The sequence below is a fragment of the Archocentrus centrarchus genome, unplaced genomic scaffold, assembly GCF_007364275.1.
Source record: "Archocentrus centrarchus isolate MPI-CPG fArcCen1 unplaced genomic scaffold, fArcCen1 scaffold_32_ctg1, whole genome shotgun sequence".
Classification (NCBI taxonomy): Eukaryota; Metazoa; Chordata; class Actinopteri; order Cichliformes; family Cichlidae; genus Archocentrus; species Archocentrus centrarchus.
This window is the reverse complement of record NW_022060260.1, coordinates 608,642-752,820: the sequence shown is the minus strand read 5'-3', so window position 1 is coordinate 752,820 and position 144,179 is coordinate 608,642. Positions and strand designations below refer to the sequence as shown.

The window sequence follows — 144,179 nt, the reverse complement described above, 5'->3', positions numbered from 1 at the left end:
ACGCAGAGTGGCGGGTTTAGTGCAAGGTTTATTTACAGTGACTCAAGAGCACAGAGCAGGTAGGCCAGGCACGGGGAGGGGGAAGAATGGGACTCCGGTGACCAAGGTAGAGAGAGGAGCTTCGGGTGCGGTGCGGCGGACCCGCAGAGAGGCGGACACGGAGGAGAGGGATCTGGTTGTGAGCTTCCCAAGGAGATCTCCGCTCGTCGGGCGATATCTGAGTACATGGAAAACACAGGTAAGTTTTCAGGGTTAAGACAAGTAGATGTGAACATCAAGGAGCCGAAACTAACTGTTTCACAGTCAACGATCCAGCGACGAATGACAGTCTACTGCCAGCTTAAGTAATGCAGGAGGATGAGCTGATCGGCAACAGGTGTGGAGATTGCTCCCTCGTGGGCTGAAAACCAGCCCACGAGGGAGGAGACCTCTCTACCACTCCAGAGGGACGCGCCCACCAAAACACACACCAGAAAGAAAGAGGAAAAAACAGAAAACACACCCACTAGCCCGGGACCGTGACAGTATAACTCTTTTTAAATGTTAAGTTTACACAACTTAAAGTTTGAGCATTTGCAGGGTGCCTTGATGGACTTCATTCTGCATATAAGGAGGCAAACTTTGACCCAGCAGGCTGCTACAATCTGATTTTTATACCACTGGTCATCACATGTCCTCATTTGTCATTAAAACACAACAGGCTGTCGTTCTGAAGGTTGTGTAGTGCGGTGTGTTCATTACGGTCACTGAAATGAGTGTTGCTTTGCTGTCATGTAATGATCAGTCACACCTTTTCTCTGATGGAGCAGTGAGCACCGCATGGACAGATTCCTGTCTCAAACTCAAAAGGTTCACATGTTCACTGACACAGGAGCTACATGTGGGTGCAGAGTGTTGCTAAGTCACTGGATTAACTGGGAGAACAAACTGGTTTCCATGTGGATCATCTCAGGCCACTTGATGAATTCAGTCTGTTTTGTCCTCCTGCATCCTTTGAGTTCAGTGACATTAGTAGCAGGATGCACAACATGGGTAACAAACTGCACTCATTTATGGTTATAATGGAGTACGTCCAGTGTCCCCAATCAGATTTGTCCATACTGTCGCTCTATAAGGGATGGTTCTTCTGTATTTTACTGGAAAATTGGCTTGGTTCTTGACCATTTTAGCTTCCATCCATCCATCCATCCATCCATCCATCCATCCATCCATCCATCCATTTTATTCCACTTTTGTGGAGCCAGGTCATGGGGGCAGCAGCCTAAGCACAGAACCCCAGATCTCCCTCTCCCCAGCCACCTCCTCCAGCTTATCCAGGGGAACACTAAGGCGTTCCCAGGCCAGCTGTGAGATATAATCCCACCAGCATGTCCTAGGTCTACCCCGGGGCCTCCTCCCAGTAGGACGTGCTCGAACACTTCACACAAGAGGTGCCCAGGAGGCATCCTTGTCAGGCTCCTTTCGATGTGGAGGAGCAGCAGCTCTACTTGGAACCCCTCCTGAATGGCTGCGCTCCTCACCTTATCTTTAAGGGAGAGGCCAGCCACCCTTCAGAGGAAGCGTATTTTTGCCACTTGTATTCGCAATCTCATTCTTTCGGTCACTACCCAAAGCTCGTGACCATAGATGAGGGTAGGGACGTAGATTGACTGGTAGGTTGACAGTTTCACTTTCACACTCAGCTCCCTCTTTACCATGACCGGTGCAGCATCCTCATCACTGCAGACGCTGCCCCAATCCGTCTGTCGATCTCCCGCTCCCTTCTCCTGTCACTCATGTACAAGTCGAGTGCCCCAAGATACTTAAACTCCTCCACCTGGGGCAACAGCTCGTCTCTGAGCCAGAGTGGGCACTCCACCCTTTTCCAGCTGAGGACCATGGGCTCAGACTTAGAGGTGCTGATTCTCATGCCAGCTGCTTCACACTCGGCTTCACAATCGGTGACAAAGGGCAGCCTTGATGGAGTCCAACACCCAGAGGAAAAGAGTCCGACGTATTGCCGACAATACGGACCCAGCTCTGACTGCAGTTGTACAGGGACTGAATGGCCCCCAACAACGGGCCAGACATCCCATACTCCCACGCACACTCGAATGTCCTCGAGAAGATGAAGAGCTGGTCCAGCGTTCTGCAACCAGGATGAAAACCAAATTGTTTTTCTTGAATCTGAGGTTTGACTAACAGACGGACTCACCCTTCCAGCACCCTGGAATAGACCAGAATAGAATAGAATAGAATGCCTTTATTGTCATTATATAGGATGTACAATGAGATTGGAGAGACCAGCACCTCCAAGTGCCTCAGACCTTTTGTCTGAACCAGCCTGGCTGTCTTCAAAAATTTAAACACAAGTCTTTAACATGAACACTACTACTACTAGTAACTAATAGCTAATAATAATTATAATAATAATAATTGTTGCCTTTTGGTTATTATTTACAGTTTTCCAAAACACCATAAGCTAAAAATGCTTAGAATTACAATTATATTATAAAAAACATTGCATATAAATCAAACAAAATACTCAGTGAAAAGCTGCAGACTTTAACCTTTTAATTTAAGCATGCTCCAGTATTCCTCATCTATCCTAAATTGTCGTCCATTAAAAATGTCTTCCATCATTGCTGAATCACTGACCGTCTGATTTCTTGGAGAATCTGGATTTTTTTTTTTCCTTTAAAATTTTTTTTTTACTGTACCTATTAGTTGACTAGACAACTAAGCGTTACTATTGTCACTAGTGGCACCAGACGTAGTAGTCGGTTAGCCTAATCATTAAGGTTTATACTGATAACCAGTGCCGGTAAATGGTTCTCCTAAATGTTACGCAGCCATCTGCCACCAGATGGAGCTGCAGCCCTGACATCGTTATAGAAAAATGCCATAACGCTGTTAATGTTGGCCCAATATTTTTAGGGCTAATATTGTTAGTTATTTTTTAGTTTTACAACGTATCCTGAAGTGTACCTCCGGAGAACTGTTTTGGCTAGGAGCTGGCATCTAGCTCCACAGTGCCCTGACCCCCCCCCGCCCTCCCTACCCTACCATATTGCTTTCCTGACTTTAACTATGCTTTGGTGGCTGTAGCTCAGTAGGTAGAGCAGGTCACCTACTGGTCGGAAGGTCAGGGGTTCGATTCCTGGCTACTCCAGGTTACATGCCAATGTATCCTTGGGCAAGATACTTAACCCCAAGTTGCTCTCCGACCGTTCCGTCGGAGTGTGAATGTGTGTGGATGGTATATAATTAAAAAGCACTTAGCTTAGTAAACTCCTCCGTGAATCGCCACCTTATCGTGGTGGAGGGGTTTGTGTGTCCCAGTGATCCCAGGAGCTATGTTGTCTGGGGGCTTGTCCCCCTGGCAGGGTCTCCCATGGCAAACTGGTCCTGGGTGAGGGTCCAGACAAAGAGCGGTTCAGAAGACCCTTATGAGTGAAAAAACAAGGGAACAGTTTACCCTGCCCGGGATAGGGTTACCGGGGCCCCACCCTGGAGCCAGGCCTGGGGAGGGAGCTCGAGGGAGAGCGTCTGGTGGCCAGGCATTAGCCCGTGGTGCTTGGCCGGGCGCAGCCCGAAGAGGTTACATGGGCCCGCCCTCCTGCAGGCCCACCACCCGCAGGAGGTGTCGTAGGGGTCGGGTGCAATGTGTGTCGGGCGGTGGCCGAGGGCGGAGGCCCTGGCGGACCGATCCCCGGCTATCGAAACTGGCTGTTGGGACATGGAATGTCACCTCTCTGGTGGGGAAGGAGCCTGAGCTAGTGCGTGAGGTTGAGAGATACCAGCTAGACATAGTTGGGCTCACCTCAACGCATGGCCTGGGCTCTGGAACCAGTCTCCTGGAGAAGGGCTGGACTCTGTTCCAGTCTGGAGTTGCCCTCGGTGAGAGGCGGCGAGCTGGGGTGGGTATTCTTGTATCCCCCCGGCTTGCTGCCTGTACGTCGGAGTTTTCACCGGTGGACGAGAGGGTAGTTTCCCTGCGCCTTCGGGCTGGGGAACGGGTCCTGACTGTTGTTTGCGCTTATGCGCCGAATGACAGTTCAGGGTACCCACCCTTTTTGGAGTTGCTGGGTGGGGTGCTGGAGAGTGCTCCATCTGGTGACTCCATAGTCTTGCTGGGAGACTTCAACGCTCACGTGGGCAATGACAGTGAGACCTGGAGGGGCGTGATTGGGAGGAACGGCCTGCCCGATCTGAACCCGAATGGTGTTTTGTTATTGGACTTCTGTGCAAACCACAGTTTGTCCATAACAAACACCGTGTTCGAACACAAGGATGTCCATAAGTGCACATGGCACCAGGACACCCTAGGTCGCAGGTCGATGATCGATTTTGTAATCGTATCATCAGATCTGCGGCCGTATGTTCTGGACACTCGGGTGAAGAGAGGAGCTGAGCTGTCAACTGATCACCACCTGGTGGTGAGTTGGATCAGGTGGCAGGGGAAGATGCTGGACAGACCTGGCACACCTAAACGTATTGTGAGGGTGCGCTGGGAACGCCTGGCAGAAGCCCCAGTCCGGGAGATCTTCAACTCCCACCTCCGGCAGAACTTCGACAGCATTCCGAGGGAGGCTGAGGACATTGAGTCCGAATGGACCATGTTCCGCACCTCCATTGTTGAGGCTGCTGCTCAGAGCTGTGGCTGCAAGGTGGTTGGTGCCTGTCGTGGTGGTAACCCCCGAACCAGATGGTGGTCACCGGAGGTGAAGGGAGCCATCAAGCTGAAGAAAGAGTCCTATCGGGCTTGGTTAGCCTGTGGGACTCCGGAGGCAGCTGACAGGTATCGACAGGCCAAGCGGAATGCAGCTCGGGTAGTGGCCAAAGCAAAAACTCGGGTGTGGGAGGAGTTTGGTGAGGCTATGGAAAAAGACTTTCGGACGGCATCGAAGCGATTCTGGCAAACCGTCAGGCGACTCAGGAGGGGAAAGCAGTGCTTCACTCACACTGTTTATAGTGCGGGGGGGGGTGCTGCTGACTTCAACTGAGGCTATAGTCGGACGGTGGAAGGAATACTTCGAGGACCTTCTGAATCCCACTGACACGCCTTCTGTAGTGGAAGCAGAGTCTGGGGATGAGGGGGATGACTTGACCATCACTGGGGGTGAGGTCACTGAGGTAGTTAAACAACTCCTTGGTGGCAGAGCCCCTGGGGTGGACGAGATTCGCCCTGAGTTCCTGAAGGCTCTGGATGTTGTAGGGCTGTCTTGGTTGACACGCCTCTGCAACATCGCGTGGAGATCTGGGGCAGTGCCATTGGATTGGCAGACCGGGGTGGTGGTCCCCATCTTTAAGAAGGGAGACCGGAGGGTGTGCTCCAACTTTCGGGGGATCACACTCCTCAGCCTCCCCGGTAAGGTCTATGCCAGGGTGCTGGAAAGGAGGGTGCGTCCGTTAGTCGAACCTCGGATTCAGGAGGAACAATGCGGTTTTCGTCCTGGTCGTGGAACGCTGGACCAGCTCTTTATCCTCTCAAGGATATTCGAGTGTGCGTGGGAGTTTGCCCAACCAGTCTACATGTGCTTTGTGGACTTGGAGAAGGCATTCGACCGTGTTCCTCGGGGTGTTCTTTGGGAGGTTCTGCGGGAGTATGGGGTGTCTGGCCCATTGTTGCGGGCCATTCAGTCCTTGTACAACCACAGTGAGAGCTTGGTCCGTATAGCCGGTAATAAGTCGGATTTGTTTCCTGTGGGTGTTGGACTCCGTCAGGGCTGCCCTTTGTCACCGATTCTGTTCATAATTTTTATGGACAGAATTTCTAGGCGTAGCCAGGTGGCGGAAGGCTTCTTCCTTGGTGGCCTCAGAGTCTCATCTCTGCTTTTTGCAGATGATGCGGTTCTGTTGGCTTCATCGGGGGGGGGCCTCCAGCTCGCAGTGGAACGGTTCGCAGCCGAGTGTGAAGCGGCTGGCATGAGAATCAGCACCTCTAAGTCTGAGGCCATGGTCCTCAGCCGGAAAAGGGTGGAGTGCCATCTCCGGCTCAGGAACGAGTTCTTGCCTCAAGTGGAGGAGTTTAAGTATCTCGGGGTCTTGTTCACGAGTGATGGGCGAAGGGAACGGGAGATCGACAGGCGGATCGGGGCTGCTTCTGCAGTGATGCGGACGCTGCACCGGTCCGTCGTGGTGAAGAGGGAGCTTAGCGTAAAAGCGAAGCTCTCGATTTACCGGTCGATCTACGTTCCTACCCTCACCTATGGTCACGAGCTTTGGGTAGTGACCGAAAGAATAAGATCGCGAATACAAGCGGCAGAAATGAGTTTCCTTCAAAGGGTGGCTGGCCTCTCCCTTAGAGATAAGGTGTCATGGCCGGGGAGGAAACGGGCAAGGAAGGGCAAAAACGCAGGACTCCAGGGGTAACTTAAAAGGGCGTTTATTCCACCGGGGAAACACAAAAATACAAAAACCTTGGAAGGGAGGCACAGGGAGACGAAGGGCAGGCGCAGGGAACACGGGAACACAGGAACACAGAAACACACGGACACACAACGTCAACGACGCGACAGAGAACAAAAGAAAACTGAGGGCTTAAATACACAATGGGTAATCAGGGCAAGAGGAAACAGCAGGGAACAACAGGTGAGGCAAATGAAACTAATTACACAGGGGAAGCAAAGCTAAACACAAAGCACAAGGAAATCACATTGGCAAAATAAAACAGGAAGTGATAAACCAAGGAACACGCAGACAAGTCACAACACTGGGAACATGACAAACATACAGGGAGGACAAACTCAGGAAATAAACTATTAACACAAAACGCTGGGCCAACGGCCCAGGACATGACAGTACCCCCCCCTCAAAGGCCGGCTCCCGACGGCCAAAACCAGAAACAAAACCAGACAAGGGCGGGAGGCGGGGGACCAGGAAGGAGGGCCCGAAACAAAAACAGACAGGGAGCAAACAAAGTCAGGAACAAACCCAAAAACACAAGGAAGCACTGGAGCAAGGGTAGAGCACAAGGGCAAAAAACAATAAGCACAAGGAACCGAACAAAGAAAAGCAATGGCACAAGCTGAATACAGTCCAAAAACCAGAGCAAAAACACGGGGATGAGAAAACAAAAAAAAAAACAACCGGATGAAACAAAAAGCGACGGCACAAGGCCGGAGAGCTCCAATGTCCAAAATAGGGGGTCGAAACAAGGAACAGTCCAGGAGCTATGACAAAACAAAAACAGCAGGGGAAAAAACAGTCCACAGTTCAGGGGAGTCAGTGGGAAATCCAAAACAAAAAACACACAGTTCAGGAGGCCGCAGAGGCCAAGGGGCCACAAAGCAAAGTCCCAACGAGGGAGGCCGACCGCGCTCCCAGCGGCGGCGGCGGCGAGGACGAGAAGGAATCACTGGAGGCCGACCGCGCTCCCAGCGGTGACGACGAGGGGGAGTCACTGGAGGCCGACCGCGCTCCCAGCGGCGGCGGCGACGACGAGGAGGAGTCACTGGAGGCCGACCGCGCTCCCAGCGGCGGCGGCGACGACGAGGAGGAGTCACTGGAGGCCGACCGCGCTCCCAGCGGCGGCGGCGACGACGAGGAGGAGTCACTGGAGGCCGACCGCGCTCCCAGCGGCGGCGGCGACGACGAGGAGGAGTCACTGGAGGCCGACCGCGCTCCCAGCGGCGGCGGCGACGGGGAGCAGGCACCGGAGGCTGACCGCGCTTCCAGCGGCGGCGGCGGAGACGAGGAGAAGACACTGGAGGCCGACCGCGCTCCCAGCGGCGGCGGCGGAGACGAGGAGAAGACACTGGAGGCCGACCGCGCTCCCAGCGGCGGCGGCGGAGACGAGGAGAAGACACTGGAGGCCGACCGCGCTCCCAGCGGCGGCGGCGGAGACGAGGAGAAGACACTGGAGGCCGACCGCGCGCCCAGCGGCGGCGGCGGAGACGAGGAGAAGACACTGGAGGCCGACCGCGCTCCCAGCGGCGGCGGCGGAGACGAGGAGAAGACACTGGAGGCCGACCGCGCCCCCAGCGGCGGCGGCGGCGACGACGAAGACACACCAGAGCCGCAACATGCCCGGACTCCCCTGAGCCCAGGGCGGTCAAGGACACAGGAAACTCGGAAGGTCCGAACCGAGCGGGACCCCCTGGCGGCTCGGACTGAGCGGAACACTCCGAAGACTCCGGCGGCTCGGACTGAGCGGAACACTCCGAAGACTCGGACTGAGCGGGACCCCCTGGCGGCTCGGACTGAGCGGGACCCCCTGGCGGCTCGGACTGAGCGGGACCCTCTGGCGCGGAGCGCTCGGACTGAGCGGAGACCCCCATCGGCTCGGACTGAGCGGGACCCTCTGGCGCGGAGTGCTCGGACTGAGCGGAGACCCCCATCGGCTCGGACTGAGCGGGACCCTCTGGCGCGGAGTGCTCGGACTGAGCGGGACCCCCTGGCTCGGACTGAGCGGAGACCCCCATCGGCTCGGACTGAGCGGGACCCTCTGGCGCGGAGCGCTCGGACTGAGCGGAGACCCCCATCGGCTCGGACTGAGCGGGACCCTCTGGCGCGGAGCGCTCGGACTGAGCGGAGACCCCCATCGGCTCGGACTGAGCGGGACCCTCTGGCGCGGAGCGCTCGGACTGAGCGGAGACCCCCATCGGCTCGGACTGAGCGGGACCCCCTGGCTCGGACTGAGCGGAGACCCCCATCGGCTCGGACTGAGCGGGGCCCTCTGGCGCGGAGCGCTCGGACTGAGCGGAGACCCCCATCGGCTCGGAATGAGCGGAGACCCCCATCGGCTTGGAGTGAGCTGAGCCCATGGGCTGAACGGGGCCTACATAGTGAGGCACCGGATGCGTAGGCTGGGACCGCGGAACAGGGCACACTGCTGCTTTATTGAGCAGCAGGGGCTGCTCGAGGAATAGCCGAGGTGCAGGGGACTGCGTGGAAGCAGGCCGGGAGACGACTGGCCGCGTGGAAGCAGGCCGGGAGACGACTGGCCGCGTGGAAGCAGGCCGGGAGACGACTGGCCGCGTGGAAGCAGGCCGGGAGACGACTGGCCGCGTGGAAGCAGGCCGGGAGACGACTGGCCGCGTGGAAGCAGGCCGGGAGACGACGGGCCGCGTGGAAGCAGGCCGGGAGACGACTGGCCGCGTGGAAGCAGGCCGGGAGCGAGAGAGAGCAGACTGCGTGGAAGCAGACCGAGAGCTAGGGAGATCTGGCTGCGTGGAAACAGACCGAGAGCTAGGGAGATCTGGCTGCGTGGAAACAGACCGAGAGCTAGGGAGATCTGGCTGCGTGGAAACAGACCGAGAGCTAGGGAGATCTGGCTGCGTGGAAACAGACCGAGAGCTAGGGAGATCTGGCTGCGTGGAAACAGACCGAGAGCTAGGGAGATCTGGCTGCGTGGAAACAGACCGAGAGCTAGCTAACACTGGGGCCTGAGAGGGAGCTGACACAACTGGAGCTACAGAAGGAGCAGGAGCTGAGGGAACTGGGACCAAAACCGAAGGAACTAAGACAGGGGCTGAGGGAACTGACTGAGAGGGCACTGAAACAGCTGACACTGGGGACCGAGGGAGAGTTACTGGAGCTAGAGCTGACTGAGGGCGAGGGCGAGCGACTGGAGCTAGAGCTGACTGAGGGCGAGGGAGAGCGACTGGAGCTAGAGCTGACTGAGGGCGAGGGAGAGCGACTGGAGCTAGAGCTGACTGAGGGCGAGGGAGAGCTGCTGGCTGCGTGGGAGCAGACTGAGGGAGAGCCGACTGCGTGGAGACTGACTGAGAGCTAGAGAGAGCTGACTGCGTGGAGACAGACTGAGAGCTAGGGAGAGCTGAGGCTGAGGGAGCTGATGCGGGGAGAGCTGGCTCTGGGGAAGGTGAAGCGGGGAGAGCTACAGAGGCTGACTGAGACTGAGCGGTGGCTGGAGCGACAGCTGACTGAGACTGGGAGGTGGCTGGAGCGACAGCTGACTGAGACTGGGAGGTGGCTGGAGCTACAGCTGACTGAGACTGGGAGGTGGCTGGAGCTACAGCTGACTGAGAGACAGGCTGAAGAGGCACTGTGGACGACACTGAAAACTGCTGTGAAGGCTTGGACCTGGCTGCCCCCACCCGCGGAACAGGAGCGGGCGCAGAGGTCAGCCCGTCCGTGGCTGCCTCCCCCCGCGGAACAGGAACGGGCGCAGAGGTCAGCCCGTCCGTGGCTGCCTCCCCCCGCGAAACAGGAACGGGCGCAGAGGTCAGCCCGTCCGTGGCTGCCTCCCCCCGCGAAACAGGAACGGGCGCAGAGGTCAGCCCGTCCGTGGCTGCCTCCCCCCGCGAAACAGGAACGGGCGCAGAGGTCAGCCCGTCCGTGGTTGCCCCCACCCGCGAAACAGGAACGGGTGCAGAGAGCTTCACAGAGGCTGGCGGAACCTGGGGCTCCTGGAGACGAGCTGGCATCACAGCAGACAGGGGCGAGCGCGACCGGGGGGGAGCGTGACGATGCCGGGTGCGCTGCTTCCTCCGCTTTCTGTTGGAGTGGGAGGCACGATTCTCTGCATCCAGAATGTCCACTAGCAGAGGAGAATCAATGATTTCTACATCTTGCGGCAGCCAACAGAGGTCGGGCTGCGCGACGGTGGAGTGGGAAAAAGTCTCATCACTTGCCGCAATAATATCGAGCCCGGTGGTACTCACGGAGGTGGTGGCCTGTGCGTGAAGCGGTGACAATGTCCGCGGCGTTATACCGCTCGGGTCTTGGGGAGAGGTGAGTGGAATGGAAGATGGCAGGGCCGGAGAGCAAGGCAGTGCCGGTGGCGATGAGGGGCCATGGAGAGGAGGAGACGAGGATAAGCCGTCTGGCTGCAGGAGAGGTGCATTAGTGATGGCTTGAAGAAAAAAATTTGAGTCCCTGCCCTGGACTGGGCGGCCAATATTGTGCAGTTCATATTGTAGGTTCTTTCGGAGCATGATTATTGAATGGGCAAGTGAAGCGGTGTCAGGATGGGTGAGGAGCCAGGTGGAGGACGAAATAAGTCCACAACAGAAAGCTAATTGTATTAACCGGTGGTGACTGGTGGGGGCCTGAACAATTCTCTCGGAGAAATCCTTGAGCTCCTGGATCTTCTCTTCTTGCTCAGAGAGGGTCCTTATATCTGCGGGGTCCATAGTTTGGTCGCGTCGTTCTGTCATGGCCGGGGAGGAAACGGGCAAGGAAGGGCAAAAACGCAGGACTCCAGGGGTAACTTAAAAGGGCGTTTATTCCACCGGGGAAACACAAAAATACAAAAACCTTGGAAGGGAGGCACAGGGAGACGAAGGGCAGGCGCAGGGAACACGGGAACACAGGAACACAGAAACACACGGACACACAACGTCAACGACGCGACAGAGAACAAAAGAAAACTGAGGGCTTAAATACACAATGGGTAATCAGGGCAAGAGGAAACAGCAGGGAACAACAGGTGAGGCAAATGAAACTAATTACACAGGGGAAGCAAAGCTAAACACAAAGCACAAGGAAATCACATTGGCAAAATAAAACAGGAAGTGATAAACCAAGGAACACGCAGACAAGTCACAACACTGGGAACATGACAAACATACAGGGAGGACAAACTCAGGAAATAAACTATTAACACAAAACGCTGGGCCAACGGCCCAGGACATGACATAAGGTGAGGAGTGCGGCCATCCGGGAGGGGCTCAGAGTAGAGCCGCTGCTCCTCCACATCGAAAGGAGCCAGTTGAGGTGGCTCGGGCATCTGATTAGGATGCCTCCTGGCCGCCTCCTGGGTGAGGTGTTCCGGGCATGTCCCACCGGGAAGAGGCCCCGTGGTAGACCCAGGACACGCTGGAGAGATTATGTATCTCGGCTGGCCTGGGAACGCCTTGGGGTCCCTCCGGATGAGCTGGAGGAGGTGGCTGGGGAGAGGGAAGCTTGGGCTTCTCTGCTTAGGCTTCTGCCCCCGCGACCCGGCCCCGGATAAGCGGAAGAAAATGGATGGATGGATTAGCTTAGTAAACATGGAAGTGCTTGTATGAATGGGTGTGCATGGGTAAATGTAAAAAACGTGTTGTATAAGCGCTTTGAGTGCTCTGACTGAGTAGAAAAGCGCTATATAAGAACTAGTCCATTTACCATTTGCTTAAGGTGGGTTTTTTTGGACCCTGGTACCAGGTGAATTTTTTTTAACCTAACTACCCTGTGTGTGTCTGTTTCCTTTCTTCCGGGGATTGATTGTACCGGCGGTGCCCTTAGTGGGAGCGGCTGCAGACACCCATCTCCCCTATGTTAGTCTTGTCTGTTCTTCTCTGGATGGTTTGTTTTGAATGGAATTTCATTGTATGCATAATGATTAATTTGACTGTATGTATAATGACAATAAAGTTCTATTCTATTGTATTTTATTCTATTCTAGAAACACCCTCTCTCCCCTGTATTTCCGGCTACTTCCCCAAGTATGCGAAAAAACTAGAGGCACAAATGTGTTTGCACCTCAACAAACTGACCACAGCAGAGAGTCGGACCCAGGAGGGAAAAAGATCCATTTTATGTTTCTGTCCACCGACACCGCATGTAAAGCACCAGGACACGACCGAAAGTTCATTAACACACTAACACACCTGCACAGGTATAAATGCTGCAGCAACATCAGCCACTTACGTAGGTTATGTCGTAGCTCTACAAAGACCCAGCGCTGAAGTCTGACTCAGGGGTAAGCTGGAGGAGGAGGCTGGAGGGGGGAGGGAGGTGTGGGCTCCACTGCTCAGGATGCCGCCCCCGCGACCCGGCCCGGATAAGCGGAAGAACATGGATGATTGTATTGTTTTGATGCATGACATGAATTGTAGAATAACGAGCATCATTCACAATGCGCCACAAGTTTATTCATTTTTCTAATGTTATTTTCTCAGATTCAGTGATGCGTGAACATCATTTGCAGTAACGTGTTTTCATATATTTAACAACTGATTTTAAGTTTTTTCTTCGTTGTCTGTTTGTAACCTGCGGTGTTCATGATGCGGTGCTGCACAGTTAAGCAGCAATTAAAGTGCAATTCATTATAGAAGAACGTGATAAATGGTTTCAAATGTCTTTGTTTAGACAGTTTTTGACATTGACCATTAATCAGGCATAAAATTTAATTTGATATCCATGTTTCTTAGTTTCAGACTAGTCGGTTAGCCTAATTTTTTTTTTCTTGTTTAGTCGACTAAGAAATTAGTTGCCAGGAGCATCCCTGGTATCCATCCTGTGAATTAGATGGCAGTTGTTTAGCGCTTTGGTGGGAGGTGCCAGAGACAGTGTCGGTGCTCTGGATTGGACCGGTAATAAAGCTGTATTGTCATGTGAGTTTGTGTGTAGAAGAACAATTTTAACCCTTACCTTGGAACAAACTTTTAAATCAGATTTGATGGTAATTGTGGAATTTTTACACCCATTTGAAGTTAAATTTATGAATCTCCTCGTTCATCTATAAAGGAGCTTCAAAATAACTGCCCAGATTTTGCTCCAAGATGGCTGTCACGCTGCACGACTGGCTTCTACAGCGACTTTATGAGGCAGGCCTGGAGGTCGGGGAGAAACGATGATGTCTGGTCTGGGTTGAAATTGTTTCACAAGTTAAAAAATGCAAAACAAGACATTTTTGGAAAACTAAAGCTTTTCATCTTTCTTGCTAGTGACATCAGATGTTTCAAACATTTCATTAAAGCAGTCTCAACTGCCTGTGGTGGGAACTGTTAGAAGCTGGTCCACATACATTTACAGCACTTTAACACACGTGTAGATATGAAGTGAAGCGTGTACATTTCCACATGTATTCAGTATGTGCACAGACTGCTGCCCTGTGGTACCAGTTAGACCAACAGTGACTGGCTGCTGCTCTTCCTGACAGCTGGAGAGTGCTGATGGAGGGTGATTGCATGCATGAAAGTCTGTGTGTGTGTGTGTGTGTGTGTGTGTGTGTGTGTGTGTGTGTGTGTGTGTGTGTGTGTGTGTGTGTGTGTGTGTGTGTATGTGTGTGTGTGTGTGTGTGTGTGTGGTCATCATGAAGAAGCAGAGAAGGGAATGGGGAGAGGAGAGCTGCACACCTGGCATCCACCACAGATGGGCACAATCATCTCCACCCAGCCCCCATCCCTCCACACACACACACACACACACACACACACACACACACACACACACACACACACACACACACACACACACACACACACACACACACACACACACATGCCTCTCCTCTGTGCTGAGGTATTTACACACACCCCGATTCAAACAGCAGTGGTGGTAAACTGAGTTCATTAATGTGACCCAACATTTTTATTTTACTGTTTAAGTTTTTTAATTTAAATTTGACACACCAAAAGACAAGACTTAAACACAACAAACTGAACAAATTTGGAAAATTACAAGATAAAAAAATATTACATTTAGAAAAACAGCCAAATAAAAACAAAGACTGCCAAATGTGCCAAAGCTATAAGCTGAATATAAAATAATAATATGCTGAGATATAAATAGCAAAAAATGCAGTGTACAAATCAGAATATAAACTTAGAATATTAAATATATAAACAAAAACAGCCAAGCTGAAAAAAACGGCTAAATGTGCAAATAACAATAGCATGTGCATAAAATCAGCTACATAACAAACACCAGTGTATTTCAGTACTTATTTATTGTTAATATTTATAAAGCTTTTAAAGCACCCTAAAAGACCTCCTTGTGCTCTTTCATCCAGCCTTGTGTTACTCCCCTCACCCCTAGACCTGGAGACCTGAGAGTTGTGACTCATGATTCAGCAGGAAGATTCATTAATCCGGGAGAGTCAGGAACCGGCCGGCACTGCTTTGCATTAGTTTTTCCAACTTAGTGAAACAGAGCAGTGTGCAGAGATCCTGTGACTGAAATGTGACACATGCAAAGATTTAAATCATGTACAGATAGATGAATTAAAAGTAGCTATAATGTTCACGCAAAGGCATCACTGTATGTACTAGTTTTTTTATGCTGATGTAATAAACTACATCAGCATGAACCCAAAGTGTTAAATTTGGGTTTTATCCAGTCATGTGGAAAAAAGGGCACTCTCTTTCAATTCTAACATTTTATGATTATATATACTAAAAAACAATTCTTCATAATTCTTTGAATACAACCTCAGATGGACAACGTGTGATTCTTTATTTAACAAAACCTGAGCTAAAAAGCAGTGAGTGGAAAAACTGAGTCCACCCCCTGATTCAGCAGCTTGCAGAACCTCCTCCAGCAGCAGGAAGTTGCAGTGATGGTTTCCTGTGACATCATCAGTCTGTCACATCACCGTGGAGGAAGTTTGGTCCACTCTTCTTCACAGCGTAGCTTCAGTTCATTGAAGTTTGCAGCATTCATTTATGCACAGCTCTCTGAAGGTCTCACCACAGCTGGTCCTGGATCTGTGTCCCGGTTTGGACTTTCATAGTCTGTTATTTAAGGTCTCCCAGTGTTTTTGCAGTTATGGGTTTTTGCAGTTTTGAGTGTGTTTTTCTAATAGTTTCTAGTGGATTTCCTTGTTTGCATCCTCAGACCTTAGTTTCATTTTCTGAGCGTTCTTGGCTATACTTCATATTAAATTCCTGGTTTCCTGTTCTTCCAGTTCCAGTCTGCATTTTGTCATGTTAGTCATTTGTGTTATTTTGTCAGTCCTTGTCCTGTGTGCACTGTTTGGTTTTGCTTCCCTTGTCTAATTAGTAAGATTCTGTTCACCTGTGCATTGCTTTGCTCAGCTGTTTTTGAAAAGTAGCACATTCACACGAAACGATGTCCGTTTACACCAAAACACACACCACTGAAAATGCTGCAAAACTTAGTGGTTTTCATCTGAAAACTTTCTCGTGTAAACGGGGCCTGAGTCACCTTTCCGGGGCACACGGGTAGCCCTGGGAGGTCCCGGCTTGGGGAAGGGACCTCGGCAGCACCGCTCACCTCCCTCCTCCTCAGCAGCTGCCTCGTGGCTGCAGATGTCCTCTGCGGTATGCTGGCACCGGGCCATCGGAGAACTTTTCTGCAGTAAGTGAAACTGACTTTTTCCCTGGACCACCACAAAGAACTGTAAAAACAAGGACTGCATTTTTTAAGACTGAGACTGTTGTTAATAAATTGGCCATAGAAGAGACTGTGAACTCTGAGCTATGCTCCTGTGAGGGACCCACACCCATTCTGTCTCCGCAGGTGGGGGTGGCCAAGGACGGGCCCGCTCCTGCACCAGTTCCTGTTCTGTGGTGGGGGCAGCCAAGGTCCGGCCAGGTCTTCAGCCTCAGGGGATAACAGTGGTCCCTTGTAAGCAGCCCCAGTCGTATGGAGACAGCTGCACGCCTTGCAGAGCGGACCCAGGTTGCTCTTCAGTTTTCAAAAGCAGCTGCAGCTCCTCAGCAGTCTTCAGAGCATGTAGCTCATCCTCTCCAGTTGCTAGGTTCTTCAGCTGCAGCATCTCTACAGTCTTCAGTGTCTCCTGCATCAGCACCGTCAGAGTCTTCAGTGTCACCTGCTGCTGTGCCTCTGTCTCTGCGGTTTGCACAGTCTCCACAACCTGCACAGTTCTGACCTGGGCAAGTGAACTGGCTCGAGCAGCTAGCGCTCAGCCAAGCACTGTTTTGTCTGTGTCTGCTGACACTGGAGGCTCTTCTGTTCACGCCTTGGCCAGCCCCAAGACAAAAGAGGTCTGAGCCTCCAGCATCTGAGGCCTGAGCCCGTGGTTCCCGCTCCGCCTGAGCCGGTGGGTCCGGCATTGCTGTTTCCGCCGCTGGCCCCGCAGCCGACCTTCACAACTGCTTTGCCTTCGTTGTCTGTGCATACAAATAAATGATGAAGGCCAGGCTGTCTAAGGAAATTTAAAACTCACATCTTTCAAATGAAGACTAATAGACGACTCCCTCGATATATCGTGCTTCACTTATTGTGGCTTCACTGTATTGCAGGTTTTTAAAAAATATATCTAATTCTGTATCGCAGAGTTTTCATTATATCATGAGATTTTAATTTTATTTCATCAGCGGATGAATACCGTACTGTACACAGTAGAAACGCAGTACTGTACACCACTACCGCTTGCGCAAGTTTGCCAGCATGAGATTGTACACAGCACACTATTGGCTGATGGAATGGAAGGCGACCAACCACAGCACTGTGTTCGGTATCCTGGGCGCCGATTGGCTCAGTGACCGTCGCATCAACGTCTGATCTCTGTGCGTAGTGTAGCTCTGCAATGTTTTTGTGAAATTTAAGAGCATATGAAGTGTTTATAAGTGTCCAAAAGTTTTATAGGAGTGTGGGAAGGGTTTATAAAGCCTTAGAAAAAAATTAAATAAAAAAATAACGCTGCTACTTTGCAGATTTTCACCTATCGCGGGGGTCTCTGGAACGTAACCCCCGCGATAGGTGAGGGATCACCGTACTACTAGTTTACTATTAAATGATTTTTATTCTTGTTTCTTTTTGGTTATACTTTGCAGTTTTCCTTAAACATCATAAGCAAAACAAAAAAACAGGGAAACAAAGCTCAGAATTACAATTAAATAAAGTAAAACTGCGTTTTCTGGCTGGCTTCGCAGACACTAAGTTTCTGCACTCGGACTTTCTGCTTCTTTCTTACCTTTGTGCTGCAGGCATAAGCTGCTTCATCATCAGCTGGGAATGCTGCCAACTCCTCAATTAGAAAAGTCACTATTGGAAGTCCTAAAAGTCAAAGCTTAAGACCAGCTAAACACCTGTCAGTACTGTGATGGTGGAGGATTTCTGCTTTCACGTGCAGTCTCCGATACTCTCCAAAAGTCTCTAATACCAGAAAAAGTTGTTAGATTTGTCACTAATTGCATTTTTGAAAAAGTCGCTAAGTTGGCAACACCATCACCTGGAGGTAAACGTGTTTCCTTATATGTAGAAATGTGAGTCTGTGGATTTGGAATGAGTATGACTGACTAACATGTGCATGACGGTAAGACCAGAATTGGCCAGTGTACGTGTCATTAATCTGACAGTGATTTTTGTGCAGTGTGACAATGTTTCCATGCATGTATGAATGAGGCCTATTGTTCAGCTGCTATTTTCAGACAGAAGAGGCTTTCCCTGAAACCCTTCCAAACAGCCATACTTGTTCAGTCTTTCTAATTGTGCTGTCATGAACTTTAACCTCTAACATGCTAACTGAGGTCTGTAGAGTCTGTGATGGAGCTCTTGGGTTTGTCAGAGTTCCTCTGAGCATTGCACGCTCTGACGGTGGGGTGAATTTGGTGGGACGTCCAGTCCTGGGAATACTGGTGACTGCCTTGAATGTTTTACACTTGTGAATAACCTTTCTCACTGTAGAATGATGTGTAATATATCAGGTGTTATTGTTCATCCGAGGTTGTATTTACATAATTTTATAACCTGAGAAAGGCAGATACATTTTTTCCAGTAAATCCACTGTCCACTCGATCGCCTTTTGTGTTTAGCTACAGCAGCTGGTCATAGGACTCATACGATCCGGTTAATGGAAATGTCGGATTTGTGATTCATGATTCATCGGGAGGATTTGACTCATTAACCCGAGTGATTCAGGAACCGGCCAGCGCTGCTTCAGAGAAATGAGAGAAGCTTATTTTGACACGAGAAGCATTAAAAGCACTTTCTTTTTTTCTTTTTCTTTTTAATCCTTATCTGAACAAATAATGCATTCTTTTGTAAAATACCTGCTTTTATTAATGTTAATGATTTTTGAAGTCCCAGACCTCAGACTGATTACTTCAGTCACCATCACTCTGCCTCCTCCTTCAGAGGCTCTTTTTCCAGGCAGGGTTCGCCTACCTGAGGAGGGCTGCCAGTATCTACCTGGGGGAAAGGAGCTGTCCTCTTAACAGGACATGGCTTCTTAACAGGTGGCAGAGAGAGGAGGCTTATAGGGCAAAGATCTACACTGATGGTGTCATTATTACAGCCACTGCAGTAATAATTAAGCTAAAAACCTCCTGCTACCTGTCCAGGTGTGAAGGCCTTTTGTTCCTAAACCAAATATATAGAACACATTTTAACCATATTTTGAGAAATGTGCTGCAATTATCTTTAGTATGACAAGATATATTTTATTCATCACTTGGATACAGCGATTATTCAGTTTCACTTTATTCACAAATCAATTAAAATACAAATTTGAAATCTATAACATATAAAATAGTTATATTTGGTATGGGGCTCCCCAAAGCTAACCACAGCTTAAACAGGGACCCCCCCACCCGAAGGACCAAAATAGCTTGAGAAATTAGTGAAAGTAGAAAAGAGAGAGAGAAATGCTGGGAAAGGTTGTATGATTTATTTATCCAAAGGAAGAAAACTGGAGAGGAAATTTGGCAGGCTCCTGTTCCCCCTCACCTCGTCCACCCCCCGAGAGGCAACCGGACATTTCCAGGCAACAAAAGTGGGACATGGCCTGCAGGCTTTGATGTTTATTTTAGCAAGCTGCCCCCCCGCTGCCTGGCCTGCTTTTGTGTTTGTCCAGGTACAACAAGCTCCCTGCCGCCACACACAGCCCCCCAGAAAACAAACTCTCAGGGTGCCGTCTGAGCGTGACCTGGGTCAGGGGATGTCCTGTACTTAAACTCTGAACCCACCAACACCCCTGACCCCTCTGACTTCATCCTCTCTCTCACACACACACTCACACACCCATGCGCGCACACACACACACACACACACACACACACACACAGTGACTTTCAGCCTGTTTGTGGAGTTTAAACACACAGTTAAATGTTCTTTGCTTCAGTTCAATTGTGGCTGTGGCTCAGGAGGTAGAGCAGGTCACCTACTAATCAGAAGGTTGGTGGTTCAATTCCTGGCTGCATGCCAAAGTATCCTTGGGCCAGATACTGAACCCCAAGTTGCTCTCTGACACAAGTGCTGGAGTATGAAAGTGTGTGGATGGTAAACGGTAAGCACGTAGCTTAGATACAGATAGAAGTGCTTGTATGAATGAGTGTGAATGCAAATGTGCTGTATAAGCACTTTGGGTGCTCAGTCAGAGTAGAAAAGCGCTATATAAGAACTAGTCCATTTACCAATTCAATTTTATTTGTATACTGCCAAATCACAACAGTCGCCTCAAGGTGTTTTATATTGTAGGTAAAGACCCTATAATAATACAGAGAAAACCCAACAGTCCAAGCGACCCCCTATGAGCAGCACTTGGTGACAGTGGGAAGGAAAAACTCCCTTTAACAGGAAGAAACCTCCATCAGAACCAGGCTCAGGGAGGGGGGGTCATCTGCTGAGGAGGGAGAGACAGAGATTAATAATAATTAATGATTAAATGCAGAGTGGAGTATAAACAGAGTGAAAAGAGGTGAATGAAAAGAAACACTCAGTGCATTATGTGAACCCCCCAGCAGCCTAGGCCTATAGCAGCATAACTAAGGGAGGGTTCAGGATCACCTGATCCAGCCCTAACTATAAGCTTGATCACAGGCATGCCCAATACGTCGATCGCAATCTACTGGTCGATCGCAAGAGGAGTGCAGGTAGATCGCACAGAACCCCCAGTGAAGTTGGGAAAAAAATGTAGATCACACGGCATTAAAAGAAATTCTATTCTACATTTAACAGGGAGCCAATGAAGAGAAGCCAATATGGGAGAAATCTGCTCTCTCTTTCTAGTCCCTGTCAGTACTCTAGCTGCAGCATTTTGGATCAGCTGAAGGCTTTTCAGGGAGCTTTTAGGACAGCCTGATAATAATGAATTACAATAATCCAGCCTAGAAGTAATAAATGCATGAATGAGCTTTTCAGCATCACTCTGAGAAAGGATGTTTCTAATTTTAGAAATATTGCACAAATGCAAAAAATCAGTCCTACATATTTGTTTAATATGTGCATTGAAGGACATATCCTGGTCAAAAATGACTCCTAGATTTCTCACAGTGTTACTGGAGGCCAAAGTAATGCCATCCAGAGTAAGTATCTGGTTAGACACCATGTTTGTGGGGCTGAGTACAAGAACTTCATTTTGATCTGAATTTAGAAGCAGGAAATTAGAGGTCATCCAGTCCTTAATGTCTTTAAGACATTCCTGCAGTTTAACTAATTGATGTGTGTCATCTGGCTTCATTGATAGGTAAAGCTGATTATCATGTGCATAACAATGAAAATTGATGCAGTGCTTTCTAATAATACTGCCTAAGGGAAGCATGTATAATGTAAATAGAATTGGTCCTAGCACAGAACCCTGTGGAACTCCATAATTAACCTTAGTGTCTGGAGAAGACTCCCCATTTACATGAACAAATTGGAGTCTATGAGATAAATATGATTCAAACCACTGCAGTGCAGTACCTTTAATACCTATAGTATGCTCTAATCTCTGTAATAAAATGTTATGATCAACAGTATCAAAGTAACTATTGAAGTTAACTCTGAAAGATCAACTGGAGCAAAAGAGTCTAAACAAATACCAGCAGTGCTGAAAGCAGACGAACATGAAGAATAATCTTTGAGATGGTTATGAATAATTTTTTCTCTAATGTCTAAAATGTTATTTGTAAAGAAATCCATGAAGTCCCTACTAGTTAACGTGAAAGGAATACTCGGCTCTACAGAGCTCTGACTCTTTGTCAGCCTGGCTACAGTGCTGAAAACAAACCTGGGGTTGTTCTTATTTTCTTCAATTAATGATGAATAGTAAGATGTCCTAGCTTTAAGGAGGGCTTTTTTTATAGAGCAACAAACTCTTTTTCCAGGCTAAATGAGCATCTTCTAATTTAGTGAGACCCCATTCCCTCTCCAGCTTTCGGGTTATCTGCTTTAAGCTGTGCGTTTGTGAATTATACCACGGAGTCAGGCACTTCTGATTTGAAGCTTTCCTTTTCAGAGGAGCCACAGTATCCAAAGTCGTACGCAGTGAGGATGTAAAACTATTGACGAGATAATCGACCTCACTGGGAGCAGAGTTTAGGTAGCTGCTCTGCACTGTGTTGGCACATGGCACTGAAGAGCATAACAATGAAGGAATTAGATCCTTAAACTTAGTTACAGCACTTTCAGAAAGACTTCTACTGTAATAAAACTTATTCCCCACTGCTGTGTAATCCATTAAAGTAAATGTAAATGTTACTAAGAAATGATCAGACAGGAGGGAGCTTTCAGGGAATACTGTTAAGTTTTCAGTTTCTGTGCCACAGAGATGTATAGTAACGAAGTAGAACTACTTAAGTACTGTACTTAAGTACTAAAATGCAGTATCTGTACTTTATTGGAGTACATATTTTTTCCCCTACTTTCACTTTTACTCCACTATATATTTTTGATTAATTTAATACTTTTACTCTGATACATTTTTCACGTGCTGAATCGTTACTCGTTACTATTATGAAAACGTTATTAATCATCCCCAAGTCATAGTATCAATGCCAGAGCAGTAGATGGCGCTGTCACGGTCAATGAAGCTGGCTCATCATTGGGCGATTTGAGCGATCAAGCCTATAAAAAAAACGCAGGCTTCGTCTCCGCCTTTTGCGCTGTTGCTTGCAAGTATTGAGGACAAAATGCGTCAGCTTACTGTCCGATATCGAGATGGATGACGTTCCAGGAACACCTTGTCCAGGTTTGTCTTTTAGCTGCTCTGTGGACTGCCCCTCTGGCCTTTTGAGATGTTTTATTTGTGTTTGTTTTTTTGTAAACACTTGTATGGCCTTTTATCATTGTACTCCAGCTTCAGCCAAATACATTGTGCCTTTCAAATGTTTGAAATAATATAAACAATGATAATCAAACTTTTGACTGCCTTTCTTTAATATACACAGTACTTGTACTTTTACTTGTACTTGTACTTTCGGTACTTGAGTAGCAATTTTTGAAATACTTCTACTTGCAATACTTAAGTACCAAAAAAATTGAGTACTTCTGTACTTCCACTTGAGTATGGTGTTGAAAGAACACTTCAACTTTTACTCAAGTCAATTTTTTTATATAGTACTTGTACTTCTACTCCACTCCTCTACTCCAGTACTTTATACATCTCTGCTGTGCCATATGTCAGGACAAGATCCAGAGTATGATTAAAGTGGTGGGTGGGCTCCTTTACATTTTGAGAGAAGCCAACTGAATCTGTGTTGCAGTCTGTGCTGGAGTCTGTGTTGCAGTCTGTGCTGGAGTCTGTGTTGCAGTCTGTGCTGGAGTCTGTGCTGCGGTCTGTGCTGGAGTCTGTGTTGCAGTCTGTGCTGGAGTCTGTGCTGCAGTCTGTGCTGGAGTCTGTGTTGCAGTCTGTGCTGGAGTCTGTGTCATGCTGTGAGTTTCTAACTTTGTGATATTACTGATATGTGGACTCCTTTGCTGACGTTAGCCAGTGTTGCTCACAGAGGCCCTTGCAGCACATACGATTCTGGCTTTTCTTTTTAGGAGTTTCTTAATCCTAAAAATTATTTTATCGATCACAACTAACATGTTTGTGCTGCTTTTACATGTATGGATCAGCAACAGTGAAGCATGCAGTGGAGGCTGAGGAAGCTCAGTGGATGAGGAGGGGGTCTGGTGGTGGTCGTATTAAAGGAGGGGGTTATGTTTCCTTTCACTGACTGCCAATCCATCAAGCCTCAGTGTGAGCCGACAGGCAGCACAGAAAAGAACAAGGCCCGGCAACAGAGCCCCCTCTCCACGGCCATCACTCATCCCCAGCAGGCTGTGAACTCTGCGTGACCTTTTCCAGAGCCTCCAACTTCCACTCCTCAGTACCTTCGATAGCCTTAAAGGCGCAGACGCAAACTGCTATCTACATTTCTGTGTGAGTTTTATTGGATGATGAAGCAGAGGAGGAGGTTTTTATGTCTGTGTGTGTGTGTGTGTGTGTGTGTGTGGTGACCACCAAGGAGGAAGCTAACACAAAGCTGAGCGAGGATCTGCACAAACACTCTGCAGAGGGTGGTTGGAGGATCGTTGACATCATTAGGCCTGACACATTTTTGTCATGCTTCCAGATCTGATGCGTCTGCATTTTGCTGAATGCCGACTCGGTCTCGCTGGTTCTCTTCCCTACCTCCCTCCGCCTCTTTGTCCTGCTTACATGTTTAATAGTGGAGACGGCCGGCTCATCGCAGCTGTCCAGACAACACTTTGTGCTGCTGTGGGAACAAATAAAGACAGAAAAAAAGAGACAGAGTAAGGATGTAAAAATAAAACTGTGCCCTTGAGATCCCATCCTGCATGTCTCCAAAACAACAGGCTTCATCAGCAGCATCTCTGACTACAGCAGAATATCACCAGCCCCTTTTCTCACAAGTTTAATCTACACAAGTTTCCTCTCTTTCTGTAACAGATGACTTCCTTTCTGTCCAGTCTGGACTCATCAGAGAGATTCATACACACTTTAATTGTGTTTATCAGATCTTTTTCTAAAAGGTTCAGCAGGAGTACAGCAACATGTGCTTGGGGCCAACAGGGGAAATCCTGTCCAGTGAATCTGAGAGACTCAATCATATCACATCTTAAAACAACACCTGCAGTTCTCCTGCAGTCCAGCAGAGGCAGCAGTGAGTCAGTCCCCACAGACTCCCATGTTAAAATTTTCCAGCAGAAATAAACACGTTTACAGCTGATACAGAAACTGCTTTGGTCTCTGTGAATAATTTCCCCCTTCATAACAGCTGTATGTGGGGGTTGGGGGTTTCTATAACTCACCTGTTTAAATAAAGTTTGTATTATTAGGGGCGTGGCCTCTTTGACAGGTGGATGGCGACACGGGTTGCTGTAGCTGTTAGCTGTCTGCTAGGCTTCACCTCAGCTAACTGGAGTCCCTGAACTGGACCTCTGGACTGTGTTTGTGCTGTTGGAGCCTTTTGGAGCCTTTTGGAGCCTTTTTAATGCAATTATCTGACCAATAATATGGCTGCTGTAGCTTCATTGGACTAACAGACCGTACAAGAAGGCGGAGCTCCAGTTTGCTGAGTGAGATTCTGGGATGTTATTTGGATGTTACTGAGCACTGATTACACAGCTGTGTGTGTCTGTGCTCAGTCTGATAACCACACTGATAACTGCACCCTCTCTTCCAAAAATGTCATTTTAGGTTATTCATTAAATTTGGAATCACATTGTATCTTATTCTTTGACATTGTCCTTGCATGGCCTAGCTGAATTGATTTATAATTTTCTCTTGATCCTGGGACGCATGTTGTAACACTGGTTTTGAAAAGTACTATGCAACTAAACTTTATTATTATAAAAAGATTCTCTGACATCAAGACACTGACCTTTCACCCTGTGAGAACATGTCCACTTAGGTACATTCAGAGGGCACCTTTCCCTGATTACGACCTCTGGCTCTACCTGCTTTTTAGTGACACCTTCTGTGCTGTAACCACCACTGTGTTACCTCTGAGGGTGACACAAGGAAAAAGGAGGCTAAACAGGAGACTGAAAGCAGTCACAGAGCTGCACTGGTGGGGTTCCCCAGCTCTTTCCTTTGGCAGCCCCAATGTGTTCATCCAGTGGTCTGAAATCAAACTTGAGTTTTTCACACAGTGCTGCTGTCTGAACACGGCCTTGGGGAAAGGTCATGGAGGAAGGATCAAAAAATATGAGAGCAGGAGACGGGAGAGCACTGTTTGTTTTATGTTTCCTTCCTTCGGAAAAGATCATTCATGTAGACTGTCAGGACGGAGACTTCGGGAGCCCAGTGCAAGACATGAAACAAGGCAATTAGTGCAAGAAACGAGTTTATGAGAACCAAAAATACTTCTGACGAGGTTCCAGAAACCAGGCAGGCAGACGAAACGAAACGTCGGGTCGCAACATAGAAGGTGGGGAAGGTCAGGTGACTGATGGGAATACTGGGCAGGAAGGACAGTAAATGGTAAATGGACTGGTTCTTATAAAGTGCTTTTCTACTCTTGCTGAGCACTCAGAGCACTTTATACAACACATTTGCATTCACCCACATTCATACGAGCACTTCCTTCTACAGCTAAGTGCTTTCTATCTAACATTCACACTCCAACAGTTGCATTGGAGAGAAACTTGGGGTTCAGTATCTTGCCCAAGGATACTTTGGCATGCAGACTGGAGCAGCCAGGAATCGACCACCAACCTTCCAATTAGTAGATGATCTGCTCTGCTTCCTAAGCCACAGCCACCCCCAAATAGGAGGAAAGTATTGGATTTTCACTCTGTGAATGAAAAAAAGTGTGACGGTCCAGCTGGTGTATCACGGTGTGCCTTCTGTCGTCTTCAGTCTCCGTCTGTTGGTGATGCGTCGGGTATCCGTAACCCTAAATCTAACCAGTGAGTGAACATCAAACATCGACCTAAACCATGACACCCGATGTCCCACAACATATCAGACACCAGGTCCACTTCCTGTAGGGGTCAGAGTTCAGGCTCATGACTAATACAGTATGTCTGAGCAGTCAGCAGTCTGAGAGCAAAGTGCTCTCAGACTGCTGGCTTACTTGTGGTTCCTCAGATACTTAAGAGTAGAATGGGAGGCAGAGCCTTCAGCTTTCAGGCCCCTCTTCTGTGGAACCAGCTCCCAGCTTGGATTCGGGAGACAGACACCCTCTCTATTTTTAAGATTAGGCTTAAAACTTTCCTTTATGATAAAGCTTATAGTTAGGGCTGGATCAGGTGACCCTGAACCCTCCCTTAGTTATGCTGCTATAGGCCTAGTCTGCTGGGGGGTTCCCATAATGCACTGTTTCTCATTCACCTTATTTACTTTGTTTATACTCCACTCTGCATTTAATCATTAATTGATATTAATCTCTGGCTCTCTTCCACAGCATGTCTTTTCTCTCCCCTCAGCCCCCCCTCAGCAGATGACCCCCCCTCCCTGAGCCTGGTTCTGATGGAGGTTTCTTCCTGTTAAAGGGAGTTTTTCCTTCCCACTGTCATCAAGTGCTGCTCATAGGGGGTCGTTCTGACTGTTGGGTTTTTTCTGTATTATTGTGGGGTCTTTACCCACAATACAAAGCGCCTTGAGGCGACTGTTTGTTGTGATTTGGCGCTATATAAATAAAATTGAATTGAATTGAATTGAATATGTGTGTTCATGTTTGTTAGAGCTTCAGCCCAGCACTGTCCAGCTGTTTAAATATGTAAATCTCTGATACGCTGAACTGTGAGTAAAAGAGAAACACAATTCCATTATCACTGAAACATCTGAAGTACAGGAGCTATGATACATGAGCATAACGCGCCTCCGGTTGTGATTTCCTGTGTGTAGTTAAGGAAACAGGTCTGACTTAAAACAACTTTTTACGTGTCTTTGAGCCAGTAAATGGATGCAGCAGCCTCTGGGGTGATGGAGAGACGGATAACTCACTAACATCTGGGCAAGCGACAGTAAAGAGGGATTTAGTGTTAGCCCCAGGAAGGCAGGGAGAAGCTGTGTGTCCATTAAACGCTTTATTACCAAGCCAGCAGCCCCGTGCTAACTCACTTAGCCCAGTGTGCAGGAGGCTCTGCTCAGCCGCCTGTCAGGCTATCAGCCAGAAAACACACTGAGCTGCATGCAGAGGTCCCCCACATACTCTGCTAAGCTTAGCCTGTCTGATAGCTCACCCATTTGTCAATCAAAAAATGTTGTGCAGAATTTAAATGCATTGTTTGTGTCATCATTCATGCAGCACACTTGTGCCTCTATAAACATTAAAGAAACAGTTAAGGTGAATGTAGGCCACTGTAATCCTGCAAACCAGAATGTGTTTAATAATTTGAGAAATCACTGTATCTGTGTGCCGGCCTATTCTTCAGCTGTCAGCACAGCTGTTCATCTAAAGACCAGGCAGCTGTACTTTTGGGCGCCTGAGTCAGTGCAGAGTTAGAGACACTGCCTGCTCCACTCCGTGTGTAGGGAGACGTTTGCTGATGTTACGGCATTTTCAAGCTCCTCACCAAAGTTTAACCATCACCTCTGAAGTACCAAACCCAAACTCTATTGCAAACCTGATTTGAACTCTAAAGGCCATTACACACTGGGCGCGCTGTAAACAAATAACACAAAATTCTGAATCTTTTGGATGCAAACTTGTTGCGTAACCAACATACACACTGAACGCGTTGCGTTTTGCGAATAATTCGTCTTCATATGCGCTGTGAAAAAATGCAGTTGACATCAAGCGATGATGTAACGAGGTCCTGATGTTTCTAAACAAGAGAAGAAGAAACAGAGATTCTGGGTTCATCCAACTCTCATGAGAAAGCAGCAGCAGGGAGAGTTTCATGGTTTGGGCTCTTGTTGGCAGAGTTGGGATCACATCTGAGGAGGCAGCGATAAATTCAGTGGCTCGATTGACCTGGAGCAGCGCCTGGCTGTGTCTGAGGAGAAACAGGACAATTTTACTGTTTCTGCATCACTGCATATTCACTATATCGGTATGCGTTTTGAGCTATGAGCTCACATGCTGCCAAATGCAGAGCTCTGATCAGTCAGATCAGTTTGTTCGTGTGCAAAAATCAGAAAAATTGAACTTGGAAAAAATAAATGCTGCAAATTCATCCTGTGAAATGTGAACAGCTGCATTTAGAACAGGTGAGTCCGAATATTTTTATTGGACAAACATTCGCGTGATTTTTATGTGTGCGGTGTGTGAAGGCCTTAATACTGGGTCTGAACCCTTGAACAGGCCTCTGAAGAACTTTGAAGTTCTAAGTTTAACAAAAATTAATCACTGATGGTCTAAAACTGGTTTTCACTAAGATGGCTGGAGGTGTTAATGTGTTTTATTGTTGTCTTTCATTTTCTGTAAAAGCGGCTTCACTTACTGTTAGCTGGTGAACTTAAATCTAATGCAGATGTGAGCGTGCAGTTACTGAAAGTGGATTTCTTTCAGGTTGGGTCTCTTTCACGTCCTGTCATTGAAGGCTTTTCCTCTGGTCTCCACAAGCTGTTCAACCTTCAGTCTCCAGCTTTCATTCTGAGGAGGGTCAAATCCCCAGCACCTGTCTGAACCCATGCTTTCAGTGTAATCAAGAGTTTTACCCTCTGTAGGCTGGAGTAGCCCTTGTGCAGGTGTTTTCTGTGAAGGATTAAGCCTGTGCTGCTGTCATATCTGTACATATCTGTAATTCGGTCCTTCTTCCAGCATCTCTGTGTCCTGGGTCAGTGGAATCGATCATAATAAAGCTTCACTGTGACATCATCTACTCGTCAGGATGAGTATTATGGACTGTTTGCTGTCCACAGCGGCTGAAGGGTCTGCATGTCGCCTATCACTGTCAGCCACTATCCAGCTTCAACCTGTGTTTTTAGTACTCATCAGTACTAATATTAATATTCTCCCATGTTTAAAGCAGCACTCAGAGATGCCTCTCAGTATGTGATCGGCTGTTTACTGGTGAAATCTCTGCTGTCTGTCAGTTAGTCGCTAACTAGCAGGTCGTAGATTTTTTTATAACTTCTTTCCCCAAAGCAGCTTCCTGCTGCAGTGAGAGACAAGATTGATGGGAGCTGTGAGACAGGAGTGAACTGAAACACAGTTAGAGGCTCAAAGAGTGAGATGACAAAAATTGTGTTGTGTTGTGTTGGTGTTTGTATCCACTGTTAATGCAATGAGCTGCACTGTTAAACTCTTCATTGATGCACAGCTTTGACAGGCCCCGTTTTGTTTGTCAGTCTTATTAAACTGTAGTTTGCTGAGACAGCCATGTTTCAGAGGAGCTTCCTCTTTAGTCGACTGCGTTTTCAGAAGTGACAGATCTGTGTGCTGAAGGCCTTTCAGGGCCCTGATTCATATTATCTCGAAACAGGCCAGAGAGGAGTGCAGTAACAGATCATCATGCCATGACTGACTCGTTATGAGTCCCACGCTCAAACCTTTCTGTGTGTGTTTGTGCATGAACACGTGTGCGGCTTGTAAACTGTAATCTGCCTCTGCACATTTAGTGTGCATGAATCTTGTGCAAGGAGAGCTCCTGCAGCAAGAAGAATGAGCTGATGTCCCGTGTTTGGCTAATTAAGACAGCAGTCGACAGAGAGGGCGGCGAGCACCGAGTGATGGCAGAGAGGTGCTAATTCATAACTGACGTAATGTATGAAATGTGTCTCAGAGTTTTTAAGACTCTGTGATTTCAGTCTGATGAGGTGACATACACCTTTGTGTGAACACTGAAAATACACAGCGTCGCTTCATTTGCCACCAAACACACATTCATGAACACACACCGCACACAGGAACGTCCTTCTCAGACAGGAGATCTGTGACACTTCTTCAGTATTTCAGACAAACAGCGGCTCTCCTGGGACTGAGCCACAGGTCTGATGTTTGGATCAGACCTCGGTCTGATTCTTACTCATTATATGATTTCTCACTGAAATCTGAAGTAAAACTACAGCATAAATTTACAAGTTCATGCAGGAGACTCTGAGGTCTGTGTGCTCAGTATCTCTGAGGACATTTCCTTAGTTTTCAAAGCTTTTACTGTGAAGCTGAGTGACTGTATCACGATCATGCTGGTCGTGTTTGATCAGCAGTGTCGTGGCCAGAGAGCAGACAGATGGAGGAAGATGTTTTGGGATTGTGTTACTTGCAGGTATTCAGATTCCTGGCTTCAGGATTTCTAAAAACATTCATACGTTGCTGATTTATTTGAATGTTTATTTGAGTGATTATAACCCAACTACAGTGTACACACAGAACTGTTAACATATGAAAGAGGTGGTAGCAGTGAAATATAAAAATCCAGCAGCAGGAACCACACGAGCAGTGCAGTTTGATAATCGCTAACAGCAGGTCTTCAAACTCAGGGTGAACTGACAAGTGTGTGCACAGCCAACAGCTAACATCCAATCAGTGTTTTTTCTTTTTGCCCGGCGTATGGATGGATGGTGTCTTTCAGAGCGTGTTGTGTGATTGTAGGCCATCACATACTGTCAGAGCAGGCTGACGTGTTAGATACACTGAATGCAGAATGTGCTCGTCCGCAGTGTGCTCAGGCTGTCTCTGACAGTGTAGCGCTGTCTGTGTCACACTCTAACAGACAGCCAAATAACCCCTTGGCAGTGTAAACAAAGAGAGATTACACCCTGGTGAGTGGAAGGAGTCTGCCTGTGAGCTCCTACCACTGAGCTGGATGCAGCAGAGAGCGAGAGAGGCAGGATGGTCGCTGCACACTGAGATGCTAAATATGGAGGAAAATAGTTAGAAAACCCATAATGCACACAAACCTCAGTGTGACTCCTTTTACTGGTGAATATTCAGGCTCAGTGGGTTTTAGGATCAGCTGATTGGTATCTTAGATTTTTCTTTATTAAATAAAAGAGGAAATGAAATGAAAGGCTGAGGCCTGCTGCTTTTAAAGGGGAGTCTGCATCACTGACTTTTGGCTGATGGTGGTACAACAGCACAGCTTTTGGTGCTTTCCCACAAACTGATTGTTGGTGAACAGGTCATTTTGGAGATGTCAGTGTGTGTATGCCACCTAACACCAATCAAACTGTGTGGATATGATCTGTGAGATGTTTAAGGACCAGCTGTGGTTCTGAGATGCAGCTTTCCTGTGCAGTAATGATGGCTGTTTAACCTCTAAAGCTCATGCACAGATTTGCTCTGATGGTGTTAGAGAGACCCTCGAGTGGCTGTCTCACACCAAGTGCACGAAGTGACAACCCTGAAAACGTCTCTAATTAAGATGGAGGCATTCTTGGATTTATGTTACAACAGCAACACAAGTTAGTAATCAATGAGTTGATGAACATATTGATAACCATATTAGTTTGCAGGGTTACAGGTTAGGTTTGAGATGCCATCAGTCTGCACTAACACGAGAACCTCTGTCCTGTTTATGGGCAGTTGTCTGATTTCAGTGTGCCCTTTTAGAGTGCTGCTAACAGAACTGGAGTTCTTCATCCACAGGCCTGATGATGGTTCATGCTTTCATCTGAGAAAACTTACTCTGCACATTGATACACGTGAAAAGCTCTTTTATTCCCATGCCTTCTACATGGATTATCATCTAGTGATGATGCTACTTTTCCACTTGCAGCTACATGTGACCTGCAGTTCCACCTTCAGCTTCGTCCCTAAGTAGCTCCTTCAGGCCATAACAGCCGTGCTTCCACGGGCTCCATGGATAGTCCGTTTTCTCCAACTGGGAAGCCGTTCTCGAGTGTGTTCCTGTGTTTGTAAAAGTGGCCAAAGATCTTAGATGTTCAATACAGCCACAGTGTGTGAAGTGGATCGAATAAAATAACACATAATAATAATTATTATTATTATTAAGACAATTACAATTACAATTAACATTATCAAGACACCCAAGGACACTTTAGAAGAAAGAACAAAACAATCACAGGAACTATATAAAAGAACAGAATAAAAAATGACAAGGCCAGAGGAGCTAAAGTAAGTAGGCTCTCCTGAACAGGTGAGTTTTGAGTTGTGATTTGAAGGGAGGAAGAGAGTATCATGGTGGGCACTGGTTTACTTGTGTTTTCCTTTCCACAGGTCTAGGTTGGGGTAGGCAAGCAGGGTTCTGCCTTTGGGTGGAGTCACTGTTCCCCCCTCGTCCTACACACCTGTCCTAACCTCCCTGCAGGTATTTAAGAACCATCTGATCTTTGCCAGATTGTCTGTTTTGCAGTACGGTAATCAGGCCCTCTGTGTAAGCTTTCCAGTGAATAGCGTTTCTGTGTTCTCGACATGCTTTCCTCATTCCTCATTTTAGTGCACTCTCCGGTGTATCCGTGGATTACAGTTTTGGACTTTCCTAAACATTTCTGCATAGCTGGTTCACCTTCTGGAAATCACCCCGTTGAACTGCCTTTGCTTCCTCGCCTGCCTTCCCTCCCTTGAGCAAACCAGTGCACCTCTCCTCAGACCAGACTATCATTCTCTCTTGTAAGCCTCAACATTCATCTGCACCTGTTTCTGGATCTGATAGCTTTCTGCTGCCCATGGAACTAACGCTGATCCCCTCTCTCCCAGTGGCTTCCCATCCGTGGCTCTGAACCAGGTTCCTCAGTTCCCCAGTGTCACAGCTCCTTTCCCAGAGACAGTGTTTTTTGATTCTGTGCTCCTTGTGTTAAATAAAGATTGTGTGTTTGACTATTTGGTCTTGATTGTGCATGAGAGTCTACTTTAGCTTCAGCACTTGCACATTTACAGAGAGTCAATATTGTGGATGTCTGGTGGGAGCAGAGTTCTGGTGGGAGCAGAGTGGGAGAAAGCTCTGTTCACAGTGGTCCTGAGGCCGATGGAAGAGGAAGAACAGAGGAGGAGGTGAAAGAGATTGGGTAGAGAAGAAAGGGCAAGGTTGTAGATGGCCTTGGATGCGTACAAGATGAGTTCGAAATGAATTCTGAATTCATCTGGAAGCCAGTGGAGGTGCTGTAGGAATGGGGAGATGTGGTGAAATGAGGGGTTTTGGGGATGAGATGAGCTTCTGGAGGGATTTGTGAAGGAGGCCAAAGGGAAGAAAATTACAATAATCAATATGGGAGGTAAAAAGACTGTGAATGAGGATGGAAGTGGTGTTGGGGTGAGAGGGAGGAGTGGAGACGATTAATGTTTTGTAGATGGAAATATGCATACTGGATAATATTATTGATGTGAGAGTGAAATGCTGCCAAGGATAAAACCCAGAATCTTAAGTGTTGCTATTGTCATTTCTGAAAAGTGATGCGTTTACACGACGACGTTTCAGAAATGATCTCCATTTACACGGAAACGCAAGTCTTCATTGTCTTCATTGGAGGAGACAAAGCTGCGATAGGCAGATTTGGTTTGGGTGACTGTGTTCTTATAATGTAATACATTAGATTTGTACGTGTCTTTGTGGATAATGAGACCAGTTTTATTATAGAGATGCTCCAAGTGATGACCTTTGTTTTTCAGTAAAATAGAGGGCAGGATGGGTGAAGGACACAGACCATGTTTTCACTAAGGCATGGGTTGATTTCAGTCAGACACAGAAAATCCAGCTTATGGTCAGGCAGGAAATCCTGAGTGAGATGTCCCTTGTTCATGAGTGAACGGATGCTGAGTAGACCAAAGTTTACAGCAGTGGAGACAGACAGGCTAGCCGACCCGGCTTGGCTGGCCGACGCATTGATATCGGCAGATCGATGAGTGGTGGCCCAGATGGAATGGATGATTTCAACCTGTCAAACTGGAAATTCTGGCGAGACAGATGCAGCGTCACTGGTGGGGGTTCGAACAGGTGCCGGGAGAGCCAAAGGAACAAAGGAGCCATGTATTGAAGGAGACCTGACACAGATTGAATGAGGATCCAGGCAACAGCACTCAGATACAAATCCACCTGGCCCACATCATGATCAGCGACGGCCAGGTGAGGTCACGAAGCGGTTGGTGTGTTTGGCAGGTAAGCTGATGCTAGCTCAACTGGACATCGGCACGGTGAGATGAAAACTGGATTGATGAGTAATGGAGGAGAATGATAAAAAGTTTACCAGCAAGTAGCAGCAGCGAGACACCACCGTCCACTCAGCCTGAAGCCCCGGAAGCATCTACTGGGCTTCATCTACAACAGTCTCCATACATTGGATGCACATAGAGTGACAATACCTGAATCTGCACAGCTGTAAGTGTTCACACGCTTTGCTCAGCATGTCATTTCATGCTGCAGTCCTGTTGGTTGCTTAGTAGTCATAGGTCATAGCAGCAGTCACACTGTGAGACAGACGTCTTTAATTTCTGAATTTTATCTCAGGCTGTCTTTGGTGGCACCACAGGTCCAACTGTGTGAACCTCTCTGATGGTGTGATGGGTTTTTGGACCACTGCTTTGGAGCTACAACAAAATATATCATCATGATTCTTCCACGTTGGTCATCTTCGGTCCAGACACCCTCTCTATTTTTAAGATTAGGCTTAAAACTTTCCTTTTTGATCAAGCTTATAGTTAGGGCTGGATCAGGTGACCCTGAACCCTCCTGTAGTTTAGCTGCTATAGGCCTAGGCTGCTGGGTTTCTGATTCACTCATCGCTTTTCACTCTTTCTGTTTATATTTAATCATTAATAATTATAAAGCACTTTTCTACTTCAAAGTGCTTTATACTACAAACCTCACTCACACACACATTCATACAAGCATATTTTTCTATATCTAACATTCAGACACTCAGGGTTCAGTATCACCCCCAAGGATACTTCGGCATGCAGACCGGAGCATCCAGGGATCGAACCACCAACCTTAATTGGTGGTAGATGACCTGCTCTGCCTCCTCCTGAGCCACAGTCACCACAGTGTCTTTTGTCCTGTCTCTCTCTCCCCCCTCAGCAGATGACCGCCCCTCCCTGAGCCTGGTTCTGATGGAGGTTTCTTCCTGTTAAAGGGAGTTTTTCCTTCCCACTGTCACCAAGTGCTGCTCATAGGGGGTCGTTTTGACTCTTGGGTTTTCTCTGTATTATTGTAGGGTCTTTGCCTACAATATAAAGCACCTTGACATGACTGTTGTTGTGATTTCGTGCTATATAACTAAAACTGAAAAGAACTGAATCTGTACTTAATCAAAATAAATCAAGTATTTACTTTTTTATATTTTTGTATTTGACTTCAGTGACTCAGCAACATAAAAATATTTTCCAATTTAATTTTTCTTCTTCTTTTTTTTTCTCCAACATTATGTTCAAGAATTCCCAGCCTGGAAGGTGACGCCACCTGAGCTGGTTCCCTTTGACGTGGAGAAGCAGCGGCTCCCTCCTGAATGACTGAGCAGCCCTATCTTTTAAGGACAGGGCCACCCTTTAGGTGAAGCTCATTTCTGCTGCCTGTGTTCAAGATCGGTTTATTTTGGTCCCCACTCTCAGCTCGTGGTCGTATGTGAGGGCAGGAACGTAGATGACCGGTAAACAGCTTCACCTTCACGCTCGGCGCTCTCTTCACCACACGGACTGGTACCACACCGTCATCACTGCAGATGCTGTTTACTGTTTTTTATTGATTTATTTTATTGATTTACTGTTATTTTATTGATTGTGTTTTTCCTTTGCTTTCTAAATATATCCATTTTTCCTATTATTTATTCAATCTGGAATCATGTGGTTCTCTTGTTAGCTAGTTTTCCTGTTTTGTATTTCACTGCCTGTTCAGTGTCTTCACTCTTATGTACATTTTTCTATCCTTGGAATCTTGAACTGTTTGCTTTTGAAAGCACCTTGGTTCACCTTCTCCTGTATAAATAAGTGACTGGACTAATACCCATCCGTCTTCTTCCACTTATCTGGGTCAGGGTATGCAGGGATGTTGGAGCCTGTCCAGGATGATCCACAGATCTAAATGAAACTTTTGGCTCTTCAGTTTCAGATGTTTCAGCTTGCAGGTTCAGACTGAGTAACTGCTGAATAAACTTAAACTTTGGAAGCTGAATACAAACTTCATTTATTGCTTCTCTTACGTCTTCTGCGTTCTGTTCCTATCAGAGTGTCAACACCCCCCTGGTTCCTTCCACGTCTCCCCCTGTCAGGGGCTATCTGTGTCAGCACCCCAACCCCGGCTAATAGGCCTGTCAGCTCGCCGACATCACAGGGTCGAACCGTGTGATGATACTGGATGTCACAGTCACCGTCCATTAGCAAATGCGATCAAGGAGCGTGACGTGCCTGATTCACTCACTTACACACAGACCATGATATCATGTTAGTGACCCCAGTGAAACACAAGAGGGTCTCACACATGGAGCAGCAGGTTTAAAAATCAGAAACCTGAGACTCAGTGAGGTCACGATGAACTTCAACGAATGGGAGAAGAGTCAGCAACAGGATGATTAATTAGTTAACAATTTATATTAATGTTCACTGAAAGACCTCCACTTAGAGTGCAATTAATTCTAATTAAAAGAGCAGCTCCAGTTATGTCGGCAGGAAAAAAGCTTAACAATATAATCAAGCTAATTAAAAGGGGGTGGTGTGGAACCCTGCAGTTATCAGGACGCGATGATGCCTGAAAATCAACTTGATCCATGTGTTTATGCACAAACACGTGAAGCAGCTTGTTTTACAAACGCACCACAACAGCGTCTCAATTAATTACAGTCAGAGCACGAGGTTACACAGGAAGCACGAGCAGATTGGTTATTACATCTTTACGTTATTCAGGAAGAAAAGTCTCACTGAGACTAAAGACATCTTTGTTCACAAAAGGGCAGCAGATATCGACACAAACGCAACCGGCAGGCTCCTCTCACAGGTGAACGCAACATCGTGATCATATCCAACAATTATAAAACTGATACTACTTACTAAACAAAAGAAGGACTCTGAGAGTGGAACCCTCCGCCGGGGCAGCGGCCTCTCTGCTCGGGACTTCTATTGAAGGCAATAATATTGTATTTTGTATATATTCATTTTTTGTTCTTTTTAAACGTACTTTAAGATGTTTATAATGCAGGAAAAATAAGTGCAGGCTTTGGTTATTTGCTCTGTTTAAAGTCATTTTGATATAATTTGGAGTATAATTATTTTTTATTATTGATGTGGATTTAGTACATGTGTAGCATCTATTGTTTAGTAACATTTATTTAAATGTTTAGTTTATTTTGTTTCCCCCCAAAAAACAACCTTTTTCAGGACGATACCTGTTACTGTAATGTACGTAACAAAGTCAGAATAAAATGAATCAACTATACTCAAAAGGGATCCCATACCAACACGTGCTTTCAGTCTGAAAACATTTTAAACAGCCCCATACAGCATTATTCTCATTTTGACCTTCAGATCAATCTATTGACTTTGAAGGAGAGGTTAGAGGTCAAATGTGACATGCTATTTGAAATCTTTGCACAGTACTTGATTCTAACAACACACACCACAGTGGTAAGAACCAGTTATTTTGTCCATTTAGGAACAAGAAATGATGATGCTGACCTTGAAGACCTCAGTGGATGGAAGGCAAATTTTACTGGACTGTTAACATGACCTCTGACCTCTGCACGCCCACAAAGTTTTATCAGAATGGAAACTTTTCGAGCTGTCAGCTCGACAGAATGACACGCAAATGCTACCGGCCTCCACAAGTGACACATATATTGAGAGATGAAAAACAAACAACAACAACAACAAAAATATATATATATTTTAAAATTTCAAGATCACAACAATTTTCCAATTTAGAACTGCAACAAAAAACAAACTAACAAAAATAGGGCCAAAAATAGGGCTCAGAGAACAGACAAATCTCAGTAGCTTAAACACTAACTACATGGCACATACATAACCTAGTGGCTGGCATAGTATAGCAGAACTTCTGTGCCAAGTATGGAGTGGAAGGCCCGAGGTCACAAAGGGAACCCAAGAGCCACTGCACCAGCATAGGGTCTGCCAGTGGGTCCAAGGATTTAATCCTGATACCAATTATGGTGTTCTATGGCAAATGTCATTTGTTCTCAGGCAGTGAGCACAGGGCCCACTAGAGAATGTCGGGCCCTCAACATGCCCTCATGAAGTCTGTTTCTGATTGTTTGGTTGGAGATATTCACACCAGCGGCTGCTGGAGGTCATTTTTTAGGGCTCTGGCACTGCTCGTAAGCCGCGTTTCCATACAGGACGACTCGGCGCTGGTCGACTCAGTCAGCCCAACTCCGCATGGTTGTGTTGTGTTTCCACTGCAATTGAGGACCACCACAGTGTGGGTGGAGTCAATAGAGCAGCACGGGCAGTAGTCTCATGATGTGACTCGTGTGCGCCTCAAAATACAACAATAGATGAGATAGAGGCAAGCTAACAGCTAATGCCAGTTTAATATCATCATCATGCATAAGTCCCCGTACAATGTGTTAATGGATGAAGGTTATCATTAAGTATAACCCTATACCCCGAACATAATCGGCTCAGTGTACTTCAAAAGAGCCGCCGTTCGCGGACAACAATTACTGTAATAACACCACAATAATACCCTATATTGGTTGTGAAGTGCAGTTTCTCAGCTTTCAGAAACTGTTTGAATTTTTCTGATAGGACAAACGGTCGTGTTATTACGGTAATCAGCCCTCCGGCCGGCTCTGTGCTAACCAGCTGTTCGGCTAGTAGGGGCAGGTAACGGTGCTTCAGCAGCGATCGCCCGGCAGTATATGTTTGCTGTGTGAGCGTTTCAGATGGCTCTCATGTTGCAAAACTACTGCTGCAAACTGTCAGTCTGGGGATTCAACAGGTGCTTTGTGCCTCCAGTTTCTTGCTGTCGGGTTTTAAAAATGGCAGGCTTGATTCTGGTGAAGGAGTCACTCCCATAGTGACGACACTCCCTGGCCAATCAGTGGCATGCTGTCCTCCGCGTCACATTTTTGTATCGCCTCGTATTGCTCAGAACCTCGGGTGAGTGGGTACGAAAAAGTACCTGCAAACTTGCAGTTACTAATGGAAACGCCGTCAAACCGCGGTGAGTCGAGGCGACCCGTGCCGAGTCGTCCCGTATGGAAACGCGGCTATACTGTTCCTCCTTGCAGATACTGGTCCTGCCAATGGGTTAAGGACCCTCTACAACCCTTGCTACAACACCACAGACTGGGATGCGCTGCTAAGCCTTCAGGGTGACGATATAGAAGGGATGACACACTGTCTGACGGAGTATCTCAACTTCAGTGCAGACATTGTCTCCCCCTCCAGGACTGTACGATGTTACCCTAATAATAAACCATGGGTAACACAGGAAGTACAGGAGAAAGGTGGAGCAAAAGCTAAAAGAGAACAACCTGAGGGAGGTCTGGGAAGGTGTGAAAAGGTTGATCAAGCCTATAGTTAGAGCTGGATCAGGTGACCCTGAACCCTCCCTTAGTTATGCTGCTATAGGCCTAGGCTGCTGGGGGGGTTCCCATAATGCACTGTTTCTTTTCATTCACCTTATTTACTTTGTTTATACTCCACTCTGCATTTAATCATTAATTGTTATTAATCTCTGGCTCTCTTCCACACAGCATGTCTTTTCTCTCCCCTCAGCCCCCCCTCAGCAGATGCCCCCCCCTCCCTGAGCCTGGTTCTGCTGGAGGTTTCTTCCTGTTAAAGGGAGTTTTTCCTTCCCACTGTCACCAAGTGCTGCTCATAGGGGGTCGTTTAGACTGTTGGGTTTTCTCTGTATTATTGTAGGGTCTTTAACCACAATATAAAGCACCTTGAGGTGACTGTTTGTTGTGATTTGGTGCTATATAAATAAAATTGAAATGATTTGAATTATATTGTAGCATTGAAGATGTTGAAGAAAATGGCGAGATAGGCAGCAAAAGTTGCCTTTTAATTGTTAAACCAATGGTTGCTGTGGACATGTCAAAAACACAGCAAAAAACAAGAATCCACCTCTCTCTGACTCTCTTGCTGTCTCACGCACACACACACACACACACACACACACACACATATCTGTCCCGCCCCTTCTCTTCTCAGCCATTCACCTGCTTAGCTCAGCAGTGGGAAATTACAGAACATCTGCACAGAAAGGCATCTGACTTTAACCACAGTAGAAGTGCTATACTGTGGCCTTTGTCCAGGCTCCACCCACTGCAGCATTGGTTGGAGGTTGGCATCCTGCTCCTGTTGCGCTCTCCATTTTGGTGGGTCAGTAATCTGTGCTGCTCTGCAGGCCAGCCTGCCCCCCCGCTGCAGATGGGAAGGGCTGGCTGCACAGGTAATATTTGAGGTGGCTTATTGCCCTTACAATGGCCAGGAGCTCTCTGCACATCACACAGTAGTGTCGTTCAGCCTTATTGAAGGTTCAGCCACCACGCCACCACTCTCTCCCCCTCTGGCCCCAGCTGGCTAAGCACTGCTCTCATTCCAATGTCACTGGCACCTGTGTTCAGGATGAATGGCAGACTGGGGTCCAGGGTGGCGAGGATGGGGGATTCTGTCAGGGCCTTCATTAGATGGTCAAAAGCCTTTTCGCACCTGTGGTCTGAGCAAAGTTACTGTCCTTTTGCTGCAGGCAGAACAGGGGCGCAGCAATTCAAGAGAAGCCGCGCACAAACCGCCTATAGTAGGATTCCAGTCCAAGGAAGCTCTTTAGGTCCCTCAGGTTAGTGGGGGTTAGCCAGTCCTTCACTGCCTGCATTTTCTTCTCCAGTGTACTGATGCCCTCATCTGGACACGCAGCTGCCACAGCTCCTCCTGCTGCATGGGATCCCAGCTGTGGCAGCTGCGTGTCCATATCACCCTCACCTCGCCTATCCCCACCCCCCCGCGACAGTTTGCCAGTCCGAGGCAGGAGGGCTCACAACAGTAGAGGAATGGGGGGGTGGGGGACTGGGGTGCGGGTGGAAAGTTTGGGGTGGGGTGTGTGGCTCATGATGCACCCCCGCTGCTCTTGACTTTGGAGGCCCATGTGGGGTGCACCAGTTCAACACACAAATATGAATTGAGATGTGGCTTACCCCTGTACCTTAGACACCCCTGGCTCAGTAAATATTCATGTCAAGATTACAATGACTGACTAAAATTATATACTTTTGCCATATTCATATAGCCCTCGCAGTGACACACACACACTCAGATTTCTCAGCTGTTGTGGAGGAGGCGCTCTGTCTGTGGTCGGCTGATGGCGTGCTCACCATCTTCTGGGATTTCTAAGTTGCAGCAAACAGAGTGGAGTCAGAAATAAAGATAAATAAAACTGTGGGAGAGAAACAAACTGACTGAGTTTTGTTTCATGATTGATTAAATCATGCATTTAAAAAAATAACTGCAGTTTTGGAACTTATTTTTTCTCTCTCAAATGAACTACAGACGGTCCTGAAACTGTCAGAGGTGGTTACTGTAGAGAGTCATTTTAGAGGCTCAGACTTAACATTTCAACTTGAAGTGGCTCTAGGGAAGGGGTCAGCTCTGGAGCCGCATGTGGCTCTTTCATCCTTATGCTGCAGCTCTGTGCAGTATTTTCGTTAGTTCATTTTTGTTGTAGTTCTAAATTGGAACATTATTGTGATCTTGAAATATTAAAATAAAACTACTTTACTATTTTTCACATCACTTGCAGAAGCTTCAGGTCTGCTGCCACTATCCTCTGCAGGGACACCAAAGCCACCATGAAGCTTGCAGTATTTGTGGTCCTCAGTGTTTTATTTTCTGTGGAAACCAGGTCCAAATGGCTAAAGGTTGCCAACCCCCTCGTGTTTATGACTGGTCATATGCTGAGCCTTATTTTCTCCTCAAACTTGAAGATTGTCCAACAGCTATATCACCCAACATGGGGCTTGAACCCATGACCTTGAGATTAAGAGTCTCATGCTCTGTCAACTGAGCTAGCTGGGCCTCAGCTGTGTGCACTTGGTCTTAGCCCCTGCAGTCCCTGACTACTTTACAGGGGTATATCAAATGTCTCAGGTCTCCAATCCAGGCTTTTGGAGCACAGAGGGTCGTCAACCCATCAGCAGGACTGGTATCTACGGAGGAACAGGATGAGCGCTGCCAGAGCCCTAAAAAAAAGGACCTCCAGCAGGCCGCTGGTGTGACTGTCTTCAACCAAACAATCAGACTTCATGAGGGTCTGACATTCTCTAGTGGGCCCTGTGCTCATTGCCTGAGAACATGGAGCCCAATTGACATTTGCCATAGAACACCAGAAATGGTATCAGAATTAAATCCGTGGACCCACTGGTGGTGCATTGGCTCTTGGGTTCCTCTTGATGCATTACAGTGTCTGGCCTCATGTGGGAAAGGTATGCAGGCACTACCTTTAGGATGAAAAAATTCATACTACTAACCCCATGCTTGCCTGATCTAAATCCAGTGTCTCAAGTGCGTCATCACCCAACGTGGGGGTCGAACCCACGACCCTGAGATTAAGAGTCTCATGCTGTGCCAACTGAGCTAGCTGGGCCTTGGCTGCATGTGGTCAGCCAATGGAGTTGAACTTTGAATTTACCAGTTGAGGTCTCAGTCCCTGCAGTCCCTGACTACCTTACAGGGGTATATCAAATGTCTCAGGTCTCCAATCCTGGCTTTTGGAGCACAGAGATTAGATTAGATTAGATTCCGTCTGTTGGTCCTACGCTTGGGAAGGAGCAGTGTGTAACTGAACAGGCTCCTCTGGTTGCTGATGACCGTGTGCAGAGGGTGACTGGCATCATCCATAATGACCAGTAGTTTGTAGATAGTCCTCTTCTCTGCCACCATCACCAGAGAGTCCAGCTTCATGCCGACTACAGAACCAGCCCACCTGATCAGTTTGTCTATCCTGGATGTGTCCTTCCTGGTTGTGCCCCCCCCCGAAGTCAGTGATCAGCTCCTTGGTCTTGAGGTGTTATGGCTATAGCTGTGTCATCAGCAAACGTCTGGATGTGACACAGCTCAGACTTGTAGCAGAAGTCTGCAGTGTACAGGGTGAAGAGAAGAGGGGCCAGCACTGTCCCCTGGGATGCTCCAGTGTTGCTGATCACAGTGTCAGACATGGTGTCCTTCAGCCTGACATACTGTAACCTGTTGGTGAGGTAGCTGGAGATCCAATTGACCAGGCAGGGGTCCACTCTCATCCTGTTCAGTTTATCTTGAAGTATTAGGGGCTGGATGGTGTTAAAGGCACTTGAGAAATCCAGGAAGAGGATCCTCACCATGCCATTTCCCTTATCCAGATGAGAGTGTGCTCAATGTAGTAGGTAGAGAATGGCATCCTCCACACCAACACCTGCCCGGTATGCAAACTGCAGCCGGTCCTGGGTGTGTTGCACCTGGGGTCTGAGAAGGCTGAGGAAGAGCTCCAACGTCTTCATTAGATGTGAGGTGAGTGCCACCGGTCGGAAGTCATTCAGCTCGCTCGGCCGGTCCTTCTTCGGGTCTGGTGTCTTCCAGACGGTGGGCACCCTCCCCAGTTGCAGACTGAGGATGAAGATGTGTTGGAGTGGTTCACCCAGTTCAGCAGCGCAGGTCTTCAGCAGTCGGGGGCACACATTGTCTGGGCCCACTGCTTTCCTAGGATGAAGCTTCCTCAGCTGACCCCTGACCTGTGCTGCAATAATGCTTGGTGGCACCTGTGTTGTAGTGGGGGAGGGGCAGTCGGAGGGGCTGCGTTGTCTGGAGGGAGGTGTTTTGAGGGAAGAAGGAGAGCTCCCCCCAGCTCTGGTCTTTGTTTTGTGGCCTGCGATGGTTTTCAATTCAATTTAATTCAATTTTATTTATATAGCACCAAATCACAACAAACAGTCGCCTAAAGCTGCTTTATACTGTAAGGTAAAGACCCTACAATAATACAGAGAAAACCCAACAGTCCAAACGACCCCCTATGAGCAGCACTTGGTGACAGTGGGAAGGAAAAACTCCCTTTAACAGGAAGAAACCTCCAGCAGAACCAGGCTCAGGGAGGGGGGGTCATCTGCTGAGGGGGGGCTGAGGGGAGAGAAAAAAACATGCTGTGGAAGAGAGCCAGAGATTAATATCAATTAATGATTAAATGCAGAGTGGAGCATAAACAAAGTAAATAAGGTGAATGAGTGCACTATAAAGCGATGCACTCATTCCAGGCTCTGGTTGGGCAGGTAAGCCCCTCGTGTTTTCAGAAGTAAATCAGAATCATCCTTTGCTCCCACTGAGATTGCCTGAAAGTGTTGCTTTATCAGACACTTTCAGACAATCTCAGAAATCGTCTTGTTGCCTCAGGTCCAGATCTCTGTGGAAGCAGGCCTAGAGGGGATGTCTAGTATCTGGGAACTTCTTTAGCTTATTAGCATTAGCCAGCTTATTCCAACAGATGCTGCTGACATCACCACAGAAGAGGCAGCTTCCAGGGAGAACAGCCATGTGTTTTCTGTGGGTAACTGCTGTGCTCAGTGTTCTCTCTCACCTGCCTCCCTGAGCCTGGTTCTGCTGGAGGTTTCTTCCTGTTAAAGGGAGTTTTTCCTTCCCACTGTCACCAAGTGCTGCTCATAGGGAATTGTTCTGATTGTTTGGTTTTCGCTGTATTGTAGGGTCTTTACCTACAATATAAAGCACCTTGAGGCGGCTGATGCTGTGATTTTGGTGCTTTATAAATGAAACTGAATTGAACTGAATCTTGTGATTGGGATTCCTTTTGTCAGGCGTTTTACGGTATAGCAGTACCTTGATACAGTACTGATAGAGTACAAAGTACTGGCTCAGACCAGCAGGGTCAACAAGTCAGCAATCCAAACTTTTTAGGACCTTTACTTCCTCTACATGGATCTGTTTGACTCATGGTGTCCATTTTTTTGGGCAGAATTTCGCTGTGAGTGATTTTGGCTGTGAATAGAAGGCGGTGCTTGATTTCAAGGCAAAATGAGAGATTTGTAGTGAAAATAATTTTTATCATTGCTGGAAGCCATGAAGTGGACACGTGGAGCCCGTCCTCTGTGTGTGAGTGATAAGGACACTCCCTTCCATGCCTCGTACTTTTTGTCACTTTAATCCAATGAGCCTCCATCTCTGCACACGAGCTCTCACACACACACACACACACACACACATTAAAATGGGAAAAAACTCTGATAAGACTCGCCGTGCCAATCAACCTTCACTGCTTTTACTCGCAGTGACAACCTTCTGTCCGTCACATGCCTCCGTCGCCGTGCTGCTGTCGCCTGATGTCTGACGGTGTTCGGTGTCACACACCAGCTTTAGCTTGTCACTCTCCATCTGGATGTCAGCCTGTTACTCCTCTACGGCCCGCTTTCAATCAGACCTGTCACTCAGCCGGTCCCTGAGCTGTCTTTCGCTCTCCTCGTCCATCAACCACCGATCTGATTTGTTCATCAGTTTCCTTTTGCTGCATTTCTCTCAGCATCAGGAGAGCAGCGTGGAAACAACTTTATGCTAATGCTTACTGAACAGCTAGCAGGTAGCTCAGCAGTGCTGACTGACAGTCTGTGATTGAGCCATTCAGCAGCGACACGTCCCAGTTTACCTTCATCTCACGGACGCTTTGGGAGGCAGGAACACTCAGCTTGGTTCTCCCTCTCCCTCGCTGCCTCTTTTGTAATCTAACTTTGCGTGTCAAAATGTCAATTCCACACCAACGGGATGTGACAAGCTCGAGGGCCTCAGGGGGAGAGGGGGGACGCTCTGAATCGAGGCCCTGGTGCAAATTGATTTTGATTTTCCTCAAATCAGTCAAAGTGTTTAGCTTTAATGCGAGCTGATCAGAGAGCCACTTGGAGCACGACAGGACGAGGAGAGCGAGGCAGTAACTGCAGAGATTAGCTGGCATGTCAGTCCAGCGATCAGTGCCCATCACTGTCGGTGACCCACACACACACACACACACACACACACACACACACACACTGGCTTTTCATCATGTTTTGTTGTGTGGTGATACGATAGAGTATACAAGCCCTACATAATGGCTTTTACATAACACCCTGCAGACAGCAGAGGACTCACACAAACTCTCAGACACACTCCTTTCCTGTAACCTGTCACGTTTAATGTTTATTAGACAGTGCTGGGTTTAATGCATTCAAAGTAACACTTAACTGAAATCACATCTTCCTGTAGCGCATTAATGTAAATGTACTCAATCCAGTAATCACATTGCAGTCATTAATTAAACCATTATTTTGTTCCCACGTTCTTCAGTTATCTGCACGGTGAGCAGACGTATCTAAGTACTCAGTACCTCCCATTCTCCAGACTTTTCACAGCATGTGCAGAATGAATGGAGCTCTGTGGAGCTGGAGCCTTCATATGCAGAAAGAACAGCAACTGTACCTGTGCTATTATCAGCTGATTTTAGTTCATATGCAAGGAGAAAAACAGTTCATCACTACAACTTCTAAGGAGTGCAGATATGCTAGAAATGACTATCCACAGTTACTGACACACAGCAGCCTCAAAGATGGCACGCTAGCACAAAGCTAGGGGTGAGCCTGATTTTCAGCAGGTAACAGGTAAAGCAGTGATGAGCAGGTGGGCTTGTAGCGTTTCTGCCTGCAGTAGAGTCTGTGTGGCCACAGCGTTTTTCTGTCAAATGCTCTTTGGGCTGGTTTTCAACAACTTAAACTAAAATAAAGAAAGCTCTTGTGTGTCCTCATTAGGACTTTGTGTCACTGTGTGGACATGTGGCTAGCATGAGAATTAACACGTCCAAGTCTGAGGCCATGGTTCTGGGTGAAGCAGAGGGTTCGGGGGCAGTGCCAGCGGAGGCTGGCTGGCACAGCTGTCAGCCATCACCTAACCACTGGGACCATGAAGTGTGTGTGTGGACGAGCTGACTCTGGAATCAAAACGTGTAAAGAAACTAAACACCAAACTAAAATGGCCTAACCTGAGTCTGCCTGTGTTGACAAAATTGAGAACACTGTCTGTATATTATGGGCACCATATTTATCATGTCAGATTTTAGCAGGGTTGGACTTGGGTTCCTTGATACTGATTTTGCTGTTAACTACAAACTGTTGGAACAATTTTTGCTGACTCAAACTTGTCACATGGTATGAAATGATCTCTAGTAACGAATGTCTGAAGTCTCTCCAGCTGCGTGTTGAAGGCTGATTGTGGTCCACCTTACCCTGTGGTGGAGAAACTGCATGGATGAGAAGCTCCCGGCCTCCCCACTCGGTGGATCTCCCTGTGTCAGTGTCTGTTCATTTGAAAGAGCTTGATGGCCTTAAACTCTGAGTGGATGGGAAGTGACAGCATCAAAGCAGGAGATGGACAAGTCAAACTTCGCAGCCCCTCTTGTCGCTAAGAAAGTCCCTCTGGGAAGGAGGGGAGGAGAAGTTTGGAAGAGGCAACACAGGTCAGCACATCACTGCGATGCAAAACTAACCCTTCCCATCACCACGGGCATTCTGCAGAGACTAATAACTACAAAACCTCTTGCACGGTAGTAATACAGTTCTTTGGATCTATGAATACATATCCATGCAGATACACAGCCATATATTTCTGAATCCCAGCCCTGATCTCATCCTCATTCCAATGTAAGTCCTGTTGTGTTTTTATGGGCTTTAAAAGGCCAGAGAGGATCACAGGCCGATTTCCCATGAGGTCAGCACTTTCCTCCAGTGCAGGGATGTGCTTTAAGGTAGCTTGTAATGTGCAAGGAGACGGGACCTAATAGATTGATACACAGGTTTTGACATGCTATTTGAGCGTGCAGGCCTTCTGTAATTGGCCACGTCATCATGCATTAAATTAACGATATATAGAGGAGTGCCCTGAGACGAGTGTCTTGGCCCGATCCGTCAGCCATCAGCGCAAAGTACATGTGACAGGCCTCTCTGAGAGGAGGAAGAGGAGAGGGGGCGCAGAGGAGGAGGGGGGTGGTTTTTAAAGTATTACTCTGATGGACGTCTCAGCTCAAACTCTGTCTTTTTCTCCACTCTACAGCTTTTATTCCAGCCAGCTACAAGCTACCCAGCCATCACACTCATTCACACCACAACCAACTGGACAGAACAGCACGAGTCTACAACAGCCCTCTCTGAATATACAGCTAGTTAACTGTTGTATATTGTAATGTCGTATAGATTTATGAACAGAACCTACTAATGGAGAATTCTCTGGTAATGGGAATAGACAGTATTCAGTTCAGTTCAATTTAATTTTATTCCTTTATTTGTATAACACCAAATCAGTTACCTCAAGGTGCTCTATATTGTAGGTAAAGATGCTACAAAATTAGAAAGAAAAACCAACAGTCCAAACGACCCCCTATGAGCAGCACTTGGTGACAGTGGGAAGGAAAAACTCCCTTTAACAGGAAGAAACCTCCATCAGAACCAGGCTCAGGGAGGGGGGGTCATCTGCTGAGAGGGGGAGAGACAGGACAAAAGACACACTGTGGGAGAGAGACAGAGATTAATAATAACTAATGATTAAATATAGAGTGGGGTATAAATGGAGTAAAAAGAGGTGAATGAAAAGAAACACTCAGTGCATTATGTGAACCCCCCAGCAGACTAGGCCTATAGCAGCGTAACTAAGGGAGGGTTCAGGGTCACCTGATCCAGCCCTAACTATAAGCTTTATCATAAAGGAAAGTTTTAAGCCTAATCTTAAAAATAGAGAGGGTGTCTGTCTCCTGAATCCAAGCTGGGAGCTGGTTCCACAGAAGAGGGGCCTGAAAGCTGAAGGCTCTGCCTCCCATTCTACTCTTAAGTATCCTAGGAACCACAAGTAAGCCAGCAGTCTGAGAGAGAAGTGCTCTGTTGGGGTGATATGGGACTATGAGGTCTTTAAGATAAGACCTTGTAGGTGAGGAGAAGGATTTTAAATTCTATTCTAGATTTAACAGGGAGCCAATGAAGAGAAGCCAATATGGGAGAAATCTGCTCTCTCTTTCTAGTCCCTGTCAGTACTCTAGCTGCAGCATTTTGGATCAGCTGAAGGCTTTTCAGGGAGCTTTTAGGACAGCCTGATAATAATGAATTACAATAGTGTTTCTAATTTTAGAAATGTTGCGCAAATACAAAAAAGCGGTCCTACATATTTGTTTAATATGTGCATTGAAGGACATATCCTGGTCAAAAATGACTCCAAGATTTCTCACAGTGTTACTGGAGGCCAAAGTAATGCCATCCAGAGTAAGCATCTGGTTTGACACCATGTTTCTAAGATTTGTAGTAACAACAGTGTCTTCCCTATGGAGGTAACAGATTTTGTCCTCTTGTATTTTGAAGCTAATTTTTGGTCACTACCAGGTGCTCGTGACCATAGTTGAGGGATCGAATATAAAACCGTACTGTGAGTAAAACATGGGTTTATGAGATTTGCACATCATTGGTTTCTGTTTTTCTTTACATTTTACACAGTGTCCCAACATTTTTGGAATTGTGGTTGTGGCTCTACTGGTGAATAGAAAGCTTCAGCTTCCAGTTCAGCTCTACTGTCAGCACAATGGGCCAGTACAATGGCTGCATTACCACTGAGGCTGCACCAGTCAGGCCCATCTCACTCTCAACCTCTGATTGATGAAAAATTTCTAATGGAAATTTTGATCATGCTGTTGATTATGTTACTTCACTGTACGCTCACCTGAGAGGGATTACTGATAGGTTAACTGTAGTAACTGGAGTATGAACTGAACGAATCTGAAAGTTGGGGAATGCTGGACACCGTTTCATGGTGCCATGCCTCACTGGCTCCTAAATGTCGATCAGAACGGCTGATTGGTCATTAAGCTTTGTTTGTTATCATGATCAATGTCCGTGAGAAGCTGGTGAAAACAGTAACACATGTGCGGCATTTTTCCAAAACAAACTATGAGCTCATTTTGAATTGCTAACATGCTTTGGCTTCAGCGCAGCGGTGACTCAAAATGACAACTAAGGATCACTTCCTCAGTTACTCCCAGCTTGCTGCTGCACGGCTGCAAATCATTTAGAATTCCAAGTTGTCTGAGAAAATCAGCATAAATACAAGTTAGTGACAGCAGCTGTGCAGCCAGCCATGCCCATATTCAAAATGACAGAAGATTGTCTCGTTAGTTTCACGGCCACACAGGCGCTAACATGGAAGGTTTAGCCTCAGAGATTTCCCTGTAATGTGGATGCTGCAGCATCCTGCCACAGGTTATCTGCTGTTAGATGCAGCTGGTTTAGAATAATGTGTCATGATAAGTACAACATGGAACTAAGATATATTCACGATGCTGACCTTTAATGAAACTTAGAAATATGCTTATAGCATCAAATCTAAAAACCTGAAGAAGAATATCCATGAAGAACAGAACCTTCAGGTCAGGTTAAAACTCAGTCTAATTCCTGCCTAATGCTGGGATTAAATCACTGCCATTTTCCAGAGAATGTGATCCCCACCCATAATTTGATGATGAAATGAAATCTCCACTAACAACAGAGTTATTGATGCAGTTTAGCTTTTTTCTTGACTCCAATGTTGCGAAGAGACCAGGTGAGCACTTCATCTGTGAGCTTTGTGTTTTCTCAGAGTGCATTCCTGCCTCAAACATTAATAACAGATAATTAATAGAATTTATCTGAACCCTTATTTAACCGGGAGGTGAAAGCACTGCTGGGGGAGAGTCCTAGGCTGACTCTTTATTTTTAATGTATTTTAGAATTGTTTTTCCTCAGTGTTTGACATGCATGAAGAAAGTGGGCACTCCTTTTTCATGCTTTATAGAAAGGTCGTATTGTGTATAATCGCAGTACTAAATTTTCTTGGGAAGGATCCCCTCTCCTCGCCAAATTTATGTCCTCACCACTTTGCACACACCTTGCCTCTGAAACACAGCCCCACGCTGCAGCTGGATTAATGCTTTGTCTTCACACAGCAACGTCTAAATTCAAGTAGTGTGAGTGCTGAATTATTACCTGTGTTTTTTTAATGGGCTACAACACTAATTGCACTGCCTGGCCAACTGTATAAATCACAATAGATGACAGAGAAAGAGTTCATGGAAAGAAATAATGTGCATATTTAAATAGTAGTCTCTGGAGCTTGAAAAAGGCGACTGGACTTCTTTTTGTTTCTTGAAGACGTTTCACCTCTCATCCGAAAGGCTTCTTCAGTTCTCAACCAAATGGTGGAGAGACCCAGGTATTTAAACCCCTGTGGGCGTAGTCCCCTGGAGGTGGTTATGACCCTCTATTGATCATGTGCGTGTATCATGTATCATGTGATCATGTGGCACACCTGGGCACATGTGTACACGCACATGATCAATAGAGGGTCATAACCACGTCCAGGGGACTACGCCCACAGGGGTTTAAATACCTGGGTCTCTCCACCATTTGGTTGAGAACTGAAGAAGCCTTTCGGATGAGAGGTGAAACGTCTTCAAGAAACAAAAAGAAGTCCAGTCGCCTTTTACAAGCTCCAGAGACTACTATGACCTGGATGACTGAGAATCTACACAGACATATTTAAATAGTGTTATACAAAAAAAGAGAGCCAGTTTCACACCTCCACTTTCTGCTAGCATATTCTGAATGTAAACCCCATCACTGTGGAGCTCATCATCATCTGCTCAATGCTAACAGCCCTGCCCCAGCACCCCCACCTTCATCCATTATATGTATGGATAGTACGAGCCGGCTGGAACTTAAAATATTTGCCGTGGATCGTTAACAGACGTTCTGCAGCCCTGCCTTAGCTGATCATGCTGCTGTAACCACAGTGTGCCATCTTCACTGGATTTTTAAATGAAGTGAACCCAGCCAAGCAAGCAGTCCACTCTCTGTAATCTATTTCAGATCACACACCTGCTGTTACAAGCTCCAAACACATAATACAAATCCATAAATTCCACACCCACTTTGGAGCAGTTCTCACCCCGTCCAGGACCTACCCCACCCCGCAAAGCTCCTTTTCTGGACACTCTTTCCTTATTGGACCTACGCCAAGTGGTTTGTGGTTTTAAAGTCATGGATCACCACAAGCATACCTTTAACTTTACAACCTCTCCACCCCTCACTATCTGTCCCAACGATGAAAGAAAGATGCTCAAAAGAAGCTGCTCATATCTTTGGTTCAGGCTTCAAACAGCTACACTGCACTGGTGTAGAGGTTCAGAGGTGGTCCTAACAGTTTTTCCACCAAAGATGACCTGGGACAAAATCTTTAGGATCCCAAAAGAATAAAATGTATTTAAGTTGTGAAAGCAGAAACCTATTTGTCAGATGTTTCCTCCAGCGGTTAACATGAAACAGCAACAAGGAGGCAGCAGAGGAAGGACAGTCTGGGCCACACTCCTGTAGACACTCTGTTACATGGGCGGAGGTTTGGTATTACTGGTAGGGGCATTAACCCAGTGCCAACCCCCAGTGGCACCACATATTTTGCTCAGTTGTGTTCCGTCATCTCAGTCCAGACTTTTAAAGTCTGAAGCTCAGAACTGTAGTAATTCAATAACAATAAAAATCTGAATCCTGATTGGTTGCTGTTATATTACTGCCCATTTGTTGTCTTCTTCTTCTTCTTCTCTGGGGGTGGCTGTGGCTCAGGAGGCAGGCAGGTCATCTATTAATCTCAAGGTTGGTGGTTCAATTCCTGGTTGCCCCAGTATTCTTGGACAAGATACCGAACCCCAAGTTGCTCTCCAATGTGGCGGTCGAATGTTAGATAGAAAGCACTTTTATATAGAAAACAGTGCTTCAAATAAACTCCTGCAATGTTGGCAATATCCATACACATCCTAGTTTTTGTTTAATCCTGGTTTAGTGATAGTTTAGCCTTGGATTTAATCCTGGTTTAGTTTTTGTTTAGTCCGGTTTAGTCCATGTTTTGTCCTTTAGGGATGCTTTTTCCTTGGGTCATCTTCATTTTTAATTCCTTGGTTTGGATCTGAAATCCTCATTTTGTATATTTCAGGCTCTTAAAATGTCCTGTAGAAAGACATATTTTTCTGAGGTGTACTGAAAACAGTGAGAACTTCTGGGCTATTATAGCTAAAAATTGTCCCTCAGCTTCACCTCCCTCTGTGACCCTGTCCCTGCTATGCTATCTGACGTAATGGGTTGTGTTGCTGTCACGCCTGTGTGTTGGTGTGTATGTGTGTGTTTTTTCCTCTGTCTTTCCTCCGTGATGTGGGCGTGTTTGGAGACTGGCTTACGGGCCTCGGGGCGGCTACCACCTGAGACTCCTCCTTCTTGGGCAGGCATTCGGCGGCACTGCTCCACACCTGTGCCGCGTTGGGTAATCACGCAGACTTCTTAAGCTGCCGGCAGACCTTCTGTCTTCGCTGGATCATTGACTAAGTCACAGTCAGTGTTGGCCGCTGGTATATTTATTCTCTACTCGTTGTTCCTTGACTTACCTGCTTTTCGCTCCTTGCCCTAGATCCGCTGTGGAAGTTCCTGCATGTTTTGCCCTCATCGCCATCTCGTCTCCAGACGCCGCCTGCCACGCTGCCTCGCTGCCTCGCTGTCTCGCTGCCTCGCTTCACCCCTGCCGGAGTCTTGCCTGCCTTCCCTCACATCACCCCAGCCATCACTCACACTCTCTGGATTTCCCTCGGCAAACCTCACGCCACCAGTCACCACCCACCACCCAGCCTGCGCTCACCGAGCCCCTTTCAGGAAACTCTCACTCAACTACGCACTATCAATAAATCATTGTCACCTTTTAAGCGTTGTCTGTGTCCCCTCCTTATCCACGTCCTGACAGTCACCTGTAGTTGATATGAACACTGAAGGAAACTGCTGGATCAAATGTGAGACTTGACTGAGTCCGAGTGAGTGACACTTTGTTTGGAAAAACAGCTGTGTGTGAGGGTGGGCTGAAAAGTTCATAGGCTGACTAAGAAGGAGTTATCATACAGTAATTAAATTTGGCACACCTTAAATTCAACCTTTACCGATGCCAACTGCAAGTTTTCTTTCCAGATAAACCCACATTGGATACAGAATTGTGGACTTGGAAAAGTAGTACTAGAGACAATTTGTGAAAATGGATCAAATTTGGCACCATGCAGACAAAGGGGTTAGCCCCCAAGGACATTCATGCTGACATGGTTGCTACATTAGGGGAAGATGCTCCAACTTTATCAACTGTGCAAAGGTGGGCAGCTGAATTCAAGAGGGGTGGGGAGAGCCTTGAAGATGACCCAAGGTCCGGACCTCCTGCCACAGCCACCACCCAAGAAAACCCTGACCGTGTTGACCACATGGTGATGGATGACAGACGTTTAACTGTTAATCAGATAGCTAATGCTGTAGGCATCTCCCAAGAACGAGTTGAGAACATTCTGCATAACGAACTTGGCATGTCAAAGGTTTCCGCTCGGTGGGTGCCACAACTTTTGACACCTGATCAAAAGCGTACCAGGCGGGTCACGTCAAAGGTGAACTTGACACATTTTGAAGCAAATCCAGACGGTTTTCTTGAACGTTTCCTCACCCAAGATGAATGTTGGGTTCACCACTTTGAGCCAGAGACCAAACGGCTGTCCATGTAGTGGAAACACCCGTCTTCTCCTCCACCAAAGAAGGCCAAGGTGGTGTCATCAGCAGGGAAGGTGGTGGTCTCCATCTTCTGGGATGCAAAGGGCATTGTGTTCATTGGCTACCTTCAAAAAGGCCATACTATCAATGGAGAATATTACACCAACTTGTTGAGGCAGCTGCAAAAGGCAATCGAGTCAAAACGGCCTGGAAAAGTGACGAAGGGGGTCCTGTTTCACCAGGACAACGCTCCTGCACACAAGTCCATGGTTGCAATGGCTGCTGTGCACGACTGTGGCTTTGAGCTGGTTGATCACCTTCCATATTCTCCTGATTTGGCACCATCTGACTATTTTCTGTTCCCCAGCATGAAAAAACACTTGGCTGGGGAGCAATATCGGACCGTTCACAGTTCGCTAGTTAGCAGCCAGTCACTGCGGTGATTGCCGCCGTAGTTGCTGACATGGCCACATCCCCAGAGTGCGCATTCATGAGGGAATGCTGCTTTGTTAACCCTTTGTGTACCGCGGAGTATTGTTTGGTATTCTACGCCCCTGCCCTGTTATCACTGTACAGTCTACATGCATCAAACCAGGATGTACTCGATCCATGTAAAACAGTCTGTTTTACATGGATCAAGATACAGTCACACTGAGCGAAGACGTCATGGAAGAAAAGGGTTGTGGATTCCTCTGAGTCTGATAAGGGATTCAAAAAGATCCCCAAATGATCTGAAATAAATAATCCAACTAAAAGAAAAATCATCTCACGCTGATTTCAAACAGCTGCCAGTTTGTCCCAGACTCGCTGGCTTTGATCCAAAAGAAGAAAAAAAGAGACCCCAAACATTTAAAATCACAGGATTTCGTGGTCCTGTTGGCATTACAGCAAAACTCATTAAGTCACAGTTTCCACTAAGTTAGCGCCTGATGTTAGCTACTGGCCCTCACTGCGATCACTTACACCATCTGGAGCTTCTCAGCATGGGCAGCTTTTAATGATATGTTAATCTATCAAACACGGCTGTGATTCAGAGGAAAGAATGGAACCTCTATCAGGCTGCTCCGGGAATCAGAGCCAGCCTCGCTCAGGTGCGTGCAAAGGGTGCCCAGATTAGTTTGCACTCTTGAAGAAATGATTAAAAAGTCTCACCTTGGCCTGATGGTCTAATGTAAATGGCACGTATGTGGAAGGTTGTGTGTCCATACATGTGCTTGCATATACGCCTCTGATGTGTGTGTATGCGTGTGCATGCGGGTGTGATGGAAACACTGACTCCTCTAATCTTTAAATTAGCTCTGAAAAAGAGAGTGCTGACCTTTACACAGAAGTTATATAAAGTTCAATTTAACAAGCTTCTCCTCTCTGTGATTTATGAAGCTGAAGGCTGAAGTGGAGCCCACTCCTTCACTGCAGGAGCAGCAGAGAGAAAAGTCTCACCTGTGGAGGAGTTTGCCTCTTTTTCCAACTTTTTATTGGTGTGCATTACACACTCTCTTTGAGTTCATCTCTGCTATTCCCCGGACGCGCATTACCGCTTAGCTCAGATGGCAGGACAAAAATGACTCCGGCACTGAAAAACAATCATGACTGTTGACTCATGTTCATTTTCCCCTCTTTGGCTGCTGGTTTCATTTCCTCCCTTCACCTCCTTATCCACTCCTCTCCTGCTCCACAGTCCTCCTCCACATGCAGAGCAGAGCTCTGTCCTCTGAGCTAACTTCAGCTTTCACCCTGTGTTTTCAGGCTTAAATCACTTCAGGTTCCACATCAGCATGTACACAACCACAGCCTACCGACCAATGAGGTGTTTGGAAAAAGACTCACCAAGATGCTACCTGAAGCTTTGGTGTTAATCTAATTAGCATCAAAAACTCTAAGAAAACTCTCTGATTGCTCTTTAAGCTTTTCTGCAGCCATGTTGAAGCAGATAGAATAGAATAGAACTTTATTGTCATTATACATACACTTAAACTTAAAGCCTTCTTGTGCTCATTGATCTTCTGCAGCACAAATTCAGCCTGATTTCATTCTTTACTCACAGACCCTTTAAACCAGCGCGCTGCAGCTCAAACAGCTGAAATGATCTGAGGGACACCTTCACTTAATGTCCATGTTAATTTAACACATGCGCAACTATAGTCCTGTCTGTTAACGTTTGCAGTCTGCACGTTGTCAGCTTTAAATAGACTTTTTTAGTATGTCCTCATAGTGTTTTTCCAGTCAAAGCACACACCTTCATATATATTTTTATACATGAGGCTACAGTACTAATATTGTACAGCTCCATCATACACAGACTCTTTCAGCACTGCAGCTTCTCTGCTGCGTTCAGTCTGTATTATGTGTTTAAATTTAATAAAGTATGGAGAGACTATAATTTCCTTTGTAGACCTGTCCATGCTGACTGCTTAGCCTGATGTTAAGGTAAGGGAAGGAGGGGAAAGATATCCTGGATCTGTTGAACCCACTTCAGAGTGCAGGCCTCCGGAGTGCAGAACAGTTGGTCGATTTTCTTAAGACCGAAGGAAAGGTGGGGCAGTTGTAGGATTAAGTAAGAGGGAGCGAGACAGATTGAAGGGACGGAGGTAAACAATGAAGACGAGGGTGAATGACAGAGACGGAGAAAAAGGCCGGATGGGAGGAGGGAGAGCTGGGAGCAGCCGGGCAGCGTTTGAAGCAGGAAGCTGGCGAGACAACAGAGGCGGCTTTATTCCAGAGACACAGCGAGCGAACGCCACAATGGGAGTCACGCTGAGAGCAGGCCTGCTCGACACCGAGGATTAAAGGAGGCCAGATATCTGTCAGAGCGCAGCACTGGTTGCTGTGTTTTGTGATGGAGACATTCAGTGTAATGTTTGCTCAGCCTTTCGTTGTCTGCAGAGCACCTTTGTGCCATCCTAAGAGATGATCCAACATTAGAGTGAACGGAGGGGGGCGGGGGACAAGTGGGCGAGCAAACATGGTCGTCACGGCTGCTTAGACAAACCTCCTGTGTAAACGCGCTGTTTCTGATTCGGTGGCCATTTTTATTTATTTTCTCCTCCTCCTCCTCCTCCTCCTCCTCCTCCTCCCTCGGCACACCTGGAAGTCTCTCCGGCTCTGTGTGTCGAACGCTGTCAGGACACATTTGCATAGAAAAGCCGTTTGCATATCAAACAGCTGGGACGCCGAGCGCACATCATCTTTCATTGATTTACAGGGAGATGCATGTTGCGCTGACACGCTGGAGTGCATGTCCCCTTTACCTCCATTTGCCCTTTGTGGGCATATCTTAAATGATCCCGGCAGCGGTGATATCAGATCTCACACACACACACACACACACACACACACACACACACACACACACACACAGGGTCAGCCCTGTTTCTGATGGGGTCCACTGTGGCTGCTAATAAGCGTATTCGTCTTGCCGGCAGCTCTTTGTGACAGCGCTCTTCGACTGGCCACCGCACAACTGTCTCTCAAATATGAACTTATCTTTAATTACACTGGGGGGGGGTGTCATGATAGACACTGGTTAAGAGCTGGGCTGACCTCACCTTCCTGACAGGCACTCAGATCATCACAGGATCGTCTGAGCTTCCTCGGATATCTGACTCGGTTCCAAAAATGCCGAGGCACACCTGAGAGCTGAAAAGTGTCCAAACTAGTTGGGCTACAGTGAAATGAGAGAGTGACCCTATGTTCATATATTTGGTGTCAGGGACACTCTGGGCTTAGTTACAGCATTAGCTTTAAAAACAGCTTAAAGAAGTGCTGCACATGAACGGAGCTGATGAAGGTGCCAAAACGACCACTGAAGACTTTTATTAAAAAGAAAAAAAAGAGCATCATCCATGCAGGAGAAGCTTGCACCGGAAGCATGTTCGATACATGGGCAGGTAACAAATGTGGGTTTTTGGAATCCCTCTGTCCACGCAGAAGCTGCTTCTGCAGCAGAGCACTGTCGCCATCATTTGTTTCTGATGTGAATTCGGAGCTGTGCGGTCTGGCGGTGGGGAGGTTTCTGCTGTTTTGCATGTTGAAATCTCATTCCTTCTCCTGCCCTAAATTAGTCCAGAGTCTGAGGTAATGAAATCACTCACAGCATTAGGAAGTAACTTGGCATTCCTTTTTGTTCTTGTGCACTGCTTAACAGTCCTCCTGAGGGAACAGGGCTCTTGCCAGTGAAAGTTCCACCCTGGCACAAACCGAGCCTTTACAAATGAAGACATATGTCGCTAAGAGAGAAGAAAAAGGCCAGCACATACCTCTGAGTGAACAAAAAGGCCTCATAAATCCAACCTTTCCAGTGAGACACAAATGAAATTTGGAGCTGAAGTTTTAGAGTTTCTCTCTTAGATGATTGGAATGAATATGGGCTGGTTAAAGTTTAATATCCTATTATGTGCGTCTGTTTAACTTGCCTGGACTGTCAGGGCCCTCTTGCTTTTTTTCTTCTGTCACTCGCTTGCTGAGATTTTTCAATATTTTCCAGAGCTTATGGGCATTCGTAACAGCTCAGATCTGCTTTTTCATTTGACATGTTGAGCCTCCAGGGGACGATCTGTGTCACTTAGGAAGGCTGAGTCTGGAGCCTGTGATGTGTATTACAAGATATGTAAAACAGCTCCAGTGTGCAGCTACAGATAAGCTCTTAACTGAACGATGGAAAATATTACACAATAACTGACTGAATGTATGAAAGTGACTTTAAATAATGAAGAGCATTTCAGGATACTGGTGGTATGAACAGTAACTTCTCTTTCTTTAAATCATAGCAATGAGGCGCTTCACTAATAAAGAAAACACACCAAACGTGTGGTCCCCCACCGGAACCATTCTGGAGCCTCAGCAATTTACCTGCCACCATGTTGGCTTTCAGTAACCGCAGCAGACCATATATGGATGAGAGGGTGGAGTTATCAGCTAATGCTAGCTAACCTGATTATCATCTGTATCCACCGACTCTATGGGAGCGTCTCACACATGCACACATCCACCATGTCAGTCAAAGTGGACAGTTTAACTCCCAAGTTTAACATGGGAGTCTATGGAGACTGACTCACTGCTGTCTCTGCTGGACTGCAGAGGATAAGATAAGATAGTGTTTATTTGTCACATGCACAGTTATACACAGTACAATGCACAGTGAAATGTATTTTGTACCTGCAACCATATATACACACACATATAAATAAGAAGAATAAAAATAAAAAAAAAGTAATTCACACTATACACTATACTCTATATACTATACACTATACACACTTTTTAAATTATAATATTTACATTGTGCAATAATGGTCCAGTTAGGGCTCAGAGTTGAGCAGACGGATGGCTTGTGGGTAAAAACTCTTCTTCAACCTTTCAGTCTTAGCCCTCAGGCAGCGGTAACGCCGGCCTGATGGGAGCAGGGAGAAGAGAGAGTGTCCGGGGTGGCTGGGCTGTTTTAGGATCTTCATGGCCCTCAGCCTGCACTGCTTGGTGTAAATGTCCTGCAGGTTGGGGAGGGTGGTTCTGATGGTCCGTTCAGCTGAACGAACCACCCTTTTTAGGGCCATGAAGTCCTGCTTGGTGCAGTTTCCCATCCAGGTGGTGATGCTCCCACGCATGATGCTCTCGATGGTGCAGGTGTAAAAGTTCCTGAGCACCTTGAGTGGGAGCTTGAAGTCTCTCAGCCGCCTGAGGAGGTAGAGACGCTGTCTGGCCTTCTTCACAGTGATGTTTATGTGATGAGTCCAGGACAGGTCCTGTGAGATGGTCACTCCCAGGTATTTGAAAGTGTCCACTCTTTCCACCTCAGCACCACTGATGACAAGTGGATGGTAGTCCCTCTGCTGCTTCCTGCTGAAGTCCACGATCAATTCCTTCGTTTTGCTGACGTTGAGCAGGAGGTGGTTCTCCTGGCACCAGTTCTCCAGGCGGGAGACCTCTCTCCTGTAGGCTGTCTCCTCATTGTGAGAGATTAGTCCCACAACAGCAGTGTCGTCAGCAAACTTGATGATGACGTTGGACTCTGACGTGGCCTCGCAGTCATGGGTGTACAGTGAGTACAGCAGAGGGCTGAGCACACAGCCTTGGGGGGATCCAGTGTTGAGGGTGAGGGAGGATGAGGTGAGGTGACCCACTCGTACCACCTGTGGTCTGCTGGTCAGGAAGCTGTGAACCCACCTGCACAGGGATGGGCCCAGGCCCAGGTCCAGCAGCTTAGAGACCAGCCTGGAGGGAACTATGGTGTTGAATGCTGAGCTGTAATCTACAAACAGCACTCTCACATAGTTCCCCTTACCGGTGTCTATGTGTGAAAGGGTCTTGTGGAGGAGGAAGGATATGGCGTCATCTGTGGATCTGTCTGGCCGGTATGCAAACTGTAGTGGGTCGAGGGTGGTGGGCAGTGAGGAGGTGATGAATGTCTTGATGAGTCTCTCAAAACACTTCATCACCACAGAGGTGAGTGCTATGGGCCTGAAGTCATTGGGGCTGCTGGGGTGTGGTTTCTTTGGGACAGGGACTATGATGGACTTTTTAAAGCAGGTGGGAATCACACACAGTTTCAGTGAGAGGTTGAATATCACTGTAAACACAGGTGCCAGCTGGTCAGCGCAGGTCTTAAGGACACGTCCACTAATACCGTCTGGTCCAGCCGCTTTCCTGGTGTTTACACGTCTAAACGCCCTCCTCACGTCGCGCTCCGTCACAGTGAGTGTCTCCGCCCCTCCGGCCGGGAGCGCAGCGGGCTGTCGGCTTCCCGACTCAAAGCGCGCAAAGAAGATGTTGAGTTCATCAGCCAGAGAAGCGTCGGCACTCACCGGGTGTGTGTGTGGTGCTTTGTAGTCCGTGATGGTGCGTAGTCCCTGCCACAGTCCCCTGGAGTCAGACTGTTGTAGTTGCTGTTCCAGTCTGCGGCCGTAGCGATGTTTTGCCTCTTTCACCGCTCTGCGGACGTTGTATGATGCAACCTTGTAGTCCTCCATGTTCCCAGAGGCGAGGTCGGAGTTGTAGGCAACGGTGCGGGACCTCAGGGCGTCGCGGACAGATTTATCCACCCACGGCTTCTGGTTGGGAAAAGTCCTGATGGTCCTCCTAAGTGAAGTGTCTTCAACAACTTTCCCAATAAATCCCACAACAGTTTCCGTAAACTCCTCGATGTCTCCGCCCGCGCTGCTGCGAAACATGTCCCAGTCGGTTGAATCCAACGCACCCTGCAGAGCGGCCTCTGTTTGATCAGACCACCGTGTCACTTCTCTCACAGCAGGGGGTTCCTGCCTGAGCCGCAGGGTTATTATAGTTAACGAAAACGAACGAAATAACGAAAACTGAAATTGAAAAAACATTGTCGTTAACTGAAATAAATAAAAACTATAATTAAAAGGAAAAAACGATAACTAATTAAAACTGAATTGTGAGTTTACAAAACTAACTAAAACTAACTGAAATTATCGATAAACTGACTTTCATTTACTTGTTTTTTTGGGGGGGGGGGGGGGGGGTTGGGTTTAAACCTTGTGGATTGATATGAAATCATTGTTTCCGCTCTCCGAGTTTAAGCTGGGAGCGCCACAGGACAGCTGTGTGAGTGCGCATGTGCGTGCGCTCACCGCGCTGGTCCGCAAAGTAATGGCTGCGGTCTGCAGAGAAAGCGGCAGAGTCCCGTATGGAGGTTCTTTGAGTACAAACACCTGCACACGACCACAAGGTAATTAACACACACAATCCAGCTACACAAGCATAAATGCGGACATGAGGTCGGACACTTCTGTAGGTTGTGTACAGAGGCCACAAAGACCCTGCAGGTTTAATTAGCAGCATCTAACCAAGCTAGCTCCAAAACAGAAGCAGCTTCAGGTGGTGAGAACATCAGGATGCAGCTGGATTTGAGCTTTGACTCCTTCAAAGAGTTTGTTTTTGTTTAACACCACATGTAGGCGTTATTAATCTGCTGCACTGATGCTGAAGTTTATTGTGGAGTTTATTGTAGAATTTATTGAGTTTGGGAGTTCATGTTTTTCTTTGTTTCTCCCTGTTGATGCTCATGTGTGTCCTTAATATTACACACATTTAGCATGTCTTGTGAACAGTTGGTTGTTGACTATATTTCTTTAAACTGTATCTTTTGTCAAGTTTTCATTACACAATAGTCACTTTTGCGCCTTGAATCTTGCACCTGATCAGGTATGAAAATACTAAAACTAATACTGAAACTAACTGAAACTAAGCATGAAACCAAAAATAAAAACTAATAAAAACGAGCAAAACCTCTCTGAAAACTAATTAAAACTAACTGAATTAGAGAAAAAAAAGTAAAAACTAACTAAAACTAAACTATAATGTAAAATCCAAAACTATTATAACCCTGCTGAGCCGTTGTTTGTATTTCGGCATGAGAAGGACAGCGGTGTGGTCAGACTTCCCAAAAGGCGGAAGAGGCTTTGCTTTGTAGCCATCTTTGAATGGAGAGTAGCAGTGGTCTAGGGTCCTCTCTCCTCTGGAGGGGCAGTCGATGTGTTGAATAAACTCCGGTATCAGCTTTTTCAAGTTTGCACTGTTAAAGTCCCCGGCTACGATGAGAGCCGCATCACGCTGGTTAGCCTGATAGGTGGAAATAGCCTCATGTAGCTCGGATAGTGCAGTGTTTGTGTCCGCCTGAGGTGGAATATAGACGGCGCTGAAGATGACCGAAGTAAACTCGCGGGGCAGGTAGTGGGGACGGCATTTCAGGGTTAGGAGCTCCAGGTTAGGTGAACATGATTGTTTCAGAAGGACAACATTCCTACTGTCACACCAGTTGTTATTAATCATTAGGCACACACCTCCTCCTCTTGATTTTCCAGACTCACTCGTTCTGTCCGTGCGATGAACACTGAAGAACTCCGACGGCTGTACGGCGTGGTCCGGTATGAGGGGGGTCAGCCATGTCTCCGTGAGACAGATGATGTTGCAGTCCCTTATGTCCCTCTGAAACTGTATCCTGGCCCTGAGTTCGTCCAGCTTGTTATCCAGTGACTGGACATTAGCCAACAGGATGCTCGGCAGTGGCGTTTGGTGCGCTCTGCGCCTCAGCCTCTCTCTTACGCCGGCTCTTTTCCCTCGGGGCCTTGTCCGTGACCTGGTCCGTCCTTTGTTTGAGCTGGCCCACTGGAAACGCAGTATCTCCTGAGGCCAAGTCGGGTCGGGAGAAAAAGGTGTCAGAATACAGCCAGAGTGCTGTATTCTGATATTAAAAAGAGTCTGTCTGTCATACGTGATATGACACAGAGCAGGCGGAATTATAAAGTCCAAATTAGAGCTAAACCTAATATATACAAACAAAGCGTAGGAGCAGGTACGACGGCTGCTGACCTCACCGGCGCCATCTTGAAAGTAGACTGCAGGTTTCGGTGCTTCAGCCCCAGAGACTGATGCTGGACATTAGGGATGTGTGGGACTAGTTGACTAGACAACTAATCGTCACTATTGTCACTAGTGCTACCAGACGTGTTGGTCAGTTAGCCTAATTGTTAAGATGTTAATTGATGCCATAAATGGTTTTCCTAAATGTTACGCAGCCATCTGCCACCAGATGGAGCTGCAGCCCTGACATCGTTATAGAAAAATGCCCTAACTCTGTTAATGTTGGCCTGATATTTTTATTATGGCTAATATTGTTGTTATTTTTTAGTTTTACAACGTAACCTGAAGTGTACCTCCAGATAAACACCTGAATTTCCAGTCAGTCAGTCAGTCAGTCAGAATACTTTATTGATCCCAAAGGGAAATTACTTCCTTCCCTGCATTTCAGACTATTCCCCCAAAATTTGTACAAAAAAGTGAACTGACCACAGCAGAGAGTCGGACCCACGAGGGGAAAATCCCAGCATTTTATGTTTCTGTCGGCCGGCACCACATGTAAAACAGCGGGACACAACCGAAAGGTAATTAACACACTAACGCACCTGCACAGGTATAAACGCTGCAACAACATCGGCCACTTACGTAGGTTACGTCTTAGCTCTACAAAGACCCAGCGCTGAAGTCTGAATCAGGGGTAAGCTGGAGGAGGAGGCTGGGGGAGAGGGAGGCTCCACTGCTTGGGATACCGCCCCCGCGACCCGGCCCCGGATAAGTGAATGAAAATGGATGGAAGGATGGATAGATGGATGGATGGATTGATGGATGAATGGATGGATGGATGGAAGAATGGATGGATGGATGGATGGATGGATGGATGGATGGATGGATGGATGGATGGATGGATGGAAGGAAGGATGGATGGAAGGATGGATGGATGGATGGATGGATGGATGGAAGGAAGGATGGATGGATGCATGGATGGATGGATGGATGGAAGGATGGATGGATAGATGGATGCATGGATGCATGGATGGATGGATGGATGGATGCATGGATGGATGGATGGATGGATGGATGGATGGATGGATGGATGGATGGAAGAACGAATGGATAGATGGATGGATGGATGGATGGATGGATGGAAGGAAGGATGGATGGAAGGATGGATGGATGGATGAATGGATGGATGCATGGATGGATGGATGGATGGATGGAAGGAAGGATGGATGGATGCATGGATGGATGGATGGATGGAAGGATGGATGGATAGATGGATGCATGGATGCATGGATGGATGGATGGAAGGATGGATGGATGGATGCATGGATGGATGGATGGATGGATGGAAGGAAGGATGGATGGAAGGATGCATGGATGCATGGATGGATGGATGGATGCATGGATGGATGGATGAATGGGTGGATGGATGGATGGATGGATGGATGGATGGATGGATGGATGGATGGATGGATGGATGGACGGATGGAGAGAAAGATGGATGGATGCATGGAAACGCTGCAACAACATCGGCCACTTACGTAGGTTACGTCGTAGCTCTACAAAGACCCAGCGCTGAAGTCTGAATCAGGGGTAAGCTGGAGGAGGAGGCTGGGGGAGAGGGAGGCTCCACTGCTTGGGATCCCGCCCCCGCGACCCAGCCCCGGATAAGTGAAAGAAAATGGATGGAAGGATGGATGGATGGATGGATGGAAGGATGGATGGATGCATGGATGCATGGATGGATGGATGGATGGATGGATGGATGGATGGATGGAAGGAAGGATGGATGGATGCATGGATGCATGGATGGATGGATGGATGGATGGATGGAAGGAAGGAAGGATGGATGGATGCATGCATGCATGGATGGAAGGAAGGATGGATGGATGCATGGATGGATGGATGGATGGAAGGATGGATGGATGGATGGATGGATGTATTGCTTTGATGTTTGTCATGAATTGTAGAGCAACAAGCATCGTTCATAATGCGCCAGACTTAAATGGCAATTTATTCATTTTTCTAATGTTATTTTCACATATTCAATGATGCGGAAACATCGTTTGCAGTAACATGTTTTCATATATTTAACATCAAGTTTTTTCTTCTTCGTTGTTTGGAGTGTAACCTGTGGTGTTCATGATGCGGTGCTGCACAGTGAGGCAGCATTTAACGTGTGATTCATTATAGAAGAACATGATTAATGGTTTCAAATGTCTTTGTTTAGACGGTTTTTGACATTTTTCATTAAACAGGCATAAAATTTAACTTGATATCTGAGTGTTTCTTAACTTTAGAATAGTCGGTTAGTCTTATTTTTTTCCTTGTTTAGTCGACTAAGAAATTAGTCGCCAGGAACATCCCTACTCGGCATTAATAAAATTATTACCTCAGCCCCAGAGGGGGGACAGGGAATTATTTTTGCTGTTTGTTTGTTAATACTATCACAGCAAAGCTAACAGTCCAATTCATACCAAATTTACATGAAAGATGGTCAGTGACCCCAGATCACCTGGTTACATTTTTGCCATAATTGGGTCAAGGTATAATAAATAAATAATCTCTCTCTTTGGCCCTCTGGAATCAACAGATGTGCCCGAAATCAAATCAGTGATTTAAGATGAGGCAGCAGTGGGACGCAGCCTCTGATTCAACTTCAAACTATGCACCAGTTTTTAAATTGTGTTGATAGTCCAAATAAAACCAGAGTCATATCATTTATGTCGTCCTTTTTCCTGTTTGTCGTCCTCACGTTGATGTGCTGGAAGAAAAGGTAAAAACTAGCAGGAAGTGCTGCTATACCTGTACAGTCACACACGTGATGAAAACGTGAAACCAAACAAGGCGAGATGAACAGTTTTTAAGGTGAAATATAAAAGGTGAAGTCAACAGTATTCAAAAACAGCCAATTATAGCAGTTTAAATCATTTACCTGCTGGTATCCATCCACCTGTGTTCACCTCCTTCAAAAGATAAATACTAATTGATGACTGTGTTAATGAGGCTGAACGTGGTTCACTGCTTTCCTAGGCTTGTAATGGGAATATTGTGGTATTACACAGAAGTACACTCAGGACAGTGGAGGGTCAGCTGAGGTCATTTAGGTCACTTTTCGGTAAATTCACTGAGATGCTGGTATTTACCTCTTTTATATTAACAAGGACTGTTTTTAAATTTTTTAATGTTGAATTGCATCGTGTGCAGAGGCTGCTGCACATGATGTTTTTCACTCTGTTTATACCCCATACTGCATTTAATCATTAGTTATTACTAATCTCTGGCTTTCCTCCACAGTGCCCCCCCCCCCCCCCCCCCCCCCCGATGTCACAGTGGTTGTGGCTTCCCTTTAGTTAATGTAATAGTCTATAACCGCTCTGAATTTACAGTGAGCAGCTTTAAGGCCTGATGTTAGTAAATGTGTAATTAAGGCTTTTTAAGGCTTTCCAGGAGAAAAGTTAAATTATAACATTAACATAACAAGAAAGAACAACTGAGGTTTTAAAGAATTCCTGCTCATAAACGTACTCCAACTCTTCATCGGATAAAGCGGCCTGACTCATCACTTAGCCCACTGATAGGAAGCAGCAGGACAGACCAACCAGAGGAGCCGTTTTCATAATTTTTTAATTAATTAATTACACTTCTTTTTTATTCCCCTCCCCCACCATTGCTGTGATAAACCCGGTAACACCCTAAATGCGGGGTACGCATTCTACATCGGCATCACATCCTGATGTGACAAGCGTGGAGGAGTAATTGATTACATTAATAGCTAATTGCTGGCTCATAATTGGATCTGACTCAATTAAAAAACCTCTGGGTGATAGTAATGAAACAGGGCGCTGCGGCTGAGCGGTGAGACCACGCTCGCCACTTTCCACGGGCGGGCGGGCGGGGGGAAGGGAGGGGGCTCTTGATACACCTGCAATGCTAAATCATGACTGCCTCAGTAGATAGAGGCCAGCCTGGGAATGCTTTGTGCTGTTTTTGCAATTCCTCAATGCGGATTTATATCTTTTGCTTTGGGAGAGGTTGTAATATTTCACTGGGTGTGCGGCGGTGGGAGTGCACATGTGGGGGTTGTGGGAGGGTTGGGGTTGCTGAAATACGGTATCAGCATATATTGTAATTTCATTTTGATAAGGCCGTGCTTATGGCCCGGTACGGCTCATCGTAGCAGAGTGAGGCGGTGTTATTTTACATATCCTCCCAGCTCAGGGACGCTGAAGTGCCATTATTAGCACGGCAGCACTAAAAGGGGATAGCATCTGCAAATGAGGACAGGTGCACGGCTAGCATCGCTAACACAACACACTGGAACGGCGTGATAACACAAACGTGCCATGAAGTCAGTTTATTTCCTGAAATGCAGATGTGATGTGTGCTGATGTTTGTCTCTGTGTTTAGTCTGTATGCAAATGGGTACACATTAATATTCCTGCATGAGTGTGTATCGCATGTCTTAATCTGTGTGAGTGTGTCAGTGTGTGTGTGTGTGTGTGTGTGTACATTCCCTACCTCACCGCACTGTCAAAATTTCCCTTCAAAGCTGCCTGATCGGGTCGGGCCTCGTCAGCCTGTCACCGAGGCCGGCGTTTCATTAGGGCTGCCGCTCTCCGTCCGTCCGCCCCGCCGAGCACAAGAGCTCAAACACATGCGCAAATTAAATCGACATCCAAACTCACTCCCATACACAAAGCAATTTAAATGATATTCATTAGAGCGATGACAAGTCCTGATGAGCCTTTCAGTACTGCAGAGAGGCTGAGAGACAGGGAGAGGGGATGGAGGGCTCTTTCTCTCCCATCAGGTTTTTGCCAACTCTGTTTCAGGGGCACTCAGCCGAGGCGCACCTCCTCTCAGATAAAAAATACACGTCATGTAAAGAGCTTCCACCTGTCCACGCGCAGCATCGTCTTCCTATAAGCTAAGTATGTCTTCTGATGGTCCATGCTGAAGATGGAAAACAGCTAGCCACAAACATGTTGCCTAGTGACGATGGTGACTTTTGCAGAAAAAAGAAAGCAGCAGCAGCTGTACATGTGAGGTGGACACCAACAAACAGTGACTCTGCTTCCTGTGCAGAGACCCTCTCCTGCATCTTACTGTGCTCTGCCCCCATGTCGTCACCTTTCTCCCTTCCTGACTGAAGAAGGGTTAAGATTTTTGTAAATGTGCAGCATAAATGGAAATATCTGTATGAGCTGCATGCAGTGACAGCATGCACAGAGTAAGCTTGTACTCTAGGTTAAACTGCATTGCTGTGACTTCATGGATTTGCAGTAATCTATCTTTTTCCAATTACTTCATACACTTCCAAATACAGCAGCTTGTTAGAACTTGAATGTCAGATTTTACTGGGGACCAGAGGATCGATAGAGGCACACATGCTTGAAAAGGGTGGCCTTCAATAAAGGACTGTCCCTAGGTGGGTCTTTAAAATACTTAAAACTCAACATCAAATACAAAAAAATAGAAACAGTAAGAACACAAAACTGAAACCAAGACAAAAAGAAGCGAGAGTGCTAACAGGGAATACAGAGAGCCCCTATTTTCATTGGCTCCCCATTAAATCCAGATTTTAATTTAAATTCCTGCTTGCATACAAAGTTGTGAATGATCAGGCCTCAGCACGTCTTCCTGTTAAAGGGAGTTTTTCCTTCCCACTGTCACCAAGTGCTGCTCATAGGGGGTCGTTTTGACTGTTGGGTTTTCTCTGTATTATTGTAGGGTCTTTACCCACAATACAAAGCGCCTTGAGGCGACTGTTTGTTGTGATTTGGCGCTATATAAATAAAATTGAATTGAATTGAATTGAATTGAATTGAATTAAACACCTCATAGATTTATATGCAACTGCTGCCTTTCTCTCCCATAGTTTAGGGTTTGTCCTCCCTCACCGTGCTCTCCTCACGTCTCTTTCTCCTCACCCTCCTAACTGGTTGAAGCCGATGGCTGCCCCTCCCTGATCCTGGTTCTGTTAGAGGTCTCATCCTGTTAAAAGGGAGTTCTGCCTCCTCACTGTCACCATGTGCTCCTCACAGATGGTCTTTACTGGTAACCTGTGTACATCCATAACACTGAGTTAATGTGCAGAAAGGTCACTCTGTTCTCTCTCTGCCTGTTCAGACACAACCTGAATGATTCGGGTCTCTTCTCTCGGCCCCTGACGAAGCTTCAGGGCTGAAATGATGCTTTACATTCATGACTGAAGCCAAACCGGGAGTTTCCTGTCCTGCTCTGCTATATTAAGAAATTCTCACCCTCAGTGTAAATATTACATCTGAGTGTGAGTGTCTGGTACCTCGTGGTTACCCCTTTGTTCCCTCCATGTCTCTCATCATCACTGCACTGACTGTACGTGCACCCTGAGCATGTATGTACCGTGTTTCTGCAGCTCTGCTCAGCCTTTTGTTCCTGCAGAGGCCGGCATCACAATCAGCCTGGATGTTGTAATCAATTTGTGCGGCCAGACATGGTCTGGACATGTGTGTTAATTAACGTTCTTGTGGGAGGAAATAATTTAACCGCAATAATGAGCCTGAGGAGAAGCAGTGAGAGGGGTGTGATCTCCGGAATATCAGGCTGGAATATCAGGCTTCCCAAACCTGAGAAAGGCGACTTTAAAAGACAAAAAGTCAGTAATGTTACAGCCGCCACTGTTTCATTAACAAAATCAAAGACTTCAGACGTCCAAACCACCTCAGTGTGTTCCTTTCATTTTACCAAGAGCTCCATTTTTTTAATCCTTCCTGTCCGTGTGTTGGACAGTACTGATTGGTGTTCAGTATCCTGCTGATTATCCAAAGTTGGAGCTGAATTTGTCTTTGGACTCTGCCAGGACCACCACTGATTCTGTTCAGTATTTTCTGGGCCGGCTTTTCAGGTGCAGCTGAGGCTGAAGGGCTTCCAACATCCACTGAAAGCGTTCAGTATCAGGCGTGAAGCCGGGCTTTGATGAGGTCATCGTCTCAAGTTAGGGAAGTGTTCGTGTGTTTGTTCAGTATCGTCAGTGAGATTCTCCAAGGGTGTGTACACCTGGTGTGTATTTTATTAACAACACAATTCAGTGTGTTTGATCAGAGTTCTGAGCAGTGGACATGAGATAGCATTAATTCAGGGTTCATGCAGCATTTTATGCCTTATGCAAGTAAACTCTTCACTTTAATTTCAGGGGAAACCGCACTGATACATAAAGCTTTCAAAACATGTTCTAGCAGAAAGTTATTGTTTTGTGAAACAGACTCACTGACTGTAAAATATTCAGCAGTTTCATGGAGTTTAACACCGTGTGCATCACGTGTGGCTCACCTCAGCCCATATGAAAAACTTACCAGCTTTCTAAAGATGAGCACTCTGATATTAGCTCTGTTATTTTAAAGGCCCGTCTGCAGACAGCCATCAAACACTAGTTTATAACGGAGATGCTGTGGTTCACGATCAGACCGTCTGAGGCCTGAGCTGGGTCACACGATTTAATGTACAGTTCAGACGCTGCATGATGATGGTTGAAACGTGGGCCTGAACAGGAGCAGCTGAGTTTAGAGCTCACTGTACATTACACCAACAAACTGCACTCTCCCCACCCATCGATAATCACAAAGACCTTCACACTAAATCCTCTTAGACTGAGGTCTCCATTACCAAATATATGTTCTCCTCTGTGGAGACGATCAGGACCTGCAGGACCATCCAGACGCTGTTGGAGCTGCTTCTCTGCACGACCTGATCCTACAGCTTCATCCAGCCTGAGGCCTTTCCACTGCACCCCTAACCCTCAGGTTTGATGGATGTATTATAGAGAGGAGGAGAGATGCTTTCATTTGTTAAAACATTAACAGGCCTGAAAGCTGAAGTCTCTTTTTTTAAAGTGCGTCCAAAAGAAGAGAAACTTGCAGGAAAGGCGGAGCGTCTCGCAGCCTGTCAGTGTGAGCAGGCTTTCTGATCCTAGTTCAGATTATAGATTATAGATGAAATTAGGGGGGTGGGGGTGGGGGGAGGTGATGATGCATGTCTCAAATATTCTGGTTTTGTTTTCTGGCTTGGAGTCAGTTTCATTTTTTATCTTATAATATGAATAATATATAATTATGTATAGATAATGGATATATTTATATATAATTGACTCCAAACATATTGATCAACACTTCTTTATGCTGTAGCCTGAAGAGGATCAGAGGAACAGACACACACAGATTTCTCAGATTTTCAGTAAGAGAAACAAGTCATAAAAGTCCACATGTACAAATGTACAGTACACACAGATGTATGAGATCCACACAGAGGGGATTTTATTCCTTTAAAGCAAACAGCAGTGCACACACACCTGATGATAACACACACTGAGCATGTGTGAGTGGTCTGCATTTGTGTGGGTGAAGTGGCTGAGCTGTGTTTGCAGTGTTCAGAGGAAATTACCCTGCGAGCGATACCTCGGCCGCAGCAGATAGCAGGTCGACTCTCCAGGCTGCGCGCCATATTGATTTCTTGTTGTGAGGAGTGCTGTTCAAGCCCCATTTAAGATTTCCATCCAGCCCGCCGCCCTGAGTGCACCAGTCAGCCGTAAATTAGGGAGATTGCACATTCATCACAGCATTATTTTAAGATACTTTGGAAATGTGTGTGTGAGTGGGGGTGGGGGGTGGGTCTACAGTGTTCAGGTAACAAACACAGCTGGACTAACTCTTATGTAATGATGGTCAGCTGACCTGAGAGACCGACCAGGTACGTAGGGATGAAGAAGCTCAGAGGTAAAGCCGGGCAAGACTGTGAAAGGATTAAAAAACAAACATAAGGCCAAGGTGGAGGTACTGTGGAGCGACTGGCTGACTCATAAAGGGACTGACAGCAGTCCAGACGAGATCAAATAAAGGCATGGATCACTGTTTCAAAGTGTTGCCTAGAAAGAAACATTTCACTGTTGCCATTTGCCTTAAATGATTAAAAACTGGACTTAACAGCTGTGATTTGGCTCTCAGACTTAAAACCAAGATTAGTAAAAGCAGGTTTAAAATCCAGGAGTCCCAAATCATCAGTTTAAATAGTTAAACTGCAGGAATGTCTTAAAGACATTAAGGCCTGGATGACCTCTAATTTCCTGCTTCTAAATTCAGATCAAACTGAAGTTCTTGTACTCGGCCCCACAAATCTTAGAAACATGGTGTCTAACCAGATACTTACTCTGGATGGCATTACTTTGGCCTCCAGTAACACTGTGAGAAATCTTGGAGTCATTTTTGACCAGGATATGTCCTTCAATGCACATATTAAACAAATATGTAGGACCGCTTTTTTGCATTTGTGCAATATTTCTAAAATTAGAAACATCCTTTCTCAGAGTGATGCTGAAAAGCTAATTCATGCATTTATTACTTCTAGGCTGGACTATTGTAATTCATTATTATCAGGCTGTCCTAAAAGCTCCCTGAAAAGCCTTCAGCTGATCCAAAATGCTGCAGCTAGAGTACTGACAGGGACTAGAAAGAGAGAGCAGATTTCTCCCATATTGGCTTCTCTTCATTGGCTCCCTGTTAAATCTACAATAGAATTTAAAATTCTTCTCCTCACATACAAGGTCTTGAATAATCAGGCCCCATCTTATCTCAAAGACCTCATAGTACCATATCACCCCAACAGAGCACTTCGCTCTCAGACTGCTGGCTTACTTGTGGTTCCTAGGATACTTAAGAGTAGAATGGGAGGCAGAGCCTTCAGCTTTCAGGCCCCTCTTCTGTGGAACCAGCTCCCAGCTTGGATTCAGGAGACAGACACCCTCTCTATTTTTAAGATTAGGCTTAAAACTTTCCTTTATGATCAAGCTTATAGTTAGGGCTGGATCAGGTGACCCTGAACCATCCCTTAGTTATGCTGCTATAGGCCTAGTCTGCTGGGGGGTTCACATAATGCACTGTTTCTCATTCACCTTATTTATTTTGTTTATACTCCACTCTGCATTTAATCATTAGTTATTATAATCTCTGTATCTCTCCCCCCTCAGCAGATGACCCCCCTCCCTGAGCCTGGTTCTGATGGAGGTTTCTTCCTGTTAAAGGGAGTTTTTCCTTCCCACTGTCACCAAGTGCTGCTCATAGGGGGTCGTTTTGACTGTTGGGTTTTCTCTGTATTATTGTGGGGTCTTTACCTACAATATAAAACACCTTGAGGCGACTGTATGTTGTGATTTGGTGCTATATGAATAAAATTGAATTGAATAACACAGCCAGGATTTTTGATCCATGGTTGCACTGTCACTTAAAAGCTTTTGGAACCACGTGTGAGGAAAGGCTGCTGTTGGTAACAGCAAGAACAGATGGCCCTAAAACAGAAATAACCTCTTTAAAAAACTGAGATGGAGCAGCATCAGTGGGGAACCTGAGGGCTTCAGCTGACCAACAGTCTCATAGAGGGAAGACAGACTCACAGGATCAAACTGGCAAAAAGCAGCAGAGCAGGGGACAGAGGCTGAAGGGTCAAAAGCAGGGGTGATATATTTGAACCGCAGCATTACTCACTTAATCCACAGACGTTTAGAGGGTCCTCACATGCCTCAGGGGAAGGCTCAGTGGAAGCAGTGTGAGGAGCATTCAGAACAATATCCTCAAACAGTCACAGAAAAGAAACCTGTTTGTGTCCGTGGACAGAAACTGTTTCATTTCAGCCAGTGACGCTCATGGTTTTCAGTTGGAAGAACTGTTCTTGTCCACAGTTCATATTTTGAAGAGTCCTCTGAGGGGTCACGTCAAGTTTGCAGAGTTACAAAAAAGGGCAAGTGTTGCATTTTGAACCAAACCAGTTTTCTAAAGCTGACCGAGTCGCTTCCAGTCCCGGAACTTCAGGGAAAAATTTTATTGCCCAATAAATGGATAAAACAGTCCTTTACCCACCATCCTGCATATTTGGATATTTTTCACCTTTTAAACCTGGAAAAATATCAGTTCATGGATCTGAAGATGAATCAGTGTGTATGATGCTTCTGTGATGACAAACAGAAATCAATGGATTCAGTTTTGTGAGTTCTTCATGATCTGCATTTTCATGATGTGACTTTTGTTCTCAGGATTGTTGCACTGCAGTAACTGTAATAATCACACACACGACAAACCACTGCAGTTTTTACCAATAAAGGAGTAACTGCAAAAGTGCAGCTCTGATCTCTGCAAAAGACCGTCCCATCCAAACAGTGCATGCTCTGTGTGTTGTAGTAATGAGTGAATGCCAACTGTTTAGTGTCTGTCTTCCTTCTATATGCATAAAAAAATGAGCGCCCCGTGGGAGAATATGAAAGTTAACCCTTTAAGAATCGTTAAATTTTTTATTAAAAAAGTAAATAAATGTCAGGGCTGCTTCTGATGTCTGACTTTGATGTGCAGCTTCTCAGTTTCTCAGCACACTTGCTGTAGTCTTCTTAAAGAACCTAAACCTGCTCAGGGTGAATTTCCATATGTCACAGCTCTGATCTGAGACATCAGCAGCTGTACAAACGAAGAACTTTCTCCAAATCAAGACATTAGCAAATCAAGGCCCCGCTAATGTTAGCGCACTAAGAGGCTGCAGACAGAGATTCACAGAGTGATCCTTTGGTCTCACACACACGTCTTTGATCTTTTACAGCCAAATGAGTTCAGTTTGGTTTGTTACTGTCGTACCAATGCTGCACTGCGCTCAGTGGAAGGTGAAACATGTTGGCCCACATGGATGTTTTTTTCTTTTATTTAACCAGGAAAAACACACTAAGATTAAAATCTCATTTTCAGGAGTGTCCTGGCCAAGACAGCAGCAGCACAATTAGTAGAATTTTTAAGCAGAAAGCAGCCATACAAGTGAACAGGATCAGATTAAACACAGGATAATTAGGTATAAGGTATATATAAGGATACACCAGTGTTTGAATCTCCGAGCATGAAAGGAGGACCAGCCAACACCCTCGTACAGCAAACAGTGATGAGTAACAGTCTCAGAATTTGAGATATATTTTAATGCTCCATCGGTGGTTCCCCAAGTGTGGACCCTGGACCCCTGGTGGGCTGTGGAGGTACTGCAGAGGGGCCGTAATAACAGAAATTTAGTTTGGGCATGGGATTTTCTGGTTTTTAATTGGGCTGCAGCACTCTTGACTTTGGGAACCACTGGTCTAGAGCATGTTGACTCTGAGATGAAGCGTGCATTTACAGAACATCACCGTAGTCCACCACAGAAAGAAATGTTGCAGCAACCAGTCACTTTTCAGGACTGAACTGAAAGAATTATTTAATTCTAAAATAAAAACCCAGCTTCAGCTTTAGTCTTTTGACTAACTGTTGAATCTGAGGAGTAAAAGAAAGAGATGTATCTTTCTAACACTGACAACCATCAGAAGCCAAAGGGTTGTATCCCAAGGTGTTTCCAGGCCAGATGAGATGTCTAATCTCTCCAGTGAGATTCAATTCAATTTTATTTTATTTATATAGCGCCAAATCACAACAAACAGTCACCTCAAGTCACTTTATATTGTGGGTAAAGACCCTACAATAATACAGAGAAAACCCAACAGTCAGAACGACCCCCTATGAGCAGCACTTGGTGACAGTGGGAAGGAAAAACTCCCTTTAACAGGAAGAAACCTCCCAGCAGCCTAGGCCTATAGCAGCATAACTAAGGGAGAGTCCAGGGTCACCTGATCCAGCCCTAACTATAAGCTTGATCATAAAGGAAAGTTTTAAGCCTAATCTTAAAAATAGAGAGGGTGTCTGTCTCCTGAATCCAAGCTGGGAGCTGGTTCCACAGAAGAGGGGCCTGAAAGCTGAAGGCTCTGCCTCCCATTCTACTCTTAAGTATCCTAGGAACCACAAGTAAGCCAGCAGTCTGAGAGCGAAGTGCTCTGTTGGGGTGATATGGTACTATGAGGTCTTTGAGATAAGATGGGGCCTGATTATTCAAGACCTTGTAGGTGAGGAGAAGGATTTTAAATTCTATTCTAGATTTAACAGGAGCCAATGAAGAGAAGCCAATATGGGAGAAATCTGCTCTCTCTTTCTAGTCCCTGTCAGTACTCTAGCTGCAGCATTTTGGATCAGCTGAAGGCTTTTCAGGGAGCTTTTAGGACAGCCTGATAATAATGAATTACAATAGTCCAGCCTAGAAGTAATAAATGCATGAATGAGCTTTTCAGCATCACTCTGAGAAAGGATGTTTCTAATTTTAGAAATATTGTGCAAATGCAAAAAAGCAGTCCTACATATTTGTTTAATATGTGCATTGAAGGACATATCCTGGTCAAAAATGACTCCAAGATTTCTCACAGTTTCTGGCTAGACACCACACCTCTGAGACCCGTAGGGCCGAGTACAAAAACTTCTAGTTTGATCTGAATTTAGAAGCAGGAAATTAGAGGTCATCCAGGCCTTTATGTCTTTAAGACATTCCTGCAGTTTAACTAACTGATGTGTGTCATCTGGCTTCATGATAGATGGATAGATGACCCGGTCATTTCGATGTGGCACAAATATCTCTCTGTAACATCAGCCAGTCCAGTGTGTTCACACTTGAAATAGGCCTCACCTGAGAAAGTACATTCTGAGGTATGTTGAAGTTAATAAAATCTTCCCAGCAGGAGCTGCAGGGTGTTATGTTTAGCAGGACAATAAATAATTGGATGTTTGGCAGCCGGCTGCTGTGTGTGAGAACAATCGAATGGAAAGAGAACAAACAGGAACAGAAAGAGAAAAGAAAGTGAGATGGACAGGCCGCTCTCACTTGTACACCGGCTTTCTTTGCGTTATGCTGTGTGATTCCTTTGTGAGGACTATTTCCACTGAGCTTGTATTCCCACCCTCCCTCCAGCCCCCTATTCAGATAAAGAAATCTGGATGTGCAGCACACTTTCCTCACGTGCATGCGGCAGCTTACGGTGCTCCTCGGGGATCTGATGGCTGCATTGAGAGGCCTACAGATTGAACACTGTTCGAGCTTCCAGGAAGACCACCTCCAAGTAAATATTACAGTGGGTGATATCAAGATGGCTTTTTTGGGCATATGCTGAGCTGCAAATCATGCATTTACCTATTTATTTATTATTAATAGATTCTCACAGCTGGAGTTAAAACTAAATACTTCTCTGATAAAAATTCATGCTTTATCAACCTAAAAAAGGCCTCAGAATAACCTCAAAAAAGTATTTTTAGTGTATTTTAGTTAAGTTAGTATTTTTTGTCTCTGATCATCAGTATGACGGCTCCATCATAGCAGTTTAATTTCTGTGATGGAGCAGAAACAAGCACGGGTCCTCCGAATGCTTCATCTGTTCATCTTCCAGTCAGTTGATCTGTTAATCAGTAAATAATACGGGGTGTGGTTTGCTGCCCAGGTGTGGCTGGAATACATAAATACACCTGGTTAAAGAAGAGAGATATTCTCTAAATGAGGCATATTCATGTAGAAGCACAAACTTAGTCACTGATGCTCCATCATATGTTTTCAGGGTATTAAGGTGAAAGCTTTGGTGTATGAAGGTCTGTTAGCTAAATCCTTCCACCGAGTCTCCTCCTCAGCCTGGAGATGATGGGATTCTGTCCACATGGTGTTTACACACACAGATATGTGGTTAGTGAGTGTGTGTGAGCGTGCAGAGCTCAGTGGTGGTCTCCATCATCTCCTGCACGCTGGGTTTGAACCTTAATAAGCTCCCGTGTTGGCAGAAAGAGAGAAAATGGCTTCTCACACTTCAATTTCACGCATATTTTCTTTGAGGCTAATGAGAGCCTTAAACACGGTGCCAGACTGCAGGCTGACATTTGCACACACGCTGCCACCCTGTCACTGTGGATGAAGTCCTACCTGCCTCTGTGTGTGCGTGCAGGCCGGATGCAGTTTAGGAAGATTGTCTCGCTGCGTTACCGTGTGTGCGCTCTGTGTTTCTACGAGCACACTTGGATGCTGATGTTATATTTGCTGCTTCTGTCTCCAGCTGAGATCTACCTGCACTGAACCTGTTCTGGCTCCTGTGTAGGTCTGCAGGTCTCTCTCCTCTAAGCTTAATTTCACTCCGTCTGTTTTTGCTGTCTTCCTGCCGGGACATCAAATTGATGGTGATACAGTTCCTATTTAATCACAGCTCGATCCACAGAAAAATCTGCCTAAATAAACACTTGAAAGGAGCTGCACATCTTGTCAGCATTGTTGTCATCTCCCATGAAGCCTAAACAAATATACCTGCCAGCTTTCTTACCTCGCCGAGAGGCGTCACAAAATGGACGTCCGAGGTAATTATAGAGCCGCAGACGTGGACGGGAAACTCTGTGGGAGTGTGTGTGGCTCTTTATACTTTCATATCCCAGGAGGAGGAAGAGGATGGAGCACCGCTGCTCTGTGCTTTTTAATTCTAACACTGAGTGGATGAAACAGATTTTCATTGTGCTATGACGTGTCAGCATGTGTCCTCCTCTGCATTTACAACCTTTCACTGCTGATTTTTCTCTAAACCATGTAAACAAATGAAGGTTTTTAGTAACAGCTTTTTTCTTTCTAACATTATTTAAGAGTCATCATCATCATCATCATCATCATCATCATCATCATCATCATCATCCACCTCCTGCTTTGTGTGATCGGACCTTTATGAGGCTAAAGGTGAGCCATCCTGCTTCTCTCCAGCTCCATCTTTTTATTCCTCGACTCTGTCAGAGTAGCTTTGCATAATTCACAGTTCAAAATAATCCTCCTTTATCTCATCCTGGGCCTTGGTGCAGCCCCTCAGTTCATTCTCTGACTAGCTGTTTTAGCTGCTCCTGTTTTAGGACAACTGTCTTTTGATTGGCTGGCCCTCACAAACAGGAGGTTTGAACAGCAGGTGGGTGGGGCTTCCCCTCTCTATGACATCAGTGTGTAAAGCAGTGAGCTTTGGCTCACAGGAATGACTGTAAATAGACTGGCCTCCTTATTAGAAACTCTGGCCATGTTTAATCTGAACAAACACCACCAGAACAGGAGATACAGTCCTGATAATCATTTAATGTTTCTGTAATGGTTAGTCCACCAAGCTCTTTAATGGACATTATATTTTCAGTGCTAAAATATAATTACTGTTGTTATCTATTAATTTTGTAATTTATTTTACAAAAAAGCAGAAAAAAAACTAGTTCAATTCAGCTCTATTTTATTTATACAGAGCAAAATCACAACAAACAGTCGCCTCAAGGCTCTTTATGTTGTAGGTAAAGACCCTAAAATAATACAGAGAAAACCCAACAGTCAGAACGACCCCCTATGAGCAGCACTTGGTGACAGTGGGAAGGAAAAACTCCCTTTAACAGGAAGAAACCTCCAGCAGTACCAGGCTCAGGGAGGGGGGGTCATCTGCTGAGACCGGTTGGGGCTTTCCTGATATGCAAACTTCTATTTGCAGATGATGCAGTCTTTCTAGCTCACACTCAGCATGATTGACAGTCTCTATGTTATTTGTTTGCTTCAGCCTGCTCTTCATTTGATGGGACAATCAGCATCTCTAAAAAAAAAAAAAGATTGCATTACAAGAGAACAATTAATCACAGTCATTTTCTGGAGAGACTGGATCATTTCCACCATCTTGGATCTACGATTGCCAACATACCACATCTCGATGTTGAAATTGGGAAATGCATTTGAAATGCTGCATCGATCTTTGGTAATTTGAAAGAATGTGTATGGAACAACAAAAGTTCTTTTAAGGTCAAAGGTCAGGGTCCATGAGGCCTGTGCTCTCTCTATCTTGTTATGGACAAGACTGTTGGTACTTCCTGTTAAAGAAAGAAAACAAAGATCACTAAAATAACTTGAAACTGACAAAAGTAAAAATACATTAAAAAACAGAGAAAATTAACTCTTGAAAATCAGAAATTGCTTTTGAATTATGGTTCAACAGAATTATTAAAAAAAAAAATGAAACTGTTAATTAATCATGGTACCCTTAACTAATATTTTGTTGCACAACCTTTTGAGGCAATCATTGCAATCAAGTGATTTCTGTAACTCGCAGTGAGACTTCTGCACCTGTGGACAGGTATTCTGACCCACTGCCCATGAGCAAGCTGCTCCAGCTGTCTCAGGTTTGAAGGCTGCCTTCTCCAGACTGCATGTTTCAGCTCCTTCCACATAGATTCAATAGGGCAGGGCTCATAGAGGCCACTTCAGGATAGGCCAGTGTTTTGCCATCCTGGGTGTTTTTAGCTGTGTTTGGCTCATTATCCTGTTGGAGGACCCACGACCTGTGACTGAGGCAAAGCTTTCTGACACTGAGCGGCACATTTCACTCCAGAATGCGTCGATGGTCACGAGATTTCATTGTACCTGCACAGATTCATTCATTCGGGTTTCATTCATTCATTTCTTTGCATGCTTCATTTGTGCGACTGAACATAGAGCCGATGTGATTTGCCAAAAAGCTCCAGTTTTGTCTCATCTGTCCAGAGGACGTTCTCTCAGGAGCTCTGTGGCTTGTCAATAATTTTGGAAAATCTTTTATGATTTGCTTTCAACAGTGGTGTCCTCCTTGGTCATTTTTCATTAAGTCTACTTTGACTCAAACAGAGACGGATGGTGCGATCTGACCTTGGAGTTCACCTCTTTTTGGAAGTTGTTCTGGGCTCTTTGGTTACCATTCATATTATCCTTCTCTTGGGTTTGTCATCAATTTTCCTCTTGCTACAGTCCCCTGGACCTTAAACCTCTGAATAATGTGCAGCTGTACTCACAGGAACATCAATGTTTGACTGTAATGTAAACAACAGCATACACTATTTTTTTTTTCAAATCAAGATCTAGGCCTGTGTTTATAACAGCTGTGTTTTTCAGAGAGACGTGGTCCTCACAGGACAATCACTGCAAATACACAGTACCAGTCAAAAGTTTGGACACACCTTCTCATTGAATATTTTTCTTTTTTCCTACACTGTAATTTAATACTGAAGTCATCCAGACTATGAAGGAGCACATAAGGAATCATGTAGTAAACTTGAAAGTGTTAAACAACCCTAAATATGTTTTAGGTTTTAGATTCTTCAAAGTCGGCGCCTTTTGCTTTGATCACACCTTTGCACACTCTCGGCATTCTCTCAATCAGCTTCATGAGGTCATCACCTGAAATGGTTTTCCAACAGTGCTGAGCACTTGTTGGCTGCTTTGCCTTCACTCTCATCCTAAACCATCTCAGTTGGGCTTAGATCAGATGATCGTGGAGGCCAGGTCATCTGACGCCGCACTCCATCACCCTCTTTCTTGGTCAAACAGCCCTTACAGAGCCTGGAGGTGTGTTTGGGGTCCTTTTGAAAAATAAATGATTGGCCCACTAAGCTCAAACCAGATGGGATGGCATGTTGCTGCAGAATGCTGCGGTGGCCATGCTGGTTAAGTGTACCTTGGATTTTGAATAAATCACCAACAGTGTCACCAGCAAAGCACCCACACACCATCACACTTCCTCCCCATACTTCACAGTGGGAAGTACATATGTAGGAACCATCCACTCACCTTTCCTATGTCTTACAAAGACATGGTGTTTGGAACTAAAAATCTCAAAATAGAAGCGGCTTCTTTGCAGCAATTCGACCATAAAGTCCAGATTCACGCAGTCTTCTCTGAACAGTTGATGTTGAGATGTGTGTGCTACTTGAACTCTGTGAAGCATGTCGGTGGGCTCTTATCTGGGCTGCTGTTAACTTGTGGTTTCAGAGGCTGGTAACTCTGATGATCTTATCCTGGGGAACAGAGGTTGGTCTTCCTTTCCTGGGGCGGTCCTGATGAGAGTCAGTTTCATCATATTGTTTGATGGTCTTTGTGACGGCACTTGAGAAAACTTCCAAAGTTCTTGAAATTTTTCAGATTGACTGACGTTCATTTCTTAAAGTAATGATGGACTGTGGTTTTTCTTTACTTAGTTGAGTCGTTCTTGCCATAATTTCGATTACAATATACTAATATACTAGTTCTTAAATCTTAAATTTTATTTTAACTTAGTTGCTTATTTCAATTGTTTGTAAAGCAGTCGCAAGTAAGAATTTCATTGCTCAGCATAACCACAGTGTTTTGCGGTGTACATGACAATAAACTTCTTGAATCTTGAATCTTGAATACAATATTACTCAATAGGGCTACTCACTGTATACCAACTCTACCTCTTCACAACACAACTGATGGTCTCAAACACATTAAGAGGGCAAGAAATTCAAGAAATTAACTCTTGACAGGCACAGCTGTTACTGAAAGCTGTTCCAGGTGACTGCCTCATAAAGCTGACTGAGCAAATACCAAGATGTGCAAAGCTGTCATCTAAGCAGAGGTGCCTACTCTGAATAATCTAAAATATAAAACATATTCTGGTTTGTTTAAAACTTCTTTATTTACTAAATAATTCCATATGTATTTCTTCATAGTTTGGATGACTTAAGTATTAATTTACAATGCAGACACCTTTAAAATAATAATGAAAAACCACTGAATTAGAGGGCGTGTCCAAACTTTTGACCTGTACTGTGAGATATATATAGAATATGATGCTGGACAGTAAAGAGAATATAAATGATTTAAAATGAGCTCAACCTTAAACATAAGCAGTAATAACAATAATCCATTCAATGTTGATTTTTTTATGGAATTATTTTTACTTTTGATATTTAATGCACAATTATCCCATAATACAGTTTTATTTGTTGCGAGGTGTTTCACGGCATTTTATTGCTTCTTTTCCTAAAGGAAAACTTCTCATTGTCATCTAATAGTAAATAAATGTTGGTAATATTGTAGATATTGATTTAACTATAAAAGTAATAATATTTTACCATTCTTTGGCCAGGAAGGTGCAGGAGACTGTTCTTTTAAATATAAAAGAAATATGCCTTTCTGTAACAGTCATGTCACTGCACTTTTGACACATTTCTAAAATATTATGTTGTTTTTTATGACAGGTGGCCTAACACAGGGGTCTCAAACTCCAGGCCTCGAGGGCCGGTGTCCTGCAGGTTTTAGATGTGTCCCTGATCCAACACACCTGAATCAAATGGCTGATTTACCTCCTCAGTATGCAGTCAAGTTCTCCAGAGTCCTGCTGATGATTCCTATATTTAACTCAGGTGTGTTGAAGCAGGGACACATCTAACACCTGCAGGACACCGGCCCTCGAGGCCTGGAGTTTGAAACCCCTGGTCTAACATATCTGTATACGACAGGAAGTTTGAAGAACAGCTCCACTTTGAGCTTTGTTCAGATAAACTTGTATTAGACCTGCTGGATTGTAACGCACCCTTCCCCGACTCTCTGGTTCCTGTAACAGCCTGAGGACTGTTAGAGGATGAAATGTCTGAGTATGACTTCTTTAGGTTTATGTCTCACCTCTCCTCCAAAAGGCTTCTTAGTTCTTAAAACCATCTCAGCACCATCTCCGAAGTAAGAACTCCAACAGAGGTTCAATAACTGGGATTGCCCGTGTGAGGTGAGATGTCTTCAAGAACCTAAATGAAGTCCAGGTGCCATCGTCACAAGACCTTTAAACTCGGTACAGGGTTTCCACTAATTCCAAAGAATGAGACGTTTATGCTGCTAGTGCCTCGGTGGCTGTCTTCAGTGAGCAGTGAGCACACTCATCACAAACGTCACCAATGGGCAGCTCGCAGCACGACACAGACGAGACTCAAAACCATCACATACACCCCCTCCACAGGATGGTGGCGTGTACGTGAGGGCCATTTTCACATGACTTCATCAACTAATGTTACAGACTGACCATCACCAGATCCATGGAGCCTAGCTAAGTAAGCACTAGCTGGCTAACTGTTGCTTTCTTGCTAACAAATAAAATCTGAGTGGAAGTGCAGGCAGGTGATGGTTAGAGGTGGTTAGCCTGCCTTCAGCAGCTAACGTGATCCACGAGACCGAGCTCCTCTAAGGCACCAGGATAACGGAAGAGGCTACAGGGAAGTGCCACAATCATGGTGTCTGACTGTGTGTGTGTGTGTGTGTTTGTCTCCCACACGCCTGCTGCTGCCACTCACTGTAAACTAGTCTGCAGCTCGTCACAGACAGACGCTGACACACTCCCGGTCTAATGTGCTCATTAGGGACCGCACAGCACACACATAATTGATAGCCACGACACACAGTGCACACACACACACACACACATTATTGCAAAAAAACAGTTTCCTTTTTTTAATGCTGCAGTAGAAAACAAGGTTATATGAAGTCATATAATGGGGTTCATTGTCAAGAACAACAACAACAAAAAAACAACAGAAGGAAGTGAAAAGACGACCGGCACAGAATGCATAACAGTGTCTGTGCTGTTTACATGCCCATATTTTACACATAAGGATTTTTTCTTCTTCTTTCTCCACACTGGCAGCTGTCAGTTACTTCAGCAAATTAACTGCCAAAAATGCAGCCGAACCTGTCACTCAGGAGGTTAGTGTAGCCATGGTTACCTTTCATATCCCAAAAAGATAAAGCTGCAGAGGAATCATGGCCGACTAATTACACAGAACAAAAAAAAAAAAAAAGGCATTCAGAGATATGAAACAACCCAGAGTGCTTATAAATAACAGTTTACATGTGAAACATCTTCATAAAGGAACATCTTTTTGTACAGCCTCTAATATCTTATCACTCTTCTCACACATGTCGGATAAAAAGAGTCTTTAACCCTTTGAGCACGAGTCGGGAATAAAAAGATTCACCTGTTGTCCTTCGTTTGCGTTCTCCCTTTTTTTCTGTATCCTTTGATTAAATAACACATTTATAAAACTATTGTGCAAAACAATTTATTTATGTCTTCATATACTGTGTGCCAGCAAATAGTCATAGTCCTTTAAATTAAAAATATAGAAACGATGCATAATTTAGACAGGATAAGTCATATGTTTTATGTACATATTTTACACAGACCTGAATTAATAGAGGCCCCTGATCAACCAAAGGAAACTTTTTTTTATTCACAAAGCTGCAATGTTTGTGTCACGTCCTGTGAGATGAAGGTCCTGCACTGAGTGGAGGACCTGCTATTAAAAAATGTCCAAGACTCAACATATTCTCTGTCTGGGACACAGTCCATGTCTAATTCTCACAATAGTCTTGATAAATTCCCGATCTCTGATCTTGAGTCAACAGTGTTTAGATGTTTGGTGCAGAAGTGCTTTGACGTACTCAGAGGGTTAAATTTTAAATGCTGCCTCAGCACCAAAAATAATCAAACAGAAGATAGAGCAGTCAAGAGTGAAAAGAGAAAAGAAACCATGAAAAGTGCACCAGGTTTAGTTCTAAAATGTTGAACTAAACTTTTTCTTTATGCATGCAGCTTATCACACCTCAGTGATGCCAAAATATAAAAACAACATAATTCCATTTACACAAATCTCAAAATACAAACACTTCATTTTAGAGCTTTTTTTTTAACTTCATATACTGTAACTGCCCCAGCTGCCACCCCCCCCCCCCCCCAACTTTTCCCTTTTTTTTAAACAAACACAAAAAAAAAAAGTTTGTGTGAAAAGAGATCACAAAGGTGGCCAGAGTCAGTCTACATCGTACATAATAAAATAAAAAAAACTGCTACAACACAAAGTGTAAAACCATGTGCCGAAACTCAGAGCAGTAGTTGGATCTTTGTGCAGTCCCAACACTTCAGTCATCCTTCGTCATTAGTTCATGTCTGTCAAAGAGACGACAAGCGAGCCGGTGCTACTGTTTCTCCAGCTCGCACACATACATGAGGTGGTCCTCAGGGGACTTCCCATGTGTCTTGCTCAGGTGAAGCTTAACCGCGTGCTTACTCGCAAATGTCCGATTGCAGAGCTTGCACTGGTAGAGGGCGCCACTGTCGTCATCCTCGGGAGAGGGTGACGGTGACTTGGTGGAGGGCAGAGATGTGGTCAAGGATGAGGACAGGGAGATGGGTAAGGAAGACGGGAGGGATGTGGGGAGTGAGGACGGTAAAGGGTGGCTGGATGGGTGAAGGTTGGAGAACAATTTCTCAGAAAGTCCTTTGGGATGGCGTTGGTGGTGGTGCTGCTGGGATATCTGGCTGAGCAGCTGCTCCCCAGAAAGCTTCGCCAGGTCTCGCAGGCGAAAGCCCAGGTGGGACTCCAGATGGCTGACGTAGGTGGATGGTGAGCGAATCTGAGATGCGCAGTCACTGCAGAAAAACACCGGGTGGCCAGAATCCAAGTTCTTCAAGAACTTTGTGCCACCGGTTCTCCTCAGCTGATACTTGACATTCGCCAGCCAGTGGGATATGGTTGTCATGGAAAGACCAGTGAAGCGGGAGATGTGCATTCTTTCCTGTGGGCTCAGGTCCGACATCATGTATTTGCCATCATTTGTTTGTCTCAGACTAGAAGCAAACTGGGCCTGTAGGATGAGGAGATGCTGAGGGTTCCAGTTGGACTGGCGACCTTTACGCTTCTGGGCAGGTGAAACATCTTCGGTCTCTTCCTGCGTGATGCCGTCGATGTCAGAGCGTTCAGATTGGCTAGTTGGTGTGGAGGACTTGGAGACAGCCTGACTTTCTGTGAGGTTCCTCAGCATGTCTGAGATATCTGAGAGGGCATTTTCTCTCAGGGGGGATGTGGACATGAAGGAAGCTACTGCAGCTGAGGCTTTGGTCATGCTGACGGTGGAAGAGGGAGATACTGAGGACGGGGTGGAGGTGGTGGAAGAGAGAGACGTCGACCCCAAAGAGTTGCTGCTTTTGTCAGCATTTTTTCCTTTGGTGAGATCTATCGGCTGGTCATTATTTAGATGCTGCTGGTAGAAGTAGCGTTCTAAATGCTCGTTACTGGTCTTTTTGGTCTGTGCTGGTGGTGTAGAAGCAGCCACTGCTGCTTTCTCAGCCAGGCTGTTGCTCATCTTGAACAGCATGCTCATGGGGTCCAGGGAGGGCAGGGCGGGCTTGGCGGCTTTCCCCAGGTGGACGTTCATGACGGACTGCAGCGCGCTCAGAGGGTTCACAAATGGCTGCTCTGGAGGTGGATGGTCTGTGATGATGGCCGTGCTGCCACACAGAGCGGTGGGCAGCGGAGAGGTCACAGCCGTGGACTCGACGCCATTCTCCACCGAGTCCTTTGTGGAAATGTCTCCATTTGCGTCTCTGTGACTGGCTGCATTTTCTTCTTCTGCACTTGTGTTCTCAGGAGTTTTACAGCCTCCAGGTTGGTTTTCTTTGGGGGACTGTCCTCGGGCTGTCTCCCCTGCCTCGCTGTTGCATGGTGAAGGGGTGGTGTGCCTCAGAGGAGAACCCCTCACAACAACTGCTGGCTCTCTCATTTTCTCCTCCACCTTAGCTACCTTCTCTGTCACTTTCTTGACAAGTTCCTCCATAGCATGGAAATTGTTTTTAGGTAGTGGGGAGGTCTGGCAGCTTGGAGGCGAGATCAGCGGCTGGCTCTTGGCAGTGGGAGAGAGGATCTCCCCTCCAGGGAACATGTATTTAAGTGGGGAGCTCTTTCCAGAGTTACCCAGAGACAGCTTCATGATGTTTGGGAGCTGATAGGCAGCATGGATACTGGGATATCCTCCCCAGCTGGGAGCTCCATTCTGGGCCTTGTTGATGGCTGAGGTCACTGTGTTCTCCAAGGACTTGAGGATATCAAGACCCCCCTTTGGACTTTCCTCCAGATCCTCTTCAGTCAGATAGCTATATTTTGAAGTAATATCAAACTTTTCCTCAGCCTCCTCCTCACCTCCAGCCTTCTTCTCCTTGCTCATATCATTACCATTATTCAGAATGGACTCTGTAGTGCACTCCTCCTCCTTTGCCTCTTTCTTTATCTCTATAACCATAGGAATGGGGGAGATGCTGGTTGGAGGAGGTACTGGGGCAGGTGGAGGGGAGAAGGTGGTGGCAGCCAGGGGGACAGACTGCACCTTTTCTTCAGCTGCTGAATGCATGGATGTTGGTGCTGGGGTGGATGACTCTATAATTGGTTTTCCTTTCTTAATAGCAGAGTTGGTGACTTTGATAAAGTGTCCTGTCACCATCATGTGAGCCGTGAGCTCTTGCAGTGTGTCGTGAGAGCTGCCACACTCCATGCATTTGAGGATCTGTGACTTCCTGGATTCAAACTGCCAGGCATAGCTGGCACCGTTTTGGTGTCCATAGCGGTTGTTGGGTGTGATGTAAGGGTTGGTGACCTTTTGGAGTATATCACTGGAGTCAGTGAGGGAGGTGGGCTTCGGGGTGGTGCCTCCATTAGAGTCCGGTGAGCTGGGGATGTCTAGTTCAAGAGGGGCTCTCTTTCGAGCAGAAGAAATAATCTTAGCTGCCACAGGTGTAACAGGCTCTTTCAGAGGCACTTTCTGGTAGTGTTTCGTCTTGATCATGTGGACGCTCAGGTCCTGAAGGGATTCAAATGAGTGTCCGCAGTACATGCACTTCAGAACCTTCTGTGCGTCCTCTTTCCCCTCCATCTCTAGCAAAGACCGTTTTCTGGGTTTTGACCACCGTTTAGCTCCCTCGCCATCTGTCTCGTGGTTATCGTCGCGGTAGTGGCCTGTCTCATTCATGTGCACTGTGAGCTCCACCAGCGTGTCGTATGCCGCACTGCAATCCTTACAGCGGAATTTGCTGGCACCAGTGAATATGGAGCCGTAGAGCTTGGAGCTCTGCCGGTACAGCTGGACCGTACTAAAGAGGTTTGGTTCTGTCGGCGGCGTGGTCACGGCCACCGTAGGGTGTTGAACCAGCCCCATTCTGCCATGGTGGTTCTGAGAGACCTGCTGGAGGGTTTTAGCCATGGCTGTCTGGTGCCAGTCATAGCCTCCACTTCCACAGCTGCTGCTACTACTGCTGCTGCTGCTGCTGCTGCTGTGGCTCCGGGGGGGTTTCTCTGCCGGGGGCTGACTCAGGTTCAGGTTCAGAGTGGACCAATAGGAATTGGTGAGAAAGGAGGTGTAAATGGCCTTCATCTTCTCCAGGCTGTCAGCTACAGATCCTGATGCGGCCAGTATAGCCTCTTCTCCAGCAGCAGTGACAGCGGCGTTGGCGACAGCCATCATGGTAGAAGAGGAGGATGGTGACAGGGCATTGGAGGGGTCTTTAGAGTGGAGGATATCATCCTCATTTTTAAGTGAGGAGCTTTCAAAGTCAGACATTCTGTCACTGGATTCACTCAGGTGGGACTCACTGTCCAGCTCCTGACCAGATAAGTCAGCAGCGTTGGGGGAGTCGTGGAAGCTGGCGGATCCTGGCCGCTCCTTGAGAAGGAAGTCCTTATCTGGACACAGGAGCTTGGCAGCAGGCTCTTCCCCTTCCTGAGCCGAGTCTTCTCCATCCAGGTCTTCATCCAACAGAGCTGCTTCCTTCTCATCTTCAGGGACGTATGCTGCAAAAAGAAGAACAAACACAGAGAGAGATTTGTTAGGACTGCACTTGCAACATAAAGGTGTACATGATGAAAAATCTTCTGACTGATTTGATTGAGACGTGCATTTGAATGAATTGCTGGTATTACCCTGAAGCAGGATCAAACCTATAAACACCCAAAAACGAGCGCTCAGTTTTTCCCTGAAGAACCTTTAATGTGTGTGTGAGGGGCACACGCACCATGAAGTGCTGTTATCTGACGGCACGTTGCTTTGAGCCAGAGTAAAGTATTTTATTATTATTTTCTTACATTGCATACATTTCCTGTGTTCTTCCAGATTTTCTTTTTACCTCCTTTAGGTTGGTTTCACATAAATATATATAGTTTTATCTAGTAGTCTGTTTTGGCTAGGAGCTGGCATCTGGCTCCACAATGCCCCCACCCTCTCCTCTCCTCTCCATCTGCATCCCCCCCTTCCCCACCATATTGCTATCCTGGCTTTAAAATGTGCAAATATGCTTTGCTAAGGTGTTTTTTTTTGGACCCTGGTACGGTGCTCAAGATGACTTTTTTTTTAACCTAACTACCCCATGATGTGTGTTTGTTTCCTTTTCCGGGGACTGATTGTAGCGGCGGTGCCAGTGTGGCAGCAGCAGACACCCATCTCTCTATGTTAGTCTTGTCTGTTCTTCTCTGGATGGTTGTTCCGAACGCAATTTCGTTATATCATGACGGAATGTCATTATATAATTTGTTGTATAATGATTAATTTTGTCGTATGTATAATGACAATAAAGTTCTATTCTATTCTATTCTAGTTCGTTTCTGAGTGAAACAGCCAGGATCTTTATATCTGTTTCTTTACCCAGCAGGAAGTGATAGACAGCACAGGCGCTCATAATTTGTGCACAGACAGAGCAATCATTCAGTGACATTCACAGATGAAGTATTTACTCCCATAAACAGGACTTGTGTTCTAACTTCCCTCCTTCACACTGACATTGTTTTCTCATTGGAACCGAGTCAGCACCCCCTTCCCTCCTCCCTCCACCCTCAGGTCTTTGTTCTGCAGAAAATCAGTGGGAGCCAACCGGAGAGAGATGGAGGATGGAAAGAGAAAGATGAAGTGAGGGAGAGGGGAAAAATGTCTCTTCAAACACAACTTGCCACCTTATTCTTCTCAAGGGGCAACAGCTTGAAATTAAAACTAAATTTGAAATTAATGAAGCACATTCTGGCGGTGGCATTCGTTTCTGAAGTAATAAATTACTTGTATCAACCTCGGAGACAGCGGTTCCTGTCTGTCAATTAATATGTCTTACGCTTCTTCTGCAGACTCTAATGCATTCCCTAACAGACACACTCGCCATTTAAATTAAGCATGCGTGTTCACTCATTACACTGCTCAGCCCTCGCCTCCTCGTAAATAAAAAAAAATGTATGTACGTTTCCCTGCGACAAATCTCTCCCTGCAAAACCCATTTGCTTCAATTACAGAAGATTAGAAAAAAGTTTAGAGTTATTATTTACAGTTTAGCTGCAGGGAGACGGCTCGAGGCTTTCCATTTATATTCAAATCCCCCAGTTTAAGAAGAATACAGTGGAAATCATACAGAGAAAAGATGCATCAAGACAAATCATTCTGTCACCTCGCTGTGCAGCTATGAATGTTTTCTTTGGTTAATAAGTCCATCAGAAACAGATGAGAAACTCACACTTTATGATTCTGGCTTAGTGCGCACACACACACACACACACACACACACACACTCACACACACACACACACACACACACACACTACAAAGAAGAGGAGTGTGTGTGGAGGTCAGAGCGCTCCTGCATCACTCTTCTGACCTGGTCTGTGAACACACAGTGAGTGCGTCTGTAACCACAATCTCTTCTGCAGAGACACAAAATAAGCTGCATGGACACACACGCTCCAAACTCAGCCGCAGACGGACAGACGCTGACATCATCAGAGGTCCGGTCCCTTAAAAAGCAGCAAACGCTGATCACATCATTCCAGTGAAAGAAGAAAATCACCGTCTTTGTTTATTAATACATCAGATTGACATTTGATTTGGTTGTTAAACAGGTGGCTGTGGCTCAGGAGGTAGAGCAGGTCATCTACTAATCAGAAGGTTGGTGGTTTAATTCCTGGCTGCTCCAGTCTGCAAGTTAAAGTATCCTTGGGCAAGTGTGAATGTTAGATAGAAAGCACTGAGTGCTTGTATGAATGTATAAATGCAAACATGTTGTATGAAGTGCTTTGAGTGCTCAGAGTAGAAAAGAACGATATAAGGATTTAACCTGGACAGGAAGTGTGTGTAAATGTGCTCTCTGTGTGCTGCATGATCAGCATCTCCAGCTCGCTGGCACTCCAGAGCAGGAGGTTACAAATTCTAGTCTTCCTCATGGTGGATTCTTTTCCACCAGTTTCTCTCTCTCCTCATAGGCCACAATATTTTGCTTGTTTCATTTTGTTCTAATCAATAAAAAGATGCTATCAATTCATTCTTGTACACTTCCCCCTGCTAGAAACTTCAAGGACGACGTCCAGCTGATGGCGAGGTTATGTCTGCATGGTGTTTGGAGCTACTTCTCAGCCAAGACGAGACACTGAGAAAAGATCTCACCGTCACTCTGACGTCTGTAAAAGTCGTTTTTTCCTTCAGGCTTTGAACAAGTTTTTGCTCAGTGGGAAAAAGAAATCTGAGCAAAGTGATTAAAACAAAACTCCACTTCCTGCCTGGAGTTCCACAAGTATCTGCACAACCTGCCAGCACCGTGTGCGTGTGTGTGTGTGTGTGTGTGTGTGTGTGTGTGTGTGTGTGTGTGTACTGCATCAGCAGCAAAACAGAGAGGAGTCTTTGTCATTGTCAGGCTGCTGTTTGCCATCGGCAATGATACAACACTGCCGTAGGATAAACAGATGCAGAGAGACACAGATATCCCCGAGCCATCACACACACACACGCGCACACACACACACACACACACACTCGTACTGTATGTGCTTTAGTGTAACAGCTCTGTGCCTCGAGCAAAGCTCAGGAGCTCTGTTTTCAGGAGGCACCTCGAACGCTTCAAACACGCCACAGTGTGCACTTTAAAAGCATACGGTCACATGACCTGCTGCTGATGCTGCGTGTGGTAATGTCACCTTTTGTTGGATTAAAGCATTAAAGCTACCTATATTTTAATGCGTATGGACACAAAAACACGTGGTTCCTCTCTGAGCCTCCTCATCTCTCCCTCCGTCTGTCTCGAGCTGCCACCCGTACATACGTGCAGCGAGTGCACCCACATGTACTCGCCATCTGGTGCGAATCAGCCCAAACAACAGCTGCATAAGAGAACAATGCAGAGCACACAGCAGCCCAGAGCGCTCATCAAGGCCAAACATCAGCGTGAGAAACTGAGCTGCCTTTGTGAGAATCAATATTTCTGTGTGGAGACACATGCTGAGGAAGAGGAGAAGCTTCATCCGTCTCCATGGAGCATGAAGACAGGCAAACATTTTGGCTTACAGTAAAATATAGATTAAATGCACTGGACAGGCTGCAATCACAGTTACCTGCATCTGTTCATATGACATCATATCCCGTTACATCTAAGCTCAGACTCTGAGACCTCCCTCTCCCAGACACCACCTCCGGCTCTTCTGGCATTCCCAGAGCAGCTGAAAGACATCATTTGTGCGGCGGGTCCTATATCTGCCCCAGGGCCTCCTCCCAGTTGGACATGAAACATCTCACCTAGGAGGGTCCAGGAGGCATGCTGGACATATGCTGAACCATCTCAACCTTTTGATGTGGAGGAGCCTTTACTCTGAGCTCCTCACCCTATCTCATAAACATCCTTCATAGGAAGCTCATTTCTGCTGCTTCCTCAATCTCATTCTCTCAGTCAGTACCCACAGCTCATGGTCATCGCTGAGGGTGGGAACATAGATCAACCAGTAAAGAAACAGCTTCACCTGGAGGCATCCACATCACTGCAGACACAGCATCCCTCCATCTGTCAGTCTCCATTCCCCTCCCTCAGGAACAAGACCCTGGGTGCTGGCTGAGAACCATGGCCTCAGAACGCTAATCCTCAAAGCAGCGTGGCTTCAGCGTTACAGTATCTGCAGTGTCATAATAAGTTTTATTCTGCAGCACCATCCATCAGCTCATGTATACCTTTGTGTGACAGCTCACAGATCAACTTCCTGCTCTGCTCCACCTGCAACCCCACACAAATGTGAAGTAACAGATTTCACCTGCAAACTTCCTCAGCTTATTACTCACAGACACTTTATGCATACATATGCAAATGACTTCATATGTGCTTATTTATATTATTTTTCCCAAGCCAGTGTGAATGTTGGAAAAATTAGAGTCAAAGGTCTTTGCTGGGAACATTTAGCAAATCTCTCTGCCATGCTTTTAGTGATAAAATGTAGAAATGATCCTCTGAATGGCACAAACAGCTGTCTCAGGTCAGAGACGGGGATTTGTGTAAAAACCACGGAACAAAGAGCAAAACGACACAAAACAAAACTTTGTGGAGCCTCGTTTGATTTAAATGCAGTTAACGTGAAATTAGTGGTGAAAACAGTTTTAGGAATTCAGAAGTGTGTGTGTGTGTGTGTGTTTTCCAGATCAGTGTTATCTTCCTCCTCATTTAAAAGCTGAGGTTAATTCTTTTATTCTGTCTCTCTCCCCTCTCAGCAGATGACCCCCCCTCCCTGAGCCTGGTTCTGATGGAGGTTTCTTCCTGTTAAAGGGAGTTTTTCCTTCCCACTGTCACCAAGTGCTGCTCATAGGGGGTCGTTCTGACTGTTGGGTTTTCTCTGTTTTATTGTAGGGTCTTTACGATATAAATCACCTTGAGGCGACTGTTTGTTGTGATTTGGCGCTATATAAATAAAACTGAATTGGATTGAATTATTGTTCATGTCATCCTAACGGCGTCCTCCTGGATTCAGCAGAAGCAGCTCTGGAGTTTCTTTGGAAATCATTTCCCCTTCCTGTCACTCTGAGCTCGTCCCACAATGTTTGAGTCTTTGTACCAAACCCAGTGAAACAGGTCCTTCAGCCTCTGATCATCTCCTCCGTGTGTCTGCTGGATTTTTATTCTAACCATTGAACCTGCAGGAGGTCCAGTTCCCGTGTGTTAGTCTGAGGCGTGGCGTCGCAGCACGAGCTGATTTCCACTCCCCTGCTCACATTCCACTTTCCAAACCTTCCTTCATGCATTCAGCTTCTAATGTGACCTCTCTGATGGACAGGATGGAACAGGTGAGGAACTCAGAGCTGATTTCTCAAACTGTCCTCTGTCAGCATCACCACAGCAGCTGTTTGTGGGGGACAGGAAGTGAATGATGCTGATGAGCTTTTGCTAAAATTCACGACTGGAGTTGTTTAAAGAAATGTTGTGTATTTGGATCAAATTTATAGCAGAGTTCTTCAGAGGATATGAGAAGATCAGAGTTTGAGTCACACAGACCTTCAGTCTCTAAAGGACCAAAGTTTAAATGCAGCATCTGAAAAATTCTTCCTTTTTTACAGAGAGTTTGGTTCTTTAAATACTTTATTCAGGACTTTAATCAGGTCTAACAGCAGTCTGTGATACTCAGTGATGTCATCAAAGTGTGACGGGGAGTGTGAGGGGTCAAATGTCATCCAGCTCTGATTTTACTGGAGCAATTAATGCATCACTCTGCTGTACAGTCTATCCTGTAAACCAAAGAGGAAGAAGAGGAGAGACTGAGGTCCTGGAGTGAAGTCAAAAATGAGGACACACACACACACACACACACACACACACACACACACACACACACACACACACACACACACACACACACAGAAATGATCCCCATGGCTGTTGGCTTGGGCCCAGAATGTGACACAGGATACTGAGATCAATGTGTACACAGACACACACACACACACACACACTGCTGCAGTAGGGGGAGGTGGGGTCAAACACACCAGGTATGCAGGTGCTCTTTTAATTAGCAGAGCGAGCTGCAGATGAAGGATCAGCAGGGTGGAGAAGCTGGTTTGATCTCAGAGGAGTAAAAAAGCTCCACACCTTTTGTTCCTTTTTTCCAGGAGAATGAGGACTTCCACATGATTCCTGAACCAAACCACAAACTGCCGCCTTAACAGGAAATAACTGTAAATCACTCAATCAAGGAACTCAAACAGCTCACAAATCCCAGAGCGTGTCCTCATTTTTATGTCCATTCATTGTTCAGCTGTTTTTGAACTGATGTTAAGACCTTTCATGGTGCTGAATATAAATCAGGACTGCTGACTCTGCACCAATCACAGCTCAGCCTGAGACTGTCATACAGGAAGCTGCAGGCTGGTCCTCCTTGAAGGCAGAAAGCTGCATCGCTTTCTTCTTTGACCCCTCTTTATACACTTTTTTTCATAATTTTAACAACTGTAACATGTTTAGTTGATGTGAATCTTGATGCTGCACGTGTCTCTGATGGCTCTATTTTAAATAGCTTTGAATTTTTGGCTTTTCATCTCTGAAACTTTTTTCTTTTGTGCACACTCAGTGTGCTTTGTGAGTCTGTTGTTCTCATGTTAGGAAGCAGTTTATCGTGTTTATATAACTGTGTGTGTGTGTGTGTGTGTGTGTCCTCATCACTGTGTTGTGAGCGGGGCTGGCCTCAGTTTGTTGATAAAGAGAACCCTAAAGACTCAGACAGAGATCACACTTACTTCATTACTGTGAACCTGGCACTGAGCAGTTTGTGAAATACAACATTATTGAATCTCTCCTTCTTATTTTTTTGTGTACATGAACGTTATCTTTCATCACATCCACCGATCGTGTCCATGGAGTGAAGATTTGGAGTGTGGGTGCAGGTGGAATGAATCATTTGGTCCTCTTCCTATTTTCATTCTACTTTTTCCTTTCAGACTTCAGTTGAAGTGTCATTCGATGTTTGGTTAAGAACGTAAAGCTGTCGGTTAGGGTCGGAAGAAGATCGTGGGTGAAGTGTTTCTTCTAAAGAGTCTTGAGAACGTTCATGCTACAGACACCGAACCTTCTTCCAGCTGATGCCGCTAACAGAAATGGGACCATCACTGTCCGCGTGCACCACCGCGAACGCCTTTTTCACGTGTTGCCCTGACAGCGTTCTGACCTGCACACTGTTGTTTTGGGCCTTTCAGACCCCTTCAGCTCATTTTCCCCACAAAGGCCAAACTAAAACCTGGACTGTAGGACTGCTGTGTTCACAGGGAGAGCAAGCAGCAGACTTCCTCTCAGTGGCCATTTTGGAAATAGGCAAATTCTTTAACCTCTCTATGGTGATTAAAATCAGACAACCCCTCACCTGCTCCACAGGTAAATCTTTCATTATTAGCTGCTGATTATTACCAACATGAGGGACCGCCTCCTTTTACACCCCCGTCATTGTACCCGTGTAATGTCAAAGCTGCTGGTGTGCATCAGTTAAAGAAAACTCGCAAAGCCAGGTTATCATCACTCCTGACTCACCAAATCTTCATAGAACGGGTTAAAGTGGTGAAAGGTACAATTTCAGTAGCTTTACTGCCTGAACCTGATTAGAGAGTGAAAGTGAAACCAAGCACAAACCATAGAGGTCGGAACAGGATCTGCCAATACAGACTTTTCAGGCATAAAAAACAGTACACTACATCAGGACCAGCGCCCAATGACACACTGTGTGTAGCGAGACACGGGTCAGAGAACAGTGGTTTTGTAACCGTTGTCCCCTCTGCTGCTTCATGATGAGATCTGATAATCTCCACCTTAACTCCCTCCCTCATTTCTGTCTCTCTGCAATCAGCAGTGCAGCCCACGTTAATGAAGTTAATTGAATCCATGATCAATAATGCTTAATTATAGTGATCTGACATGCACAGACAAATTGGTGGGATGGCTCTTCTGTGTGTGCAGTCAGGGTGGTTAAAGGGGCATGGCTGCGTGCAGTGAGCACCCTGAAGTGGCGAGGCGTGCCATTGATCTCAGAGGTGTTTGATCGACCTGCATGGCTGATGATGAATGGAGCTCCTCCTTCTACAGACTGGAGACATTGAGTTAAACCATTAGTGCAGAATGACCCACTGACTCTTTTACAGCAACAATCAGCCCTCAGACATCCGTGATCACCAAGCAACAACCAAAAGCTGCAGTTCCTCTGCTGTCCAGCAGAGGCAGCAGTGAGTCAGTCCCCATAGACTCCCACGTTAAAACTTTCTAGCAGAAATAAACATGTTTACAGCTGATACAGAAACTGCTTTGGTCGCTGTGGATAATTTCCCCCTTCATAACAGCCATTTGGGGGAGGATGTTTCTATAACTTACCTGTTTTAGGTGTGTATTATTAGGGGCGTGGCCTCTCTGACTGACAGGTGGATGGTGACACAGGCGGCTGTAGCTGCTAGCTGTCTGCTAGGCTTGAGGAGGTTGGGGGTTTGGCAGAGCACAGTCAAATTAGCTCTGTCATTTAGTTTTTACTCATTTTTTACTTTCAGTTTCAATTTCTTGTCAGATTTTAGCACTAAAATCAACTCGATTAGTTCAGAAATGACTGATTTGGGTTCAAATACATCCCTTCATAACAGACCCTTCTCAGTGCGCTAACCTGAAGCACTGAAGAATGAGACCCGCTGGCAGCTTTGGGGAAACAACATTATTTGATGTCCCAGGAATAAGAATGGCTTGAATAAGAACAAAATGAAAGAGTATGAACCCACTGTTTGGGCTTGTTTTAATTGCAGTTCTACAATATTAAATTCTAACATGCTCAGAGATGATTTTAATATCCATCATACATCTTTGGAAATTCTCTCTACAGGTAAACAGATGGAGACAAGTTTTAGTTTGTAAAGCAAAAAGAGCTTCATCAAACTGAACCCTCCTAAAAGCAAAAGTAATTTTTAATCATATAATTTCATATATGATGTTCTCTATATTTTCTGAGCACACAGTGGTGTCAGCAGGAGGAGGAGGCAGATTAGATTTGGAGTGGCAGCGGCATCACAACACACTGAAACAGTGCTCACACTCACAGGTATGAGTGTGTGTGTGTGTGTGTGTGTGTGTGTGTCTGTGTTTATTCTGCAAAAGGGAGACTTTTTGTATAAGTTTGCACCTGCTCAGGTAGGATTAGTGACTCATTTTGGAATTTTTTAGTTTTAATCCATCTGACAAATAGTCATTGATTTGGTGGAGGACAAGCCTCCATGCTCTTATTTTGAAAGTTCAGCTGCTGATCAGCTACTCCTGAGTTTCCTGTCCAATACGGGGACACCACAGGTGAGCACGGCCACCCTGCTAATAATAAATAATAATAATAATGGACTTTATTTGTGGGCGCCTTTCAAGACACTCAAGGTCACCTTACAGAATAAAACAGTAAATAAGAAGAATAAAACAAGTACAAACTAAGCAGCAGTACAGGAATAATAAAAACCAAGTAAATGAAATCCTTAGTAACCATCGTAATTAGATTCTGAATGCTTGTTTAAACAGGTGAGATTTTAACTGGGATTTAAAGAAGGACAGACTATTGATGCCCTTCAAAGATGGTGGGAGTGAGTTCCAAAGATGAGCAGCTGTGTAACAGAAGGCTCTAGACCCCGTTGTAGATGGGCGGACAGGAGGTGTGGAGAGAAGCATGGAAGAAGAGGAACGAAGTGTATGTGAGGGAGTGTAAAAATGAATAAGAGCAGAGATATATGGGAGTGCGAGGTTATGAAGAGATTTGTAGGTGAGTAGGAGAATCTTGTATTCAATACGATGGTTTATTGGGAGCCAGTGAAGTTCCTGAAGGATGGGGGTGATGAGTTGAGTGCAGGGAGTTTGGGTAATGATCCAGGCTTGGATGAGGTGTAGAGCTGGGTGTCATCTGCATAGCAATGAAAATGAATACCATATTTTCTAAAGATATGTCCAAGTGGTACGAAGTAGATGATAAAGAGGAGAGGACCAAGAGCAGAACCCTGAGGAACACCAGAACAGACTGGGGTGACACGCGATTTGGAAGTTTCAAGCTGGACAAAGTGGGTATGGCCAGAGAGGTATGACTGGAACTAGGAAAGGATGGAATATGGAAATGTGTCGAAAGCTGCACTGAGATCGAGGAGAATAAGTGTAGTTATAAGTCCAGAATCTGCTGCCATCAGCAGATCATTGGAGATCTTAACCAGAGCTGTCTCGGTACAGACTGAAATTCTTCAAAGAGATTATCGTCAGAGATGTAAATGTAAACCTGGTCAGCCACAGTTCGTTCAAAAATTTTGGAAATGAATGGTAAATTAGAAATGAGTCTGCTGACCACAGAGTGTTTCAGAGGCTTCCAGGAGGTGCTGCGTGTTTCTAAAAATAACTCCAGGTCTATTATTTTTAATTGGAGATGTATCAAGCAGCAGAGAGCAGAAGAAGAGGCAGGATGTCGGACACAGGAAGGTCACAGAAAAGACGGTCAATCCAGAACCTGCTACAGCAAGCAGAACAGCACGGAGGGCCGGCTCCGAGGAAAGGAGGCTGCTTATTGATCGGTTATTTCATTTAAAAAATGTGTACGTGTCACACACACATCACTCCTTGCCACACACACACACACACACACACACACACACACACACACACACACACACACACACACACACACACACACACACACACACACACACACGAGCCTCGGTGTGACCTCTGTGTATCTAAAGCTGCTCGTCAAAGGAGGAAAAATGTGACCGGGTACAAAAAAACTAATTCTGAATAAAATGTTTGAAATGACCAAATCAAACAAAGCAAATTTTGGCAGAAGAGCAAAGATCGAACGCTGCTTCCCACTACGAGCAGAAATTTTAAATATGATGTTAATGTAAAAGTTAAAACAGCAGACGTCCAGCTGACCTTTAGAGCTGCTGATGTTTCAGAGCATTGAGTCTGAGGTCCGCGTCACACTTTAAGTGGTTGGATTGGACAGAAAGAGCAGCACAAATTCTGCTCAGAAAATATTCAGCTCATGGCTGAAATAGCTAAATATATAATTCTGAATGATAATGGTGATGAATTAGTCCTTCCACTAAACCATCACACAGGTCACGTTCCAACTGACCCCTCAGACTGCATACAGGAGACAGTCCAGTCCAATAAAGTCCATATCAGGACGGACGCATGACCTCTGACCCACAGGTGGAGGGTCGAGTCTTTAGCTTAAGGTTTGTTTGGATGCTTTGGGTTAAGCAGCAAAGTTATAAACGTGTTAGGAAACTCCAGGTGATCCAGTCTGACTTTGTCTGTAAAGCTGGCGACCCCAACACACGTTCTGCCCACGCTCGTTCCCGTGGCCACCAGAGGTCACTAACTATAAAATGGAAGTCATAACACTGCTGCATAAAGGACGTGTCGGTATCACTGACAGTGACAGGCTGGTGCCGTCACCAGACAGTCGCAGTGACGACATCCACGTTCAGCGTTCAGCTTCATCTTTGCTCTCCGCATCCAAACCAATCTGCGGACGTGGTTCAGCATCTGCCCAGGATGCCTCCTGGGCCCCCTCACTGACGAGTTTCATGTCCAGCTGGGAGGAGATGCTGGCACATATCCAGGACACGCTGGACCTCTGTCCACCCAGAAGATCCAAATGAACCTCTGGGTCTGAGATGTTGAGCTGCCACTGGGCCACACCCTTCTATAGTGGTTTAACGTCGACTGTTTCAAACACAGAGCTGCACATTTCAGACATTTAAAGGATGATTTGCCTGGTCTGTTAGTGTGACCATGAACTGATGATATGTTGGTCACACAATCTTCTCAGTAGACATTCAGCCTCTCACAGGGCGACTGAGGGTCAGGAGCACTGCCCCCAGGGGAGGTGCCTGTGTGTTTAACGCTAGAACCACCAAGGGGGTCATTTTACTAATAAAACCCCTAAAACTTATTCTGTCAATTTTTACTTATAACTAGAAAAGTTAGATGTAAAATGCACTCGAACTTCCAGAAAACCTTCATGTCCAGCAGCTGAGAGCGGCACGTGTTCAGTGTGCCTGAGTGTGAGTATAATGGCAGCACAGCTGATGAGGCTGCCAGTGTCAGGCACATGCTACGTAGCTAACTCACAGCTAGCCTTAACGTGCTCTCAGTTCAGCGGTGATCGCAGAGCTTTTGCACTTTGAGTCCCATTAGCTCAGACTGAGGGTAGAAATATTTCTGTTCCCTCTCTCTCTCTCACACGCACACACACACACACACACACACACACACACACACACACACACACACACACACTGCAGTGAGTGTGGTTAGTTGCTGGGTATCTATTACCTGCCAGTCTGCTCTGATCTCTTTGGACAGCTCTGATCAAAAGATGTCATGCAGCCTACTCGACCCAGCTCGCTGGGCGAGTGTGTGTGCATGCGTGTGTGCACGTGTGTGTTGCCGAGTAAATCACACTCAGGTCTGGGTGTAAATAAAATGACAGGATCACTTTAAGGTCCTGTCAAGTAGGCAGGAGGCGATTATGATAACGCCCGCTCTGTTCCAATGCAAACGGACACACTTAAATTCAGCGGCCGCAGGATCGTATCCATGATGGAGCTCTTTTCTCTGCGTCTGCCTCTCTTCTTTATTCCTCCTCATCTCTCTGAAATAATACCTTTTTCTGGTGCTCGGGAAAGCAGGACTTTAAGCCTGGATGTAAACACACAGAATGAATACCCTGTGAATGTGGGAATGAAAGAATCTCCTCCACACTGAAATAAAGGAATTCCCTAAAATGAATCTGCACATCAAATGTGGATGTAAAGAGGCTGAAAAAAGCTCCACGGAGGCAATAAAAGGTGTGAAATGTGAGGAGTTTTGGAGGAAAGAAAAATGGGGTGCAATAAAGCTGGAAAACAGCTCTGCTCTGAGGCAATTTAGACTGCAAAACACAAACCATTAAGTTTGTGCATTATCTTTTAATTTAATCTTGAATGATTTATAATCCATCACGCAAGGCTTCAACCATATCCAATTATTCTCTCCTGCTTGATTGACAACAAAGGTGATTTATTAAGCTAATAAAAAGTGATGGGCTCTGAAAATAACCAGCCGGACGGAGAGCTGAACAACACACAAACACACCTGAGAGATCAATACTTTCTGTGTGAGTGTGTTATTTTTCAACTGTGTGAGGAAACCCTTTGAACAATCACTTATGCATCTCTTTACTTAAGAGAGAAATCCGTCTCCATCCGACCCGCTCGCTCTGCAGAAACATCGGAAATCAAAATGTCAGCCGTATGACGACTGATGGTTTTTCCTCACGCAGGCCGACTGATTACATTAGGCTTTAATTCCTCCATCTACGGCTTATGTGTCATCTTAGTCTGTGCTTTATCTGCTAATGTTACGCTCAATCACTTGATATTAATGAAAAACAGAGAGCCAAGCTCTCTCTCTGTGTGTGTGTGTGTGTGTGTGTGCAAGCAGCAGTGTGGAGAGGAGGGGGTTAACGGTCTACAGTTCACATGCAAATCAATGTAAAAGAGTGCCATTAAGAAATATTAGCATGTTTACAGCACCACGCTGTGTACGGGCTCATTTAATGAAGCTGAGAAACAAACAAACACACACACACACACACACACACACACACACACACACACACACACACACACACACACACACCATGGGACTTGTTTTCATTGACATTGTGAGTTTTCTGTGGTGACAGCAAATATAATTTTAATCTGATCAGGGATGAATGTGCTCAGAAGATTATTGTGAATTACTCACAAAATGTAATCCTGTGATTCGTGTTTGTGAAATAAAACATTAAAAATACACATTTGGAGGGTTTGTTGGAGGTGACGTCACTTCTTCTAATAGTTAAATGTGAAGCTTCAGTCTCCTGGACTGACACGGAAGCACCAAAACCTGTAGTTCCTCTGCAGTCCAGCAGAGGCAGCAGTGAGTCAGCCCCCATAGACTCCCATGTTAAAGTTTCCAGCAGAAATAAACATGTGTACAGCTGATACAGAAACTGCTTTGGTCTCTGTGGATAATTTCCTCCTTCATAACAGCTGTACGGGGGGAGGATGTTTCTATAACTCACCTGTTTAAATAAAGTTTGCATTATTGGGGTGTAGTCTCTCTGACTGACAGGTGGATGGTGACACAGGCGGCTGTAGCTGCTAGCTGTCTGCTAGGCTTCACCTCAGCTAACTGGAGTCCCTGAACTTGACCTCTGGACCGTGTTTGTGCTGTTGGAGCCTTTTGGAGCCTTTTTAATGCAATTATCTGACCAATAATACGGCTGATGTGGCTTCATTGGACTAACAGACCGTCCAAGGAGGCGGAGCTCCAGGTTCCTGAATGAGATTTGAGGATTTGATTGGCTGCTACTGATTACCAGGTATCTGTGTGTGAGTGACGCCCCGGTACAGTCGGTGGATGCAGACTGATAACCAAAATAGCGCTCCACCCTCTTGTCCAAATATTGTCACTTCTGGCTCCACAAAACATGGTGGTGGACAAAATGATAACACGAGGCTTCAGTACTAATGGGTGAAAGCATGGTGAAAGTTCCATCTTTTATATACAGTCTATGGTATGACAGCCATAAGGTCTCCGTTGGTTTTGGCTGTTCAGCACAGCCACCATGGTCTGGCGTATGTGGTCCTACAAATGCATGTAAATGCATGAGGGAGATGTGTGCACATGATGAAAAATCATAACTGAATTTACAGCTGGTTTTCCAGCAGTCTGGTTTGTGTTTATGTCACAGGAGACTTGGAGAAGATGTGTTAAAACCAGTTTACTGTCAGTCTGACTGGACTGAGAGCTGCAGATGAGTCATTTTTATAATCTTCAGTGTTTTCTACCTTTATTTAAACACATCCATGTGAAGAGCATTTCACATTCACACTGTGAGTCCCCTTAGAGCTTCAAATACATTTAGCACATCGTGTAGCTCATTTTAGGAAACTTAATGCACAAAAACCATGAAAATCTGATAGTGTTTCAGCTCAAACTTTTTTCTTTAAAAAAGAATCCACTGAACCTTTGGCTGTCTGTGCTGCACATTGTGCTGTTTTACAGATGAGTTACTGATGCCACAGATATGGAGAAAACATCTCCATCACTCACATCAGCTGTGAAGCTCGTTTTGCTCTCACTGATTAAAATCTGTCACACACATGTTGCAGCTTCATGTCCTTAACAGATCCGAGGAGAGAAAAATGGCAGAAATGAAAAGGAGACAAAAGCGGCCTGTGTGACCCCAGCAAGCATACTGTTCTGAGGAAGACTGAGGGCCTGGAACCTGTACTACCACTGCTGTACACTTGGGACTCCCTAAATCAGCTGAGCAGCTCCATCTGTGAGCAGCAGCGTTAGGGTTGGGGTTGTGCCGTGCTCCAGGTTTTGCTAGCGATGGCTGAATGACTCCACCTTACTAGGTAGCCAATCACCACCACCGGAATGCAGTCAACTCAGATATGACGTAATCCAAGCTCTGAGGTAAAAAGAACATGGCGTAAGATAAGGGAGGATTATGTTGAACTGTGACTCATGCAAAGCTGCTCTAGTAGAGTGCAGGAATAATAATGTGTAACTGGAAATGAGCAGAAGAGGTGCTGTTAAAGAAGGTGGACCAGATTGTGAGAGGTGGTCTGAATCATTTTATAACAGTGCGACCCGCCACAGACAGACGCACCAAAGTCTGAAACCTGAGAATGTTTCTTCTGACTGGATGTTGAGTCAGCACTGATTTCCTCTCTGAATGTGTTCATTCGCTCTGCAGGACGGAAACATTTTTTACTGGTTTGGTCCAGTTAACATCAAACTGGGTTGAATGTGAACCAAAACAAATTTAATTGTAACATCAAGCTGTTCAATGATGCCATTCTAACCCTGTTTTCCTGCTGGATTTTAAACTCTTCATCTTTCTTCCTCCTCTTCCTCTCCTTCATCATGTGGAGCAATTAAAATGAAATCTGAGCGCCGCAGCTTTAAAAACACGTTAGCGTGTTGTTAACATGTCACATGATGGATCTCTGGCCCTCGCTGGCCATCAGCACTCTTCATCAGTGTGTGTGAGAGATGGCTTCAGTTTCAAAGTACTGTGTGTGTGTGTGTGTGTGTGTTTCCAGCGTGGTGGTAAATACACAGACAGCCATGAATGATGTCAGGAAGTAGAGTGCCATTTTTAATCATGTAATGAGACCCTGAAGACCAGAAAACACCAGACTGAGCGCTTTTATGTCATGCAGATGATGTCAGAGTGGGAACAGTGATGTGTAGGTGGGTTTGCATGTGTGTGTGTGTGTGTGTGTGTGTGTGTGTGTGTGTGTGTGTGTGTGTGTGTGTGTGTGTGTGTTTGTGTGTGTGAGACCAGGCTGCAGGTAGAACAGTAATGCAAACAATTTGTCCTGTAGCTCCAACTTCACAACAGTAACCTGAAACTGTGAGAAATGACGAGCTGGGTGTGACATCTTCGTCTCCCTGAAAGCACAAAGCTTCGAGATGATCTGTGTGGGACAGAAAGGTCCTGATGTTTAGGTGTTCCTCATAGATGATCTCCACAAATCAGCCTTTTTATGATTTTGACAGGAAGTAAAACACTGATGCTAGACTGTCAACAAACTGAACCACAGTCACATGACTTCAACATCACGTCACTAAGCCTCTGCTCGAGTTAGCCACTTTTTAGCAAACACCAAGCTTTAATTCAGAGTTACTGACCTACTTATGATTTTTCAAGTTATGTTGGAGAATAAAACCTGAAAACATCTAAAGGCCATGCTAAACAAAGAGAAATCCAGGTGAGGGAACAGTAAGTACACAATGCTGCCTAATTCCCAGGTGTTAGAACTCATTCCTGCTGCACTCCATATTTATTTTACCTCAAACCACAAGTATGTAAGCAGAGCTGATGCTTAAACTGAGCAGCGTGTGAAAACAAAGCTCCTGCATGACAGGATCCCACATCCCTGTGAAAACTGTCTCTCCAACAGCAGCACTTCTTCTTCGTGTCCAGTGTGTGACACGTCAGCTGCTTTGAGGATCGGACATGTTGGAGACCGTAGCCCTGTGTTGGAATTAACGTTGCTCTGGGACCATCAGTGGATCAGATGTTACAGTTCTGTGAGTGGGTGAGCCAGCATGCTGCAATGCATTCAGTCACATCAAAGACTCACGTTTGCGTCCTGTGTGAAACCAAGTCAGTGTGAGACTGTTTCTAGACTTTATGTTTTTCAGTGTTACTGTCAGTTTTTAATTAGGTCTGCCTCGATTTAGGCAACACTACTTTGTCAGGTAAAGATCTTTTCACAAACATTAACTATGTAAAAATGCTACAATACATTCATTCATCCAAGGTGGAGGTAATTGTTCAATGAAGTCCACAGACCTGCATCATCTGCAAAAAAACTGATCCCGAGACCGCAAACCTGACACGCTCCACCCATTGTGGTTATAGAGGGACCAAATAACTCATGACAATAGCTGTAAAACACCATACAGAACACCCCCACTGTGGCTGAACAGCTCCTTCAAGTCCACAAAACACGTGGAGACCTGTTAGACTAATTCCCATGCACCCGGGAATATCCTCGAGAGGATAGGATAGTGTTCCTGTGACCAGGATGAAAACCATATTATTCCTCCTGAATTTGACTCTCCTCTCCACACCCCTCCAGGACCTTTCCAGGGAGGTTGAGGAGTGTGATCATCCTGAAGTTGCAACATCCCCTCCAGGGGGACCTCCACCCAGTCAGCCAATCCAGAGGCAGTGTCACCGACTTCTAAGCGATGTTGCAGATGTGTGTCAACTGGGAGAGTTCCACAACATCAACACAGGGAAATCAGATTGTGCTTTACATCAAACCCCCCAACTCAAGGTAGATGCCTACTCTCCAGTCACTTCCACAGGTGTATAAACCAGCACCTCAGCATGCAGACTGCTTCTACAAACACCAGTGAAAGAATGAGTCGCTCTCAGGAGCTCAGTGAACTCCAGCGTGGTACCGTGATAGGATGATACCTGTGCAACAAGTCTAGTCACTCCTAAATATTCCACAGTCAGCTGTTAGTGGGATTATAACAAAGTGGAAGTGATTGGGAACGACAGCAGCTCAGCCATGAAGTGGTAGGCCATGTAAAATCACAGAGTGGGGTCAGAGGATGCTGAGGGTCAAAGTGCACAGAGGTCACCAACTTTCTGCAGAGTCAATCACTACAGACCTCCAACCTTCATGTGACCTTCAGATCAGCTCAAGAACAGTGAGAACTTCATGAATGGGTTTCCATGGCAGCTGCATCCAAGCCTTACATCACCAAGCTCAATGCAAAGTGTTGATGCAGTGGTGTAAAGTGTTGATGCAGTGGTGTAAAGTGTTGATGCAGTGGTGTAAAGCACGCCGCCACTGGACTCTAGAGCAGTGGAGACGTGTTCTCTGGAGGGATGAATCACATTTCTCCATCTGCCAATCAGAGGGAGGAGTCTGGGTTTGGAGGTTGCCAGGGGAACGGTACCTGTCTGACTGTGTAAAGTTTGGTGGAGGGGGGGTTGTGGTGTGGGGGTGTTTTTCAGGCTCGGCCCCTTAGTTCCAGTGACAGGAACTCTTCATGCTTCAGCAGACCAAGACATTTGGGACACCTTGATGCTCCAACTCTGTGGGAACAGTTTGGGGATGGCCCCTTCCTGTTCCAACATGACTGCACACCAGTGCACAAAGCAGCTCCATAAAGACATGGATGAGCCAGTTTGGTGTGGAAGAACTTGACTGGCCTGCACAGAGTCCTGACCTCAGCCTGATAGAACACCTTTGGGATGAATCAGAGTGGAGACTGTGAGCCAGGCCTTCTCTCCAACATCAGTGTCTGACCTCACAGATGTGCTTCTGGAAGAACGGTCAAAAATTCCCATAAACACTCCTAAACCTGTGGAAAGACTTCCCAGAAGAGTTGAAGCTGTTGTAGCTGCAAAGGGTGGGCCCACATCATATTAGACCCTCTAGATTAAGAATGGATGTTACTCAGGTTCATGTGTGTGAAGGCAGACGAGTGAATACTGTTGGCAATACAGTTTAAGTCAGCAGAGCCAGTATCAGCTGGTATATCAGTGCATTCATTAATTATTTTAATGTTTTCTCTCGCTCTCGCTCTCACACTCACTTCTCTTTTACCAAAACTCCTGATGTTGTGGTGTCTAAAAAGTATAAAAGGCCTTTTACAGTTCACATCAAATCCAAGTGTACCTCATGACACCGGGTTACATTTATCCAGAGAGACACTGACAGATTTTTACATTTGCACCAACAGGAGGAGATCTGTGCTCTTTGAATCAGCTCAAACTGAAGAAACGCCATCATTACTTTGGTGTCTGTGACGCTGATGAATAAGACATTTCACTGAGGAGCCGGACTTCATTTAGAGAAAAAAAAAAGACTTCTGTAAGTCTTTTTAATTTTATGCTTTGTGCTCTACCAAACAAAACCATCTCATCCACAATGCTCATTAAATTTTATACACAAATATTTACATCCTGTGTCAAGTCATGATACCTTAAAGCCTTCAGATGCAGCGTAACTCCAACAACATTTCACAGAGTTTAACTTTGAGTCTGTCTCTGAGCTCACTTTGACATCCAGCAGGAGAAACTGGATGAATCCAGCTGTCCTGATCGTTCAAATTTCTGATGACAGAGTCACAGATTACTCCATCCACCCGTCTATTCTCTTCTGCTTCTCCTTTTCAGGGTCAATGGGTGGGGGGGCTGCCATAGGGTGAGAGGCAGGGTAAAGTAAACTTTTAAAAAATATATGCATTCAATAATATAAATTTACTGAATTAATACTTTTTTTGTGAAAGGACCAAGACAAAGAATTAAATTCAGTCTTATTCATACGGCACCAATTCAGAATCACAGTCACCTTGAGGTGCTTTATACTGCAAGGTAAAGAGTGTACAATCAGACAACCCCCTGTTAGCAGCACTTGCTGATGGTGGGAAGGAAAAATTCCCTTTTAACAGGATGAAATCACCAACAGACCCAGGATCAGGGCGAGGCGGCCGTCTGCTGCCACTGGCTAAGTTGCTGCATATGGAAAAGAAAGCAGGAGATAGAAATGAATCTGTCTGATCTGAGCTCAGTGTGAGAGTCTTTCCTGCTGTTTCTCTGCCTTCCCCACTCTCACTGTGAGTGCACCTCCACATACACGGAGATGGGAAGAGAGAAACAATCTGAATCTACATAAAGACATCGAGGTACTGTAATAATCTGACAGGGGAAGCATGATCATTCAGGCGAGTCGACTTTGACCACAGTTTGGTCAGAGTTTTTTGGATGTTCAAACATCCAAAAAAAGAAAAATATCTGTTGGTGTATGAGCATGAAACCCGTCAGACTGCTGACCTTTCAACTCTTCACTCTGTCCATACTGTCTTGGCTCTGCTGTTGCTGATGCGCATCAAGTAACCAGAACACAAGAGAGAGGATTGTGATTAAGGATTGGACCAATACCTGATCTAGATTAATGCACAGCCCTGGTTTAAGCTGTGTCATGATGTTTACCGCTGAATGAAACTGATACCACAATAATGTAATGGTGCCAGTCATGAATGGTGATAGTTCATCAGTAATTCCTGAGAAACATTCCAGGGTTTGGTTTCAGTAAGTCTAGATTAGATTAAATTCAGGCTTTGAGCTGTTTTTCAGAAGAAAGAAATATTTCTGTGGATCTAAATTCAGTTTTCAAAGACAGAAAATCAGCTGCATAAAGAAAGACTCTTTAACACCCAGGATTAGAATCAATCAATCAGTGGCTACTTGTTAGCCAATCAAGTGTCTATTGACTGGGTTATAATTGTCCACAGTCTTTCATTCTGCTCAGTAAAACAGACTGTTATTTGTGTGTGTGTGTGTGTGTGTGTGTGTGTGTGTGTGTGTGTGTGTGTGTGTGTGTGTGTGTGTGTGTGTGTGTGTGTGTGTGTGTGTTGTGTGTGTGAGTTGTTCACTGACACAGAATATCACCCGGGGCAAAGCTTGAGGCAGAATCATTCCTGGAAGAGTGACAGAAAAGGTAGAAAGTGAAATGTTAAATGCTGACTGAAGCTCTGCGAGCGACATTCATCTCTCCTGCTTGCTGCATTTCTGCACTTCCTCTCTCCTCCTAACCTCCTGCCTTCATATCTGCCCCGATGCCGGCCTCCCAGTCTTTATCTGTGCAGTTAGAATATTGAAGAAAGTTCACAGAAACTTTCCAAATAAAGGGACATTTTATCCAAAGCTGATAAGATTTTATTGCATGCGCTCCAGAACAGAAGCACACGTTACATTTTTAAACAGGATACATCTGCAGAGACGCTTCCTGATAGTAGTTTTTATATTGTGGTCTAACCCGAAGGGAATACCCGTTAGGCGCTCGGCTAACTTCAGGACATCTCGGCTCACTGTTCCTCATTGTGTGTGGGCTGGTAAGATCAGAGGTAATGACTGCTGCAAGGATTTTAAAAAGGAAGAACCGCACACTGCTGTGCAGAGACTGCATGTCGGAATACATTTTAAGGCTACACACTCTCACCAATAAAACGTACCTATTCAGAGAGCTCACATGCTGTTGTGATGGCTTCATGTAGAAGATTTACCTAAATCTAAAATATAATTCACATGAAAAATACACGTGGAGGTATTGAGGGACACAGACTTGCCCTTTAGGGCGTCACGCCCAGAGTAGTGAGTGTCTCTGAGGTTGGGGACCCTCTCATGAGGGCAACGACTGGTCCTTGATGTTGGGAAGACTTGGGAGACCTGCACTGCAGCCAGAGGAACCGCAACAGAGAGCCAACAGCCAACCAACACCTCAGTCATACCTGGGCAACTTCCATAAAACCTTTACTTCTTCTACACTGATCTGTTTGACCAAAGACTCTGCATTTGAGCTTTTAGGGAGGGATGACAATATGAGGAAAGTGGTGTGCCATTAACATAACTTAAATTAAATTCTGATTTATTGTCCAGCCCTACTGACAACAAAACTCTGCGTTCAAATATCAATTCAAAGTGTCAGTAGATGGGGTCTTACAGCAGTAACCTGAAGGAGCACATTAAAAGTCTTCAGGAGGAACAATCACACAAACCCTGCGCAATAATTTTCATTTATTTACAGAACTGCTTAGTCTGAGCTGAACTTAGTCCAGCTTTAAAAAGGGACACGAAATAATTCTGATTGTTGCTGGAAAACACCGGCAGACTGATGGACTGATGAGTCCACACTCTCAGAAAAAGGGCTGCAGTAAAAGTTTGTTTTGGTCCCTAACGGTGCAGACTACCCAAATCTACTGCTTAGATTTAATGACTGGACAAGGGTTGTGCTATATAATATTTTCCACACTAATAATTGTATAAATTTTTAAATGATTTAAAAATGCCATATCCTTATATCATTGCTATAGCAACACCACGCATTACATTCCCGAGTGCGCACAACAATGATACAAAACTGAGAGCCTCACGTCAGCCTCCAATGACAACTTAGTACCTAAAAAGGAGCGATTCCAACATCCTCCAATAAAGCACAACTGAGTCTGAGTTAACTTAAGGTGGCAGTAATTAAAAAGCCATCACTGACCCAGCTGTCTTAGCTAATTATAGGCCAATCTCCAACCTTCCGTGTCTCTCAAAGACTCTTGAAAGAGTAGTTGTAAAACAGCTAACTGATCATCTGCAGAGGAACGGTTTATTTGAAGAGTTTCAGTCAGGTTTCAGAATTCATCACAGTACAGAAACAGCATTAGTGAAGGTTACCAATGATCTTCTTAGAGCCTCTGACAGTGGACTCATCTCTGTGCTTGTCCTGTTGGACCTCAAGGCAGCTTTGATACTGTTGACCATAACATTTTATTACAGAGATTAGAGCATACTATAGGTATTAAAAGTACTGCACTGCAGTGGTTTGAATCATATTTATCTAATAGACTCCAATTTGTTCATGTAAATGGGGAGTCTTCTTCACACACTAAGGTTAATTATGGAGTTCCACAGGGTTCTGTGCTAGGACCAATTCTATTTACATTATACATGCTTCCCTTAGGCAGTATTATTAGAAAGCACTGCATCAATTTTCCTTGTTATGCAGATGATACTCAGCTTTACCTATCAATGAAGCCAGATGACACACATCAATTAGTTAAACTGCAGGAATGTCTTAAAGACATAAAGGCCTGGATGACCTCTAATTTCCTGCTTCTAAATTCAGATAAAACTGAAATTCTTGTTCTCGGCCCCACAAATCTTAGAAACATGGTGTCTAACCAGATACTTACTCTGGATGGCATTACTTTGGCCTCCAGTAACACTGTGAGAAATCTAGGAGTCATTTTTGACCAGGATATGTCCTTCAATGCACATATTAAACAAATATGTAGGACCGCTTTTTTGCATTTGTGCAATATTTCTAAAATTAGAAACATCCTTTCTCAGAGTGATGCTGAAAAGCTCATTCATGCATTTATTACTTCTAGGCTGGACTATTGTAATTCATTATTATCAGGCTGTCCTAAAAGCTTCCTGAAAAGCCTTCAGCTGATCCAAAATGCTGCAGCTAGAGTACTGACAGGGACTAGAAAGAGAGAGCAGATTTCTCCCATATTGGCTTCTCTTCATTGGCTCCCTGTTAAATCTAGAATAGAATTTAAAATTCTTCTCCTCACATACAAGGTCTTGAATAATCAGGCCCCATCTTATCTCAAAGACCTCATAGTACCATATCACCCCAACAGAGCACTTCACTCTCAGACTGCTGGCTTACTTGTGGTTCCTCGGATACTTAAGAGTAGAATGGGAGGCAGAGCCTTCAGCTTTCAGGCCTCTCTTCTGTGGAACCAGCTCCCAGCTTGGATTCAGGAGACAGACACCCTCTCTATTTTTAAGATTAGGCTTAAAACTTTCCATTATGATCAAGCTTATAGTTAGGGCTGGATCAGGTGATCCTGAACCCTCCCTTAGTTATGCTGCTATAGGCCTAGGCTGCTGGGGGGTTCACATAATGCACTGTTTCTTTTCATTCACCTTATTTACCTTGTTTATACTCCACTCTGCATTTAATCATTAATTGTTATTAATCTCTGGCTCTCTTCCACAGCATGTCTTTTCTCTCCCCTCAGCCCCCCCTTAGCAGATGACCCCCCCTCCCTGAGCCTGGTTCTGCTGGAGGTTTCTTCCTGTTAAAGGGAGTTTTTCCTTCCCACTGTCACCAAGTGCTGCTCATAGGGGGTCGTTTTGACTGTTGGGTTTTCTCTGTATTATTGGAGGGTCTTTACCTACAATATTAAGCAGGTTGAGGCATCTGTTTGTTGTGATTTGGTGCTATATAAACAAAATTGAATTGAATTGTGGAAAAGTTCGACCCGTCATACAGCATCCTAGGTAGAAAATCTTGTGCAGTTTGAGTCAGTGACAGTGCAGCTGCTGCAGAGTTACAGGGCTCAGTTACTTCAGTTACAGTTAAACTGAAATGTCACTCCCATTGCACTATCATGAGCCTTGTATCAATAGGTTTCAGTCAGGTAGTGTGTCCTCATGGACAGCAGCTTGGTGGAAACGGAGGATGGAAATGTTACTGCCTGTAAGCATCAGTAAAGCGCTCAGTATTTTTTTTCTATATCTTTATAAGCATTATCACAATTTTTCTTGAAATATTGTGATATATTTTTACGGCTGTATCGCCCAGCCCTAGGGTTAACTGTATGACCCTCAAAAAAGGTACATGTAGTGTGTTCCAAATGCAGCAAAGGGCTCATATTTAAACAGTTTCCTCTAGACTTAAGGTTCAGTTTCAGGATACAAATACAAAAAAAAAAAAAAAAAAAACACTCCTGCTCTAATTAATTAGGAGGAGATGGGCTGGAAAAACCAGAGAAAGGCTTCCAAAAGTATATGAACAATGAGTTCAGTCCCTGTATTTCTGCTGCAGACTGAAAACATTTGAGTTTAAAATCAAAAGATCAACATCTCAGCTTTTATTTCCAGGTGTTTACACCTGGAGCTGATTCACTGTTCAGAAGACAGCACCTTTCATCTGAAGCCACACATTTTTCCTGTAATCAAAAGTATTGGAACAGATGAACTTAAATGAAAGTAAGACTTCAAATTTAGTTCAACTTCTTTGCTTACAATAACTGCATCACGCCTGTGACCCACTGACATCACTAAACTTCTTCTTTTAGAGGCTTTCACTGCAGCCTCTGCCAGGTGTTTGTTTAGTTTGGTTTGTGTGTGTGTGTGTGTGCGCGTGTGTGTGTGTGTGTGAGATTATGGAGAAAAATCATAATCATGTTTATTTTGATCGTTTAACACGATCACCTATTGACTTTGTAAACACACTGCATTTATTGCACTTAAAGAACAGTGAATCTGCTGCACTTCTACAACTTCTGGAAAATAAAAACTAAATTGAAAATAAAATTTAGAATCTATAAATAAATTACAACATAAATAAATACATTATAAACACAAATAACAAATAAATAAATGAACAGAAAGGTGATACCAGTTTTCATGACTAATATGAAATAGGACCAAGTTATTTAGAAGAAACAAATTGCTCACACGTCAGTGCACTGCCACAACACACCGACAGATCCTGTAAATACATGCAAAATGTATATTCAATTAATTGTAGTCAGTAACTCAATCCAAGAACGTGGAGGCCGACCCATTACAGCCCAGAGCAAAGAGGAAACACGTTCAGCTTCAGACTAAATCTAAATGATTCAGGCCAACACAGGAAATACTGGTTATACTGGGAGGGCTGCGGTGGTTGAACAGATTGTTTGTGGTGCAGATACCACCGTAGCAAATCTGTGTTATGTATTAATTACCCTGCGGTGTTTCATATGAGAAACAACTCAGTCTTTGTGGTCAGTTTTCTTTTTGGATGCAAACATATTTGTTCCTCTAGTTTTTCCACTTTTGTTCATTCCCTCACATCCATTCCGATCGTTTCAGCAATCTCCTTCCTGGAATTTGCTGACATTTGTGAGTCTGTATTGATGCTATGATTATTATTCCTTATATTCTCTCACTGATAAATTAAATAACTGCAACATAAAAGTAGCTGGAAATGCACGGGAGGAATCAACGGTGCTGAACAGGCCGATCACAGTCGTTGCGAGCTGCATTGACCCGATGTGTAGTTCCATTTCTAGGGAGGTGCACGTCAGGTTACAATGTCTCCACCTCATGATTAACGATAATTAACACATAATCCACCTCACGCAAGCCTAATGGCCACTTCCATAGGTTACACTGTAGGCCCCACAAAGACTCAATACTGATTTAAATACCTGGAAATAAAAGTTGAGATGTTGAGTTTTGACTCATATTTATCTTTTAATGTCAAACCCAAATGTTTTCAGTCTACAGCAAACATAAAGGGATTGGCCTCACTGTTCCAGCACTTTGGAGGGAAGTGAATGTCAGGTTCAGGTAAGCCCTGAGGCCTCACAGCGAGGGGGGTTCAAACCGTCCAGAGGTCTTTACTCTCAGGTTTCCACCCACAGTCCAAAGATGTGCTTGTTTGGGTACCTGGTGACTGTCGGCTGTAGGTGCAGATGTTAAACAGATAAAAGCTCAACTAGAAAGTTGCTGTACAAACGCACTCCATTTCCAAGTTCCAGGATAATTGTAATAACAAAAACCTACAAACTGATGTGTACCTAATGTTCCTTTTTTTTAAAAAAAGAAAAAAGCAGTTTTTTTTGTAACATTACATTGAGGTACAAAGCTGTCAGCAGAGATTCAAACTGGTGTCTGTGAGGTACCAACCACACTCCTGTCCAACACAATGGCTGAAGCCATGTGAATGAAACATGAAGGTTCTTGAACATAGATTGTATAACTGCTTGTCTTCAAAAAACAGAAGTGCTTCCAGATGTTCTGAGGTGAAAAGTTATCCATCATAAAGTCACAACTACTTTTAAAAAGCACAGCGAGCTAAAAGGTTATTATCATTAATGAAAACAAACGAAATAACAAAAACTGAAACTGAAAAAACATTTTCATTAACTGAAATCAATAAAAAATATAATTAAAAGGAAAAAACAACCAACTAAAACTATGTTGTTACAAAACTAACTACAGGGTTTGTACACCTTTTTCAGGATCAAATTCAAGCACTTGTAAAGCACTTTCAAGGTCCATTTTCAAGCCCCCCCAATATACAAAAAAAAAGTTGATCTCTTTTCATGACATTTAATTTCACCTGGTTCTTTGGTATTTTAATATAATAGTAAGTATTAAAAACACATCCTGGTGTTGAAAAATTCTGGGAATCTTGGTATCAAATATACTCTTTCCTATATTAAAACATTGGCAGTGGCAGTGGAGCAGTTTGTCATCTGAATAGCTGGTCTTGTGCTAAAAAGTGATTTCCGGTATTTGCCAAAAAAAATTATTGCTTGTATTTATATTGTTGTAAATTACTTGTTGACCTATAAGCAAGCATATCTCAAACATTATCTCTTATGAATGATATCATAAAGAACATTCAAGAGGGCTGCAGAAATTGCAACAAATATAAAATTACAGTTCTATAAAGGTAGCCAAAAAGGACTGGATCGATTAGATACAGTAATGCAGAATCATGAATATATTTGCAATTCACAATTCATTTCTTCACTTTATATATAAACCCTTCATAAATCCTGTGCACCACAATCTATTTGGCGATATAAGCAAAGATAATCCATAAAAAAAAAAAAAAAAAAAATCGGAAATCCGTTTTGGCACAACACCAGAAACCTGAAAACTCCGCTGTCGCCGTGTTTTGTGTACATACAGCGCTAGTGACTTCTAGCAACTTTTGAGACAGCCAAGAGCGAGTTTTCTTACACAAAAGTAAGTGAGTACACGAAAGTTTTCGTATTCACATATATGTGAAGACATGTCTATGGTCGAATTCAGCTCCACACGTGTAGTTTGCTCACGAGAGCGTGAACCTGCAGCAGCACGCACACAGCAGACACTCCTGTGCGCGATGTTTCTTTGTGCGCGCGGCTGCTGAGTTCTACGTTGTAGTGATGTTCGATACCACAGATTTCCTTTCTGATCCAATACTGAGTAAAATTCAAGCTGGTATCGGCGATACCGATCCGATACCGATACTTTGTGCAAAAATCTTAAATGAAACAAAATCACAGGGCAAAACAAATGATAGGGCTATTCAACACTTATTGCTTAGTCTTATTTAGATTGAACTATATGCAGTCTCTCCAAATAGCCTACAGTACCAGAATACAAACATTCCGGTCACGGGGTCACTCAAAGTAAAACATTTTAATACATAAATGCCACAATAATTGCATGTTTGTTGATATACCGATATTTTAAAATGATCATTTAACAAATAACACAAAGAAGACTGATAATAAATGAGCTATATTTTATTGGGAAAATTTTCTTTTTTATTCATCTTTTCTAGTTTATATTTTTTTATATTTCACTTTAGCAGTTTTTAATCACAACAGCTCTGTATTATTTAATGACACCTATTAAACCACTTTCAGTTATCTTACACTTTAGGAAAGCTTACTTGAAAAAATCTTGGCTTTTTACCTCTGAGAGATTATCTCACATAGGCATGATACAAATATTACTCCGAGCTGAAATCATGCAGCTATGTGTTGACGGATGTGTTTATTTCATTACTTACACTATCTTAATTAATTGTCCAACTCAAACAGTGACCGTGCTTATAGCCCCTTAAAACTCTACATTTCCTTTCTCCGTACCTGGACAGTTCCTGCCTGCAGCACCAAAGGACTCCGTGTGTCGTGCCCTAACAGCAGCACCTGACGTTTGGCTCTTGGTCCGCGTCATCATGTATGCCTCGTATTCAGTACTGTGGTGTATTCTGAGGTGTTTAACGAGGTTTTTTGTTGTGTTACCACAACTTCTCACTGTTTTCCCACAAACGGTTTGAGTCTTGGCTATTTGTGGAGCTGAGATAGCTCCACATGTGACCATTTGCCATCGTGTCTTTGAGTGAGTGAGCAGTAGCAGCAGCTGCGCTTGGGCATTACCTCCTTACACATTACACACTTACCAGGCAGAAGAAAAAGTAGTTCCCATCAACCCCGTCTCATTTAGGCAAGATCTCAAGAATTTAGTTACTTTCTAACGTGTTCTTGATAAGATACATTATCTCAAATGACTGAAGTATTGAAAGTATCGATACTTAGATTTAAGAGTCGATTTTAAAGCGTAAAGGTCTGGTATCAGAAGTATCGATATTTCAGTATCGATCCACACATCACTACTACGTTGTTGAATTTACTTGGAGGAATAACTGCACTTGCGGAATTTGCGCGGATTATGTTTTTTTTCTCGTGCGTGACTTTTGACCTAAATATAATTCCATAATTGGAATTTGTAGTTTTCCAGCGAACACTCATTAAAACGGCGACTCTCGGTCTTTGGGGGGGGGGCACAAACAGACTGACAGGTCACATGCAGGCGTGCTGGCCCATGTGGAGAAATTTTCATTTTTAGACTTTCGACTCATTTTCTTTCTCCGTTTCATAAGCGAGCTATTCAATCAGATAGTTTTTTTTTTTAATTTTAAGAAAAGCGGTGACAATTTCAAGCACTTTCAAGCACTAGATCCAAAATCCAAGCACTTTTCACACCTTCAAAGGACAATATTAAAATCCAAGCATTTTCAAGGATTTCCAGCACCCGCGAACCCTGTAACTAAAACGAACTGAAATGATAGATAAAATGACCTCGTTTTCGCTATTTTATTTAAAAGCCTTGTGCATTGATATGAAATTATTTTTTCCGATATAGCAGTTGAAGCTGGGAGCACCGCAACTGTGTGCATGCGTGTGTGTGCGTGAGTGTGTATGTGCGTGCGTGCACCGCACTGGTCCTCAAAGTAATGGCAGCGGTCTGCCGAGAAGGCAGCAGAGTCCCATATCGAGTTTCTTTGAGCACGACAGCACAGATAGAAGCGAGAAGCTTGTTGTGGATGATGAAAAATGTGTGAGCACTTCTGTCAGGAAAAAACACCAACATCAAAGTCCACCTGAGAAACGCACAACGGCTACGGAAACCAAAGAGGGGGAAAAACACCAGCACACGACCACAAGGTAATTAACACACATAATCCAGCTACACAAGCATGAATAATGCGGGGTCATGTACAGAGGCCCGCTGATGTCTAATTAGCGAGCATCTAACCAAGCTAGCTCTCTGAGCAGCTCCAAAACTGAAGCAGCTTCAGGTGGTGAGAACATCAGGATGCAGCTGGATTTGAGCTTTGACTCCTTCAAAGAGTTTGTTTTTGTCAAACACCACATGTAGCTGTTGTTAATCTGCTGCACTGACGCTGAACTTTATTGGGAATTTATTGTAGAGTTTATTGTAGAGTTTATTGTAGAGTTTATTGGAGCTTTGTTTTTCTTTGTTTCTCTCTGTTGATGTTCATGTGTCTCCTTAATATTACACACATTTAGCCTGTAGTGCTGCTGTCTTGTGAACAGTTGGTTGTTGAATACAATTTTGTAACGGTATCTTTTGTCGACTTATTATTACACAATAGTCACTCTTGCACCTGACAAACTACGAAAATCTAAAACTAAACTAAAACTAAGCATTAAACCAAAAATAAAAACTAATAAAACCGCTCTGAAAACGAACTAAAACTAACTGAATTAGAGAAAAAAAAATAAAAATGAACTAAAACTAAACTATAATGAAAATCCAAACTATTTTAACCCTGGCCCCCTCACACTGGAGGGTCTCTGCTTGCAGGCATTTTGGCTGTTTGCAGATACAAACAGGGCCTGAAAATAAAAAGAGAAGCAGACAGAAAAATTGAGACCTCCATCTCTGTGTTAGCTCATCTGAAAGCTGTTCAACAGATTCACACCTTTGTGGTAAATCCAGCTAAATGAACTCAGTCACATGATTCGGTTTCCCTCTTTTCTTTTATCTCCTGACAGGCTAAACACAAAAATAATGCATTTTTTGAAGCACTCATAGAGCAGACCAACTTTCTCAGCCTGGTCTTTGAACCAGAGGTGAGGGATGGATCTTCAGCCATCTGAAGAGCTCTTTCCATCCCTCTGTGAAGCTTTTTTTAAAGCCTTTCTCTGGTTTTTCCAGCCCATCTCCTCCTAATTAATTAGAGCAGGAGAGCCTGTTTTATCAGCACTCACTCACTCCACTCGTTCACGTCTTTGAGAGTCTGAGGGAGGAAGAGGAGGGGTCACATGAGAGCAGGAGGAATCTTAAAGAACCACTGAGCGATAGCAGTGATGAGGAGGAGTCCTCTTCCTCTCACCTTTTCTTTTTTTCTCATCTTTCCTGGACAAAACCAGGACCAAGCGGCAGCAAGGGTCATATCTTTTTAATTATCTTTGCTGCCTTTGATTAATTATTCGCCGTGACAACAGCACGTTGGTAATGCTTTTCACCTGCCGCTGCTGACTGACGGCCCCTCTGTTGAACTCAAAAGCAAACAGCTGCTGCCATGATCGCCTAGCAACCAGCCCGTGATGGATGAGGAGAAGAGATGGATGGCCACAATAAATCAGCACGTCTGCCTTGGTGCTATAGAAACCTGGGAGGAAAGGGAGCGATGGAGAGCAGGGAAAGAGGCAGCTCTCCAAAAAACACTGGAAGGAGTGCTGAGGAGGCTCCACGGAGGCTACAGATCGAATTCCTCTTTCACCAACAACTCACACACAGATTTAGTGGTGAATCTACAGGAGCTTCATACATCTGCTTTGTTTTTAGGAGGTTCCTTCTTTGCTTCCTTTGATAATGAAAGGAATCCATGAACACCTCCAGGAGCAGCACAGAGCTGTGGAGCCGGGAGGAGAATCTGACCTCAGACCACAGCCTGAACCGTCGGAGCCCAGAGAGGCAGTACGCAAAACACAGCCAGACACACAACATACAACCAAAACACAGCCAGACACACAACATACAACCAAAACACAGCCAGACAACTGTGAGTTTTCTTAGTCCAGATTAACTGTGTTTCATATTCGATTTTGGGCCATCAGGACCATCCAGTGGTATTACTGACCCATAATGCAGCGCTGGCAGATTCAGGTGTGTTCAGAAAGGAGCAGCTGACGTAGCCTCGAGCAGAAAAGCATGTTTTTACCCTCTCTCTATACAGACCTGTGAAGCTCTGAGGACCCCCCCCCCCCCCCCGATTCATATACAGTCATGTTACAGTGCATGACCTGAAAACATTATTCATTAATAGAGAAAAATCCAACAAACTTGTATGAAAAACCTGTTTTTGTTTTCCGGTCTCGCGCTGCTGCAGAATATGAAGAATAAACATGGACGACAGCTCAAAGACTCTTTGGGGTTCTTCCTGTTTTATTCTCACAGTTTGGTTTATCGCTCACATTTATGATGCCAGCATATTTTAGCCTGCTCCTGCTTTCTTTCTGGTTTTTGATACTGTAAATTCCTCACAGCTCTTAAATAGAAGCTGCAGTTAAACTCTGGGTCCTTCCATTTGTCCTCCGATCACAAACATATTGATCAGTTTCCCATCAGTGATCATGAGAGCATGCAACCATCTCCCAATCGTCCAGGTCACGTCAGAGCTATGAGGTGAACTTAACCTGCTCCAGGTCAGGTTAAGTCTGCAGCATCAGTTACCATGGTGAAGTGAACTGTTTGAGTCTAACTAGTCAAAAAGCACTCCAGCCTGACATGGAGCTTTATTCACTTTACACTCTGTATCTGCCTCACATCCATTCCCACCTTTACAATCTCAATGACCCTAACGAGTTAGCCCGCTGAGCCCCTAATCCAGCTGCAGCTTCCGGCCCGAGATACAAGTGTTTTGTCACGATCATGAAATGCAACCTTTGACCTTTCAGAACTGCTATAGCTGTTCACACCTTTAAGTTCTGATTTCCCTCTATTTGATAGGCTGCCCGTCCCCCACCTGCGTGTCCTCACACACAGCTCAGGTTACAGCTCTGTAGGGATCCAGTCTAAATAATGTAACAGTGATGAATGGTGAGGCCAGATTCATATCCATCAATAGGCTCTTTTTAAGGAGCATCCATCTTCTTTCTGTAAGGCCTCCCTTTGAATCACAGGACAGACTGTGTGTGTTAGACATGATGGATACACACACACACACACACACACACACACACACACACACACACACACACACACCAATCAGGGAGGTTTATGGAGTTACAATCTGTGATTATTTATGATGTTCAGGAATACAAGCATGTAAAACAGAATTTGAAGTTTCTGGATCACAGCGATCACCCAGAGGACGAGGAAACAAACCATCCTCCTCCTCTCCTGGAGGAGATCTCTGCCCTACCCTGAGAAACACACATTTATGTTAGTACACACACACACACACACACGTGAGGCCTGGCGAGGCCGTGTTTGATAAATGACACACGTCATTGTGTCAGGAGAGAAGGGCGGGTCTGTGATGTATGGAGCGGACGATGAGAGGGGGAAATCGACTGTTTGCACCACTCCTCCACTCGCTGCTCGGCTCTCTGAGACCTCCAAATACATGCAACACACACACACACACACACACACACACACACACACACACACACACACACACACACACACACACACACACACACACACACACACCTGTGAGGACGACACTTTAGATCCACAAAAATTAAAAAAATAGAATCACCACATCAGACCTGATGGACACCACACATTGAAAGCAATTTTACCCATAATGCATGCTGATTATTCAGGCGTGTTTGAAAGTAGCTGCTGATGCCGTGCGGTGAGTGTTTTTACAAATGTCTGTTAACGTCTCTAATTTTAGTCAGCGCCAACAAATGCTGACTCATTCCAGGATCTCTTTACCCAGGATTCAGGATATCCTGATCCAGGCTTCACGGGTGCATCAGGGGCACCACGAGTTAGTCCAAATCCACAGGAGTGTACGGATAGACTGAAAGCCCAGATTTTACTTCCACAAATACAAGGACACTTCTGTCCTGTAGTTTTTGTTACAGTGAAGCTGATTTTGAGCATAAAACACGAGCATTCAGGAGCACAGTTAAAGCAGCACAAACTTCCATGTGTGGAGAGGAAGCAGCTGGTTGTATCAGGAATTTATCTCTGGTCTTTCCTTTTACTTACACAGAAGAAGCAGAAGAATTTCATTGAGGAAAATAAAGGGGGAGAAGCTGCTGGTGGATGTGGGCAGGAAGGCGGTGAAGGGGAGGGGGACGTAGTGATATCAATCACAGTCCTGTTTGGCAACAGAGATGCTAGTATTTCAAATAAAACAGCCAAACGCAGACAAATAGCCTGAACATGGGGCTGTAACCTGAACCATCTCCTGAAACTCGGGCTTTGTCTTTCTTTTTTCCTGGCTCACTATCTTCCCCTGCCTCTTTTCTCTCTGGCAGCCGAGGTGGCTGACATCTGCAGAGTGCATTTAAAGAAAAAAATGTGTCAGAGGAGTGTGATGCACTCTTTTGCAAACCCCCCCCCCCCCCCCCCCCCCCCACACACACACACACACACACACGGCCCCCCTTGCTCGGTTTCATTAGCTCACTGGCAGGGTGGCACTTCTCAAGCTCATTACTGAGGAAGGATTTATGGCACAGCAGCCAGTGGCGGAGAAAAGGCATCTGTCAATAATTGCAGGGAGCAGCAACTCCCATCTCCACCAGCTTTGAAATCTCATTAGGTATGCAGTTATCAGGCATAAAGATCAAAAACATTACTCAGCTCCGACAGAAACCGACCAAGAAACATTAATTAGCAACAGGCCCTCACAGTAGAAAATAAAACAGCCTTCCTCCTCCTCACTCTTCTCATCTCTCTCTCCTTTCAGCATGGGCGACTCTCTCTCTCACCTGCCTCCTCGATCTCTAACAAAATACAGAAAGACACACACTCATCTCAAACCACACACACAGCAGCAGCGGACTGACCCACGGCGTGGCTGAGTGTGCGCACACGTGCAGCCGGTCCTCAAAGGGGGTCTCACAGGTCATTTGGAGAAACAGATACCTCACTGAACATGGGTATAAAATGAAAGCTGCGAACAGGCACAAAAATGACAGTTTAAAGCATAAAACAGGAAACGATCGGCTACTGAGTGACCGAGGCGAAAACCCGCTCGACACACGACGAGCTGACTCCAGATCAGAGGCTTCTGGCACAAAGTCAGCTTCATCCACGGTGCAGAGAGGACAGAGGTCCGAGCTCCAGCAACACCCTGAGTTTAGGAACAAATTTGTAGTTTGTGGTGGACACTAAACACAAAATGGTGGAGATACTTCCAACTGATTGGTTTTCTATTTTGTGAGCAGCGAGCGATCGGCTTTACCCGACTGCTCAAAGGAAAGCTTGATTTCTTTTATCTGACGTTAGAACCTTCCAAAGGTGCACTCGCTGCTGCTTTTCTGCTGCTCACAAATCAGAAGCAATTTTATTCACGGTGTGCAGGCGGAGAATCGAACCTGTGATCATAATGACAAAGGTTACGCACCGTGAGCCGGCTTAGACAGTTCATTTGAAAGGTAACAAAGACTTTCACCTCTGACCCAAGTTTCACAAATTCATTAATAAGTTTAATAAATTAATGAGTCTGAGAACTGTTTTGCTGAATGGCTGCATTTTCCCGCCTGCCTTCAGCTGAATGCTGTCTCACTAAAACAGCACTCAGACATCAAAACTTTAGAAGCTCTGATGTGTGTGTGTGTGTGTGTGTGTGTGTGTGTGTGTGTGTGTGTGTGTGTGTGTGTGTGTGTGTGTGTGTGTGTGTGTGTGTGTGAGATGAAAGGCAGGGGAGCCGGCAATGAGGACCCGTCTGAAGGTCTGGTAATCAGGGCCAGCCTAAGCTGACATCCTTCTCAGGCTGACAGGGCCTTCCTCTTCAACACACACACACACACACACACACACACACACACACACACACACACAGACTGATGGCTGCCAGTCTTGTCTGGGTTCAGCCAAAGCCTCCGTGGGAAAGGGAAGGACACACTCATTTTGCAGACATAAAGGGACCCCCCACTGAGGATAAGAAGAAACTAGACCTGGAGCTCAGCCCAGATGACACTCAAAACACACACACACACACACACACACACACACACACACACACACACACACACACACACACACACACACACACCTTGTCTCGACACTAACTCATCCTCTGGGCCTCCCTTCTCTCATTGCGTCTCCTAAACATGACAGGAAGTCTAACAGGCCGTAAAAATAAAGCAGTTGGAGATCCTGGATGGATGACTGAGCTTCTTAGACTGACTGAAAGCATCATTTAAACAGCATTAGATGATGACTGCGACCTGTTTGATGAAGAGTGAGTCTGGGAACACAGAAGCACTCCACGAACAGAGCAGGTCTGCAGCTACAAAACGAGCCTGTGTGAGTGGCGTGGACGCCGTGTGGCTGTTCGATCATCACGTGTTTGTGAGTGAAACAGCAGCACGAACGTTTACATTTCACCCACATTCAGACACAAAGACGTTGGAGCCGATTTAACTGCGTCCACGTACGCCTGCCCCTCGTTGCTCCTGGCCCGTCATCACCTGCAGACACACACAAATCTGCACAGGAAGTGTATGCGTTTCCTGTTTTGGTTGTTTTTTCGGCAAGGACCCATCAGCCAATCAGACCACACAACAGGCAGCTGCTGGTTGGATTCAGACAATAATGTTTGATCTCTGTTATTACAGGAACGTTCAGTTTAAGCAGTTTAACAATGAGAGGAAACAAAGACATCAAAGTTATTCTGACACAAATTAATATCCAACTAATAATTCAATCAGCAGCATCATGTGACCCTCAGAAGCAGCTTTTCCTCTCTCTGTGCTTCCAGAGAAATACATTCCTAACACCTGAACACACCAAACATCTGATTTTCATTTTTTTACACAATTATCATTATTGCTGCACACCAGCCTCTGTCAGTCATCTGTGCTTATTTAATGAAACGTACTCTTGTTGTTGTTGGCTTCATAAAACCATCATTTTGGGAAACATGTGTTGCATGTCTCCTTTGTGTCAGGCTTAAGAAACTAAAACCAATTCTCTTTAGTGAGCGAGCTTCCTAAAAACTGTGTTGAGCTGCATCTGATATTTGCGTTGCTGTTTTTCCTGACTTCATACCAAAAGTCTGTGCTCTCCTCTTCCTCCCTCTGCCTCCCTCCATCCTCACACAGTGATGTTTGGGGAGGCAGAGGAGGCGAGCAGGGAGCAGACAGACAGTGGAGAGAAGGGGGAGGAAAAAATGAGGAGAGGATGCAGCCTTGTGAGCCAATTTAAGAAATAACTGCTGATGCATCAGCTATTGACTGTTTGAGCGCTCGTGATAACGCTCAAGGCGAAACTGGGAGCGAAATGACAGCATCAACTGCCTGCAATAAAGTGCAGAGCGCCAGACCAAGGGAGCCCTAATTGACAGCTGTCAACCTAATGGGAGCCATGACGGAGGATTGTGGGAGAGGGAGGAGAAGAAACACTGTTTAGAAACCATCAGCCACTTATCCTGGAGGAATGGGGGGGGGGCTCCTCTCCCTCCCTCTATGATTGTCGTTTGTCTGCTCGCTGGCTTTTTCATTCCTTTCTGCTTCCTCCTGCCCGTGCACATAATCTTTTTTACAATCTCATTCCCTTCCTGTCCTTCCCTATGATCGAATATTTAACTACGCTACAGTTCCTCCACTTTATATCCTCCCTCTGCCTCTCGGCTCGTTGTGGGGCAGCAGCTCTGAGAGAGGACGCCCAGAACAAATCACAGTGTCAGCTAGCTGCCTGGGAAAGACTCGCTGTGCAGCCACTAATGCAGCACGGAGAGTGTTAGCATGCAAATGCTTCATTACACCGGCCGAGTTTAAGCTCCGAACATCCAGCAGGTCACATCCAAACCTCTGTGTGTTTTACCGCACGCTAGACACGTTTCAGAAAGCAGGAGGTGTTACCCTCACAGGGCTCTGCTGTAAAGATGATTGGTGAACCGTGAGGACGTTAGGATGCACATTATTAATACAGAGAGAAACTTTTTCAACCCAAACCTGGAGATGCACACAGACCGAAGCAAAACACTGTAAAAAACAAACCTGAAGGCATGTTTGACTTCAGGTTGCTGTATCACTTGAGTTCTTTCTGAAGTCTAGTTTTTATTTTTCAGTTCAACTGTGTGTTTTTTTTTGTTTTCATCAAATTCACTACAAGAACTTTTCTTCAAGGTTTCTAACTGAGGAACTCCGTCCTGAAGCTGAGCCCCGAGAAGCATCGAGCAAACTTTATTTGGACGTTTGCGGTCAGACTCAACAGTTTTTAGCCGAGGTCGTTTTCCTTTCAGCTGATATCTGCTTATGTTGACTAATCGAGATAAATCATTCCTGGCTGTTTGTGGTCGAAGTTAAATGTGAGTCAGCGCGCTCCAGCTGGGGAACCAATGATATCACAGCGTTAAGGAAGCAGACGCAGTGTGTGAGCTCAACAAGCCGAGGGGCTGAAATAACAACATCAAGTGCTGGAAATCTGCAAAGTGACGTGTCTGAAAACAGCAATTCTGAAACCACGATCAAACCCTGACGACATCGTACCTTCGTACGGCGCCCCGCGGTCCGTACTGCCTGATTGAAGCGGTCTGGACAGGAAAGGCTGTAACACTGAAAGAGCCTCAGTCAACAAGTGAAAACCATCAGAAAAACGTTTGTTCGTGATCACGTGATCAGACCATTTTTGTTCGTTTGCCGAGGGACGGCCGTTAAAAAAAAAAAACTCAAGACAGTAAAATCAGTTTAAGGTCTTTTTGGTAAACACGGATTTTAAAGCTGCCACTTTAACTCTGTGATATCAGGAAACTGTGGCTGCAGGTTAGTCAACAGTTCGCCTGAAGACAGACTTCCTTCCTCATACTGTTTTCAAAGAGTTGCAAAAATAAACTAGAAAGTATTTAAGAGGCATCGGCTTGTGTTTCAGAACTGAGGATTTTTATCATTTCTAACTGCTGGAATGATCTGCTGAGCCATCGTGGGTGGGACGGACTGGAGTCAAACACGTTTTCTGTTTTCACGTTTTCGAGGTGGCTGTGGCTCAGGAGGTAGAGCAGGCCATCTACTAATTGGAGGGTTGGTGGTTTGATTCCTGGCTGCTCCAGTCTGCATGCCAAAGTATCCTTGGGCAAGATACTGAACCCCAACTTGCCCTCTGATGCAACCGTCAGAGTTTGAAGGTTAGATAGAAAGCACTTAGCTGTAGAAGTGTGTGTATGAATGTGTGTGAGTGGGTGAATGCAAACGTGTTGTATAAAGCACCGCTAGAGTAGAAAACAGCTATATAAGAACCAGTCCATTTACCATTTTTCAAAACCTGATTATAATAAACTAAAAAAGAAGAAAACAGTCATCAGAGGTCAGGAGATGAAATGACTCCCAGAGCAGCTTTGGTTTGAAGAGCTGCTCTTTAAATTCATCCACAGCCCCTCGACACTCGGCACACACACCAAAAGCTCTCATCAGCTCTGTGCAATCATTTTAAAGTGTATAACTTCAGTAAAAAGGTTCTGTTTCTGGCTCCTGTTGGTTCACTGAGTAATATTACCCACCATCAAACCCTGCAGCAGCTCGCAGGGCTGCTGTGTTAAATGTGCTGTGTTCATTAAAACATTTGAAATGTGTGTGAAACTGTCTCAGTTCTGCCTCCACTGAGCGTGTTTGCTGAAGCTCTCTGACTGGAAACTGCTTTAACCCGTGTCCACGCGTCACGTGGCAGGTACCAAACCTGTGACACCGCTGGGTCCTTTATGACCGCCATACGTGAAACCTGATGAACGGGCTGTTTGCTGAGCATCAGCGGCAGCTGCGCACCAACCAAATCAAAGACCTTCACTTCGAGGAGGAGTGACGTTCAGCTTCTACAAAGAACCTGACTGACCCTCAAAGTTTAACATGTTCAAACAACACGAAACGTCTCATTTCTACCAAAACATGGAGCTGAACATGATGTGACTGCAGACAAAGCTCCACGCCTCACCTGGATCCTGGATCCAGATCAGCTTCTCATATTTCCTGAAGATCATCAGGACAATGTCTTCAGTTTTTTCTTCACTCAGTTTGATGAGTTTTTGTCAGAATTTGACAGTGAATGTCTCCATAATCCAGAAGCTCATCACTGTGGTCAGACTTCCATACTAGCCCATCCAGAGCTTTCCACCCTGGACTAACCTTTCATCCTCCTCCTCCTCCTCCTCATCATCATCATCATCATCACTGCTTTTACCGACACAGAGCTGCGGTTTGGAAAAGAATCATCAAAGCTTTATTTAAACAACCAGCTGATCGGTCTCACTACATCACAGAGACGCTGATGCAGGTCATCGTCTTCATCACTCTCCTCTCACATCACCATATTAGAGTTCAACACACACACACACACACACACTTTGGTATAAAAGCAGTGAATGTTTCTAGGTTTAAACATGGTGGGTAGGGGAGGGGGAGGGGGTGGGGGCATCATTTCCTGATGAATTCTTTCTGATTCATTTCTGGAGAAGTTCAGGTATCGTAACACAAACACTGACTCAGACTCACAGACCCTGTGTTTTCTCACACACAGTTTTTGGGTTCATTTCACGGTGATTTTGTTGAGTTGTGATGGAAGAAAACAGTGTTTCCATCTTTGTCAGCTTCTCCAAACTAAACATGTTACATCTGTGTAGAAAATTTCTAATCCATTAAAGTCCGTTTGACTTCAGCGCCAATTTAAAAATATCTTATAGTTTTAGTTATTATTTTGTAACCGTTCTTTTACCAGGTAAATTGTTTGAGAACTAGTTCTCATTTACAAACATGACCTGGCCTTTCAGTTCCCTGGAATAACCCTGGAATAATCACATTCCCTTTGTGAGAAATGAGTGTGTGTGTTTCCATGGACACATAATTCCTATTTAAGGAGGAAAAGAGACTCAGTGATGACGGAAAAAGACGATTACAGAGGTGAGGACCGCTGATTGTCTTTGGTGTGTTTATGGGAGCCGATCGGTCTCCTCCGGTGTTTCGTGCAGAGCCGTGAAGCTGCAGATTTGCAGCTTTGCGTCGGCCTGCAGGTAAATAAATATTGTGCTGTTTGATGATGGAACTTCCTCTCTGATAACAATGAAGCGCTTGCTGAAGTCTACCTTTGAAGCCTGGGGACAAAAGGTCAGGAGCTCTGATAAAATAATACTCCACCTCAGAAAACACACCGCCGCGTCCTCACAATGTTCTCCCCCTCCATCTGCTGAGACTCGAACCGCAGCCTCAGTTGAACCCTCACTTGCTGCAAGGCGGGCGAAAGGCAAACAAGGACGGTGTACGATCACATTGATTACATCCAGCAATGGCACAGAGCTAATTGGTGAGCGTGACAGCGTGCGGAGCTTGTCATCTCCAATCATTAGGCCTGTCAGAGATCCATCAGCTGCTCAGCTAATTAGCACAACGCTAATGAAGCTGGCAAAACAACTCCTCTTTTAAGACAGCTGAGCGCGCTCCATCACCACGGCAGGAAGTGTGTGTGTGTGTGTGTGTGTGTGTGTGTGTGTGTGTGTGTGTGTGTGTGTGTGTGTGTGTGTGTGTGTGTGTGTGAGGGGGATATGGGAAGAAGGAGAAGAAACAGGCCTAATATTCAGGTTCATACAGAGTATAGATTTTTTAAAAAGCAAAAAGAACAGATGAGATTGAAAAGTGCCAACTGTGAGTCAGCAAACATCCTCCAGTCACGTTTTGACCCTTCACAGGACCCGTCCTCCCTCCCGACAGAGACTCAAATAAAATACTTTTAAAGACCTCGACCGTTCCAGATCAACGGTGACATTTGGTTAAAGAAAGAAAATCTGTCTTGAAAAAGAAGAAGACGACGTCTGTTTGGTCTGAACCTGGCTGAGAAGTGAAAGGATGAGCAGCAGATTCAGACCCAGACCCTCACTGTGGGGCCACATCACTAACCGCTGCAGCACCGTGCCGCCCCAGCCTGCAGGAACAATCAGCTCAGACTGCCAAAGGAATGATCTGAGCACGCTCACACTGATGCTAATTTTGCAGAAACACGCAAGCATGTTTTTAGATTTAAAAATGGCCGTCTGGTAAAACCAGTCTGTGCACGGGGACGCTGTCACAACCATCTCACAACCCAAACAAATGTCAATCAGATGTATTAAAAAAAAAACAAATGTAGATGATTAAACGTTCACTTTTTACCCAGATTTATATGCAGACAGGCATCTTTTTAAAGACTGACCAAGTAGATATGAAAACAACGTGCAGCTCAGAGGTTCCAGAGAACAACTCAGCCTCATGAAGGAGGACAAAGAAGGAAAACAAGAGATTTTGCAGGGAAGAAAACTCAGGGTTTAGGGTTCTCTGCTCCTCCTCCACCCCAGAACTCCTAATCAAAGCCGATCATCTGCCATCCTCCCATAACTCGCTGTCACTACAGAGCAACCAGTTTGTCATCACCCTCTGTGAAACGCAGTCCTCCAAAACCGTTCAACTCATAGCCGGAGGGAGGAGGTGACGGAGGAGGAGAGGAGAAGGAAAGGAGGAGGGAAGACGAGAAAAAATAGGGAAGTGGCCGATAATTTAAAATGAAACTCCTCCTTCAGCCGCCTCCTGTTTGTTCTCAAGAAATCCATCGTTTAGTTTCCTGCTCCTTCATCCATCCCTCCCTCCCTTTAACCCCACCCATCGCGTCCATTAGAGCTAAAACATTTTGATCCAGTGCGGCCTGAGAATACAGAACACTCCCTCCCTCTCTGTGCCAGCCTCTGATTGACCATTAGAGCCATTGATGAATGTGGCTGTCAGAGATCAGACAATTAAATCAAATATGAACCAAAGTCTGTGTGACGGCCCGTCTGAAGGAGCCGGGCAGCCCTCACGTCTGTAACACCACTCTGTGTGTCTACTCAGTAATCCTCCAGTTCCAACCACAAATCAAAGGTGAAAGGTCAATGGGAAATCATCAGTGATTCTGCAGGATGTTAATCAGAGTTTAAAGCTGCAGATAAAAACTCTGGAGCTGAGCTACCGGGAAAAAAGAAAGATGTAATGAAACGAGGCAAACGGCTGAAGTTTGTGAGGCCGACGTGACTTCAGCAGGGCCTGAAGGGTGGAGGGTGGAGGGTGGAGGGCGGAGAGAGGATGTGATTTATTGACACTTATTGGGAATGAACAGATCAAAGGCTCAGCTGGATGACAGGTGATCAATCAGGCGTCAAATCAAAGATGGCAATTGTCCATTAAGCTCTTTTCCAGTATCCACTCCCTCCCTCCTCGCTCCGCGGGCTGTGAACTAATCTTTACTCGAGGAAAAAAGTCTTTCCCAGAAACTGGAAGAAGGAGGGAAAGAAGACAGACACGGAAAAAGTCTGAGAGCCGAGTGTCGCAGAAATAAACCAACGGGATGACGAATAAAGAGAAATTAAAATGAAATAATAATAATAAATCAAAACTGTTTCTCACTAAAATTAGAGAATTAAAAAAATCCCCCCAGAAAATCCCCCCTTCACTTCCTTTCATTTATCAAGTACCCCCACCCCCCCCAAAAAAAAAAAAATTGTGCTCCAGCACACCTCAGGGTCCAGAGCCATGTTCACACTGACGAAGAGAATGAAGAGCGCTAGAACTCACACTGACCTTTGACCTCTGGGAGACTGATGGTCAAATGTGTGAACAGCTGAAGATTTTGCTTGAAATGTGTTTAACCCGGTGTACTCCATCACACATTTATTCTGTAAACGATCAGCGAGGGGAGGAAAATGTTTGCATGCTGGGGTTTAAAGGAAAAATAGAAACTATTCTATTTTAAAGACTCAGAAATGAGTGTGTGTGAATTTCATGTGTTCAGCAGGAAACACGCGGAAACGGAAAAAATCAGCTGTTCGCACAAGAATTAAGAAAAGTAAAGCCTCGGATTTATTTCAGCTCTTTGTTTTTTAACCAATGATGCTATGAGTGTGTGTGTGTGTGTGCGCGCGCGCGCGAGGAAATATCAATGATAAGTACCTGATGAGAGGAAGGGAGGGGAGGGGAGGGGGGGGAAGCAGAGAGGGGGTAGTGGTTGGTAGGTGTGTGTGTGTGTGTGTGTGTGGATGGGGGGGAGGGGGGTGCAGACCGGGTGCTTACCTGCGGCGCGCCGCGGCGCTTGCTGCTTCCTCCGCGGCATGTTGACTTCGGGGCCCGGATGGGAGTCGCTCTGTGGTCGCTGTGATCCGAGGGTGCCCGGGGACTCCACGGAGCTCCGAAACACAGTCCCCCCGGGTGCTCTCAGGGCTCCCACATAGAGCGGAGTGGGTGCGTGAGGAGGGGGGCAGTTTTCGAACAAAAACTGGTAAAAAGATGATTTTAAAAGAAGGAGAGAGAGGGAGGATCCCGCGGGACTCCCCGCTCGGCTGGCCGTGCCTCGGCGCGCCGCTCCGGGAGGAGGAAGAGGAGCTCTGCGGCGAAGAAATGGACGCTTTGTGTCTTGGTGCTGGGGTCCGAAGCTGCAACAGGCGAGCTGGAGGGACAAAACCGAATGATTGCGTCAGTCAAAAGTCCGCAAACAAGGGGGCACGCACACTGAGAGCCTGCGCCTCCTCTACGGTTCAAGCTCTCCGCCGCTTATCGGCGTCACGTAGCTCCCTCCTCCCTCTGTCTTTAGAGCTCCTCTCACTCTCCTCCTGACACACACAGACGCACACACGCACACACTTACTTTACGGGCTGATACTCTGCCGCGCCATCCGCGAGCTCTCCGTGTCCCTCCCGGTGATCACGCGCACTTCTTCAGAGCGGAAACAAACATCCAGGCAGAAAACTGTTCCTTCGCCGGGAGGAGGAGGAGGAGGAGGAGGAGGAGGCGCCGTTATTTTGTCCGCTCTGAAAAATCCGCTGAGGCCAAGTCACTCACTCACCGTGTGCGCGTGCGCGTGGGAATCGACGAGATACGTGCTTGATTGGATCTCCCTGTTTGTAATAATGTACATGAAGAGGAAGAAGAGGAGGAGGAGGTGGTGGCGGCGGCGGCTCGGGCTGCTGCTGGAGCTCCTCCGCTGCTGCGAACACCGAACTGCGACTTTCTCCTTTCTCTTCAGGAGCGCCTCCCCCGGTACCTCCTCTCTGCCTCCTCTTTGCGCTCCTCTCGGTTGCTGCTCCTCACACCGGTTGGAATTAGCAACTTTTTTTTTGTTTCTTCTGCACAGGTAAGCTTCCTCAGGTGAGGTTGGTTTGATAAGGTGCAGAGGTGCTCCTCATCTTGCAGAGAGAAGCAAAGTTTTGGACTCGATTGAGGAGGTGAAATGTTCTCTGCTGTTTTTTCCTCAGATCCTCGGAGCGGCTCCTGGCGGAGGACCCGGAGGAGGTCCCGGTGAGTGTCTCCTGTCTCTTCTCTCACCGCGGCTCCGTGCTCCTTTGCAGCCGCGCACACAGCTCTCCTCTCCGGCTCCGTGTTTCTGTCTCCCCGGGCTGATCCTCGGACTGTATTCGCCTCTCACGCTCCTCTCGGCGGCTCGTGCTCGGCGTCTCTCCGCTGACTGAGCGCTGCGCTCCTGCACACGCCGTTAGATCCGCCCAAGCATCTGTCCGTCTTTCCATTGGCGCATCCATCAGTGTCACACACACACACACACACACACACACACACACACACACACACACACACACACACACACACACACACCACTCCCACTCCACGCACACGCTGCGTGCACGCGCTGACTGACACGGTCCACTTTGGGAAATCCAAAGCTGCGTTTCTTCTTCTCCGAATCAGTGCGACTGTTTTTCTTCTGGAATCTGAGAGAAAAACACGGAGACACGCAGAGAGGTCAGACTCACTCTCCGGAAATGTTACCGATTAAAACGCGCGCGTGTTTATGAGGGAAAGAAGTTTAACTCTTCATGTGACAAAAGTACAATCTGATCAACGCGTTCCTGCATTTTATTCAGTCGAAAATCAAATAAATATTTAACATGTTTTAGAAATGAGTCTTTGATCAGCTGAAGAGCCGCGGTGCGTGTGTGGGTACATTTACAGACTGTCCGTGCGCCGTGTAGGAGGACTGGGTCGTGGTGGTGGTGGTGGGGGGGGGGGGGGGGGGGGGGGTCAAAGAGTTTAGGAAAAAAGACTTGAGAGGGTTTTTTTCTTATTTTTAAAATTCACAACTGTGCACTTTTAGTTTGCACACCAAACTGCGGCAGATGTGCAGTAAGCCGCTCTCTGAGCAGATTTCTCTGAGCGACCCGAAATCCGCGCGCTGGAGTGTGTAGGTGTGTTAACCTGAAGCACGAAGTCAGCGACACGCGGCTGGATTTCAGCTCTTTGCTTTTTCTTTTTCATTAGAGCAAATCTTTCGGTTTATAAAGCGTCTCACTGGTCCTGTGTGTGTGTGTGTGTGTGTGTGTGTGTGTGTGTGTGTGTGTGTGTGTGTGTGTGTGTGTGTGTGTGTGTGTGTGTGTTTGTTAATTAGAGCTACAGATTCACGATCTAAAAACGTTCAAATCAAAGTTTCTAAAGAGTTTAAAGCGCAGAGAGAAAAACAGATTTCTGAGACTCACACTCATATTTTCATTTCATTTTTCATGTGAGAACTTTTAGCGCGCCACACGGTGGCTTTCCTTATTTCCCCCATAATTGTATAATAATAATAATAATAATAATAATAATAATAATAATAATAATAATATGAATGGCATTTATTGTGATATTTCTGAAGGGATTTCTCAACACTGGCAAAAGTGAAAGTTATTTATCTCCACGCGGAAAGCATCGGGACTAAATCTGAGAAAGTGAAATCAGCTTTTTTCTTTCTCTCCTCTGTGCCACGTGCAGCTGTGATGTTAAAGCATTATTATGAATTATTAAGAATTATTATGCATTAATATGAACAGATATCCTTCAGTACAAAATGCGTCATAAAGTGGGAAAATGTGCGGATGATCTTCATTTAGTTGAAAACACAGGATGTGATTTTCAAAGTTAGAGACAGAAAAACTTTTTGAAGGAGAAAACGGACACACATTCAGCGCTGCATTCCGCGCGCGTGCGTGTGCGTGTCGGTTTTTAGGCGCAGTTGAGACTGATTCCAGTTTGGTTTTATTTTGTTCTTTTTTCTAAACTAGACCAAAGACTCCGAAACGGAAGTTCTGTGTGCAGAAACTTCCTCCGAGCACGCGCACAGGGAAGGTGCACTTATTAGCAATTAGTAGCTGGGGGGGGGTTCGCGATGTTGCCGCACGCCGCCTTCATGCTGGTTTCCAGTAAAGATCCGCAGAGGGAGAATCCAACAAACAGGAAGATTTTTTTCTGAAGCAAAAAGGTCCGAACCAAGAACCGGGAGGCCGCGAGAGTCCGCCAGGCTCAGCCTCATGTTTGTTCTTCTGGGTTTAGTTTCGTCATTAATCGTGCAGCCATTTCCTGTGCGCGCGCACACACACACACACACACACTCTTTTAGTTTCTTATTCTGTAGCAGAAATACTGGAGAAAACATGTTTTACCTGCTAGCTCATTTCCAGCTACAGGAAATAAACTGTAGAAATATAAGTACAAAGTAATTAACCCCCCCCCCCCCCCCCCCCCCCCACACACACACACACACACGCGCGCTAATAATTCACTGCTGTATAAAAATAGAATTAATGTAGCAGCCAGTCAGAGAGGAAATTTCCTGCAATTAAAAAAAAACTCTTTTGACTCTCAATCTAAAATACAAAAATGCAAAATACTAAAAAAAATTCTCAGTGGGTTTAATGATGCATCAGTGAGCTCTATGCTTAAAATGACCTAAACAGAGTTTATTAAACTCAGATTTTTGTGAATGATTTCTGTTGTTTTAAAAAGACAAAAGATTGAAAACAAATTGAAATGTGAGAAATCAACCAAATAAATCCCAGCAGGTTAATAATGTTCTTCAAAACTGATCCGTTTCTATTACATCCAAAAATCCAGTTTTCCAATAAAATGGCTGCAAATATAGAATTTAAATTTAGCACAGTGGAGTCAGAAAAAATTCGTCACATGATTTGTTAATGAACAATAAAAGGATTTCTCTTTAAACTCGTACTTTAGCGACTTAAAATCTGCTTTTTGTCGCCTGGTTTGGATTCTCGTCCTCTCAGCCTGAAGTCTCGCCTCGGGCTGCTGGCCAAACCCTCAGTCTGAGACATGCTGCTTCATTATGTTGAGATAAAGTCTCAACCGTGGCCTCAAAGTCAAATAAACCAAATCAAATAAAAGCGTCCTCGGCTCACCGGGACTCGTTTTTTACAGAGAAAAGAAAAAAAAATCTGATTTGCATGAAAACAAAGGAGGACTGACTCTCCTCGAACAACCTGAGAGCTCATAAACTCCCCCAGAAGGAGCGTAAAGAGCAGGTACCCCCCCAGACACTTCCCTTCATACACCCCACACTGTCCTCCCTCCTCCTCTTCATCCTCCTTCTCCTCCTCCTCAATGGGTGAGCTGCAGAGCTAGCAGGGTTGAGAGGGCAAGTGCTGACCAGCCCTCTTTCTTTCTCTGTCTGCTGTTACTAGGTCACCACACACACACACACACACACACACACACACACACACACACACACACACACACCCCTCTGCTCTCCTTGTGGTCAGTGTTGCCACCAGGGAGCGGGGTAATTTAAGCCCTCCTTGATGCAGCCTATTCATCACTGTCCCGCGCTGCGCCTTCAAAATTAAAGTCTGATCTCCAAAGTTAGACTGAAACCAGATAAAAATTGGCAGAGGTCACAGTCGGAGGGCCGGGCGGGTCGCGCACGAAGCCGGCATTCAGCTGGGACACAAAAAGCTGCTGCTCGCATTGTTATCATCATCTTCATCACCTCTATCAGCTTCATCATCTTTATGTTTGTGGGCAGTTGTTGGGGGAAAGTGAAAGCAGAGGAGGAAGGGTGCAGGTCAGGTTGAAGTTTGGATTAAAGCTTCAGATTATTCCCAGTAAACTCAAACTTTAAACATGGAGTTTAGAAACAAGGTTAGGAAACAGCAGCACAGATTAAAATCTTCCATATAAACAGGACGGAGTGGGTTCTCATCATGCTCTGACGTTCATAGCTCAGGGATGATAACAGACATGATCACCTGATCAATACCAAACTCTGTTCTTCTGATATATTTGACTCTGAGCTCATTAAACGTCTCAGCAGAGCTGCAGGTTTAAAGTGTGCTCTGAGCTCCTCACGGGCCGATATCACAGAACTGCTGCACGCGGGGCTGGAAGTCTGAGGCTCCTTCTCCAGGAGCGTTTAGCATTTTCTGTAACTTGGTGAATTTTTAGGCAGAATTATTGTGGAATTATTATTAATGTAAAGAAAAAAGATAAAACTCAGGCAGCAGGTTTGTAGTATGAAGCAGGAAGGCTCTCAGCCATCCTTTTTTACCGCCCTACACACACACACACACACACACACACACACACACACACACACACACACACACACACACACACACTGCTTCACTCTTCTTTGTGTTTGCCTCGTTTCAGACGTCACAGAGTCCGCGCAGCTTCGGTGTCTTTTGTTAGGAAACTGTGGAAATGTGCACGTGTTACCTTCAATGATAACATTCATGCAGTGGACTCAGTGAGAGTGCTGCTCAACGGATCAGTGTGTCCACATCACTTTTTTCCTGCAACTGGAAGCCAGTTAGAACAATACAACAGTTCTCCCAGCTGCCCCACTTTTCTGACATTTAACAGAAAAAATAATTTTTTCTCCATATATATATATATATATATATATATATATATATATATATATACAGAGAGAGAGAGAGAGAAAAATAATTTTTTTGGGAAGCAGTCACTCTTTTGTGGTTTCTTGTGTTTATGAAATAAAAAAGGACACATGCATTTGTCCTTTTTTCTATGATCTTGTTCTCAAAAATCCTCTGAGCACAAACTGGATGAAGGCTGAACCGACCTGCTGCTCGAACACGTCTAAACTCTCTCAGAGGACGGGAAAGTGTGTTTAATCAGATTTCCTGTCGGCCGTCTCAGAGAGCGACCAAAGAAACGTGTCCTCGCTTCAAACCACGTTTCAAAGAGCCGGAGTGGGTTTTTTCTTTTTGCTCTCTGCGTCTCTGCAGGACGAGAATTAAAAATTCAGTGACATGGAAATCAGCTTCCTTCGTGTGGATTGTTAGAAGCAATGAGTCAAATGAGCCTGTAATCATTTGGGGGATGAAGCTTTTCTTTGTGCCCCTCTTCTCGCTCACACACTAAAAGGTCAAAGAATGAAGCGACGGAAGATCATCCTTTAAAAGCATTTTTTACAAGTACACACGAGAACAGGCAGGAAAATGTGTGTTTTTATGGCAGCAGCTCAGTCGGGCTTTCTCATACGCAGTAAATTGAGGATATTTTTAGCGGAGCAGGTATTTCTGAGGAAGTGTTTGTGTCTGATGAGTTTCTCTGTTTATCAGCGTACAGTATGACGGCACACCGCTGAGTGACTCACTGCTTCCTCCTCACTGCGAGTGTGTGTGTGTGTGTGTGCGCGCAGAAACCAGGCTGACAGCTGCAGCTCATTACAGGCACTATTACTGATGGGGACTGCTGGGGGAAATTCCTTCTTCCACAGAGCAAACCACCCTGTTTACCACACACACACACATTTATTCATAAAGCAGAGCTGTGACATCTGTAAGCAAAACACAAAGGAAACAGAAACATTTACTCCTGAGTAAAAAACTATGGAAAAGGGGGTGGCATAGAGGGAAACATGAATGGAGCTCCTGCCGGAGAACCAAACGCCTCCTCTGGGTACGGAGCAGCCTCGTCTACATGTCGTCCACAAGAGTCCTGCGGGTGGGTGTGCACGTAAACACAGACACATCCACAGCCACAGGCCGAGCGCTCTGAGAGGAGATGAGATCATCCACACACAGTCAGAGTATACAGTGTCCAGTGACGTTAATGAGAGGGCTGAGAGCCAGACACACATGTGTTACAGTCATTAGGGCAGACTTCAGAGCTGCACTTCAGGCCACTGCTCTCCATTACTGCTGCTCACAAACAGAGGGGGTTTCACAAAGCCAGGTTCAGGGACCACCAGCGCTCCATCCACAGACCTAAATGAACCGTCTGAGGTCTCAGTCATCATTGGTGACAACCCAAACCCAACCCCGAGGCTCCCCTGGGCCAATCAGAATATGTAATTAATGCTTCTATTAAATGGTTCTCTGAAATCTTTGGAAAAGAAAGTAATTATCAAAAACTTTCTCTAATATGTATGATGGAGTTTGAGTTGGGATGATTTAGACCTCAGAGGGTTGAAAAAATAAAACCCTTTCACATCCTTTAGGGCTACGGTGGCATTTATCCACGCACTAAACAAGCACATCAGAAAAAATAGAAGTTAATTGTTTTCAAATGAAGTATTGTGCACGTGTCTCACACGCCGACTTTCCCATTTGGGTTCAACAGAGCAAAACAATATAACTACCTGAGACGAGCTGCTGGTGACCAGGTGGATGTTACACTGATAAAAATGATTCTGCGGTGAAGTAAATCTAACATAACTGAATCTGTGAAATCAACAATAAAAAATCAAGTTAGTATCTTTACACAAATATACACAGTATTGAGGTCAAAAACATTTGTTCAAGATACAAGACATTGTAAGTTTTTTTCAGAAACTAAATTGTTTAAGTACTAAGAGCCAATCTTTTTAAGTTCATCCACACAACAAAAAATAATCTTGTTATCTTCACTGCGTTTCATCTGCGTTGTTTATTTGGTATAGACCTTTTTCACATGACGTCACACAACTTCCGTTCAGCCTCGATGCTGGGGATCTTTACTTCCGGTGGGTGGAGTTTACGCAGTCTAGTACATTTGCCACAAATATGGTATTAGGATATACTATGACATGCAGACAAGTTTTCACTGACAACACATTCAAAACTGGACAAAGGCTACAAATTCTTCATTGAACATCATGGAGGTACGTGTTCTTGTCTTTTCTAGCTGTTAATTAATAGGATAGCATTAGTCAGTTTGTTAGCTAGCTAACATTACATGACCTTTCTGCTTTGCAAATAGAACATCTTTAGGCTCTAATCTTGATCAGGTCCTTATAGCATATCCAGGGTTGCAACCTGTCACCATAAATAAGCAATCGTTTATTGGCAGTTAAATGTGGTTTCCCGGTGCTGCCTGAGCATCCTGCAGTTTCAGTTGCCTACAGACACCAGTTATGCTAATAGATTAACAGTAAATAAATAAATATTCTCAAAAAACTATATATATGTATATATATATATATATATATATATATATATATATATATATATATATATATATATATATATATATATATATATATATATATATATATATGTATATATATGTATGTATATATATATATAGCCCCCAGCTATTTAAAGATGGTAATACATTTCTAAGACAAACATAAGAGTGAATAGTATGCATTGCTTTTCATATATGCCCTGTATATTTTCTTTGCCAATTTATAATAAAATTTTACTGTTAAAATTTGCAGCAGCTTAAACTAACTATTAAAAGAGTTACAAACATGTACAGAGAGGTGATTAGTGTGACTGTCCTAGTTTGCAAGGTCTCATGACATAATGAAATCTATGTTCAAATTGACATATCTCACTTTGCAGGTCCTCTGCCAGATCCTCACATCATGGCCAGCAGGGAGAAGCTGACAGACACACGTCCACAAGCAGGGATATACAAGCTGCTGCATGGACTTGAGGGGATGAGGAGCTGATCCTCTCAATGAGACAGAGACTTGATCGTTTCTATCATGACATCTGCATGGATGTCTTCTTAAGTTGTAAACCCTGAGGAATTTAGTTTAATGTTGTAGTGCAACTGATATGCCTTTCATAAATACATTTTCTCTGCCAATGCACTTAAATTGCATATGTACTTCACACACACACATATATATATTTTTTTTTTCAACAATCATTGCTCCATGTACAGTGTTTAATAGAATTATTAAATGTTTGCAAGAAACTGCCACAAATTATGTTGTATTTTATGTTTCCTCTGTTCTACCTGTGGAAACCACTTTAATCTCAGTGCTTGTATTTAGATTGTATTTTGTATAATATCTTAAGCTAGCTGTTTGATTCATGGAGCTCATGTTGAAGCCAGGGAGCAGAACTGAACACGAGTCAACAGTTCTTTACTCTGTTGCCTGTTTTACTTGTCAGATGTTTCTAGAAGATTCAAATGATTCGTTCTCCTTTGATAGGAGAAAGTTTGGGAAAAAGCATCTTTTTTTTATATGTGCTGTTTTGATTTGCTGTAGTATGTGTTTCTAATCTGATACGGAAAAAAGATCCTGATGGCTTCAAAATAAAACAAGTGGCACAAAAAAGTGATAATTTATGACATGAGAAATGCTTTTTTCCCCCAATATCACTCCTTTGCTTATGAAGTTTTTGTCATTATCAGGCTAGCAATTCAGATAAGATTGAATACATGTTCAATATGAAATGCTACTTTAAAATAACTCTCATTTTATGTTAGGGACAGTAAAATAGTGAATAGGATCGGTATTTGTGCTCAATCTGTAATAAATTCAATAAATTTGGCTGTAGCTCAGGTGTTAGAGCAGGTCACCTACTGATCAGAAGGTCAGCGGTTCGATTCCGGGCTGCATGTCAAAGAATCCATTGGGTAGATACTGAACCCCAAGTTGCTCTCTGACACAAGCATTGGAGTATGAATGTGTTTGAATGTTAAACAATAAAAGCACTTAGCTTAGTTACTCATGGAAGTGCTTGTGTGAATGGGTAAATGTGAACGTGTTGTATGAGTGCTCACACAGAGTAGAAAAGCACTATATAAGAACCAGTCCATTTACCAAATAGTTATGCTTT

At 45.3% G+C, this 144,179-nt stretch overlaps 1 protein-coding gene and 2 non-coding genes across 4 annotated transcripts; all 3 read right to left on the bottom strand.

Moving 5' to 3' along the window:
* Nucleotides 1–42,031: 42,031 nt before the first annotated feature.
* On the bottom strand, nucleotides 42,032–42,104 carry trnak-cuu (transfer RNA lysine (anticodon CUU)). Its single transcript has one exon. It is a non-coding gene; the product is annotated as a tRNA-Lys (tRNA).
* Nucleotides 42,105–42,599: 495 nt separating this feature from the next.
* Nucleotides 42,600–42,672, bottom strand: trnak-cuu (transfer RNA lysine (anticodon CUU)). Its single transcript has one exon. It is a non-coding gene; the product is annotated as a tRNA-Lys (tRNA).
* A 43,753-nt stretch (nucleotides 42,673–86,425) lies between these two features.
* On the bottom strand, nucleotides 86,426–135,813 carry tshz3b (teashirt zinc finger homeobox 3b). Of its 2 annotated transcripts, XM_030724161.1 has the most exons (3): nucleotides 135,013–135,813; nucleotides 134,442–134,814; nucleotides 86,426–90,282 (listed from the first exon to the last, which is right to left on the bottom strand). In XM_030724161.1, the coding sequence occupies exons 2-3, from the start codon at nucleotides 134,479–134,481 to the stop codon at nucleotides 86,642–86,644; spliced, it is 3,681 nt and encodes a 1,226-aa protein (XP_030580021.1). In that variant the 5' UTR covers nucleotides 134,482–134,814; nucleotides 135,013–135,813; the 3' UTR covers nucleotides 86,426–86,641. The 2 variants fall into 2 exon arrangements, with proteins under 2 accessions (XP_030580021.1, XP_030580022.1); XM_030724162.1 differs by lacking the exons at nucleotides 134,442–134,814; nucleotides 135,013–135,813 and having other exon boundaries at nucleotides 86,426–89,717; nucleotides 89,807–89,830.
* Between the last annotated feature and the right edge of the window lie 8,366 nt (nucleotides 135,814–144,179).

Excerpts from the sequence above, each read along its gene's own strand:
- tshz3b (XM_030724161.1), bottom strand. The coding sequence starts at position 134,481 with ATGCCGCGGAGGAAGCAGCAAGCGCCGCGGCGCGCCGCAG. Across the intron at positions 90,283-134,441 it reads AGCGCCGCGGCGCGCCGCAG|CATACGTCCCTGAAGATGAG; the intron begins GTAAGCACCCGG and ends TTCTTTTTGCAG.